Source organism: Neofelis nebulosa, chromosome 14 (assembly GCF_028018385.1).
Source record: "Neofelis nebulosa isolate mNeoNeb1 chromosome 14, mNeoNeb1.pri, whole genome shotgun sequence".
In the NCBI taxonomy this organism is placed as follows: domain Eukaryota; kingdom Metazoa; phylum Chordata; class Mammalia; order Carnivora; family Felidae; genus Neofelis; species Neofelis nebulosa.
The window spans coordinates 48,782,580-48,899,603 of record NC_080795.1 but is presented as its reverse complement, the minus strand read 5'-3'; the positions used below and the strand labels follow the sequence as shown (position 1 = coordinate 48,899,603).

Below are 117,024 nucleotides of genomic sequence, written 5' to 3'. Positions count from 1 at the left end.
GTTCGGGTTTTTAGGGCAAAGCTCATGGACAAGAACAGAATGTTCTCCTCACCCCTGACTGTGGGCTGGAGGAGGGCGGCAAACTGTTTCTTGGGGCTCTTGACTGTTCTCAGCAATGTTCACGTAGCTCAGAGTAGCCCAGATAATTGAGATTCTTTCTCTGAAAGAAAAGAAGGCACGTACAGACAATTTTTTGTTTGCTGTTTGCTTAACGGCAACAGTTAATCTGGACCTCCAATCATTAAAGAAACGTGGGGTATCTTACTCAATTCCCTTTACCAAAGGGGCATTGCCTACTTAGTCAGAGTCAATAATTTTTTTTAAATGTTTTTTTTTAATGTTTATTTATTTTTGAAGGAAAGAGAGACAGGGTGTGAGTGGAGGAGGGGAAGAGAGAGAGGGAGACACAGAATCCGAAGCACGCTCCAGGCTCCGAGCTGTCAGCACAGAGCCTGACGCGGGGCTCAAACTCATAGACCGCGAGATCATGACCCGAGCCGAAGTCGGATGCTCAACCGACTGAGCCACCCAGGCGCCCCAGTCAGAGTCAATAAAAATGAGTCCCAGGCAAGTGAAAAAATACAAATTAATTTTCATGTTTATTCTATTGTTCCTTAGGGTGGGGCAGGCTGTTAACTGTACTTATGTATAAAGTTAGACCCCAGCACAGCAAAGCTCTGGGAAACAGATGGTGACTTTCATTCATCCTTTCCCAGAGGAGAGCGAAAAGGACCACAGTCAGTTACACTGTCGATGCCACTTTGGTTGTCGCTGTTGTTGACTGATGCCTTCATCAGATGAGGTGTAGATATAAGAGAGGGGTGAGACGCAGGGAAGTCAGGCCATCTCCCAATCCTGTCCCCGTAAAATTAACGTGAAAAGGAGGTTTGGTTACCCTCTGCTTAGTCTTCAGTCAGCAGAAAAGTAATTGCCTTATCCTAACTGAAAAACGTGACTTCCTGATTATAGTAAACAGAGGAAAGGGAAAAAAAGAGCAGGGCAGACACAGGCCTTTCATTTGTAAGAATCAGGCGAAAATGTTGCCTCCTGAGAGAGCCGGCAGCTCAGAAGCTGGTGGAAAAGGAGCTGAGGCCGCCCGTGGGGCATTTTGAAGACAGAAGTTGTCCGTATGCATGAAGCTCCCAATACACCACCCATTCGAGGGGGGTGATCTGACTCTGCCAGAATTCGAGGGTCATGAAATCAAGGATTTAGAATGTTCGGTGCATTCCCCGCCCCCTCCAAAAAAACCTGTGTTCAAATTCAGACTCCGATGCTTACTCATTGTGAGGCCAGAGGCACTGTTGGAAGTAAACACAGTACCTGCTTTACAGAGTTGTCAAGAAGAGGGGACAGTGCATGGAAGGTTCTGAACACAAGTCTTAACAATAGAGGCTAGTGTTCAACAGAGGCTAGCTATTGTTTCAAGCTTTAAAAATGTTTATTCTTGGGGCACCTGGGTGGCTCAGTGGATTGAGCATCCAACTGCGGCTCAGGTCATGATCTCAGGGTTCATGAGTTCGAGTCCCGGCCTCTGTCAACACAGAGCCCACTTCAGATCCTCTGTCCCCCACCACACCCCCTGAAACCGATCCTCTCCCACTCACGCTCTCTCAAAAATAAAAATAAACATTTACAAAATAAAAAAATAGAAATGATTTATTCTTGTTATTGTTATTCCTTGACTGACTGGGACAGCTGGGACTTCTTTCTATCCTGCTTTTTTTTTTTTTTAATTTTTTTTAACGTTTATTTATTTTTGAGAGACAGAGGGAGAGAGCACAAGCAAGGGAGAAGCAGAGAAAGAAAGAGACACAGAATCAGAAGCAGGCTCCAGGCTCCAAGCTGTCCGCACAGAGCCCAACACGGGGCTCGAACTCACAAACTGTGAGATCATGACCTGAGCCGAAGTTGGACACTCATCTGACTGAGCCACCTAGGCGCCCCATCTTTCTATCCTGCTTTTGACATTGCTGGGCTGACTTTACATGTTCTCCTATCATATCCTTAAAGCCCTGGAATCCTCAGAGCAAGGCAGAGTGAGAACAAGCTATGTTAACCCTAATGGGGCTCCAAAAGTGTGGAGGCCCCTCTCCCTTTGGGTCTCCACCTCTGGCCAGAGAGACTGAGCTCACAGGCAGGACGAGCTTTCTGCAAAGGTGCAGCTGAGTTTTGTACCCAGAGGCGACCATGGAAACCACTGGGGACTCTGGAGGGTGGCCATCCCTGCAAGACGCCCTTTCTGATAAACAGGGGATCAGATGGACCTTCGGTGCACACAGACAGGCCTCCCAGACTGGAACAGGTCCACTTGGGGGCCGGGGGGGGGGGGGGGGGCGGTGCGGGGGAGGCAGCGGTCCTCCACCCAGCTCCTATGACTAATTGTAGCTAACTTTATGGAGCTCTTTTATGCCCCAGCCTCTGTATAATAAGCACTTTGCATATGGATTAGCTCATTTAGTCCTCAGCAGCGTGAGGAGGTAGGTGCTATTAAAAGCCCCATTTTCATAATGAGACACTAAGACTTACAGAGGTTAAGCGACTCGTCCGACGTCGACCGTGACACCAAAGCCAAGATTTCAATGCAGGTTCACGTGACACCAAAGTGCACGCATTGGTCACGTTGCCTGTCTTCCGTTTGAGAGCTGTTCACATGGGGCCGGGCAAGCATCTAGGGAGGGGTCTTCTCCCAGGGCAACCCCATTGTGGAAAAGCTACACTGTGTTCCTACTATTCACAAGGGGAAGAGGGAAGATTAAGGGCCTGGAGAAATGTTCCAGGTCCACGCCGTGTGTATGCTGTCAGTAATCCTATTCGGAATTGAGAAAAATAGAACAGTTACTGGAAATAGGGTGAAAAATTACTCCATCCACACTTTAGAACTCCCTCATAAACAGTCATGTGACCAAATCCAGGAACAAGCCATGAATATAAGAACAATGATTTGATTTTTATGTTTATTATCTACATTGCATAGGGTGTTACCCCGGCAGCGCTGGGAGGAAACGAGCTAGTAAAAATTATGTGTGGGCCGGTGGAATGTTTTGATTTATCCGCATTGTTGATTTTACCTCCTGACAGATTCTTTCATTAGGTTGAATTAACCGATGCGCCTTTCAAGTTCTCAGCTAACAGCAAGCAACGCACTGAGGAATCTCAGGGAATTGCTGCCACCACAGGCCAGAGAGCAGGCAGTTTCATTCTTACCAAAGCATCTCAAATAAGAATAGCATTAGGACTGTGGGGGGAAGAAAAGAGGACAAACCCCACCTTACTGGATAAGCCCCATACAGAAAGAACAGTGAATCTCTTTTGGGTCCTCAAAAATGTATGGGGACATTTTAGGGAGACAAGGTGTGGGGGGTGATTAGAGAACGAAAGAAAAGTCAGTGGTCATGGTGAGGAACGAGTTAAAGCTAAATATCTAAACCTCTCTGGTCAAAGCTCCGGGGAGCTCTACTTGCCTCGGAGACTGAGAAACCTCCTGGGAAGATTTGGGGAAATCAAGCTTGCTCAAAAAGCAAGGTCTGAGTGGTCAGAAAGAGAGAAGGTTCTCAGTGCAGCCTCATGGCGGTTATTCAGTTCACCGCCTGCCCTGCTGATGCCCCTGGTCCTCCAAACCCTCCCCCTCTATGAACCTGTTGGACCCAAAGCCTGTAGAAAGGAGGAGGCTGTAAGCAAAACTAGAAAATACTCCCACTCAGAGCTGTTTGTGGTGCTTGCCAGAGGCTGGGGTGGAGAGTAGGCGAAATGAGTGAAGATGGTCAAAAGGTATAACTTGCAGTTAGAATATAAATAAGTCCTGGGGGTGTCAGGGACAGCATGGTGACTACAGGTAACGACACTGTATTGCATATTTGGACATTGCGAAGAGAGTAGATGGATGTGAAGCGGACTTATTGTGGTGAGCATTTCACGATGAGTACAATTACAGAATCACTGTGCTGTCCGTCTGAAGCTAATGTGATATTACGTGTCAGTTATACCTCCATAAATAAGATTAAAAAATCTTTAAAGCTGTCGGATATTAGGGCATAGATGTCACCCCTTTGGCACTCCCCTCAGCAATGAAACACATAGAAAAACAGGAGAGATATGTGCTCTGGCATGTCTATCAGGAGACTGCAGCACCCAGAAGAGATGTGGAGACCCCCAGGGAGATAACAAGGGCGCCCAGTAGAAAAGCCAGACATCTGCTGGAGACATGGCAACAAGTGGGACTTTGTTATAAGAGCAACACAAAGTATTTTTCTCAGAAGAGACACTAATCTGCTTTTTGGTGTTTTTTTTTTTTTTTTTTTTTTTAAAGATCACTTGTGTAGAGAACTGATTTTAGGGAACCAAGAGAAAAAGTAGGGAGATCAGTTTGGAGCCTGTTGCAATAATCAAGGCAAGAGATAGATGACAGCAGTGTACAGACAAAGGAAGGTGGCAGGGAGGATGAGGAAAACGGATAGACTGGACGCACATTACGGAGGCAGAGTCAGGAAGGCTGGCTGATGTTTTGGATGTCAAGGGTAAGGAAGAGGGAGAAAACAAGAATGACTCTGATTTCTGCTTGCTTCGCAGGGTGGGTAAGGAAGACTTGCTGAGAAATTAATTTAGAGGAAAAAAATCAGGAGTTCTGTTTTAGACACTTTGAAGTTAATTAAGCATGTCTGGGAGTTAAGAGAAGACAGAACATCAAAGGAAGGTCAGTGCTGCAGCCGCGAACAAAAGTGTGGGATTCCGCAAGGAGAGAGAAGTGAGTGCAGAGGGAGAGGGGAAGGGGTGGCCTGGGATCCACCCTGAAGAAACCACTCTTCAGAGGACAGGTAAAGGAAAATGAACTTGAGAAGAGGACGGAGAAGGGGAAATCAGAGAAGTGAGAGGTGGCATCCCAGAAGCCAAGAGAAGAGGACCAGCCAAGAGAGCAGCCAGTTTTGACAAAAGCTGCTGAGAAGTGGCACAGGTCAAGGATGAAGAACATTGCGTTGGGTTTCGGAACATGGAGTCACTGGTGACCTTGGTGAGAGAGATGTCAGTGGAGGCGGAGCCAGAGTGGGTGGGTTCATGAGCAAGTGAACATGCGCATTCAACTTTACTGCCTCTTGAAATGCCACAAAAACAACAATAATGTGATCGTCTTTACCATAAACCCAAAAGGATGGTGAGAAGGGACGAACACACAACAACCACAATGTTTTGCAAGCTAAAAATCACCGATGAGCTATAACTGATTAAGCAGACTGAAGGAAGCCAGATCCTGAGTCAGTAGTGAGGAAGCCTCAAACTAACACAATTTACATTTTCAAAGTCTCAGGGAATGGTGGCACCAGGAAACTTTAAAAGTAGAGGTAAGGTTAGAGGACTGGGAATTGGCATTTGAGTAATGGAAACTGGTTGAAAGCAGTCTGAAAAGTAATCATATTTGCAACCCCCCCCCCCAACCATGTCCTGAATAGTTTTTTTACTGCTCTCCCCAGGCCTGGCAGAAGACAGGTTCATTCTCTGGAAAGATATGACCATGAGTCTCCAGACTGGGGTACCAAGCAGGAAGATTAAGAGACTGTATGCTTTTGTGTGCTGAGACTCCTTAAGACTCCTCCCCTCCTCACCTTCCAGAACTCAGGGAAGATTCTCTTGGGAAACTGCCCAGTCCAGAGGCAAGATACCTGCATCAGGGTTACCCAAGGAAATAGCCAGGGCAGACTGCCCTCCTCTGAAGCTCACAGTTGACAAGCTCCATTCATGTTAACAAAGCTTCAAATCAGCTTTTTTGCCCCCACTACCAAGCATAAGCAGGCAGCTATTAAAAGATATCTGAAGAAAGCCACTTGGAGAAAATAAAGACTATACAAGAGGAAGAAAACTTCCAGAAAATGATATATTTAGTATCCTCACAGCTTTTAGAAGACATAGTGCAACCAGGAAAGAAGAACAGATTGCAAGTAAAAATAGGACCCTCAGAGAACAAACAACAACCTAAAGACCTTGGAAATTAAATTTATGATGGCAGAAATGAAAGCCTCAGTAGAAGGGCTACAAAAATAAAACTTAGGCAAAAAAAAAAAAAAAAAACACAAAAAACCCAAAAACAAAAACAAAAAAAACAATAAAATGGAGTATAGGAAAAAAAAATATGGAAATTAGGGGATCTGTCTAGGAGTTCCAGTACCCAAATAATAGGAGTGCCAGAAAGAGATATGAAAACACAGAGGGGAGGAAATCGTCAATGAAATAATTTAAGAAAATTTTCTAGAGTTGAACTGTCAAAATGGATTAAGGTAAACCTATCCCCAAGCACATCATTGTAAAATTTCAGAACACTAGGGACAAAGAGGGGAGACTGCAGGCTTCCCTAGAGAAAATAGATGACATTCAGAGGATTAAGAATCAGAATGTGTTGGGGCACCTGGGTGGCTCAGTCAGTTGAGCGCCTGGCTCTTGATTTTGAATCAGGTCATGGTCTCACAGCTCATGGGATCAAGCCCTGCATCAGGCTCTACGCTAACAGTATGGAGCCTGCTTGGGATTCTCCCTCTCTCTCTGCCTCTCCCTCACTTGTGCTTGCTCTCTCTCTCAAAATAAATACATAGACATAAAAAAAAAAAAAAAAAAAAAGAATGTCTTTGGACTTTTCAATCATAACACTGGAGGCTAGATCACAAGGCAATGTTGCTTTCAAAATTCTGAAGGAGTTATTTTCAACCTAGATTCTTTTTATACCTAGCCCAACCATCTATTAAGTAAAAGCTTAGAATACAGACAGTTTCACTTGCAAGGTCCCCCCCAATTTACCACCCATCCACTTTTCTCAAGAAGTGACTGAAAGATGTGTCCCACAAAAATAGGAAAGGAGAAGAGTTTGGACTTGGGATTGAAGAAAAAGATGAAAAGAATCCCAGGCTGATAGTGAAGGAACCTCCTAAGAGACAGTGCCACCTACAACAGCTCAGGAAGACAGACTGGAGACGATCTACATGAGGAAGGTGGTCAGAAGGCTGTGGAAGAGATTTCCTCAAGAGGATAAACAAATTTGATAGCTGAATCTAAACATCTTGAGAGGAGTTAAATAGTGACAGCCTTTAGTGGAACTGGTGGTGAGTACATGGAAAACTAAGTAAATGAAAAAAGGCATTCCCAGGAAAATTAAAGGGTGTATAAAAAAGAAAAAGTCATCTACATTTGAGACATGCCTCAGCTCTCAATATCATAATAAAATAAACACTGATTTTTTAACAAAGCAAAACTATAACGTCACCATGCCCTCACCCTGATGTAAGTGTATATGTGAGTGCTGCAGGGAAGAGGAAGGAATGATGGAAAAAATGAGAGTCAAATCTTCACTCTCTCTAAGGGAAAGTCAGTAGGTAAAAGTGCCTAAAATTGAGGGATGAAGAAGAAGCATGATACTAGCATTTTATTTAAAAAACAGAGAGTTCAATGCCAAAAAGAAAATCAGCAGGGCCCCTGGGTGGCTCCGCTGCTTAAGTGTCTGACTCCGATTTCAGCTCACGTCATGATCTCACGGTTCATGGGACTGAGCCCTGCATCGGGCTCCACAACAACAGCATGGCGTCTGCTTGGGGTTCTCTCCGTCTCTGCCCCACCCTCAATTGTGCTTGCTCTCTCTCCATCTCTCTCTCTCAGAATAAATAAATAAACTTAAAGGAAGGAAGGAAGGAAGGGAGGGAGGGAGGGAGGGAGGGAGGGAGGAAGGAAGGAAGGAAGGAAGGAAGGAAGGAAGGAAGGAAGAAAGAAAGAAAGAAAGAAAGAAAGAAAGAAAGAAAGAAAGAAAGAAAGAAAGGAAGGAAGAAAGGAAGAAAGAAAAAGAAAATCAGCAAAAGGAGTTATAAGTAGCTGTCTTTGATGCGGGAAGCAGACCAGGGGACTATTTTTCATCACAAGCCTTATGGAACTACTTGATTCTTTAAAAAAACGTGTGTGGATCATCCCACCAAAAACAGAAACCAAAGAGAAATGAAGGTAAACAGAAAGTGCAGAAGTGATGATGGCATGTGTAGACAAGTGTTTTGAGATATTTGGTTCTAAAGGGGAACAGAAAAGTGAGGTAGCTTGGGTCAAGGGTGGGTTTTTTAAAGATGGGACAGGGAGCACATCTGGCATGAGACTTGTCTACCAAGAGAGAGACTGGTGGTGCAGCAGAGGGAGGATTCCAGAAGGAGTGAAGTCCCTGGGAAGATCAGAGGGATGGGATCCAAAGCCCACAGGGTGGGGACAAGTGTTGATATGGCAGGAACACCTCCTTCCCTGGAATAAGAGGGAACAAAAAGATAGACGCAGACACAAATAACATTGCAGAATTTGTTGCGACCCTGCCTCTTGCCTTGTCAGGCCTCAACAAGATACCCAGAGTGGAACCCAATGCAAGACACTGGCAGTTATCCGAGGAGTAACACACACAGCATCTCCAGGCGTGTTCCTGGTTCTTTCAACCCTCCCACGGTGTGGGATGCCAAACTGCCTCTGCTCGATGAGTAACTCTCCCACAATGGATGTATTAACCTTTCATCTCACAGGAATAAGCATGTCTACCTTTGAAGATAAAGATGTCCACTGGTAAGGTGCTGGATTCAATTTTCCGGGTCGGGGGGTGGGGGGGCTGGGGAAACCCTCCTGCTGCAAAACGACTACATCCCAGGTAAAAGCATACTTACTGATGCAACACTGGGCTTGTAGGAAATCAGGGAAATTGCCAAGGGACCCCCTCCCGGCAAAAAAAAGGAGCAAACCATAAGTGAAAATTAGAGCTGCAAGCAGGGATCAGGCAGGGAAGAACAGAACTGTCCTCGGAGCAAATGGTGGCAGCCGAGGCACGATGCTGATACCCTTGAGCCAGCAGCCTGGAGGGGGAGCCGAACCTTGGACTCTTCCATTAGGCCACAACTGTGGAAGAGGTCTGAGTGGTTCCAAGTTAGCAGCGCTTGGCAGAAACAGAAGCAAATCCTTCCAGAAGAGAGCACCCCCGCCCCCGCCCTGTTTAAACGTGGAAGATTCCCACAGATGAAGATCTAACCCATGTGAGCACATGCGCGCGTGCGCGCGCACACACACACACACACACACACGCGCAGAGATTGGCAGGCCAAGGAGGGGCAACAATGAGCATGAGTGACAGCAGGCACATCTTCATGAAAAGACAGGAAAAGGAGATTAAAACAAAGAACAACAACAACAAAAACAACAAAACCTGTCTTGCTTACCTGAATTTGGCCTTCGGAACACATACCACAATTGTCTGAGTTCTTACTACAATGCACATTCCTGGGCCCCATTCCAGGCTCACTGAGCCGGGCCTCTGGCACTTGAGTCTGGGAATCTGCATTAACCCTCACTCCCCACAGAAAGAAAACCAGACACGCAGACCTGGCTTTCCTTTCCACAATCACATTCCTACAGCTTTTATTGTTCACTCATTCATCAAGAAATGATCACAGCAGGCCCATCCATTCAAAAACCTAAAGGGAAACTTAAGAAAATAGCTAAACAAAAGAGCACCCCCTAGTGCCAGCACAGGGACCAAGCTGGCCTGGATGCTGTTTCTCTCCTGTTAGAAGCAGCAGGGACCTCGTCTATCCAGCCCCTGAGCCCTTGGAGCCGTCACTGTGCTGGAATCCTGGTCACATGTCCGTGACTGTAGTGCATACAATACTGTGATTGAAGACGATGGGAATTGGGGACCATAATAACCACCAATGTCATAGCTTAACGTAGACTGTGTTCACCAGGCATTTAGAAGTGCTTAGAAAATCCACGGTGGGCTGTCAGGAGACTACAGGAGGGACTGGGAGAACTCACTCCAAAGGAAGATAGGCTGGGTCCAAATAATGAGCGCATTTCAAACAGAGGACTGATTTTGAGTACAACAGAAGCTGATTCTAATTTACTTGGCCCAACCCCCAAGGCCCTTATCCTGGGGAGAGTACTGGACAAAAACGAACCAATAAAAAGGACAAAAAATGCAAACAAAACATAACACTGCCTTGAAATTGTGTATCTTAAGGAGCAGGGGACAAGCTAAGGGGAAATGTTAAATGCCTTGTGAGGAAATTGGCAATGACAACAATAGCCAATCAAAGTTGAATGGCTACTATGGGCCAAGAAGGGTAGAGTATTATGACAGTCCTATCAGGTAGGCATTACTATTATTATTTTACAGATAAGAAAGCTGACTTCAGAGAGGTTGAGCCACTCGTTTGCTAATGCACAGCAATATATCGTGGAGACAAAGTTTGAACTCAGGACTGCTCAACCTCACAAGCCACAGTTCTAAGCTTTTTTTTCTGATTTGACTGTTTAAGCAGGTGATTAAATTTCAGTGTTCTCGATTTAGAAAAGCCATTGCAGGATGTTCAGTGAAAATTCCTTCCCTCACCACCGCCACCTGGCTCCGTTCCTCATGGACAGCTAGTGCCGTTAGATTATGTGTGATATTCCAGAGATATTTTAGTCTTTGATCTGCTGCACAAGTGACAGCAGATTACACACACTGTTCTGAACCTCACGCTTTTTTGCAGAGGAAAATGTCCTGTGGAGCAAGCACCCCGTATCAGTACCTAACGGGCCTCCTTGTGCTATTTTCCAGCTGTAGGATCTCACTGCGGTGTGGATGCCAAGGTCCTGTTTCCCAGTCCCTGGTCAGTAGACTTAACGGGTGTTTCCATTTTCCAAATAGAGTAGCTGGTGCACTTTGCTCTGAGCAAACTCCACTCCCTCTGGAGGGACCTTGAGATCCTCCCATGGCAATCAGGCTCCTCTAAGCTGAGAGACACAGCAATACTTCGGGTTGCCCTAACCAGTGGGAGTTTACAGGGAAGGCCGGAAAGAAGGGGAACTGAACACAGCTGGAGAACAGCAGGAGGCAGAACAGCTTCTCCCAGGCACCGGGCACCTCTGCCCCCCGCAGGGGTGAGGTGTGCCATCAGCTACCCTCACTCTGCTCCCAAGCCTCCCTCTCCCATCTTGTGCCCCGGAGTCCAAACTTCGGCACAGGAGAGGGTCAGGGTCTCCGGCACGTGGATGCCTGGGGAGGCTTGGGGAGCTGTTGGCCCGTCAGATACCCTGGGAGCAGAGTCCACCCCTAGTCCCACCAGGTGTAGAAAAGGTAGTGGGGTCAAGTGGGTGAAAATGGGAGAGCCTGTGCATAAAGGGCCATGTCCCCAGAAAAGGCTTGGAGTTCCTCGCTCAGAGCAAAACAGACTCTCTGCCGGTACCTCTGGCCCAGCGATTTCAGAACCGCCGGGGAGGAATTTAAGTGAGCTGAACTCCAGCCAAGCAAGTGAGGCCGGAGTCAGAGGCTCTCTTAATGTTACCTGGTTTTTAGAACCAGGCTGTTTCAGTCTGGGGGGAAAAATGATCCCAGGGAACCACTGGTGAGGCTTTCTAGCTTAAAAAACAAGCTCACGTACCTTAGTTCACCACAGTCTCCTGAAGCGCCTATTATCAGTAGCGTTCCCATTTTATGGATGAGGAAAACCGACGCTCGAGAGGTTGTATGAGTTACCTGGGATCACACAGCCGGTCAGCAATGGAGCTGAGACTCAAATCCAGGCCCTGTGACTCCACTTGGTGCTTCCTTGTGATTCCTCACGTCGCTACAGTAGCCCCCTCGCTTATGAGTGGGGCCCGCGCTGCAAGACCCCCAATGCCACCTGAAACCACGGATAGTGCCGACCCCTACATACACCGCGTTGTTTCCTAGACGGACATACCTATGTGACCTGTAAATGAAGCACAGTAAGAGATAAACAACAATAGTAAAATAGAGCAATTATAACAATACGCTGTAATAGGGGCGCCTGGGTGGCTCAGTCGGTTAAGCGGCCGACTTTGGCTCAGGTCATGATCTCGCGGTCCGTGAGTTCAAGCCCCACGTCGGGCTCTGTGCTGACAGCTCAGAGCCTGGAGCCTGTTTCAGATTCTGTGTCTCCCTCTCTCTGACCCTCCCCTGTTCATGCTCTGTCTCTCTCTGTCTCAAAAATAAATAAACGTTAAAAAAAAAAAATTAAAAAAAAAACAAAACAATACGCTGTAATGAAAGTCACGGTCTCCCTCTCAGAATATCTTACCGTACGTACGCTTCTTGTGGTGACGTGAGGTGATAAAACGCGCGCGTGACGAGATGAAGGCACGGGAATGACATAGCCGTTGTGACGCCGTCTTAGGCTACCATTGACCTTGTGTTGATGCGTGAGGAGGGTGGTCTGTAGCTGGACACGGTGGGCTGCGGGAACTGAAACCACGGATAAGGGGGGGCTCCTGTACTTGAGTTTTTGCCATTCCCCAATGGCAGTGCTCCCAGCTCTCTCTGGGAGGCCCCGCTCCCCTCCCTCCCTGTGCTCTGGCGGGTTGTTCTCATTCACTGCCTTGCCTTAGTCTCATTCCGAAAGGTCGATGGCCCCCCGTTTCTCTGCCCAGCCCAGCCTTCCTCCCGAGTTCCATGTTCGTCGATCTACTATCCTACTGGACGCCCCCATGTAGCCGCCCAAGTCACCTCAAGGTCTTTCTCCCTAAACCGCGTCCCCTCTTCCTCTGTGCTTTCTCAGTAGCAGTAGCTTCCCTTGCTCAAGCACACCATGTGCCACTGTATGTTGGCAAGACAGGGGTACCGTCATCCCATTTTACAGATGAAGAAGCCAAGGCACAGAGATGCTAACTTACTTGCACAGGGCCATAGCTCTAAGTCGTTGACAGCCGGGATTCAAACTGAGCTCTGTGGCGCATTGCTCCCACATTAGGCTGTCCTGGAACCGCAGGCCACGGTTGTCCACCCTGTTGAACGAACGAGCCAGAAGTCGTGGGGCGCCCTCTTACTCGTGCTTCCCTCTCCCCCGCCCCGTCCCCGCCCCACAGCTGCGCCAGAGCCAAGTCAGTCCATTCTGCCTCCTGAGGGTCTCTCAGGTCGTGCCTTCTCTCCATTCCCATCTCCACTCACTCAGTTCAGCCCCTAAATGACGGCTTCCCCCGATACTGAAAAAGCCTCCTAACTAGTTTCTCTGTCTCCGGCATCAGCCCCCACTTCAGATCCTCTCTCTCTGGGAATGAGCCTTCTAAAATATACCCCAGTGGGGAGGGGGGCTGGGGGGCTCAGTCAGGTAAGCGTCCGACTCTTGGTTCCAGCTCAGGTCATGATCTCACGGTTCGTGAGTCCGAGCCTCATGTAGGGCTATACACAGAGTGTGGAGCCTGCTTGGGGTTCTCTCTCTCCCTCTCTCTGCCCGTCCCTCGTGCTCTCTCGCTCTCTCTCTCCCCCTCTCACTCTAAATAAATAAATAAATGAAATAAAAGTAAAAATGAAATATACCTGATCATCACATGCCACTGGTTAAGAGTCTCCGAAGGCTTCCTACTACCTTGAGGATGAAATCTCAAGTCCCCGAGACTGCCACTGCCTGTCCCTCCGTGCCACCTCTTGCTGGGTCTCTGCAACAGCCCGTAGCGTAATGGATAAAAAATAGGCTCAGCTCTTGGAGGTTTCCACGAATGGAGCCAATATGTATGCTCTGTCCATGACACATGCTGCTAAGCCAGGTCGTCTATACTGCAGTCCAGTGACACGGAATAAAGCCTGGGTGAGAGGCGTTCAGATGCGACACAGAGAAAGACTGAATTGTGCACGAACTACTGACAAGTGTCCAGTAATCTAACATGCTGTCGTTTACCCACTCGGTCACATTCATATTGTCTTTGGCACACTGTAATTTGGTTTTACCACAGGGTCACCAATTACACCCAGGATGGCAGGATGTGTTACGGAATGATTTATCGCTCCACACCTCATAGAAAAGTGCACTTTATACATTTTCCAAAACTATTCAACGCAGAGAGCATAATTTGTGCTCAGCAGAAGAAGGATCTGGCTGTTTGATGCTCATTAGCATATTAAAGCCCCAGAGAAATCCAGCAATGCAGAAAGTGGAGCGATGTTGTTCACAGTTTTCTCTCTGCACATCTATCTAGTAACATCTTCTAGAAATGTTTCCTGTCCACAGATGTTTGGGGAAGCACTGTAATCCAGGGCAGAGTCTCTAAAGCCTTCTGGAATTTCACCTACTCTGAAGGCGGGATGTAACTGCAGATTGCCATTCTGCCTTGAACAGCTTGGGTGGATTCCCACCAGTGTTTCAAGATTCAGTTCAGGTACCACTTTTTCCCAGGAGCCATCGCTCTCTCTCGTTTTCACACACATACACACACACGTTTGTGACATGTAAATTGTATATAATCCCATAACACCCCTCTCTCACATTTTCTATTGTTTTAAATTATTTTGAGAGAGAAAGAGACAGCACGAGTGGGAGAGGGGCAGAGAAAGAGAGAGACAGAATCCCAAGCAGGCTCCACACTGTCAGCACGGAGCCCGATGCAGGGCTCAAACTCATGAAACCGAGAGTCAGACGTTTAACCGACTGAGCCACCCAGGTGCCCCTTCTATTGGTTTTTCTGGAAAATCCAGCTCGGACTGACTACAGCTGAAACAGAATTACGTATGGGCTCCAGCACTGGAAGCTTGCTGCTAGAGCAGCTCCTGCCTTACTCCCTCCCAGGTTCAAGTTCAGCTGGAGGGCAGGCACCTGCCTCTTCAGCAGGCCCATCCCATTGGTCACATGTCTGATCACTGTAGACAAGGAAATGAGTGCAGGAATGTGGCCTAGACCATGGGGGCCACCTCGGAAGTTGGGAGGAGAAAAGCTCTCAGGTACCCCCCCCCCCCCCCCCGCCCTGCCCCGATCACATAAGGCCTGCTGCTGGGGCCTTACCTCCCTCTACCCAGCCCTCCCAGGGCCAGTGTGTGGCTGATTCTCTGGACCCAGCGCGACGTGGGCCAACTTTTCCTTCCTCATCTCACTGTTGCTGCTGGTTTTCTAAGTGTTTGAATGCTGTGAAAGCGAATTAAGTCCTGCCCTGAGACGCATGCTGGTGGTAGTAAAAACACCGTCTGTTCCAGGAGAACACCCAGCCAGGAGGGCTGATCCCACGTATGAAGACTTGCAGGCACTGTGGGGACATTTTCCTCGCCCTGCTAGGTCATTTTCCCCACTGATTTTGCCACTAGAATTTGAACAAGTTTGGTTTTAAGGGGACGTCTTCAACTTGTAGGATTTGAACAACAAATCCTGCCGGGCAGAACTTGTCAGAAGTGAGGAGGGAGAGCTGGCCAAGAGTGATTTCGTGGAGCCCCCTGAACACACTTCACTGGCTCCACACCTTCCAAGGACCAAATTCGAACTCTGTAAGTGACCTTCAAGCCAGGCTCATCCCTCAGCACAACCTGACTTGTGCTTGACCTTCCAGCACCTCTGAACCGCACATGGCCCCCACATCCACCATTCCATGCCCTTGCTCATGCGCTTCCCTCTACCTGATGCCTTCCACCTCCTGTTGGCCCGGTTAACCACTGTCTTTTAAGCCTCGGCTGTCACCTCCTCCAGGAAGACTTCCCTGATCTTTCTGCCTATCGAGAAGTAAGCATTGTACGCATTGTAATCATTGTAAGCTTCCAGTAATACGTTGTAAGCATTTCTATTCCTCTGAGATGAGGGTAGGAGGTACCGATGCCTCGCATTCAATGTACAGCCTGGTATGTTGTGGATATTCAACACAATTTTTTAATGACAATGAATATATTCATACAGGAATGAATCTTGGTCCCTGGCATTCCAGCCCCTAAACCCCTGATACCCCTTCTGGGTATCTGTCCCACATTTTCACTGTTTTATTTCTTTCCTTCCTTTCTTCCCTTCCTTCTTCTCTCCCCTCTCCCTTCCTCCCTTCTTTCGCTTTCCCTCCCTTACCCCCAGCTGCCATTAAAATCTTCCAACAAGAAAGCTTCCAATAAACTCAGCCTAAACATAAATGACTAAGAGGACATGTTACATCTCCACCCACCACTGCCACCACCAGTGGGGATTTTTTAAAACCCCACGCACGGTCTTAAAGCTAAAGGAATAAAACTGTGACACTGGGGTTTAGGCATTGGCTGGAAGTTATCATCTCGGGTCTCTGAGGCCCCACTGGCCCCTCCTCTGCTCACACTCATCTTCTCATCTTCTCTGCTACTGGGTGACAGAGCAACGTGTGTGCGAGGTCAGAGGAGATGGGGCTACCCAGCAGAAAAGTCGTGAGTAAAGGGAATGTGCAGTTCTTAGTGGTTGGGCATTTGGACCCTAGAACAGACTGTCATCCACTGTTGTGTGACCTTGGTCACTCAACTTCTCTGAGGGTGAGTAAAAAATGCTCATCTCATAGGGACAGTCAAGATTAAATGAGTTAATCCCTGCAAAGCACCTAGCACAGTACTTGACTCAGTCAGTACTTGCCAAATGTTAAATATCCTGTCATTGTGACATGACAAAGTGCCCCAAAAGTTAGGGGCTTAAAACAACAATAACTTATTATTTCCTCGCAGATCTGGGGATTCTCCCTTAGGGTCCCTCATGTACTAACAGTCAGACGGTGAGGGGGCTAGAACCGCCCCGAAGGTTCTCCCATATGTCTGGCACCTGGGGCCGAGAAGACCCAAATAACTGATGGTTGAATGGCTCCCCAACCGTCATACTCTGTCTCTATAGCATCAGATATATACATGTTTGTTCTATGGACTCTCCAGCATGGTGGCTTCAAGTAGCCAGACTTCTCACATGGAGGCTCAGGGCTCCAGGGAAAGTGGACAGAGACACAGACGCAGACACAGAGACCTGACCTTTCCTGACCTAGCATCAGAAGTCTCAAGGCATCACTTCCTCCATACTTTTTTGGTCAAGGTAGTCACACAAGCCCATCCAGGTTCAAGGGGAGGGAGCACAGTCCTCACCTTTTGATAGGGGGGTGGCAAGGTTCTAAAAGAATATGTGGTGTGGGAAAGATTGTTATGACCATTTTTGGAAAAAACAGTCTGACACAGTATTATCACAGTAACCGTATATTGAGCACCTGCTGTGTGTTTTGTGACTTCCATATACTATCTAGAAAGATTTAAAAAAATTTTTTTTCTTAACGTTTATTTATTTTTAAGAAAGAGAGACAGAGCGTGAGCAGTGGAGGGGCAGAGAGAGAGGGAGACACAGATTCCAAAGCAGGCTCCAGGCTTGGAGCTGTCAGCACAGAGCCCAGCATGCGGCTTGAACTCCTGAATCATGAGATCATGACCCAAGCAGAAATCAGACGCTCAACTGACTGAACCACCAGGCACCCTCTTGAAAGATTTTTTTTTAAGTTTATTTATTTATTTTGAGAGAGAGAGAGAGTGTGTGAGCAGGTGAGGGACAGAGAGTGAGGGAGAGAGAAAGAATCCGAAGCAGGCTCCACACTGCTAACGTAGAGCCCAATGTGGGGCTCAAACTCATGAACTGTGAGATCATGACATGAGCCTAAGAAATCAAAAGCCGGATGCTTAACTGACTGAGCCAGCCAGGCGCCCCTCTAGAAATATTTTAAAGCACTGGATTGGTTGAATAAATTGTAGATTTAGGAGCTGAGCCTGAAAATAGACATGATATGGGGGATCTGCAAGAATCACAGAACATAAAATCCTTTTCCGCAGAAAGGGGACATGGGGATAGTTGCTCATTATCAAATGTACAACAGTTACACACAACTCACAGCTCAAATTGCATTCAATTACTCAAAACAAAGCTTACCAAATTTTGTTTAAACTGACTGCTGGAGAAAATTAAACTAATTTATCTGCACCAGCTAAAAATGATTTGTTCTATTTCTAACACATAATGTCTTTGAGGCTCTGGCAGCCTTGCTTTGTCATAGTAACCAATGCTAGAATGCATTAGCCTGCTTGTGCTCTTGCCTTCCCACGGGCCTAAATGGGAAGGTGTCGAAGGAGGAAGGGACGCACGAGCACCTTCATGTTGCCTCACGCATGGGCAGAGGAGATGTCTGTGCCTGTGTGCATGGAAATGACTGGTAAGCCCCTGGGACTGTGATTTCCTCCACTTCTGACATCCCCTAAAGGGCTTCTTTTTTTAATTTTTTTAAGTTTGTTTATTTTGAGAGAGAGAGAGAGAGAGAGAGAGCGAGCATGAGAGTGGGGGAGGGGAGGAGAAAGCGAGAGACCGAATCCCAAGCGGGCTCCACGCTGTCAGCTCCCACGAGCCATGAGTCTGACATTTAACCTCCTGAGCCACCCAGGCACCCCCACCAAAGACCTTAAGAAGCATATTTATATAAACCAAGGAAGCAGGTTACCTGGGAGGGAAACACTTCAACTAGCTAGTATACTAGGGGATTGGGTCATTTTCCCAACACCCGTGATCAGGTCCTGCTACCTATCGGAATGCAACCCCAAGGGTGTGGGTGATCGAGAGGAAAGAATGGAAGGCTGGCAGGGTGGTGTGCAGCCTGGGGTATTGCATAGTCGCAGGGAGCATCTGGGAGTCAGAGCCCCAAAAGGAGGTGTCCCGGATCCAAGAACAAACCTCATCATTCACAGCCAGCCCTACACATGGAAATCAGTCCCAAAGGGACGTGTATCAACCAACTGGGCGTCAATGAGGAAAACAGAAACTACATGAGTTGCTCTAACAGAAAACTCAAAATGAGTACAAATAATGTATAAATAAATGATAGATGGATTTAAAAAATAAAGTCTGATACTTGAAGGAGAAAGTCTGATACGTATTCCAAATAGGTCCTCTCCCCAGGCCAGTACTTCCAGGACTTGGGCTCAGATGGGTCGGCTGACTCCGAGTGGAGTCAGAGAACAGGCGCACAGGGTGAAGGGATGTCACTTCAACTCCAGACCTAGAAAATGCCAACTGAATAGTCTGTGAATAAGGAAGAAAATGGAGCTTGCCGTATGCCAAGACAGCATGCTATTCCATCCCCTTCCGCTGGTACTTTCTTGACCTTTCTGGGAGGTCCTAACGGACTGTCCACCTCTTTCTATACAGCAGCCTCTCTCTATAGAGATGGCCACATGACCCATGCCGGCCAATCAGAGCTTCCCGTCTCTTAGCCAAAGAGGTCGATTCACGGGAGGATGTGACCTGGGTTGTCTCTGGGGCTTATGGCTATGCGGACATGGCTGACACGAGTGCACTTTCTACTGTGGTTGCTGAGCATGAGAGATGGAGGGGGCCGGGAGACATTGTGCCCGTCGTGCGGGGGAGAGTTTGTTGAATGAAGTGAAGCGTCACTAGCAGAGCTGGGAGAGAGAAGCAGCCCTACACCAGCTATGTGTGATGCCAGATCCACCCCTGGACTGCCCAGCTATATGAACCAAGGCATTCTCCTTCAGCTAAGCTCGTCGGAGTTGGGTTTCTGTCACTCCCCACCAAAGAAGTCTTGACTAACACCAGCAGTAAAACATCATCAGATTCCAGCATAGAATTTGCGGTACTTAAGATACGGCAGATTCTTTGTCAACTATACGGCTGTTGTAACGCTATTTTGTGGTTTAATGCATTCCTACCCATTTCAAGATTCCTAAAAACCTATCTCACTTAATTGCAATCTTATCCAGTCATCTCACAAACATCCTGCAAAGTACAGTTGAAGGAACAGTCATCTCTTCTTCTTTCAATGCAAAAAGAAATCCTTAACAGAAATCTATGTTTTTATTGCTAACTTGAGATTCAACCTAAATAAAGTTAATGACATGCCCTTTATGTAGATAGCCCCTTAGCTACAATAAGGAGAGTGGCCTCTGTTTTATTTCCAGGAGAGGAGGTTCCAAGGTTAACATTTATCTAACTACAACTTCTGTTAAAAGAGTAAGAGGGAATATGGTACAAACAGAAAAAGATCTCGATTCTTCCTGACCACTGCTTCTTTAAGCAACTGCTGACCAGTTGTTCCTTCCTGTCCCTGGATGAATTCTAAGCAAAGTCCCACAGCTTTTCCAGTCATCCTGTTGATTAGTGAATAGGCTCCTTCTTCAGATATTGGAAAGTCCAGTTCAGTCTACTATCAAAGCTATAATCCCACAACCAATTTAAAGTTCAGGACTGACTCAGGCTAAGCGACTCAAAACAGGGGCGCGTGCATGGCTTAGTCGGTTGAGCGTCTGACTTCGGCTCAGATCATGATCTCACGGTTCGTGGGTTCGAGCCCCGCGTCGGGCTCTGTGCTGACAGCTCAGAGTCTGGAGCCTGTTTCAGATTCTGTGTCTCCCTCTCTCTCTGCCCCTCCCCGAATCGCGTTCTGTCTCCCTCTGTCTCAAAAAATAAATAAACATTAAAAACAAAAATTAAAAAACAAAAACAAAAACTCAAAACAGAAGAGGAAGAGCATGGTGGGCTTCTCCCCTACTCCTCACCTCCCTCAAATACTGTCCTGCCCCTCCCCCAGACCCGGAGCAGGGAGGGGAGAGCTGTAAGGGCGGCAAGCCCCAGGACGGTACTTGACCAGCACAGGCCGTGTCAGGAACCAGGACTCAGGGGTGCAACCTGCCCCAAGGCTGACTCTCTCCCACCCGGAGCTTCTGCAGATTCCTCAGAGGTCTCTCTCTGAGGGAATACTAGACACAGGGCCTGCTCCTCGACCTGACCACTCATAACTACCCTCCCAGCCCCTGACTTCTGCCTCATCCTGAGTCACTCTGCTGGGGTCACTTTGCCTTGCAGATGATCCTTCAGGGCAGAGTCCCTTTAAAGGTAACTCAGGGAGCTCCTGGGGGGATCTTTCGGTTAAGCGTCAGCCTTCAGCTCAGGTCGTGATCTCGCGGTTTGTGAGTTCGAGCCCCGCATCAGGCTCTGTGCTGGAGCCCGGAGCCCGCTTTGGATTCTGTGTCTCCCTCTCTCTCTCTGCCCCTCTCCCTGCTAGAGCTCTGCCTCTCTCTCGTTCTTTTGAAAATAAATAGACATTAAAAAAAATAATAAAGGTACCTTAGTGCCAGCTCCCTTCCATGGGGTCCTCATGCAGCTGTGAGAAGCCCCCCCTCTGAGCTCTCTCCTCCTCCTGCCACCATGGGCCACTCCATCCAGGCTCTGCATTCATGGTTTGAAATGTGGCTCAGGGTCAGTCCCTTTGTCCCTCCAACTCCAGCGGGCACCTGTGGGCGCTCTCAAGCCTCACAGTCTCACCAGGCTCACTGTGGGCAAGGGGCTGGGGACCGTCACAGGCAAAGGGGCAGAAGCGGCACCTCACAGTGCAACGGCTCCCACCCTAGAGAGCTGCTCTCCGCCATCTCACGCTGCACCCCGAGCCTCTTCTTCTGGGGTCTCCGGGGCTGTGACAAGCTGATTTCATAATGGCTTAGAGAGTCCTGCACCCATAAGCATTATTTCTCTTTCCCTTTGGGGGGGGGGTCTCTGCCGAAACTCTGAGACAACAGAAGGTGCGTCTAACACCCTGGTGCATGTGATTCACAAGATGTTTTGGGTTTGTTTTGGTTTTTTTTTTTTGTTTTTTTTTTAAGTTTTATTCATTTAAGTAATCTCTACACCCAATGTAGGGCTCGAACTCACAAGCCTGAGATCAGCAGTCAAGTGCTCTTCTGACTGAGCCAGCCAGGTACCCCCACAAGATGGCTTTTTTTTTAAATTGTTTATTTTTGAAAGAGAAAGAGCACGAGCGGGGGAGGGCAGTGAGAGAGAGCGAGACAGAGAATCTGAAGTGCGCTCTGCGCGGACAGCAGCCCGTCCGACATGGGGCTCCAACTCCCAAACCGTGAGATCATGACCACAGCTGAAGTTGGACGCTCACCCACTGGACCACCCGGGTGCCCCAAGATACAGTTTCCAAACACAGTTTCCTCTGTTCCCTGCCGGCACCCCGAGAGACGCACAGGCCAGGCATGGTCACGCTCGTCCTCCATGTTACCAGGAAAGTGGAAATGGGAGCTCCGGAGCTCCAGGCAGACAGAGGAGAGGGACCTGGTGCTCTCACTTCATCTCTCGGTTGACTCTTGAATGCTCTTTCTGTGGCGAAAGGCCAGCACGGGGCTGGGAGGCTCCCCCATGGAAGTTCCCCCCCCCCCCCAACAGCCTGCTGGTCACAGCCGCCCACAGCCCAGCTGGAGGGACCGTGGAGGCCCTCTCCTCACACATCACCTCCAGCTACGTGGGACTCACCACCCTTCTTCACACACACGGGCTCTTTCTCCCACCAGCTTGCTGGGGCTTCCAGAACAAGGTAGCACCCACTGGGGGCTCCAGCCACTGGGACGTGTTCTCCCACAGTTCCGGAGGCCAGGAGTCTGGGTGTCCCGTGGCTTGCACACACATCACTCCCATCCCTGCTTCACCTCTTTCTTCTCCCAAGCTTTCCTAAGATGGATGGACGTCTCTGATGGATTTGCAAAAGCCTTTTTAACAATCTCCCTAGGATCCCATTCTGGCATCTGCTGGCTCATGATGTCTACGTTAAAACACCAAGTTACAACTGAGGCCCATCTTCCCCCCCACCTCCCGACCCTTGAGGGTGGGAAGACCAGTCAGAGAAGGACAATGTTGCCGCCCTCACCTGGCATGGCTCACGTCACAAAGAGAGAGCGGGTTCCCCCCCCATCCCACCTTTGGTGAACGGGGACCAGATCTGGGTGATTTCCCTGTACCCTACACTGTCCTGTTCCGAGGAAGGATTTGACTTCACCGATACAAAACCTGCCACGTATTTCTTCTCCCAAATGAGTCAGTGGGGAGGAGCTGAAATGGCAGTTGTTTAAGAAAAGAAGTGTAATATTTAAAGAGAGTTTTCCGCTTCCCCCTCGCTTGGGGAAAGGAGCCCTTAATATTCCCATCAACGGTGACATGTGTGAATCACACCCCTTTCGTTCTTACAGAAGCGGCATGATTCATCGCGAACCCTGCCTGCCAGCTGTGGGTTGCGTGTTATTCTTCTGACAGGGCAGACTTTCCCCGAGGAAGAGCTCTGGGGACCCGCCACTCCCAGCTGCGTGTTACTGTCAGCCGGCCTCTGTTCGCGTCCTTTCAGAGACCGGAGATGGGCCAGGGTAACCTCGACACCAGCTCTGAGCTTGTGACACGTTCCCAGAGTCTGCGGACGGGCTGTGCTCCCAGCGCCGTGCAAACCAGAACCAGGCCGCCGTGGCCGAGAAAGTGAGCCGCAGTTTGTGCGTCTTCTGTTAATTTCAGATTTTGTGCATAAAGAAACATTTATTATGTTTTAGATTTTTTTAATTAAAAACATTTTTCATTATTTATTTATTTATTGAGAGAGAGAGAGAGAGAGAGAGAGAGAGAGAGAGAGAGAATATCCCAAGCAGGCTCCTCCCTGTCAGTGCAGAGCTCAACTCGGGGCTTGAACCCACGAACCATCAGATCCTGACCTGAGCAGAAATCAAGAGTCGGACGCTTAACCAACTGAGACACCAAGCGCCCCTACTTTTTCAATAAACCTTCCTGAAAATTTACATACAGCTGACTGTGCCCATTTCATATACATATATATATATAGAGAGAGAGAGAGAGAGAGAGAGAGAGTTTTGACAAATGGATAGATCTGTGCAACCTCCACCCCAATCAAGATAAAGAACATTTCCGCCGTCCCAAAAAGATCCCCGCACCCATTTAACATCAACCTCCCCCTCTCCCACCTTAGGCAAGCACTGAGCTGCTTTCTGTCACAAGGGATTGGTTTTGCTTATTATAGAACATTATGTAAGTGGAATCACACAGTATGTGTGATTTCTCTTGTTCCGTCTGGTTTCTTTAGCCCAGTGTCATGTTTCTGAAATTCGCTGATGTGACTGCATGTATCCATAGTCTATTTCAGTGGCTGAGTGGTATTCCGCAGTATGGATACATCACAGCTAGTTTACCCATTCCCCTGTTGAGACGCGTTCGGTTGTTTCCAGGTTTTGGCTACCATGAACAAAACTGCTATGAACATTACTGTACAAGTCTTTCTCTTGCACATATGTCTAGAAGGAGAGCAAGCTGCATTTTTAAGAATTCATCAAAGGTGATGGTGCAGATCGTGGCCAGGAATTGGGGAGAAATGTGAATACTGCAGGTGATTAGATAAAAAAATTATCAATAGAATTTAAGAACGTCAAAGGAAAATAAAGAGCCCTCCTCTAAAAAAAAAAAAAAAATTGTAAGATTATAATACGGTGAAAATCAAATGGTGTGGGTTCCTGTGGGATGGGTAAGACGGCAGCAGATATGGAATGTCCTGGAGTTGAGGGATTTAACGGTTCCCTCGTAAAACAGTTCCCTGACCTTTCTCCAGTCTCAGACTAGCCCCACACCTTCCGGAACCACCACAAAATGAAAGTAGATATATCTGATCCTTACTTCACAGAGCTCTAAGGTCATCTCTTGGCAAATGTTTGGGTCCTTTAGGAGAACGTTATCTATAAAAGGCCAAGGTGATGTATGCTGTACTTATAAATATGGACTGAGTGCGGGAGGTCAGGCACAGAACAGGCATAGGGTATTTAACCCAGACATTCTCTCCAAAAGGTAGTACAGAATAAGATCAGTTTTATTACTGAATAAGCATTAAGCCAGAATGTGATGTGCGGCACAATGTGCTGCGAATTGCAGAGAAAGAACAAAGTCTCACTCTTTAAAGAGCCAGGCAGACACGACCCGTTCCATACGTGTTCTCAAGACAAACCATCACTAGTCCTCAAGTACGGGCAAGTGATGGCACCATTGGTCACACGTAGTTCATTCTAACTCTACCTGGTAGTTGACGACCTTGTGTGCTAGCTAACTGGCTTTATCCAGAGGAGAAACGACCTTCCGACTTCATGATAGGAGGTTATCTTGAGGCTTAGAGGGAGGTGCTCACCGAAGTTAGGCTCCTACCCTCCCGCCTAAGACAGAGCACTGTCTCCCTTGATGTTCACATTTCAAAGACATGGGGCCTAGGTCCCCGACAGAGACACTCCTGGGCCACAGCGTTGGCAAAATGCCAATCTAGTCTTCAAAACGATTTGTGTATCTTTCGGGGCACCTGGGTGGCTCAGTCGGTGAAGCATCTGACTCTTGGTTTCGGCTCAGGTCATGATCTCGTGGCTCACAAGTTCGAGCCTCGTATTGGGCTCTGTGCTGACAGCTCAGAGCCTGGAGCCTGCTTTGGATTCTGTGTCTCCCTCTCTCTCTGGCCCTCCCCCACTTGTGCTCTGTCTCTATCAAAAATAAATAAATGTTAAAAAAAATTTTTTTTAAATGATATGTGCATCTTTCAAAGATGGGAGAAGGCACTTATAATGGCAAGTTTCCTAAAATCAATGCTTGGAAAAAACGAGAGAGAGAGAGAAAAGGGAAATCTCTTCCTTTATTTTCAGCAGAGAGAATTGAATCTGCTTTTAGTTTGTTTTTGTTCTGACAGTACACACTGGGTATTCCTTAAAATGATGCACACAAAATAAATCCATTTTGGCTCAGCGCCCAATCCGGGGCCTCCGGCTTTGGAGTGAGTAAAGTTGAGGGATATGGAGCCAGGGGCTTTGATGCAGGACGCTATTCTGGAGTCTTCCCTCCGACCCTTCCCATCTCATGGCTGCTAAGAAACCATCCTCCTCTCCTCCCACTGCCAGCTTGAGGACCTTGACTCTTATTTGGTCCTTGCAATCCTCCAGAGGTCCCAGTAAAGTCCCCGATTGACCCCTCACCTCTGGAGGCACCTAGGGTCAAGGACACCTCGAGGCAGGGGCCGTGGCTGGGCACTGTTTGGGCTCAGTGAATCAACGTCTACGCGGAACACAGAGAAGCTTGTTAGATCCAAACCCAGCATGACCTGCGCCCCCTTTCCTGAGCCAACGTCCCTTTCGTTCTGTCTACAGAGACGTGTGACGCTGCCGATCCAATTACCGCAGTCTCTTTCTAAGACGTTACCAGTTTCTAAATGTTTTGAACTGAGACTGGGTGGCTTCCCTTCCTAATGAACTCAAGCGGCCTCTTCCCTGATGGTGGCAGCTAGAATTATGGCTCGCTTCACTCTGAGAGGGGGGTGTACAGAGTGACCCTTTTGTCACTCTTGTTTATCTGGGCTTGTTTCTGGGGAGGAGGAGGACATTGTCCAACAGATGCGTTACTTTACCCCAGCCACTCTGCTCTCGCGGAGAGCAGCTGACACAGCGGGTGCGGGGCTGAGAGTTTGTGTTTGGTGCTGTGTGACACTGCGGGAGGGGGAAGATGGTCGATACTGTCATTATTTAAAGTCAGTTCCACCTACTGGGCTGAGTCACTGGAAGGAACGTCGCTGCCTGGGATTTTGCATCAGTCTCAAAAATATGCCTCTTACAAGGCCTCCTTAAAAGGAAGGCTGAGTGGGTCTGCAGTCCTGCACACAGCTACCTCTCTGCTCAGGGCCTGGGGTCCCCCGCGCACCCCGACAGCAGTGATGTGGCACTTTTGTCTCTGATCGGAGCTCGGAGGGAGGCAGGGCTCGTTCCCCCACTTGGCCCACAGGCTGAGAGTGGATGAGGCGGGGGCGCTGCCCCAAGGCAGCCGGAGAGCAGCCTGGCCCAGAATCGGCATTCCCTTCCTCCTGGCCTAGTCCCGAACCAGTAAGGGAGGAGAAAGGGGCTTTGCGTCTGAAAACATGGACCCCAAAAGTGCACCTGTGGCCAGCCAAGTCAACGGAGACAAAAATCCACTTTGGCTGAAATGACCCGACCACCTGACATTAGATTTCAGAAGAAATGAGACCATTTCCTTTTTTTTTGTTTTTTTCTTATTCTTCAGACCATGGTAAATATTCTCTCCCTGCCCCTCAAAGTCCCAAACAAGAGGCTTCCTATAAAAGCCTTGACTGGTTTCCAGAACACTTGTGACTATTCACAGGGAAACCAATTATTTCCCAAGCGGTGAGTTCTAACGGTTCTAAGAACACAGCTTTGGAGCCGAGGCAAACTTTGGTGACTTTGGGCAAGCGACCGTGACCCTGCATCTAGTTACTCATGATTTTTTCAGCACAGGGTCACTATGAAGGTTAGAAGAGATAACGGATGCAAAACACTAAGCACAGAGTCTGACGCTTATTAAGCCCCCTATAAATGCTGAAGATAAAATTATAAAATGTGCGATAATTATCTCATGCTACCTATCTGGACACTCTGAGTAATCGCTCTAGTTTTACTTTTTAAGCACTTTCTATAAGGACAGTCCCTTAAGATTTCCTCAGTAAAAGCGGTTTAAGCATGTGTCTTAAGCTCTACGTTTTCCACATGCTACCAAAACAAAGCTCCTCTAATGAAAACATTTACTTTTCATTTGTCATGTGGGTGACTGGAGCCCCCTACTGTCAGGGGAGCCCTCAAGTACTTGGTTTAGAGGATTTTCCATCCAATTTCCAAACTCTTGGGAGCCTTTCGAGAAGTCCTGGTTAAGGCTCAGGAGGATTGGTTAACCCATGAGAACAGGTCCCACACCACTAAGAAGGTGAGAAAAGAAAGCTTCCCTCTGCATAGTAACAGGGCACGCTCTCCAAGAGTGAGGCGAGCTGGGACTTCTCAATGCTGCTGCTTCTTTTTTTTTAATGTTTATTTATTTTTGAGAGAGAGAGAGAGAGAGAGCACAAGCAGGGCAAGGGTAGAGGGAGGGGGATAGAGGATCCAAAGAGGGCTGCGCGCTGACAGCAGCGAGCCCGACGTGGGGCTCGAACTCGCCAACTGCGAGATCACAACCTGAGCCAAAGTCAGACACTTAACCAACCGAGCCACCCAGGCGCCCCTCGATGCTTCTCGAGTACTCCAGAGCCCCTCTCCACCCTCCTCACCTCCTCGCAGAGTCAAGCCTCCTTTCACTGCACCTCTGGACCTTGAGGTGACTTTGGGGTTCTTTGCTACATGGATGCCAACCAGAACTACTCATGGCAGACACCTCATTGCCCCCACTTGGCCCTGCTCTGAGGAAGGGATGGGGTCTGGGAGCTTCCCCCAGCCTCCTAAAACAGGCAGCAGAGGGATTTAGCCACATGACATCAGTAAGGGCTGAGGGGCGGGGTGTAGAGATGGGCCCTCTGCCCACAAGTTGTCTGCACAGAATTCAGACCACCGCTAGTGAGTGGCTTTTCCAATGGAAGGTCCAGGTCCATCTGTCTGATCATTTGGGAACGAAAATAGCAGCGTAACAACAAAAGACAGACACTTAAATAGCCCTCGCTCTGTGCCAGGCATCGTTCTCAGCATGCTACTTATATTAACTCTTCAGTTCTGTCCTTAGGCCCCAGAATGGAAAGAGTCTGAACTCCCTCCAGGTCCTGGGGTGAGGAAGAATGCCAGGTGAGAGATGTAGGAAAAAAGAGAGCTTTCTCTTTTCTGGAAAGTCTGCCAACTTGGAACCCCTCCCTCCCCATCTCCTCTGAGACGTTCCTGTTTCACAGAAATTCAGCCTTTCTTCTGTTTTAGAATTCGGGCATCCCCCAACGCTCCCCACCCCTGCAATGGCTGGTCTCCTTCCCCAACACCATCAGCAGACCACCCACCAGGTGGCTCTGGGGCTGCACTTACCTTCTCTGGAGCCCACTCAGGTTTTTAGATCATCACCAGTATCTCTAGCCTAGGCAGCTGCCTGCACATCCTCTGGCCCCAGCAGGACATAAAGATCCTCGGTCCACAAGGAAAGGTCCAAGAGGGACCCCTGAGCTGGAGAGCAAATGATATTTTGAATCCTTCCACTACTGCTAAAGAAACAAACCCATGAACTTCTCCAGGGCTGGAATTTTTTCTTTCGCTTTGTATCTCCTGCAGCTCCTGTGACTACACACGGCAGGCACTCAATAAATGTCCACTTAGGAAAAGAATGAATGATATACTTGCCCGGCACACTCAGACCTCCCTTCAGGAATATCCAGATTCAGCATGTAGTTGGTGAGCAACCGGTGGGCACTTCTAACCAGAGCGCCATACCAGTAACCAAGCTGAGAGAGTGTGGCGGAATCATAAAACCCTTTGTCCATCTGCCAAGACAGTTTGAAGGCAGAAGTGTTTCGTGATAAGGGCAGAAACGAGCTGTGCTTCAGAGGCCCTGTCAGTTCGAGGATTTTACACCAGGTCAAAACTTCAGAGACTCCACGATGGGTCAATAACAGCTAATGGGTAAAGAAATGCTCGAGCTGCTCTGGGTGCTGTAAAACCGATGTGATTCCCCAGAATAAGCGCCCGTCTCCTCAGTCGGAGCCCGCAGCTGCTGCTTACATGCCCAAGAGAAAGGCCCAAGGAGACAAATGCCAAGGGAGAAAAGCACCAGGGCTCCGGTTAAATCTGCTCCTCTGAGAGGGAGGGGGGAGAGTCACCCAAAGGGAAACTCCTGTGGGTAACAGAGCAGCCATATCACTGCCCAGAGAGTGGAAGGTGCTGGAAAGGCCAAGCGATGTGGTGTACTTTTAAAATAACTGATGATCGATGGGTAGTTTTTTTAAGTTTTTACTTTTAAAGTTATTTATTTTGAGAGAGAGAGCGAGCACGTGCATGGGGAAGGGGGCAGAAAGACAGAGGGAGAGAGAGAATCCCAAGCAGGTCCTACCACTCTGTTGCGCAGAGCCCAACAAGGGGCCTGATCTCACACACCATGAGATCATGACCCAAGCTGAAATCAAGAGTCAGATGTTCACCGACTAAGCCACCCAGGCACCCCTAATAATAAATGTATGGTTTTGATGAAATATTATTTTTTCCCAGGTTTTTAAAATGCAAATTTGTCATTAAGAACCCAGGCTCTCTCTTCTGCTATCTCAGAGGACTGGGTTTTTTCTAGGCTTCCAATCTCATTGATGCAAGATGGCGGCCACAGCTCCAAGCATCACATCCTCATGCAACTGCATCCAAACACATAATGAAAGGAGACAGGGAAGAAGGGCTCTTGTGCATATTTCTTTTTAGTAGGGAGGAAAATCTTTCCTACATGCTCTTCAGCAGATTTCCCTTTACATCTCATTGGTTAGACTGGGTCATATACCATCCCCTAGCTACAGTGGAGGCCAGAAATATCTGACATATTTAGTCTCTACTGTGGGTGGTGAGCCCTTCTAACAGGGTATGGACTACGCTGAGAGACAACCAACAGTGTATGCCACAACCCTGTCTCTCTAATACCAGGATGCCCATCATCCATTGACCATCTTCCACCCACCATTAGACAGGGGGCACCTGTCTGTGCCTGGGAGTCAGTCTGTTTCCGACTTATGTTTTAATGTTCCAAACACACATAAAGCCTCTTCAAGGAGAGGAGGTCCCTAGACACCTCGAGGTGATGGCATTGGGGGAAGGAAATATTTGACATTGTACATAGGCAGGGCTAACTGGAGAGTTTGTTTGGGACTCAACTCTTTGCCACCCCTTCAAGCCAAGACACAAGGGCACTCCCTAGCCACCCCCCCGCCATTATATTAGAACACGAAGGCTTTTAGCCACGCCAGGCCCTGCTCTCAGAATGGTCACTATCAAAATACCATGAGAAGTGTGAATTCAAACCCACAGTTTTTCCAATCACCAGTCTAAGTGGAATATTCCAAGGAATAACATGGATTGGAAACAGAACTTGGGTCTGAGAATGCTGGCAGGTGGGATTTCTTTCAGTAGTAAATAAGGCAAGACTGGCTGCTGTTTTTCTATTTAGGACTCACCGCTTCTTAAAGCCAAACAGCAGAAGCACTGCTTCGTTGAGTAAAAATAGAAACAAATAACATGATCATCTATATCTAGCTCTATTTCCTTTTCTATTAAAGGGAAATACCCCAAACACTTGCAGCAAAATCAATAGTAGGTAATTAGGCACACTAAGTAAGAATGCAATAGGTAAGTGAAAACAGAATACCAAACAGGACATTAAAAATTATTGTATTACACCACATGCGGGTGCACGCGCGTGCACACACATGCACACACACACACACACACACACAGAGTAATGTGTTATAAAAATAACACAGTTATGTGGGATCATGAATTATTTAAGATCTTCTCTTTTTAGAAAACAGATATGAAAAATAACTGAATTAATTTGGCTTTCGACATATTGGAGCAAGATCTTGTTCCCTCCCTCACACTGATGCTCTCCCACACCCCAGTTATAAGTCACACAGTGCAGTGGATGCATCAAAGGCTAACTCGGGGTGCCCGGGTGGCTCAGTCGGTTAAGTGTGACTTTGGCTCAGGTCATGATCTCACAGTTCATGGGTTCGAGCCCCGTACAGGGCTCTGCACTGATGGTGCAGAACCTGCTTGGGATTCTCTCTCCCTCCCTGCCCCTCACCCACATGCGCTCCCTCTCTCAAAAAAACAAATAAATAAATAAAACTTAAAAAAAAAAGAGCTACCTTAGCTCCAAAAGAGGATGAGTAAAATGAGCTGGTTGGGATCAGGCAGAGAAGCAAGAGGAGACAGTTAAGTCTCCATGTATAAATGTAGGTCATATGTGTTGAGTTCAGAAATTTCTCTTATTAAACATATTCTGTGTGTGTGCTTAATACCATGTGTTAGGTTTATAAGAACAAATATAACTATACTGTTGCACAGCAAAGACAAATTGTGTATCTATCCTAGACCCGTGACTTCAGAAAATTCACCTTCCAAATTCTTCCATGTGTGTGATAGGACTTTTTGATCCTTTATTCACAAATCTGAAATACTCATGATTCTAAATGTCTCTTTTTGATGTTTGGTAACAGGAAATCCAGGCTGACAGAGCAGTTATTTAGCTGCTGGTTAGTTTCCTCGTTAAGTTACAAAGGAATGCTGCGATTCAGAACCCAGAAGCCTCTTGAACCTCATTTGGAGAGGCTCCTTGCCAGTGCTAATGAGCGCTTAGAAGGAGCAGACTACGTTTCTCTTTCACTTACAACTGCTCTTGGTTCTGCTCTTCCAAAAACAGAACTTAGTGAGAAAATGGCAAGAATGAATCTGCCGTGCCTGCTTCTCTTTTTCTTTAGTGTTTAATAATTCAAGACAACATACTCTGCAAATACACCAAAGGGAAAACAAAATATTCAGGTTTGTTTAGCAGCCTCCCAGGAAGAAAATGGGTTAGATTAGTGATTTTTCAAACTTTTGAGGCCACAGGCCACAGTGAGAAATACATTTCACGTGACAAAGCTTCACAAAACAGTATTTAACCTTAAAGCTTGTGAAGCACACAGTTTTATTTTATTCGATTCTGCTCTGCTGTCTATTTTTTTTCTTTCCTTTTTTTTTTTTTTTTTTTTAAGAAAGTGCTGATGGAAACCCTCTACCTGGGGTTCACCACCCTTGGATGAATCCTGGCCCACATCTTAAAAACACTGGATTCAATGGTGATTATAAATTAACAAGGATTAATACAAAGGATATTTTAAAAGTCACGTTTAATACCGGGGCTGAGGGAATAAAACAAATCCCCATGTTACAGACCAGACTATAACAGCAGGCTTTTGTGGGATTTTATTACTTCTCCCTCTACTTAAGCCCCCTCCCCCCAAAAAAGAAAAAAAATCTGTGTTAATTAAAATAATACTGGGCTTGAATACAGTCTCACTGTAAAATTTGCACAACATATAGCTAAAGTAAAAATCTTTGTGGGGCCCCTGGGTGGCTCAATCGGTTTGAGCATCCAACTTTGGCTCAGGTCATGATCTCGTGGTTTGTGGGTTCGAGCCCCGCGTCAGGCCCTCTGCTGACAGCTTGGAGCCTGGAGCCTGTTTCAGATTCTGTGTCTCCTTCTTTCTCCGCCCCTTCCTGGCTCGCACGCTCTCTCTCTCTCTCTCAAAAATATTTTTTAAAAATAATAAAAAATAAAGTAAAAATCTTTGCAGGCCATTCCTCACTCCCCACCCTGAGCCTCCCCAGCAGTAACTCTTTCCAGGCCTTTCCTAAGCATTTACTATATAGGTCTATATAAAAAGGTGGAGTTTTGCTTTCTGTTTTAATAATATAGTCACGTATTATAATACTCTTCTTCAACTTGCTTTTTTTCTCATTAGAATAGCTAATATCTATTGCATGTGTGTGCAAACTACCATGCTAGACACATTAACATGCTTTTGGAGGATTTATTTTTATTTTTATTTTTTTTAATATATGAAATTTATTGTCAAATTGGTTTCCATACAACACCCAGTGCTCATCCCAAAAGATGCCCTCTTCAATGCCCATCACCTACCCTTCCCTCCCTCCCCCCCCCCCCCCATCAACCCTCAGTTTGTTCTCAGTTTTTAAGAGTCTCTTATGCTTTGGCTCTCTCCCACTCTAACCTCATTTTTTTTTTCCTTCCCCTTGGAGGATTTATTAAAATGCTAAATTAGATTGAGGTAAATCATTTCTTAGAAACCAACCAACACCTTTTAGTGTTTAACCATACCCAAGATACCTAGCTTTTTGTCTATAAACATGAATCTTCGTATTATTTTTTCAAAAAGCCTTACTCTACTTGTCAGATTCATGTTTTCTTCCATGTTATTTTTTTCATTTGCTGGGTTTAGTGCCTCCCCGTTCAGCATGTTGGGTTTTCCTCAAATACTGGGGGATTCCTGGACATACGCGTGTGTTAGTGCTTGAGTGGCCTTCTAGGTCTGGCTGTGAGCGCTGCGTCTGTTGAGCAGACTGCCTCAGGGACAGGCCAGAGGGGAGCAGAGCAGACAGGGTTCCTTCCTTCCCTGGCTGGGTGTTATAGCCCCTCAAAGCCTGGCTGGCCTCATGGGTACAAGTATTCACGGTCTTGCCAACATCTCCCTAGAAGCGGACATGCCTTCCTACTGCAGCTATGTAGGCACAGAACTACTTACAATTTTTTAAACGAATAAGCAGCCACTGACACTAGATGTGTAACTAAAGAGAGCTTCTTCCACGAATTTGTGGGAGCAGCTGACCTTCACATAAATTCCAGAGAAACAATAACAGGTCCCACAAGTAGTATAAGGTCTTTCAACAGAATCTCCATGAAGACCCAGAAGACAGAGCTACATTATTGGAACACATAAACCCTGTGATTCCACCTTCACTCACTGCCCGAGTCACGACACACGGTCATCACAAACCCAACCTGACCCCGCTAAGGCAAGGAAGGGAATTTATTGCTACATTATAACTTAAAAGTTCAGGTACACATCAGGCTTCAGAAATTCTAAATCCAGGGGCTCAAACTAGGTCAGCACAAATCTATTGGTCTCCATTTTTTAGGTCTGCTTTGATTTTTCAGGTTGGCCTCATTCTCTGGCAGGCTCTTTCCTAGCCTGGTGAGGTCAAGAAAGCCACCTCTATCTCCGGGCTGCCATTCTATCCAGCAGTCTGTCCCACTGGAAGGAGAAAGGCCTCTTGTCCAACAGTTCCAGGAAAAGTCCCCGGTCAATGTCTCAGTAGCCCGATGTCTGTCGGGTCCCCATTCCTGGCCCAATCACTCTTAAGCTGTGTGGTCACGGCCCACCACTGAGCTGGCCGACCGATTCAGCACCACCCCACTTACCCGGAGAACAGGGGCTGGAGGATCGGGGTACCATCACTCAGGGGAGGAGGACCAGTTCCGGGCTGCCAAAAACAACCAATAACCACGTCGCTCACCATGCCCAAGAAGAGGTGCCTGCTATTGCAGAGACAAAGGATTCTTTGGAAGAAAATGACCAGAGGATCATCAAGAAAGGGAAAAACATTTGTGATATTTCAGAGTTCAGAGAGAGGATAGGTGTAGTAGACAGAATAAGGGCCCCTCAAGATGTTTACACTGTGGTCCCTGGAACCTGTGAATGTATTACCTCACATGGCAAAAGGGACTTTATGGATGTGATTAAGGTTATGGACCTTGAGATGGGGAAATTATCCTGGATTATCCAGGTGAGCCCATTACAATCACACGGCAGGAGCAGAAACGGGTGTTGAGAAGTGGCCGAGTGAGAAGATTTGGTGCCCTGTGGCTGGCTCTAAGCTCTAGGGAGCTCCATGCAAGGACCAGCGACAGACGGCTACTCGCTAAGCATGGCCTCCAGCCAATAGCCAGCAAGAAAACGGGAACCTCAGTCTTACAACCTTATGAAGTGAATTCTGCCAACAACCCAAACTGAGTGACGAGACGGATCTTCCCCTGGAGGCTCTAGGAAGGAACCTGTCAACACGTTGATTTTACCAAGTGAGATCGGGGGCAAACTGCTGACCTACCAGACCGTAGGATGGGAAACACGTGTCATCCAAGCTACTGAGTTTGTGGTAACTGGTTCAGGCAGCAACAGAACACTGGAACAATCGGAATGGTGCTGGCGAGTGATGCTCAGAGGGGAAGGGGAAGGGGAAGGGGAAGGGGAAGGGGAAGGGGAAGGGAAGTGGAGAGCCCCCAGTGGCATTCTGCCCAACTATTCCCCACTGAGAACTCTATCAGGTGCCTTAATGATATGATCTCATCCGAGTCCGTGAGGCACATAGGGGAACCCAAACACTACTCATCCACAGTGGGGCGTGTGCCAACGTGCTCCCCCTCAGGGGTGGCTGAGTCACCATGCAGCCCGAGGGAAAAGGTGTCATGGGAAAAAGCCTGTGCCCTTTCCACCACATCACGCTCAGCAAGTGAAGGAGAAACTGGAAATCAGGTACACAAAACACACACCAGAAGAGAGACACGCATCTCACAGTGGGAACAAGGACGGAAGGAGGTGCAGGGGAAAGACTCCAGAGAGAAAGAGAAAGAGAAAGAGAAGGAGGAGGAGGAGGAGGAGGAGGAGGAGGAGGAGGAGGAGGAGGAGGAGGAGGAGGAGAAGGAGAAGGAGAAGGAGAAGGAGAAGGAGAAGGAGAAGGAGAAGGAGAAGGAGAAGGAGAAGGAGAAGGAGAAGGAGAAGGAGAAGGAGAAGGAGAAGGAGAAGGAGAAGGAGAAGGAGAAGGAGAAGGAGAAGGAGAAGGAGAAGGAGAAGGAGAAGGAGAAGGAGAAGGAGAAGGAGAAGGAGAAGGAGAAGGAGAAGGAGAAGGAGAAGGAGAAGGAGAAGGAGAAGGAGAAGGAGAAGGAGAAGGAGAAGGAGAAGGAGAAGGAGAAGGAGAAGGAGAAGGAGAAGGAGAAGGAGAAGGAGAAGGAGAAGGAGAAGGAGAAGGAGAAGGAGAAGGAGAAGGAGAAGGAGAAGGAGAAGGAGAAGGAGAAGGAGAAGGAGAAGGAGAAGGAGAAGGAGAAGGAGAAGGAGAAGGAGAAGGAGAAGGAGAAGGAGAAGGAGAAGGAGAAGGAGAAGGAGAAGGAGAAGGAGAAGGAGAAGGAGAAGGAGAAGGAGAAGGAGAAAGAGAAAGAGAAAGAGAAAGAGAAAGAGAAAGAGAAAGAGAAAGAGAAAGAGAAAGAGAAAGAGAAAAAGAGAAAGGCATTTGAGCTGGCCCGGAAGGAGCAGGCACTTTCTAGGCAAAGGAGAAACATGGAGATGTGAGGGGGTGGGGACAGTGAATCTTTGAGAGAGAGAGAGAGAGAGAGAGAGAGAGAGAGAGAGAGAGAGAGAGAGAGAGGCAAGCTGGGGGTTGGTGGTGAGCAGAGGAAGCAGGTTGACAGGAAGACAAGAGTTAAGGCTGGAAAACTGGGTTGCAATCAAAAGAGCCTTATAGGCCACACTAAGGAATTTAACTGTATGTGCGACAGGGATCCATGAAGATCCTAAGCAGAGAGTGGCCGGGCCAGGCTGCGTTTTAAAAAGCAAGGGGCAAGGATTGGGGCACAGAGATTGGGGAGGCTGGCAGGGGGCAGCTGCAGTGGTCTAAGGCAGAAACCATCAGGCCCCTAGGGACAGCCGTTATTTGCTGAGCGCCCGTCTGTGTCAGGGAAAAGTGCTTGGACCTCACTGCTAATCCTCGCAATAACCCTGTAAAGGAATTCTTATCTTCTCTTTATGAAGACGCTGAGACTCAGAGAGGTTAGTTAGCTTGCCTAACATCACACAGCTACTAAATGGCCAAATGAGGATTTTAATTGAACTCCTGCCAAGGAGCCGGATGTTAAAACCTGCGCTTTTAACTACGGAAGTAGTTAAAATCAAGGATTAAGAGCTGTTTTAGAACTAAATGGATGGAATTGGTGACTAATTAAAAGGGAGGGAGATTGAGGGAGAAGGGAGAGGTCTCTGCTTGATTGATGGGGTGTGTGCTAGGATACAGGAGGTGCAGGATGGGGGAGTCCAGTGCTTCTCAGCTGGGACGGCACCACACCCCCGGGGGCATTTGGAAATGTGCGGGAGCGGGGGGATGGGAAAGTGGGGGGTGTCTTGGTTGTTCCAGTGCCTGGGTGGGACCAAATATCCTGCAAGACACAGGACTGCCCCACTCAGCACAGAACTGTCACAACCCAAATGCCAAAAGCGCTACTTCCAAGAAACACTGAAGATAATCCCCAAGCACATCTCCCTGCCAGACCAGAGAGATGTGGAAATGAGAGACTGAGTTTCAGAAAATAAATGACACCAGAATCCACGAGATAGACAGGATGACACTAAGGAGAACTCACAATGAGAGAACATTCTGGAAAAACTGCAATGTCAGCATCGAGAGTGTGGTCTCTGGAGCGGCAGCGGCATCAACGGAGTCCAGTTAGAGGCAAAACCCTTGGGCCCACCCTGGACCTGCTGAATCGGCAGTCCTGGGGTGGGGCCGGCAAGCCCTCGGGGCGATGTTCACGCACAGTCGCACAGTCGAGTGTGAGGACCACAGTGGAACAGCTGCACAGAAGACGGAGAGTGCCGTGCAAGAACCAGGAGGAACGAGAGTTCCTGGGGGAAGGAATGGTCAGCAGTGACAGATGCGATGGAGTCAAGCAGGGCGGCCACTACATGTGACTGAACAGGATGCTCTCCATGGCTTTGCCAAGAATAGTTTCAGTGGATGGGCAGATAGCAGCAGCTTGGGTCTCAGCAGGCTAAGGAGTTAGTTATTTGGAGTTAAAAATAAAGACTGGGGAATAAAAGGAAAAGAAGGGATCAGGAGCAGCTCAAGAGGGACACAGGGTCAAGGGAGAGCTTTTAGGATGAAAGAACAGAATTAGGTTTACATACCACAAATATAAAGGGGGAAAATAAGCAGGAAAGAAAATTATAGGAGCCAAGTGCCAGAGGCCTGTGCACCAAGGGCAGGTACTGGATGCTAAGATCAGTGCAGTGTTGCACGTGGAGTGTCAGGGAAATACTCGTTGCAGCCCTTCCAGAAATGGGAAGGACATAGGCATCAAGGTTAGAGACATCGGGAAAACGAGAGCATTTAGCGCTTGGCTTGGTGCCTGGCTCCCAAGAGGCTCCCAGGACTGACAAGCCCAATCACTCCAAATTAAATCCCAGTTTGACCATCCAATAGCCGTGTGACCTCAGGCCAGGTAACAGACCTGTCCAAGTCTCAGTTTCTCCCGTCTGCGAAAGAAGAGGCCAGATCTCAAGCAGAAAGCAAAGGGTCAGGAGTTAGGGAAAGATCTTAAAAAATTAGGACATCTGGAGCAATTCCTATGGTGAATGAGAAGTCATTGACCAATGACCAAGAAAAAGAGCACATACAAAACGTGGTAAGAGGATCCATGACCAGGAGAGCAGAGCAGAGGGGCGTAAAACCTGCAAAATAAAGTCATAGCTCCGAACTGAGGTTTCAGTCCCTTTTCTCTGGGTTCAGCTCCTGTTCAAATCAAACAGCACACAACTCCAACTCCAGGCTACTGAGAAAGCAACAGCTGCCTGTGATGGTTAATTTTAGTGTCAATTTGATGGGGCCACCAGGTGCCCAGGTAGGCGGTCAAACATTATTCTGGGTGTTTCTGTGAGGGTGTTTCTGGATGAGATTAGCATTTAAATTGGTGGACTTGGGGGCGCCTGGGTGGCTCAGTTGGTTAAGCGTCCAACTTCAGCTCAGGTCATGACCTCGCAGTTCATGGGTTTGAGCCCTGCGATAGGTTCCGTGCCGAGAGCTCAGAGCCTGGAGCCTGCTTCGGATTCTGTGTTTCCCTTTCTCTCTGTCCCTCCACCACTCGCACTCTGTCTCCCTCTGTCTCAAAAAAAAACATTAAAAAAATTTTTTAATTGGTGGACTTGAGTAAAGCAGATAGCTCTCCCTAATGTGGATGGGTCTCACCTAATCAGTTGAAGGCCTGAATGGAACAAAAGGCTGACCTCCCCCATGTGAGCCAATTCTCCTGCCTCATGGCCTTCAAGCTAGGACATCAGCTCTTACTGGTTCTACAGCAGTTTTGGCCTCTGGACTCAAACTGGGGCACTGACTCTGGAGATTTTGTACTTTCCAGCCTCCATAATCCTATGAGCCAATTCATTATAAGAAGTCCTTTTTGTGTTCGCTCGCGCGCGCACACACACACACACACACACACACACAGCTGACCCTTGAACAACACAGATTTGAACTGTATGGGTCTACTTACACACAGATATTTTTAAAGTACAGTATTATAAATGCATTTTCTCTTCCTTACAATTTTCTTAGTACCACTTTCTCTAACTTGCTTCACTGTAAAGAATACAGTATATAATACATATAACATACAACATAAGTGTTAATCAACTGTTGATATTATCAGCAAGGCTTCTGGTCAACAGTAGACCAGAAGTTAAGTTATGGGATTTAATTTAGTTATGTGCTTGGAGAATCAAAAGTTATACCCGGATTTTCGACGGCATGGGATGGGGTGAAGGGGGGGGCCTCTAACTCCCACGTTGTTCAAGGATCACATGTGTATCATACTGGTTGTGTTTCTCTAGAGACCCTGATGAATATACTAAGTATTTTATGATTTTATCATTCATTCACTCAACTTAAGAAAGGTCATGCAATGGCTAGTGACATGAATTTCCAGGCAACTAGGTTTTCTTTTCAACTGCAATCCCTAGAGGAGAAAAGCACGCTCACTGGAAAGGGGTTCTTAAATGAAGAAAGAAAAAAGTAAGAGGGGAGCTTTGGTGGCTCAGTCGGTTAAGCGTCCAACTTCGGCTCAGGTCATGATCTTGCAGTTTGTGAGTTCAAGCACCACAACGGTCTCTGTGCTAAAAGCTCAGAAGAACCTGGTGCCTGTTCCAAATTCTGTGTCTCCCTTTCTGTCTCTGTCCCTCCCCTGCTCATGCTTGTTCTCAAAAATAAATAATAACATTAAAAATTTTTAAAAAAAGAAAAAAGGAAGAAAGAATAAGCAGAATTACTACCAAGGTGAAACAGTCAAAATGGAACCCGAATGTTAAAAGAAAGCCTTTGACCAAACAAAATTAAGAAGAAAGAATAGGAGGTAAGACTAGGAAACAAAAAAAGGCAAAAAAAAAAATAAACAATGGCATCGAAGTGGGGAACAAAAAGGAATCTAATACACGCTGCTGTTTCCTTACAAAGTTAGTGTGGGATTTAATGAGTTTCTGGAAGCTGATTAAACCAGGACAACACCATGTACCGGGTTTCAGCTGCAGAGCTAACTTTCCCAGGCAGGAGGAACTGAAGCGCTACGTCTGCGTGTAAAGATAAGAGCGTTCCAAATCATTTATTTTAGAAAAGAAATTCTGACTCAGAGGCAAGCAGCCAACTAGATTCTGGAAAGCTCGGACTATGGAAAATTTGACACTTCCTTTCAGCATAAGTACCTATGACACAGGCCCCATTCCAGAACCGACACTAACACTTCTCAAGCAGTCAATTCATACACCGCAGGGTTCGTGTCTCTCCAAAGCTCTAGTATTTCTCCTGGAAGAACGTTAGGGGTCCGTTACAGCAGAGCCAAATGAATGCCTCCAATGACTTAAGAGGCAGAGGCAAGACAGAAGTTAGAGCGGCAGCAATTTGCGTGATACTTTTCACTTCCTGTATTAAGTTAGTGAGTGGGGATCATGGCCTCTTGTCTCCCAGCAGAAGGCTGGCAGTCTGAAGCAAAAAGACAACTTTCCCCTCTAAGGAGTGTGGAAGCGAGAAATTCAGACATATCAGAAAAATGAGGAAGAAACCAGAGTGTCCCTTCCATCCCCCAAAAGTCCCGTTGTCGTATGTTGGCTCTTATCAAAGGACTACTCTGTGACTAAATCAGATAAAGCGTTAGCCAGTTATGTATCGAATGTGACTGAAAACACGTGATAACCATGATCTTGAAGAAATCAGGGCAGTTGCAAAAACAAAAACAAAAACAAAAAAACATCAATAAGTTTATGAATGGTTAAATTCTGCCTGGATCTTCATGGACATTTGCAGGACAGCATGAAGTATGTTTGCAAAACACTTTTCAAAAGAGTGACAAGGTGCAGAGCTCTTGGCTGCAGAGTCGGACACACTTCCTGGCATAGAGTACACTCCATTTGCCCATCCCCTGGATGAACCAGGAAGTGTGCTCGACTCACTACATTTCATGTACAGGAATCAGACAATATGTGACCTTCGGGGTCTGGCTTCTTTCACTCAGCGCAATGTCCTCAAGGTTCAGCCAATGTGTTTGTGGCATTGACCGGGACTTTGTTCCTTTCTATGGCTGAGTATAATATTCCCTAGTGTGGACATATCATATTTTGTTTATCCATTCATTCATCATGGCCACCTGGGTTGTTTCCACTTTTTGGCTACAATAAATAATGCTGCTCTAAACTTTTGTGTACAAGCCTCTGTGTGGATCCAGGTTTTCAATTCTCCTGGGTATATAAACCTTGGAATTGCCAGTCACATGATCCTGGTGGGTTTTTAATGAAGGAATTTGCCTTCTAAATAGATGTACCTAAAGGGAAACGAATTTCAATTCGCGTAAGCTGGAGGAGGACCAAAAAAGAAACGAAAACCAACTAGTATAAAAAAGAATACTAACAACCAAATGGCTGTTAGCACGTTGAACCCCCTCCTCTATCCATGTACTTTGCCAAAACTCTGAACATACCATGAGGTTTAAATGCTCACAATAATCCTACAGTGTTATCATAATTATCCCTCTTCTACAGATGAAGAAATGGAGTCAGCCCCAGGGTGGCAGGCTGCCCAGGACCACACCCGGACCCAGCCCCGGCAGATGTGGCCAGGAGAGAATATGCCACCAGAGTATTCGTAACAAACACCCGTGGTCTACATTCCCTCGTCAAAGAAACTCCAGACTAAATTCAAGACAAACCTAAAGCAATACCCCGCTTTCAAAACACACACAGAAAGGCTAAATTAAAAAGAAGGAAAAGAATCCAATATGCAAAGGGGGGCTTTGTGAGTCCCGTTGTGATCAGGATTTGTGAGCAGTGACTGGACAGTCCTCTGGCAGCAGTGCTAGGGTGATCTGAAGGTGAGTGGAGAGGGGACAAAAAAGCCAGTTAGGAGGCTGTCAAAACAGACTGGGGGAAGGAAGGGCTGGAGACTAGGGGGCATGGGGAGAGAACCTCCAGAATGCCTGAGTGCCTGGCCGCAGAGGTGGGAGCACGGGGCTGGAGGGAAGGGCTTGCTTTCCGACTGCACTCTGTCCTCCCTCGGCCAGCTGTCCTGCAAATGGTGCCACTGGGCTCAGGAACGAGGCAAGACCCAGGGCACCATACCGCTGATGAAAACAACCCGCAGACAGGTACTGTCCTCTCGGATATAACTCACCTCTTTCCCTGTACACTGTCCCTCTTCTTGCTAGAGACCTGGACCGCTTCACTGTTTTACGAACTTCTTAAATTCCTGAAGACAATCAACAGAGACAAGTAAGGGACAGGTTTCAGGAACCTGTGCTGAGCATCTCCTTGATGTCTCCCTACAGAGCCTGGCATAGTGCATGCCCTGCACACAATGAGTGCTAAGTGAGCACTGACTGACAGAAGAAAGTAGTAGGTCCCCATCAGAACCACACAGCTGTGTTTCCAATTCTGCTGATTCAATATTTCCCATCAGAAACAGCTTTTGGTCTTTTAATATTGCAACCAGTTTACCCTCATGCACACACAGGCACAAAGTACACGTAGTTGTCTTTTGTGATCAAAGTGAAAGCTGTGTGTGTAGCCATCTGAGGCACATCAACAATGACTCAGAAAGCATCCCTTCCTTGTTTCTCAAGCTGGCAGGGAAATTAAGTCTGGAAATAAGAGTGAATTAGAAGCTAGGCTGGCTCTGCCAGTTATTGGAACAACAACAAAAAAAAGCCAAAGGACACGGGGCACACTGGAAACTAAAAGGCAAAATGGCTCACTACCTGAGCCTGACCAACTCGGCCTGTGCTGGCTGATGCAGGAACCACTAGCCACAGGTAGCTATTTACATTAACCAAGTAAGATTAAAAATACACTTCCTCACTCACACCAGCCACATTTCAAGTGGACTACAGCTCATATGAGGGAGGCTACCAGCCTGGGTGGTACAGACACAGAATGTCCCATCATCATAGAAATTTTTCGTGGACAGTGCTGAACCAGATTAACTGTGTGGTCATATTTGGAGGCAAAAAAAAAAAGGGAAAAAGTCTATTCTTCACTCACTGATATTATATAGGTTGATAGGTTGACTTTTATGGACAGATCTCCTCAAGTATGTTTTCAGACTTTTGATTTCACAGATCAGTAATTACAATACTTTTTCTAATCGGGGGTTGTTAGGCTCAGTGCCTTTTTCCTGCCCAGCATCACATCCCTGGTACCTAAAACAATACCTGATTGACGGTATGTGCTAGAAAGCTGTCTGCTGAATAAATGAACATATGTGCACACAGGTGGACAGACAGGTTGTATATATATATCCTTACTTTTTGCATTTTATCTTTGGTGAAAACTGTCACTGGCTGGCACTAGTCACCTAAAGGTATTTGGGTTCTAAACACTGGTTCTATACACAAAACGCCTCATACACACACACACAGGTTGGATTAAGTCACAAAATGAATACAAGTTGTCTAGAATTTTCTGAGACCTTTATATGAATAAATGCTTGTAACAAAATATTCCTAATCAGAACATTACCTAGTTTTTGCGGGCTTCTCTAAATTGACTATATGTTTCATAAATAAACCATGTGGGGGAGTTGGGGGGTAAACTACCTGTTTGCTTCTAGATGGCACCAGAGCGCCCTCTTGTGGTGAAATATAGTACCTGTGTAGTCACAATTTCTTTAAAAAAAAAAAAAACAAAAAAAAGTGACTTTCTGCTTCTCACATTAAAAACTGGACTGACCTGTACCTACTCTGAGAATCAACCCAACTATGTACCAAGATAGTTAAGATCTGGCAAGTTGTGGTGGTGATAAAAGGTAATTTAAGAATGATTTGTCACAGAACCATCCAAAGAGGTCATCCACATACCTAGGAAACAGCAAAATACATCAAAGCTGCTCTCTGGATTTGATACTCTGGATAGTTTCTGTTCATCCTCTGGTTAAAAAAAAATATTTTGAAGTTCAAATATATACGGTTTTTCCTTTTTCAGTCTGACATCAACAATTATCTTTGCTGCACCCAACTGTTTTCACTTTTTTCTTAATATCCTTTTGTTTCCTCATACAAACCATTCTCTGAAAATCTGTTTTGGTTGTTCTTTTACACTCTTATAAGCAGTGATAAATCATTCCCAAAGTGGGTTTTCATATAAAGGATAGAAATGTGATTCTGGTCACTTTAGGTTATTTTTACAAATTTCAATTTGATATTCTATGGCCTTGCCAGAGTAGAAGACACCTGCATTCATCAGTTTCTGTGGAGGCAGAACTTTCTGGTTCTGCTGATTAATAATAATGTAGAATGCTTCTTTAGGTGGCAGAGTAGCAAAGCTGATTTATCCTTAATGATCCTATTGAGTGTTGTCTGTGAGAAAGAGAGAAGAATCACTATTTGAACGAGACCCCAACATGCTCCCAAATCCTAAATCAACAACCCTATCTGGGGGTTCAGAGGAAAGGTCTTCCAAGGGTAGTCTCACTTAGCTGGCTGATCACCAGCATCCAAGTCTCTTGGGTGTTTGTTAAAAATGTAGATTATTCGGGGCGCCTGGGTGGCTCAGTCGGTTAAGTGGCCGACTTCGGCTCAGGTCATGATCTCGCGGTCCGTGAGCTTGAGCCCCGTGTCAGGCTCTGTGCTGCCAGCTCAGAGCCTGGAGCCAGTTTCAGATTCTGTGTCTCCCTCTCTCTGACCCTCCCCCGTTCATGCTCTGTCTCTCTCTGTCTCAAAAATAAATAAACGTTAAAAAAAATAAATAAAAATAAAAAAAATTTTTTTAAAAAATGTAGATTATTCTTCGGACCTACGCAAGACTTACCACATCTCTGTGGAGTATGGCAATGAATCTGCATTCTTATTAAATTCCCCAAGTAACAACCATTACGGATCTAATCAATTTCACTATTAGGTAAACTGTCAGGAAATCTGTTTGTGTTTGCTCACTACTGCTTCATTTTAAACTTTCTTCTTCTTGCATTATCTTGACCATTCTTGGTGCGAAGTACGTTGTCGTTTCTCATCAGTTTCACTTTCTTCTCTAGCTAACCATCCCACGAGCTATCCCCTACTGCCGATCAGTTCCATGGCGTTACCTTGTTCCCTTTTTCTCCAAGTCACGGGGCCCGGATGAAAATCTGTCCTAAGGGTGAATCTGCTGGTAAATAAAATAGTTCTGGTGGGTTATATTTTCTAAAAAGGCCAGAATTACATTCATATTAATCTAAAGCTATCTAGGCTAGAAAAATAAAGACCCTAAACAAGTTTACTTTACTGAAACGGTTAAACTTCAATTTACAGAAAACTAAGTTACCATAGTTTTCAATGTACTTCCTCTAGAACATAATATTGTTACAGATCTTCTAGTAGAAACCATCTTTTACTGATGCTAATAGATAAAAACAACCATTTTTTTTTCCTACAGAGCACGGCTTTCATTATAGGCTATTCTATAATATGTGTATGTATGGTTTTTAACCTAGTGCATTTGCTATTTCTTTAAAAAAGGGGGGCGGGGAGGGTGCCTAAAGAGAATAAAGGAGAATAACCTCATATCTAGATCAATTTCTTGTTATCTTATTTCCAACATTTGGGACTATTTAATTTTGAAGTGAGAACAAAGGAAAGTTTACATTTGCTGAGTATTTGTGATGCACAAAGTATTACTTGAAAGGTATTACTTGGTATGTCCTTATTTAAAAAGCTGCATGGGAGTCTGATCCATCCAGACCACATGGTGTCTGCCTAAGAACAACTTCAGCAGGTAGGAAAACCTTCCAGGTTGAATTACCTGAGCTGCTGAAATTAGCATACAACAGCTAGACACATCATGACCTGTCACCAACGAAAATGTCTGGGCTCCCAAGTTCCTGCCAAACACCAGCGCAGTTTACTATCTCATGAACTACACTTAATTGCCTTTTCTATATTGTGACCTTTTGGGGTGAAGGTGAAGGTGAAGGAATATGTCTGGCTCACTCCTACAGGACCCAGCAGAGGGCAGGAGGCATGATATGGACAAAAGAGCCCAGCAGTCAGAAGTCTTCAAGACTTCTTCAAGAGCTCAAGTTCTGACTCCAACTCAAAATCTGTGAGATCTAAGAAACCACTACAATGCTTTGCCCCTAAGCCTCCAAAGGTAGAATGGGGACCACCAGTCCTTCCAGCACAAACAACACAGGGAAGGGGTGAGGCAACAAGTGTTGAGAGCACCGGCGGAATGGTCTCTGACAGACACCCAACAAATGTCTAATGAATGTCAAAGTTATCTGAGCTCTGTCTCAGAGAACCAGCAGCCTCTGAAGCAAACAGGGCAAAACAGTAGGAAGAGTCCCTTCCCAGAAACAATGGCTGCCATCACAGGTGTAAAAACTTCAATGCAGACTGAAGCTCAGAGACCCACACTGCTTTAACATTATGCTACGTACACAAACTCTACTCACCCCACCACACACACGCGCGCGCGCGCGCACACACACTTCCTTCCTTCTATCTTCGGGACTCCACAATGTCACAAATCTCGAAATTCTCAGATTAAACACGGGTGAAAAGAAGCTACAGGCACTCATCTAGGATGGTGAGTACGTGCATCTAATAAGCTCTCTCCCCAGCCACCAAAGCACTCCGTGTGCAGGGGGGGATCTATTTCAGTCAGCATAGCGGCCCTATGAGGTGGGCACTCAGGTTGTCCCCAGTCTATGAAGGAGGGACCGGGGTGTGGAGATACAGGGCTCATCAGTAGCAGAGGTGGGCCTGGGCTCCTCAGCTACACTCTCAGCCACTCTGCATCCCTGACAGAAATTATAGTGAAAGTTCCCAAGTTCCAAATGTACGCTGGGATTTTAAACTTGAAATAATCCCTACCTACATGGGTCAAAACATGTTACAGTCCAAGTAAAACCTTAAAGTCATCACGTAGGCCTACCAATCTTTTACTGTAATTGTCAAAACACATCCCCGACCCCAGATTATGCCCATTGTACAGATACTAAGACTCGAAACGACGCTTGCAACAGAAGGCAGAGAACCAGAATTTTCTGATATCAAAACCAAAAATTTTCAGCTGCCTCTTATCCAAAGGAAAATTGAAAATAAAATCTGCATTCTGAACGTGTGTTAAATTTAGAATTCTGACAGATAACTTGGCAGTTCGTGTCGAAACTTTAAATATACATACCTATGACCTGTGAACCCCAGTCCCAAGGTCTTGCATATGGAAATACTAATACAAGTAAACAAAGGTATTAGAAGGATGTTTACTGCAGCAGTGTTTGTTAAGAGCAAAAGCAAAAAATAACCTGTATAGTCATCCAGTCAGCTATATTATGGCACAAATACATGATGGAAAACCATGCAGCCAGTTAAGAGAAACTGAGGTAGCTCTAGACAGATGGACCTGTGGCTCTTCTGGATGTTACCAGTAAGCAAAAAAGCAAGTGACAGAATATATGCGGTCTGATCCTACTTTTATTTAAAAATAAAGTGTTGGCATGTGTGTGATATACACGTTGTGGAAATCTAGTAAAAGGCCTGGAAGAATACACAAAAACTTCCTTAAGAAGAAATGTGAGAGGCAGGAAGGGTCATCTCTCATTGTTTACTTTACAAAAGTCTGAATTTGAAGTTAATTTCTCTTGAAATAACAGTATAAATTTTTGAAGTAGAAAGTATTTGGAAGGTTAATTTCTAGAAGGAATAGAATAGGTTAGAAATGCCCTTACAACAGAAACTTCTCTCTCCCATGTGCAAGCCTGGGAGTGCACAGGAAGGCTCGCACTGCCACAAAACCCGCTTCTAAAAGTTCCTTCAGGATGTGAAACTAAGTCACACCATTTCAGAGATTTTTAAAACTAACACTGCCTCTTTTCAGACCATGTCATCAATGACATATATGTCAAAATGAAGCCTTTTATCACAAATCTTAAAAAGGAAACCTGTGGGGGCTCCTGGGTGGCTCAGTTGGTTGAGCGGCTGACTTCGGCTCAGGTCATGATCTCGCGGTCCGTGAGTTCGAGCCCCGCGTCGAGCTCTGTGCTGACAGCTCAGAGCCTGGAGCCTGTTTCGGATTCTGTGTCTCCTTCTCTCTCTCTGACCCTCCCCCGTTCATGCTCTGTCTCTCTCTGTCTCCAAAATAAATAAACGTTAAAAAAAAAAAAAAAAAAAAAAAAAAAGGAAACCTGTAAAACAAGGACTTACACAACACAAATGACCGAAACTGCACAGTTTTGCTATACTTTATTCAAAGTTGGCCCTTCTCTTAATTTGAGCGAACTCAAAGTCTAGTGTCCAAATGTAAATATCCGTCATACGTTGAAAAATAATCTTTACATTTGTGCTGGGACCCAGATTTGGCACACTTAAATCATACCCGAGTCAGACACAAATGGTCGACACTCCATACATAACAAAACCCTGCAAGTGGGACAGCAAGTTAGCTACAATATCATTTATCAAACTCGCAAACTCAACTGTCACCTTCCAAAGTTACACACACCACAATGCACCTTTGCACAGGTCATTTTATTCTCTCCTGTGGGTGTCAACAGTGCTCACAGATTGTAATTTGAAACATTCAGAAAGCACATACCTGAATATTGTCACATTTCTTTACATCATGATTCAGTCACTATTAAACAGTTATGTCTACTAAATACAGTGAACAAAATGGTATAAACATTTACCACTCCCTTGTAAACAAGGTTTTTGTGCACAACAGTAACAAATGGAATTAATGCATACCACAATGAGGAAAGACCTTGTCTTTAAATAAACTATTCTGTTTATAAATAAACTCTGATTTTTTTTTTTTAGTACACATTTACAGACCTGATCAATAAAAAGAAATAAGACATCTATTTTCCTTGAACAAGAAAATACTGAGAAATGGACCACTACAGAAGAACTCACCTAGGAGAGGGGGTCAGAAGCAAGCAAAGGACAATAGAGAGTTAAAAGTACTGTCATACTGTAACCTATTTCTGTTAGAATACACCAACACAGGGACAGGATTGTCTGGGAAGGAGCTCTTTTTTACTTGAATTCCAGCAAGTTGCAATCAATCTTGTAGTACACATAGGGGTAGTATTCCTGCTGACTCAGGTTTAAGCCTGGAATATCCATAGGAGCCTATGGAAAAAATCAGAATTATTCAATGAAATACTTACAGAAATCAAAAAAAGAACAAACTAAGTATTACCATTCACCTTCCTATTGACCACCTACTGTGGGCTAAGTTTGTATGTTTACCCTAATTTAATCTGAGTTAGGCATTGTTACTCCTATTTTGCCAATGAGGAAACACAGTAAGTAGTAAAGCCAGATTTAAGCACTGACTCCAAAGCCTGTAGGTGTTTAACCATAATCCTACCAATGCATAAAATTTAAAAAAATTTTTAAATCTCAGGTTTGGGATATTGGGTTTATGGGACATATGGCTTATAAAATGTTGAACAGAAGTAAACCAAGCATAATTTTAATGATATCACTTACTATTTTAAATGTTTTAAAAATGTTTTTATTTATTTTTGAAGGAGAGAGAGACAGAACATGAGCGGGGGAAGACCAGAGAGAGAGAGAGAGAGAGAGAGAGAGAAGAGAGAGAGGAGAGAGAGGAGAGAGAGAGAGAGAGAGAGAATATGCAAAGCAGGCTCCAGGCTCTGAGCTGTCAGCACAGAGCCCTCCTTATGCGGGGCTCAAACTCACGAACTGTGAGATCATGACCTGAGCCAAAGTCAGTCGCTTAACTGACTGAGCCACCCAGGCGCCCCTGATATCACTTACTATTTATGCATGTTTTAAGAATACACTGGTAGGAAATTATGTATCAAATAGTTGGACATCATTTTTTATTGATAATGTAGGAAGTAATTTCCTTCATTTTCTTCTATCAAGAAAAACTGACTTTCCATGGGTTCTAACTAATGCAAATGTGAGTGACATACTACCATCCTTAAAACGAAAAGAAAATCAAGGTATTTGAAATAAAAAAATATGAAATAAAAGCCCACTACAATTTTTAAACAAACGGCAATACCAAAAACACACGTATGTTGTTTATATCCTCTGTTTAAAAGAAGATATAAAGACACCCGTTTAGAAAACTGACAGTTCCCTTTAAAATGCTCCTCTACTGACTTTGCTACTTCTACCAAATACAGTTAAAATAACTACTTATTTTCTTCTTCTCTGCCATTTATTAACTTTTGTAAACAAGTGTATCACTGGTTGCTTCTTTATTTCCACAGCTATGAACATCTGATCTATAGCAAGATAATGACTGGCTTAGAAGCAAAGCACTGCTCTAACTAGTATAAAACAGTAAACAATGTAAATTACTTGCTATGTTTAGCTAACAAATTAATGGAGAATCTCAAAGCAATTAAAAAAGATAGATTAAATAATAGGATATTTACTATCCCTTTTCTATCTCCTTCCAATAATTTTTTCTGAAATTAATTCCAGTTCCTACTCTAATAAAATACCGAATAAGTACTTACATCAATAATAGCTGCCGCACTGCTGTCTAGATGTTTATACAATTCATATAATACTTCTCTTAGTTTCTTCATTGTTTTCTTATTGGGCTGAAGGAGCATTGCTTGGAAGTTCACGGGCAAGCCATACCTTATCAGGAAGCAAACGTGTAGTGTGTAACACAAGTAAACATATAAACAGACTTTTGTTTCAAAGCAAATATTCTCATACTCTTCTTTAATCACAGTTAATAGAGACAGGGTACCTCATTTTAATGATCACCTTTGCAAGTTCAGCTAATTATACAAAGAAACTCAAATCTTCTCTGGTCCTCACTGTCCACTAGAAATCTTTCCTTAAAATGAGAGCCAATTGTCTACTAGGAATTATTTTTAATTACTCTTCAGTTTCTAAGGTAATCTATGAATCTATGAATCCCAGCAAATAGCAATAATATGTACACTTAGTAGACACCTTCATAATAATAAACATAATTACTCACATCTTGAAAAACCAATGAAATTTACAAAGAGTGAGCATGGTTACAGGCAAGCATTTTGAACTATTTCTAATATAAGCAAAATGTACAGAGGATCACAAGATGATTGAGATTTTTAAGTGTCTCAAAATAAAACATTTTAGGTTAATATGAAACAATGATTTCAAATAAGTCACCAATACACTGTGTACTAAACTACCTATAAAACATACAAAACATCTTCTTTTAAGCAAACATTGGCTAAATAGTGTATAATTTACTTTTAGCTTAACTACACAAGAAAAGAATCAGGGAGTACAGCAGCATGGATCACTTTTTCTAATCCTGGTATTAAGGACAAGACTAACATGCACGTGTGATACTGCCGATCTCTCCCTCATAGCTGTCCCTTCGGTTTCTCGGCTGCAATTTCCCATCACTGGACTGTGTGTTATAACAAAGAGGCCAATGTAAAGGGACCTATGACCCCTTCAATTTCAAGTTTCTTAATTAACTTTCTTTACCTTAAGACAGACTCAACAAAAACTCTCAACGCTTTCACATGAATCCACGCAATAAACGCCTCACTGAAATTTACTTTCAGCCACCGTACAAGTGGTCCCTATAAAAAGGAAAAAAAATTACCACAAATTTAGTATAGAAATGGCAATTAAAAATAGACAAATCAAATATTTTTATTTTATTTTTTTAAACATTTTTTTAATGTTTATTCTTTGAGAGAGAGAGAGCACACGAGGAGAGGGGCGGAAGACAGAGACATAGAATCTGAAGAAGACTCCAGGCTCTGAGCTGTCAGCACAGAGCCCGACATGGGGCTCAACCTCACGAACTAGGAGATCATGACCTGAGCTGAAGTCAGACGCTTAACCAACTGAGCCACCCAGGCGCCCAACAAATCAAATATTTTTAAAGGAGTGACTATCTAGTAAGAATCTACAAGAAAATCAAATCACATTATAATTCGTTTTTAAAAATGTTTCATTATTCTCATTATCTTGGATGCTTCATCTTCAATAAAATTAAAGGGTTAGTCACTACTCTATTACCTCAGTAGACACTAAAATTCACAGAACCTACTCACTACACAGGAAAAGACATACATTTTAATGAAAGTAATTTAAACTGATACAGAATACAGATGTGCCCTATGCTTGAAAACCAAAATACAAAAACCTGGATGTATTATGCAATACATTTCAGACATTTAAAATAGAATTCAATTTACAAACAACTTCTCAGGAACAAGGATAAAAAGTTATGCAATAAGTCTTTTTTTTTTTTTTAAATGTTTGTTTATTTTTGAGAGGGTGTGCAGAGAGGGAGACAGATGATCTGAAGTGGGCTCTGTGCTGACAACAGAGAGCCCAAGCCGGGGATGAATTCATGAACCGTGAGACCATGACCTGAGCTAAAGTCAGATGCTTAACCGAGTGAGCCACCAGGCGCCCTGCAATAAATCATTTAATACCTATCCCTAGGTCTTAATTTTTTCTTTTGTAAAATCAGGGATATTCATCTAGATCTCTTAAACCTCTGCACATTCCAAACTTTTAAAGATTCGATTACATTAAGTTCTTTTTGAACTTAAAGTATTCAGTATGATTTCCAGTATTAAATAAAAATACTTCTTCAAAGAAACAGCTTTCAAATAACTCAATACTGCCTCTCAATACTTAAAAGACATACATGATAAGTTCAGCTAAGTTATTTAGACAACATATTAGGCTCATTCAATGTACCAACCAATTAATTTAAGGAAAAAGGATCATAAGACAAAGTGAAAAATCTTTGGTTAAAATATCTGTTCTTTAAAAGGGTTTTGGTCCTTCCTAACAAGTTGGTTTTACTGGGCATTACTTGGTTAGGGTTAGTTTTATCCCAAATGAGATGATATGGTTTATAAAGTACCTAGGAATAATTTCCAATGGGATTTGCTTTTATTTCTTTTTCCATTTCAAGAGAAATCCATTTTCAGTCATTCTTCCCCTCCCAGACAAGCTTTTTGTCTTCACAATAATCCAGCACTTCAAAGATGGCAAGGAAGTTGACACCATCTTCCGTTTTCACAATTTTATCCCCCTTCCCCATTTTGCCCAGAACATACTAGAACTCTCCAGTGGTTTAAATACCAATTGCTTCAGTATAAGATTGCAGCATTAAAAAAATTTGCCTCAAGTGAAAATTCTTACTGAAAAAGAAAGAATACTATTTAATTAAAATAATCGCTCGTAGGGATTTAGATGGAATAATTAAAGGTATGATTTCAAGATAACTATTCACAGATCGAAGTCTGTTTAGAGATAATAACCAGAGGCGCCTGGGTGGCTCAGTGGTTAAGCATATGACTCTTGATTTTAACTCAGGTCATGCTCTCACAGTTCATGAGTTTGAGCCCTGTGTCGGGCAATGCACTGACAGCGTGGAGTCTGCTTGGGAGTCAGTCTCTCTTTCTCTGTCTCTCTATAAATAAATAAACTTAAAAAAAAAAAAAAAACTATTAAAATAGAAAAAATAACTAAAACCAAGTGTCTGAAAAGTAAAATCAGAGTTTTCTTTTAAATAAAAAGAAGAAAGCAGTGCTGCCCTCTTCTTTTGCTTAACACTGATAATATTGAATATTAACAACACATACAAACTGCTTTTTCTTGTCAGTAGAAAGCCTGTTCATTTCTTCTTTATCTGCTTTCATCTCCTCTTCATTATACTGGAAGTCACGAACGATGAATCTAAATTTTGGGGAGCGGGGAGAAAACCAAAATTGTCCACTCTGTGTATATAGGTAATCAACAAATTAAAAATCAAAAAATAATAATCTTACTTGTTTTCCCTGGCTTTGTGTCTGAAGTCATCAACTGCCTTCCTAAACAAGGTGACATTGCAAAGGTAACTGTCTTGGTCCTCTGAGAGTACACTATGGGGGAAAAAAGTCCATTTAAAGTTTGATATTTATTCCTCTCTTTCACACTGAGGGCAGACTTCACAAACAGGAGGAGGAGGAACAGTAAAGGGCAGCAGCCCTTCTTCCCAAACCACCTCAATGCTAACCATCTGTGTTTACGATTTTTTATTTACAATGCCTTCACAGCCCTATGTTACATTTACCTCTCTCTAACCCAACAAAATCCAACATTAACTCAAGTGAAGTGTCCAAACTCTAAGGACCATGCTTTTCAATCTGTAACAGTGCCAGGCTGGCTGAGGCAAAACCAGGAGCCAGTTTATTTCCAGAGTTTCCCTGCTTTCTTGCTAATAAGTACCTTCTTCTCTTCTGGAAAACAAATCCTCTCTCTCTCCAGCCCAACCCAGCCCACTGAGGCCTGGCCCACCCTCTCTGCATTGCCAGTACCTGCTACCACAGATCTTTCCTTTGTCTCCCTCCACATCTTAACTCAAAAACTGACAAATGCAATGGTCTAAACAACTTCTGACGCATCTCAGATTTTTTTTTATGCATCTCAGGGCTTCCTTCTAGGCTCCAGAAGATCCCAGCAGCAAGATCAGAACTTCCTCCAGTCACAGTTCCCATGGACATCACTGGAATGACTTTTCTAGACACGATGGGGAAATTTTAACTACCATATACATCTGAAATGCCTGGGGGAAAGACCCACTGATAGAAAGGCAAACTCCACAGTTCATGTATACTATGATCCTGATTTGGCTTTCAAAACTTACCTACAGCTACTTATGTACAGAATCCCATGTATGAGGTCTATGAAGCTATACACTGAATTGTTCCAACAGTGATGATGGTGGGGCAAGAGAATCACTTGGTGGTGGGTGGCGGGTCGGGGGGGGGGGGTCTCTTCTCCTTTCTATCTTTCCTGTATCGGGTTTTTTTTTAATTTGTTTAGTTTTTATTTATAACATGGTACTTCTAAAATCAGAAAAAAATGTTTTATAAACCTGAGGGAGTGCTTGTGGAATTCAAAGATATTTTACTAAATATGGGTGGGGGGGGGGAAAGTTTAGTTTTTCCAGGAAGTCTAAGAACTGCCTGATTGGCAGTTAATTCAGGAGGCAACTACAATGCTTTAATGCAGAATGGCTAGAAGAACTGAAGCCACTGATTCTCAGTCTTCCTCTCCAGCAATAGGCCCAGCAGATGCCTCTGGGAGGAATGGCCACTGTCATCACTGACACAGAAACGCAGCTACTGCGGACTTAGAACATTTAAACTTCCTTTTAAAAGGTGCCCTCTCTGGCTGGCTCAGTCGGCAGAGCGTGTGACTCTTGATCTTGGGGTTGTGAGATTCGGCCCCACATTGGATGCAGAGATTACTTTAAAATAAAATTAAAAAAAAAAAAATTTTTTTTTTTTTTAAATGAAAGGTGCCCTCTCAAAACGATTACCCTTAGTTCCTGCTCCCAGTGACTATCAAATCCAAAGCAAGGCAGCTACCAAGTGGACAGAACTTAATAAAAAACCTTTAATGATCTTCTGGTCTACCAGGCTTGACTCTAATATGCACACTGTGATCAAAAGAAATCCAAATCCAACCTGACAGGCTACTACAGACCCCTAACAATATCCCACCACTGTCACAGTAATCTTTTAAATTCATACGGTACTCTGCTGTTTTAAAGACCGTTTCAAAAGCGCCTGATGTCTGACATGCTCTGAGACCATGAGCAGGGTGTCTATTACGCAGGCTCCTCTGTCACGTAGAGACCTAGGTCACGGCGAAGTTGTTTGGTGTATTTAAAATCCTTATGATGAAGGGAGCCACGATAAAAATTCAGTCTTATTTTAGGACTAAATCCTGCTGTGCTACCTTATTAAGAAAAAAATAAATAGAAACCATTTATTTGCTTTTCCTTCCTATCCCCAGGAAAGAGATTTCTTAAAATCTTATAAAAAAAACCAACCACGTGTCCTTGGTACAATGGACTTTCAATCATTTAACATGTACTCAGCCTCAAAAACAAAACAAAAACCACACACACCACCACCACCACAAAAGCACGTACTGCGTCTCTCTATAAACGTGCACAGCTCTTGCTACATATTAGGAATAAAACTAGGGGGTGCCTGTGTGGCTCAGTCAGTTAAGTGTCCAACTCTTGATTTCGGCGCAGGTCAGGATCTCATGGTTTCAAGCCCCGTATCAGCCTGTGCACTGACAGTGTGGAGCCTGCTTGGGATTCTCTCTCTTTCCCTCTCTCTCTGTCACCTCCCTCACTTGTGCTTTCTCTCTCAAAACTAAACTTAAAAAAAAAAAAAAGGAACAAAACTAAGACAAAGTGGTTCTCTGACCTCAAGACACGGGTCTAATAAAGGAAACAGAAAGAAACAAATAACACGATACAGAGTTGTCAGTGCATCAGAAGATATATGTGACATACAGGGGCAAAAAGGGAATTAATAACTTTATCTCAGGGGCACCTGGGTGGCTCGGTCAGTCAAGCGTCCCACTTCAGCTCAGCTGGGGATTGCACAGTTCATGAGTTCAAGCTCCACGTCGGGCTCTGTGCCGACAGCGTGGAGCCCGGAGCCTGTTTCGGATTCTGTCTCCCCCTCTCTCTGTCCCTCTCCCACTCATTCTCTCCCTCTCCCTCTCCCACTCTCTCAGATAAATAAACATTAAAAAAATAATTTCAAAAACCAACTTTACCTCAGAGAACATTAAAGAGTTTCACAAAAGCAGTGATGCCAAGTGGAAGTCTGAAAGACAGGCAAAGAAGAGAACACGCCAGTAGAAGCCCATATGCAAACGCATATAGGTGTGGAATAGCATGGTGCATTTGGGGAACTGCCAGAAAGAAGTGTAGCTGGAACACAGGGTACGAAGGGTGTGTGTGTGTGTGTGTGTGTGTGTGTGTACACACACGTGCCAGTAACAGACTGGTACACCACAAAAATGAAAATGGCAGCAATGCAGGAGACTGATGAGAAGAAGAAAATATTGGAGATAAGGAGCCCAGATAATGGCAATTACAATAGGCCAGGCAAGAGATGGGAGTCTAAACTAAAGCAGTATTAGTAGCTGAGGGAGTGAGGGGCGGGGGAGGAGGGGAAGAGGGGGAGGAACAGCTTTAAGTGGGTGGACCTGTATGAATTGTTGGTATCTGACCACTTTTGACCTACAAAATAGCAATTTCATATGGTTCAACCAAATGCTACGGATGGTAGAAATAACACAGCTGGTTAAATTGGGGTGGGCCGGGGGTGGGGGAGGGAGAGGGAAGAGTTCAAAATGAAGGACTCCCATGTTCTGGTTTGGTAACTAGGCAGATCTTGCTCCCACACACACAAGGGAGATGGGCGACTGAGGCTGAGGTTGGGGGGACAATGTCCTATTGTAGTTACCGACGTACAGACATGTGCAGTGCCCGAGAAATCCAGGCGTGTAAGTCTGAAACTATGGGGATCACCAGGCCACAGATGGAGATTTCAGGGTCCCAAAGCCGCAGGCAGAGGCCAGAGCCCTGGGGGGGGTTGAAAAGGCGCTGACAGGGGCGCCTGGGTGGCGCAGTCGGTTAAGTGTCCGACTTCAGCCAGGTCACGATCTCGCGGTCCGTGAGTTCGAGCCCCGCGTCAGGCTCTGGGCTGATGGCTCGGAGCCTGGAGCCTGTTTCCGATTCTGTGTCTCCCTCTCTCTCTGCCCCTCCCCCGTTCATGCTCTGTCTCTCTCTGTCCCAAAAATAAAAATAAATAAATAAATAAAAAAATAAAAAAAAGAAAAGGCGCTGACAGAAGAACAGGTTGTCCCACTAAGACAGAAGAGTCCAAGTCCACTAGCCAATACTCAGGGCTACCACATTCTGTCTCACTCATGCAATTCAGGCATAGAAGCCAGGAGGCTGCATTACAGGCTAATGAGGGGAGGAAGTCACAGGAAGTCACAGGGTCCAGAGACAATGGTGCACGCAGGACAACAGTTAAAGTGATGACTTCAGAGTCCAGGTTCAGCAGGAGAAGCAGCATGACTGGAGGAAATCAACAATGTCAAGGTAAAGGGGTGGACTGGAGATGTGGACAAGGTCAAAGAGCAGGTTCTGTCACAGTGAAAAAAAAAAAAAAAAAAAAACAGAAAGAAGGCTCTGGGTCAAGAGCTGGATTACAGGTTTAAGCCTTTCTAAAAGTAAAGCCTTTCTAGAAGTCAGGGATGTGGCAAGGGAAGAGCATGCAAAACTCAAGTGGACTTGGAGATCTGTGAGTGGCAGGGAACAGGGAGCTGACAAGCCAGAAGCTGGAGGGATTTCAAACCAAGCCAAAACAAGCAGTGACCTTAAGTGATATATGAGACCAAGGTATAGAAACAAAATGAAAACCAGAGGGAGAGGAAAGAGGTAAGAAAGTACCATCTTTTCATGATTAAACATGGATGTAAACACTTCCCAGATGTGATGCTGGCTAGGAACTGGCCAGGAACAGCCTAAAAAGGAGCTCAGTTTGGCTTAACTCAGCTTGCCTAAGTTCTACTAGATTCAAATAAATGACCCAAACACACTCCCTTCTTTTAGTTCTATTACATAGAAGTAGCAGCACTATCTTCACACAGATGTAACCAGGCCTGAAGGAAACGTCAACATTTTCCAGGTGTTTCACGGCACTTTCAGTAACCCATGTGAGTGGCCGTGCTTCTGGAGCTCACTGAACTCTGCCTGCCACTTCTGATTTCTTAGTTCACTCCTAAGACTCAGACCTGCCATCTTCTCTGTCCCCTAAACAATCTTCCCACGTCACTGCAGGGGCATCTCTCCTGCTTTTCTTCATAAAAGTTATCTTCGCAAGCCCAGCTATACAACCCAAAGGAAACTTCTCTGCACAAGTTTTTTCTAGGCTTTCCTAGCTACGTTCCTCTAGCCCCTTGAACACCAATCTCAGTGAAGAACCAATGCATTTGTGGTACTGCTTCCAAAAACACAGAAAAGGCAAAGCTAACTAGCAATTGGACCTGGTCAGACTATCTTCACAAGCAGAAGTACGTGAAAAAGAAAAGTGGTAACCCTAAGTACCACTTAGGTGGTGAAAAACACCTCTCTTTGAGCAGGCTTTCCAACAAGAAGCAGAACTGCAGTCAGCCTCCACTTCTTTGGCCGTAACTTTGCATGGCATTTACACGCATCCCTACACTTATCTACACAACAGTGGCATGGCTCAAAGTCTGCAATAATTTTAAGAGTTAAGTAGAAAATTTTGCAGACAGCAAGATTCTAAGGGTTTTTTAAGTGACATTGTTTCCTTCAGGTTTGAAGACAGTATTTTTCAATCCATTCTCCTACCTCACAATTCCACTCTCCTCTTCACTGCTCCCAAGTAAGGACTTACGTACCAAGAAGCGACAAGTGAATGCATTACTACTCACAAATGACTTAAAAATAAAGCACTTAGAAAAATTACTAGCACACAGCAGCTACTCAAAAATGTTAGTTACTATGATCAGCAAAAAAAAAAACCAGCATCAAGTCCTAGAGTTCTTTCCTGAACAATGGACAAAATTCCAGACTAACCCACTACAGCCTGTCTGTCCCCCATGAGTGAATCGTGCTATTCACGGTGCCGGCTGAGATGCTGCTGTTCTTGCGGACTAAATTTAAAAAGCTAAGCCTCACGGCAATGGTTCCAAATGTCTTTTGAACTGAGAAAAAGGTAGAACAGATGTTTCCACCGACTGGTGGTCAGGGAGTACTCATCTGTCATTCAGAAGACAGGTGTTGTCTACACTAAACCATTCCCACCTGGCATTTTTTCCTCTAAACTACTAAATTAATCTTCAAAAGATACAACTCTCTGAAGTAATATTTTTAGAGTCCTTCTTTCAGAGTAAATTGGAAACGTGTCTCCACACCACTCCTCTGGACCTTAGGCCTGGCATATATACAACTTGCATTCCATATGCACTGGGTCCGTAGTCCCCTCCTTCCCCTGCCTCTTGGACACCAAGTCAACCTCTTTGGCTTTAATGGCCTACAGAGTACAAAGGTATATGCAGTTGTTATTTGTCCTTCAGTGGAAAACTAATATGAAGACACCACCTTGGTCTTCAGTTTGCCATGCGAAGGGCTGGTGTGTGAACAGAAGGTATTCCCCGAAATGGGGAAAAAAAAACATTTGTGATGAGCAGGGGTTTGTGGTTTAGTTCTCAAAAAATCAACATTCATGAAACTTCGATAATCATATGACCTCATGTTTTGTATACCTTATCAAGCCTTAAAACAACCTCATAACGTGTACTGGGAAGGTGCTATGCTCTTTTTACAAAGAAAATGAGGCCCGGAGAAATTAAGACTCACCCCAGGTCACACAGCAAGTTGGTAGCAGAACCAGCAATAGAACTCAAATCCCTGGGTCCAGTACTCTTTCTATTATACTAAGGTACCTCCCATATAAAAACTGGAAAAGCAAATACTTCATGGGCCCAATCTCACTAATACCACTTCTTTACTATCTGCTATACCTTCCTCTCACCACATGTTGCCACCTCTTGAGGGGTATCCACACAAAAGAATCCTTGGGCGATGCATATATACTGTATTTAATACTTCCTCGGAGAACATCTCACGTGGAATGATAGAACACAGGAAAAAAATGACAAGGTAGCATCAACAGTACGAGCCCTAATGTTAAAAAACCTGACTTTTAGTCCTAACTTTGTCACCGGACACTAATACAGCCAAATGCAGCCATATGCCTTAGATAACTATTTAACTCTTCTTGCATTTTTACTTCTTTATCCACAAGAGCGATAACTGCTCCAACCAGTTCACAGAATTGTTGTAAATATCAAATTAGATAATGTATATTAATCTATAAATTTAAAATGCAAAATTTTTAATGGAAAATACAGATTACACAGTCTCTATGCTCAGTGGAAAGTGATGGTGAGTATTTACAGAACAACATGGTACTCTAGCAGCCATTTTGGTACATTTCCTTTGCAAGAGAAATGAATGGCAGACACATAGTAGGTATACAATAAATACCGGACAAAACATTTTCAGAAGGTGGCACAGCACAGCAGAAAAAGTACCACACCAGTGACCCAGGTTCTAATTCTAGCCCTACCATTAATGACATGTGCGACTCTGGGCAAATCACTTCACCTCTGTGGCCTCAAACTTCTACACCTATAAACATGAGTGAGTCGATCATATTGTACAAAATCCCCTCAGGTCTATGATCGTGATAACTAGAGTTGGCGTAACTTATTTATGAGGTGAAAAAGATGGTTCTGAAACCATAAACTTAACACAAAGAAAAGGTAAAAAGATATTTCCTAACCCAACATCCCAACTATAAAAGGAATTCTAGAAAAGCAACAGGTTTTACAAAGACTACTACTTACTTGCTAGACCTTGGAACTACCATTTCAGCTAGTGTTTCATACTGCTTAATCCAGTCGTTGTGGTTTAACCTGCAAAAAAGGTACAGTAAGGAGCGGAAAAGAAAAACAAGTCTTACCTCCTGCCATGCTGAGACAGAAAAAAATATGGGACAAACAGGAAATTCAACTAAAGTATACTTCAAATCTATGTCACACACAAAATTCAAGTTTCCTACTGAGAATGAATTTCAAATACAGTGAGCAGTGAAGCAAGAAATACAGTTCACCACTCTCTTACATCCAGTAACTATTGCAAAAGAGGCACATCCTAGAACTAAGTTTGGAAAGGTAGTAAAGCAAAGTATACATTCTAAATTACCTTCAAACTTCAGAGTCAATAATGCATTACCTCATTAAAAATAAATAAATTCAAAGGCCATACTGAAATCACTATCATTTCTGTTCACTGGCCATTATGAAGGGCTGGATCAAACTATTTACCAAAAGCACAAAGTACCAGGAAGTATTGAGTAAATTAAGTGACAGTAAACCATGCTCCACAGAACATTGTGCAACAACTTTCTCTACAGACCAACGGATTTTGGGGGTGTGGGGAGAGAAGGTTATGTTTGCAATATAAAGAACTACAGGATTTATAGGTCAGGATAGTGACTAATTCATCATGGAAGGTGCCCCAGGTCCTAGGTTTCAATAATAGCGAAGCGAAAACTATAAAAACGTCTGATTTTAAACACAAATTTTCAATAAAAACAGAGACAAATCTTTTATCTGCACAAAGGTTATTTTCCTACATGCATAAAAACATAGACACACAGAAATTTATTATAAAAAATCAGTGCTCTATAGTATTCTGAAGTTAGGGGAGAAAAGCAGAAGTCAGATGATAGTGTAGCCACAGTAAATTCAACGGAGGTGCTTTCCCATCCTTTCCAGGAGGCATCATTTTCTAATACTCCCCATTTCGTAACCAGATAAAAAAAATGGAGAGCACAGCAAAGGAAGAATTCGTACACCGATACTGTGAAGAATCCCCAACTTTTCCACCTCAGTTTGGATCCTCCAAAGATTCCCTGATAGCAAGACTTCAGTTCAAGTCAGAAGTGAAATCATTAAGTGTTTCTCTCTCATAGACACACATGCACACAGAGTTCTAATTCTTCCTATGAGTATCGAAAGGCCTCATTTTATTAACAATGATCAAATGTTAATTAACACAGAAGACCTAATCTAAAGATTTCAAAGGGTTATCTAACCCAGCAAACTATGCCGAGAGCCTGAAACTGTTTTTGTAAACAAAGTTTTACTGAAACAGAGCCACATCCATTCTGTAGGTACAGTGTATGGCTGCTTTCAGCTACAACCACGAAGTCGACATGGCAAAGGTGAGTAGCTGTAACACAGACCCTATGGCTGGCAAAGTGTAAAATATGAACTATATGACCCTTCACAGAAAAAATTTGCCAACCCCAGATCTAATCTATCCTTTGCTTCTTAAAGGGCTTAATTCATCCTAACCAATCATAAAGATTTTTCACAAGGGCCACCTGGCTGGCTCAGTTGGTTAGGCGTCCAACTCTTGATTTCAGCTGAGGTCACGATCTCACAGATTTGTAAGTCTGAGCCCCACATTGGGCTCTTCAAGCTCTGTACTTTCTCTCCCCGTCTTTGCCTCTCCTCCTCTCTCTCTCTCTCTCAAAATAAATAAATAAACTTAAAAAAAAAAAAAGATTTTTCAGAAAAACAAAAGCTTCCTACTATAGAAAAATCTAATATCTATATTTTTTTAAAAATCTAATAATTTAGCATTATTTAATTTTTAAATAAGCCAACTCTACTAAGCTGCTAAATTTGATTTGGAATCTCAATTTATAATTGATGTCTCCATTGTCAGATTATGAACTAAATTCTACTTACGTGCCACCTGAGTACATGTTAGTTGATGGAATGAATGACAACGTAATAATATTCCCTTTACAATTGAGTTCTATGGAAAACTTCAAATTACAGTATCAGACACTAACATTTTTTTAATATTTTAACAAGCAAAAGTAATTAAAAGACCTACTTGGGAACCACGACCAGTAATGTGACGAGATACTCTGAATCAAGAACAAAGTCATCCTTCTTCACAATTTCTGCTAAACTTCTAGTTAGCAAACTTCCTCTGAGGAGTAAGAAGAAAATAATCAGGCTGATCATGCCTCCATAACATAAGAAGTATCAGGCTAATTACATTCACATCTACTATATGTACACCTGAAGAGACTGATTAGTCTTAGGTAACGTTTCTACTTTGTAAGAAGACTAAATTTAGCTGAGTATTTCCCACCCTCACTATCAAAGAAATGCTACCATTTATCAATATTTGCCTCTAGTATCTCCCCTTGTGTTTGCTTTAATTATTATAATTCAACTCTTCTCCTGATTACATATCTAGTACCTTGACTGGGCAAGTGTTATTCATTGTATGCCAATTAAAACCTATTTCATCATAATTACAAAATTACATCATCTAAGGACAATCTCTGATCTTCCTCCCTCTCCCCAGGTATCATCTGATCCTAGGCAATTTTGGTTAGTTAACCCAATAATCAAATCAGTCTTCATTTGGTCTCCCAGTACATTTCATAATGAAAGTGACTTGCCCTGTTTGTACCACTGATAGTATCCAACCAACTTTCCCTCTGGAATATGAATGTGTAACTTGAATAGTTAAACATTTAAAGCTACACTTGCAGTGGTCATACTACAATGAGATCAAGAAAACAAACGTGTCCTACTTTTGGAAAATCTAACATGTAAAAAAGCTAAACTTGGAAAACAGATAAACAGACAAATTACATTCTTTGATAGACTTATTCTTTGATAAAATTCAAATAGAATTCTTTGATAGAATTCTTTTAAGCAGCAGGTGATTGCTATGCAATTAAACTATGATTCAATTTGAAACAATTTTAGGCAATCTTTCAGTGAAAACACGAATGGATCAAGGGACAAATTAGGACCCAACTCACAAGTTTTATAAAACAAGAATAAATCAGCTTCATCTGTTTTGACTAGTCTGAATTAATAAATTTTTCTCCGTGAAGTGAAAAAACACCATTTTAATTATAGAAATAGAATAAACTGGAATTCACTAAACCCCAACAATAGCTCATTCAGCACTTGCCCAACTCTTAATATTCACATATGCTTACGCATTCTTCCGTTCCAAATTCTGAAGATTCCCTTTCAAGTTATTATATGCGGATGCTCTAGATTTCAGGTCATTGTCAATCTGAGTCACTCCCTTTAAAAATGAAAAAGAAAAATAAGCAAAATTTTTCTAACAGAAATAAAGTAGCTGTACCTGAACACTTTAAAAAACAAATACCACTAGTTGCTGATGTAACAACTATTATTTTAAAAGGACAACTTTTTTTTTTTTAACGTTTATTTAAATTTTCGTATATAGTGCAATATTGGTTTCAGGAATAGAATTGAGTGATTCATCACTTACGTACAACACCCAGTGCTGATCACAACAAGGGCCCTCCTTAACACCCATTAGCCATCTAGCCCATCTCCCACCCACCTCCCTCCATCAACCCTCAGTTTGTTCTCTATTGTCAAGAGTCTCTTGTGGTTTGTCTCCCTCTCCTTTTTTCCCCCTTCCCGTATGTTCATCTGTTTTGTTTCTTAAATTCCACATGATTGAAATTATATGGTTTGGTCTTTGATTAACCTATTTTGCTTAGCATAATACATCCTAGCTCCATCCACATTGTTGCAAATGGCAAGATTTCATTCTTTTTGATGTAAAAGCACAATTTAAAAGATGATTAAAAAAATAACTTCCTTCATTTTTAATAACCCTGGTAATTTCCATATGAATCTTTTCTACTAAAGATAATGTTTTAGTCCACATATATTTTAATTACTGTTATGATACTACATCTTAAACCATAAATGGAATCTAAGCCACTGGGTACAGAGATTATTAATTAAAAAGCTTTAAATTCACAAGGCTGAAGGATTAATTTCCAAAAGTAATGAAGCTACACAGAGTTTTATTGTTCATAATGCCACTGTTCTTACATAGAATATTTTTTCAATTAAATTAAAATTGTGGTTAGATGTATTTATAAATGTTACAGAAGCTGATTTTTCAAAAAGAGTCCTGAAACTACTAACAATGTAGGGAGAACATACAAATCAGCAGATTTAACATTTGAAGAATGAGTTTCAATTCAGCTCTACCATTATCAGTTGTGTGGCAATACGGTAAGTCAATTCACCTCTCTGAGCCTATTTCCTCATCTATAATAGTATCAGAAAATGATGATTAAATCCTTGATAACTGGACCAAAATAAGGAGACTTCAATCATAGTAAGAGCACCACTTTATATTATCAAACTACTCATTTTCATTATATTATAATGATTACCTCAGCTTTAAAATCCTTGATAATCTACTCATTTATATTTAACTATACAGCACTTACTCAAAGTCACTGAAAGCTAGGAAAAGGAAAGTCTGTCCAAGTAATTTAAACTCCACTTTTCATCTCAGTCAGGTCAGAATGTTGACAAACAGTTAATAGATCCTTGTCTATCTGCCTCGTTTGGAGTTTCAGGTAAGACTTTTATATTTTCTCTCAAGTTCAATGACTGTAATATAAAAGGAACTCTTAACTCGGTGAGTTCATGGATGAGCTTCAGGATCTGCGTACTCATTGAAACCGTACATAAAATCATGTGTACATGAATATAGGCATTTTTCTGTGTCGAGGGTCAATACTGAACGTCTGAAGGTGTCAGAAAACCCATAAAGTTTAACGTCTGAAGCAGTACTGTATGTAAACATGCCAAAGTAATCATTATCACTAGCTGAATGACTCCTAAATCTTTAATAGATTCCAATTTCCTGTTCTACATAATCTCAGTTAACCCTTAAAATTTGTATCAGTAATAATTACAGGATTTTAAAGTTTTTTTTCCTTACTTAAACACTGTTGATGTAATATTTAAGTTAACCACTTAAGTAAGTAAACTACACAACTTGGATAATGTACACTGGAAAGTATAACACTTTTTAACATCTTTCTTTTTCGGTAAAGTTGTAGTAATGGTACCTCCTATTTCTATCAGTCACATATAATTTAGTTGCTTTCTCAAAACCTAAACAGTATTTCACAGCTAAATACTTATAAAATCAATAAAGCCACTACGAATCAGTGTGTCCTACCTGTGTCATTTTTTATCTTACCTTGGCAATTATTTCAGAAATATTTTTCAGGGACTGCTTGATTGGGTATTTAGCCATGTCCCACTGAAACCTTGTTATATAAGTAACCAAGTCAACTGAAATAGGGAAATAAATTAATTACTGAGAAGCAATAGAACGTTCATAGTTTGCTACACAGTAATAAATTTTAATGCTGAAATTTGCATCGAGAAAATCAGTAAAAACGTCATCACTGCTGGAGAGTCCGGATTTTTAAAATGTGGAACTATATTCAGTAATGGATTAATCAACATTTTTACTTTGTCATCTGACTGGATCTCTTCTTACTCAGAATTTTATATTTATAAATGCTCCTTCTAACGTGATGACTTAATAAATGGAATATGCACATACCCATGATATACCTCATATGTAGGAGAAACAGACACAAAGATTAAGAAACTACTCCTCAATAAGTAGAATTTGATGCAGGTATGTTCTTTCTTTGCCAGCCTACCCAAATAAACTGAAAATAAACCTGTTAAAACCAGGTAACAACCGTTGCTAGGAGTCTATACAACAATCTTCAAAACACAGGCCCTTTCACATTCAAATGAAAAGAATAAAAAATGTAAAGCCAAAGAGACACTCAACAACTACTCCCTGGAAAGTTCAGTAATCAAGATGACTTTACTTCTCAAGTCTAATGGGATCAAGGTCAAGGAGACCAAATGGCTAACTGGCAAAAATAATTTACATCAAAATATCCTTCTCTCCTCAGTTTCTTCCTACATTAATGTTAGGGGGTCAATATGGATGCTATTTCTAAAAGCAACTGCAGACGCAGTGCCACCCAGGTGGACTGTCAATCCCCATTCCACCTACTAGACTGCATGTCCTAGTTCATCAAATACCTACAAGATCAGTAAATGCATCCTAACTTAACATATCTACCTTCTATCCTTCTGCCCCGAACACAAATTAACAGAAATAGTAAACAACTAGGTCAGGATCACTATTGTAACAAAGAGCAAGAATAAATCACTAAATTTTTGTTTTACTAAGTATTTATTCAGCATCTATTATTTGCAAGGAGAAGAAATGAGGTTAGAGAAACACTAAATTAAAAATACAGTTAACTCTTGGCCGAGAAGAAACACTGCTGGAGATAACCGACTGTTAAGAGACCCGCGCAGTGTGGGATCAGGCCCTTGAGTGTGGCAGGAACCTTGAGAAAGCCACATCCCAGGCTTGTGGGGCGACTTTTCCACGACCGCCACATGTTCCAATTGCCAAAGAGATGGATGAAACTGTTGCCACGTTTATCATGAGGACCATCTTGAAAATCCCAATGACTGAAATGATGAAAATCCTCAAAGCCTGGGATTTTTTGTCTGCAAATCAACTGCAGACCGTAAACTTCCGGCAGAGAAAGCAATCTCTCGTTCAGGACTTGGTTCTGCTCTGTGAGATAAGTGTGCAAGTCTCCACGACACAGCCCTTTTAGACATCATTTATACTCAATTTCATCGGCACCAGAAAGTTTGGGATGTTTTTCAAATGAGTAAAGAACCAGGTGAAGACGCTGACCTTTTTTGATACGGAACAATTCAAAAGTTCATTTGAGAAAATTCTTCGGAGAGCATTAAAAAATGTGAGGGTCAGCTTCAGAGACGCTGAGGAGAATGCAGTACGGATCTGAATTGACTGGGGAACGCAGCATAGAAAGTCAAACCAGTACAAACCTGTTTGTGTGCTGTATTACTCCCAGACTCCCTACGCCTTCACTTCCTTCTGCCACCTGAAGAGCAATATACCCCTTCTGGGTCAGGCACTGACAGTGGCTAGCAATCACCATAAGATTGTGAAAATGGACCTCAGAAGCCAGTATCTGGACTCTCTGAAGGCTATTGTTTTCAAACAGTATAGTCAGACCTTTGAAACTCACAACTCCACCAAGCCTCTACAAGAAACCCTTGAGCTGGACATGCACACGGATTCAAGGACCATTCATGAAAACAGAATCGAAAAAGAGAGAGTCCGGAGAGTGACTCAAGAAACTTTTGGAGACTATCCTCAACCAAGACTAGAATTTGCACAATATAAGCTTGAAACGAAATTCAAAAGTGACTTCCATGGGGGCATCTTGGCCGAGAGAAAAGAGCCCCTCCGGTGCCTAATGAAGTTCTCTAGCCTGCATCTTCTGGAAGCACTGAAATCCTTAGCACCAGCTGGTATTGCAGTCACACCACTTTCTCCATTGCTCACCCAATAAGGGAATGAATTATTTTAAAATCAGAGATAAATAAGATGTCTGTGGTTTTGTAAGCACGGTACTTCCTTGACTATATTGCATATGCATTTCAGTTAACAGCTAGCTGGAAAGCTTCTGTTTATGAACTTGTGTTTTAGAAATTCATTCTTAATATTGACAGTCCAGAAATGTTCAATATGCTTGTTGGGACTGATTCTTTCCTCCTCCAGTATGCACCCCGCTCCCCCATATCCTGCAAAGCATAGCAATTGAGGGCCTTTAAAAAGCGATAAGGTGTCCTTTTCCTCACTCCTATCTCTCCTTGATCCTGGAGAGACTGGGTTCTAATTGCTTGTTTCCAAGGATTTTGTCTGAAGCCTTGGATCATGGAAAGAAACAGCAAGAAACTATCCTCAACTCAAAACTTTCTAGGAAAATCATAAAATTGGTCCATTCAAAGGGTAGAGTTGGGTCCATTAAGTTATTGCAGGAAGTAGAATATCAGATGATTCAGTAATATAATAGTTTCAATGTAAGTATGATACTTTTCATAATCTGTTTTATCCTACATATGGCATTCAAACTCACCATACTATACTGATTTGTGAATAAAGATTTCAAAACTGGTACATCAGTTACGTCTGATGGCAATTCTTCGGTGATCATCACAATACAGCATGTCCTTTCTTAATAACATTTCGAAATCTGCTTCCTATTGTGTTCCACAAAGGATTTGGGGTATAAAAATGTATATTACAATTATGATAAAATTAAAAGGTGAGGCAGTCTTGGACAAATGGGAAAGCAAACGAAAAGCAAGGACCGAATAAAGGTAGAGATAAAACTGCCATGTAACAAGATACGAGTGCCTCCATCTGCTAGAAGATTGAAAAACTGGAGTGGAGTTAGCCAGTGGTCAAAGCAGAGAAGAAAACACCATTCGTGAATGAAGATATTTAAAAACTGGTACATCAGGGGCACCTGGGTGGCTCAGTGGGTTAGGCATCCAAACCTTGGTTTCAGCTCAGGTCATAATCTCACGGTTCGTGAGACGGAGCCTTGTGTCAGGCTCTGCGCTGACAATAAAGGGCCTGCTTGGGATTCTCTCTCCCCCTCTCTCTCTGCCTCTCCCCTGCTTGTTTTCTTTCCCTCTCTCAAAATAAATAAACATTTAAAACAAATTTTTTTTTTAATTTTTTTTTTTTTTTTAACGTTTATTTATTTTTGGGACAGAGAGAGACAGAGCATGAACGGGGGAGGGGCAGAGAGAGAGGGAGACACAGAATCGGAAGCAGGCTCCAGGCTCTGAGCCATCAGCCCAGAGCCTGACGCGGGGCTCGAACTCACAGACTGTGAGATCGTGACCTGAGCTGAAGTCGGATGTTTAACCGACTGAGCCACCGGGCGCCCCACAAATTTTTTTAAATACAGTTAACTCTTAGTCAAACTACTCCATACTGCTGCCTCGGCATCCATTTTGTGTGGCCAAGTGGCCCACAGGGAACTAGAAATGACAGAAGCCTTTTCCTTGGGAGCAGTTCTAGGTAAGAGCCTGCAGAGTGGCAAGAAATGTGAGTTCCTGATAGACTCCCACTGACAAAACACTCTCCCCCACTGCCCAGGGCCTTCTCCCTAAGATAAGACCCCCTCAAAGTTTGCCAAAGCCCTACTCTTTTTGGTTTGAACTGACCAACCCCAACTTAGCCTGGGAACCCCAAAGCACTCCACCCGCAGACCCTAATAAAGGCATGTGCCCCAGGTCCTGCCACTCTCTGCCTGGACCTTGATCTCCCCGTATGGTGCCCCCTCCCACAGGACCCGTGAGTAATAAACTTCTCTATTTCACTTTCCCTTGAGGTCTTTTGCTGAATCATGGCTCAACATCCCATGATACTCCAGGACTCTCAACTCAACAAATGTTAATATAACAAAATCACAACAGTGACATTCATCACAGTAGGCAATACAGGACAGAATGAAAGAAAAGGGTTACTTCTTATTATAATGACATATCACTAAAGATGAGCCTAAATTAAAATGAAGTGTCATTTCATAAAGAACACCAAATACAAGTACAAATGACAACAGTGAGGTCAAACTATCTTTACAAAGTCATTATTATACCAAGCAAACTATTAGCTTCCAGCTACAGAGAGGTCAGTAGCAGACTACTCCATGGCACTAAGGTAAAGAAATGCCATATTCAAATTTGAGGGGAAAGGCATTTCCCCTGCACTAAAATTAAAAATTTTTATTCCAAGGCTTTAGAAGCTGGATGCTATTAAATACAAAAGCTAGAGAAGACAAGTATTCAGCTGGAAAAATGCTGAGACACATAACCTAGAAACACTGTGAATGTGAGTTAACAACTGGCTCCAGGAAAGAACTCAGGTAAATCTTTATAATATTGCTTTTCGAAGGACGTGACATCCATGTCATAAGCTGTATTATCTACTATGTATGTAAGACTGTCTTACACAAAATGTTAAGGGAGACAAGACGTAACTAGAATATCACCAAATTCAGTAATAATAATTCTACCTTTAGTGGCTTTCTATTATATTTAATATCCTTATCTATAGATTTTTTTTACATTCTTTTTTTGTTTTTATAGCTAAGTCATTCACCTTATACAAGTCAGTATCAAATCTTGAAACATTAGCTTACCTCCATTGGCCAACAGATTCTCCTGAACTTTATCTTTACTATCTTCCAATACATCAGCCATATATTGAGCCACTTTCTTAACCACCCTTGGGAGGGGAAAAAAAAAATCAATAATCGTTTCCAGGAAAAAGACCTAAATTCCATGCTTCACAATGAACACACTACATACACACATGAATTGGACTATATATCCCTTTACATGTATCTATTTCATACAGAACAAATGGGTTAGAACTTCTTAAGTAATGTTTTAAGGATAGAAGGGACCAAGATTTTGTAACATGCAAAGCTGAACTCAGTAACCGTAGACTTTTAACTATTTCTTAACCATTATTTAACTATTTAACTACTATTAACTATTAGGAACAATGCTAAAGAGAAACCATGGTGTCGTTAACTACTAAGGCACCTACACATCACCTTATCAATCCCCTCATTTTATATAAGTAAAGACACCAAAGTATAAAGAGAATAAATGACTTAGTCACAAAAGTCACAAAATCACAAAAGCAGCTAATGGCAGAGCTGAGACTAGAAACACAGTGTCTGGGCTTTGGTGTTCTTTCTCTGGTTCCATGTCTGCCTCTAGGCCCTAGGGGGTGGGATACAAAAGTATACAAGACAAAATATCGAGTTGAAAAGATACCAAAAAATACAAACGACTAAATACAAAGCAATGTGTGGTTAAGTGCCAACTGAGATTACCAGGTTACAGAGAAGAGAAGCATAAAGGAAAAAGGGATCACTTTCAGCTACTGTAATCAAAAAGTCATAATGACTCTGGGGCATCAGGGTAGCTCGGTCAGTTAGGTGTCCGACTCTTGATTTCGGCTCAGGTCATGATCTCACGGCTCATGGGTTTGAGCCCTGCATCGAGCTCTGTGCTGATAACGTGGAGCCTGCTTGGGGTTCTCTCTCTCTGCCCCTCCCCAGCTTGCGTGCTCTCTCTCAAAATAAACTTTAGAAAGAAAAAAAAAAAAAAAAGCACAATGACTCATGAGCAGGGCAATAAAGGATAGGAATGGTCTTGAAAGGATGATTAGATGGGGAGAAAGTATACTCTTGCTACAGGGCACCCTCCGAGTTAGGATCAAGAGAGGCAGAAAAGCCAATGGGCCTTCACAGTATTATGAGGAATCCAGGCTGCCCAGCGTGCTGAGAGGGGGAGGGGGGGCGAGGAAGGTGGCCCAGAGCCAGACTGCAGATAGACAGCCTCTGAGGTCAGACTTTACAGAGAAGTACAGTATAACACGGTCCAAACAGGGTTTTTGACAATTCATCTGAGGACCATATGCTCAATGGCAGGGAGAGCAAACTGGTAGACAAATTAAGAAACTCCATGCAATATGAACCAGTAAGGCCCAGAAAAAATCCTATGCTGAATGACCTCAAACCTAATCAAGCAGAACTGCAGAAAAAATGATAAAGCTGTTAAGTCTTCAACTCAAATTTGTACACACATTTGGCTATGTCTCCAAAATTCACTTATCCCTTCAAAGGAGACAAACCATTATTCCCATATAATTTCCCAAGCATCTTGTAAACAGAACCATTTACTATGAACATGCAAAAATGGTCATATGTTTGCCACAGAAATAGTTCAAGAGTGTAGAACAGACTGGTGTCAAGTTTATACACTTAATGTGTAATTGAGAACTTCACAATCTCCCTGTGCATCTCCACAAAAGTTATCTATGTCCGAGTACACATGGTAACCTCAAAAGCTGCTCTTATCATTAGATTACTTGGTAAGTAAAAACTGTAATTTACTCCACATTATCACAATGTTCAGACTTAAAAAGCTAACATCTGTCAATTCTACCAAGGTCTAACAACCACAGATTTTTAAATTCTTCAAAGGTTTCAGGAAAACTGACAAAGACAAGTTGCATAACAGTGCAGAAGAGGAGACAAAATGCACAGGCAACTTTTAATTCCACGACCAAACAGACTGCATTTACCCTAAATACTTTCCAGATTCCTTCCCAAAAAAATGTGAACAAACCTTAAACTATACGCAGGACATCCCAATGACAATTTAAAGAAAGACCTATAGAGCCACCCAGGTGATTAACAAGAATCCAAGTAAGTGTTGATAATTACATTCTCAGGGACTTCCCTTCTTCAGATTTCTTTGGTTGTCACCACCTGAAACTGTAATGTGGGGATGGGACTGTAGGGAAGACCATCATCTCAGGAATGGCAACTACAAAGAGTTTTCCTCAACTAAAAATGTGTAATCCAGAAACCAAGAGATGATTCATACTATCAATCAGTCCGCTGAGAATATCATCAATAATTACTTTCACATTTGCCCTACCATGAATACATGAAATTGGTAACCATAAAGTGCTGTTACTTTTTCTTTCATCCTTTTACTAATTCTTATGCCAAGTGTCTTGCCTCAGTTGAAGCTTGTAATATCTCTTGCCTAATCTACTGTAAACCTGTCTCCTAATTGGCCTCTTTGCCTCCAGTGTTAAAGACCATCAGTATATCTTCTGGTCTATTTACTTACTATATGCTGGTATGTTAAATCAATGTAGAGAGGCAATATTTGCCTCTATTACCAGAAAGATTGCATTACGGTGGTTCTATCGATTCAGAAAAGCCTAATAGCATACATGGGAAATCCTTCTACACAGACTTCAAGTTCCCTTAAAGCTTCAATCAAATACACATTTCTAAGATTCTCCAAAATTGTGTATTTTACAAAATTGTACCTATTCATCTAAACCCTACCTATTTAAAAGCTCTGTATTCCAAGAGTCAAGGAGATTATAGACTGATTCTGCCAATTAATCAAAATGCAAAAAGTTATCAAGGACCCACACCCATCTTCAGCTAAAACACAAAGTAAATTTCAGAAGTAACTGAAACTGGAGTTTAGAAAAAACTATGCTCATGGATGAAAGACTTAATATTGGTAGGATGGCAATAATCCCCAAATTGACCTACAGATTCAACACAATCCCCCTCAAAATTCCAGCTGACTTCTTTGCAGAAATTTGACATGATCCTAAAATTCATATAAAAATGCAAAGAATCAGAATAGCCAAGACAACCTTGAAAATTTAGAAAAACACAGAGAATTCACACTTTCTGATTTCAAAACTCACTACAAAGCTACAACAATCAAGACAATATGGTACCGGCATAAAGACAGAAATAAGGAATAGAAAGAAATATAAAATAAAACTGAGAGTCCAGAAATAAACCCTCACATTTACACTGAATTGATTTTCAGCAAGGGTGCCAGGACAATTCAATGGAAAAAAAATAGTCTTTTCAACAAATGGTGTTAGGACAACTGGATATCTACATGCAAAAAAAAAAACCCTGAAGTGGGGACTCCTACCTCACATCATATACAAAACTTAACTCAAAATGGATGTAAGACCTAAATGTAAAAGCTAAAACTATAAAACTCTTATAAGAAAATATAGCTATAAAATTGTGTCACCTTGAATTAGGCAATGGTTTCTTAGACAAACAAAACACAAGCAACGAAAAATAGATACATTGGACGTTAAAATGAAAAAATTTGTGCTTCACTCTCTCAGGTTTCCAAGATGACCAAGAAAGAAGGAATAATGGTCATGCCAAAAAGGGCCGCGGCCCCATGCAGCCTATTCTCCGCACCAACTGTGCCCATTCCGTGCCCAAGGACAAGGCCATTAAGAAGTTCGTTATTCTGGGGCACCTGGGTGGCTCAGTCAGTTGGGTGCCTGACTTCAGCTCAGGTCACGATCTCACAGTTTGTGAGTTCCAGCCCCGTGTTGGGTAGGCTCTGTGCCGACAGCTCAGAGCCTGGATCCTGCTTTGGATTCTGTGTCTCCCTCTCTCTCTGCCTCTCCTAGCTTCTGCTCTGTGTCTCTCTCTCTCAAACATAAACAAACATTTAAAAAAAAAAAAAAAAAGAAGTTCGTTATTCAGAATATAAAAGAGGCTGCCGCAGTCAAGGACATTTCCGAAGCGAGTGTCTTCGACGCCTATGTGCTTCCCAAGCTGTATGTGAAACTACATTACTGTGTGAGTTGTGCCATTCACAACAAGGTAGTCAGGAATCGCTCTCACGAAGCACAGAAGGACCGAACACCACCACCCCGATTTCGACCTGCTGGTGCTGCCCCACAACCTCCACCAAAGCCCATGTAAAGAGCTAAGTCCTTAAGGACTGAAGAAAAACTGTTCTCTGTTAAAATAAGACAGAGATTATACTTAAGAAAATTTTGTGTGTGTGTGTGTGTGTTTCAGAGGTGCCTGGCTGACTCAGTTGGTAAGGCACGTGACTCTTAATCTCAGGGTTGTGAGTTTGAGCCCCGCACTGGGTATAGAGATTATTTAAAAATAAAATCTTCAAAAAAAATTTTTTGCATGTGCTTCAAAGGACACTATCAAGAAAGTGAAGACAATCCACAGAATGAAAGAAAATATGTGCAAGTCACATTATGATAAGGAACTTGTATCTAGTATAAAGAACTCTTAGAATTCGATAATAAAAAGGCTAATAAGCCAATTTAAAAATGGGCAAAGAATCCAAATAGACATTTCTCAAAAGAAACAGAAATGGCCAGTAAATGCATGAAAAAATGCTCAACACATCATTAATCATTAGGTAAATGCAAATTGAAAATGCAGAGAAAGGGGTCTCTGGGTGGCTCAGTTGGTTAAGCGTCCAACTTCAGGTCAGGTCATGATCTTGTGAGTTTCATGGTTCATGAGTTTCAGCCCCGCATCGGGCTCTGTGCTGAGCCTGGAGCCTGTTTCAGATTCTCTGTCTCCCTCTCTGTTTGTCCCTCCCTCAACTCATGCTCTGTCTCTCAAAAATAAAATAAACGTTAAAAAATTTTTTACAAAAAGGAAAATGCAATGAAACACTATTTCATACCCACTAGAAAGACTATAATGAAACAGATGAATAGTAACAAGTTTGTCAAAAATGTGAAGCAATGAGAACCTCCATACTCTGCTGATGGGTCTGTAAAACGGTGTAACCACTTTGGAAAACAGTCTGGCAGTTCCTCAAAATGTTAAAAATAGAGCTACCATATGACCTAGTAACCCCACTCCTAGGTACACATCCAAGAGAAATGAAAACATATGAGTATACAAAAACTTGTACACAAATATCCATACCAGTATTCTCAAAAAGTAGAAATAGCCTAAATGTCCACCATCTGATAAATGGATTAATAAAATATGGTACATCTATACAATGGAGTATTATTTGGTAAAAAGAAATGAAATACCAATATGCGCTACAACATGGATGAATCGTGAAACATTATGCCAAGGAAGAGAAGCCAGTCACAAGAGATCACGTATTAAAGGATTTCATTTATTTTTTAAAAATTTTTTTTTTTTTCAACGTTTTTTTTTTTATTTATTTTTGGGACAGAGAGAGACAGAGCATGAACGGGGGAGGGGCAGAGAGAGAGGGAGACACAGAATCGGAAACAGGCTCCAGGCTCCGAGCCGTCAGCCCAGAGCCTGACGCGGGGCTCGAACTCACGGACCGCGAGATCGTGACCTGGCTGAAGTCGGACGCTTAACCGACTGCGCCACCCAGGCGCCCCTAAAGGATTTCATTTACACGAAATGTCTAGAATAAGCAAATCTGTAGCGCCAGAAAGTGGGCAGGGGGTAAGGGGAGGCAAGGAATAGGATGTCTGTGATGGTGGTAGTGGGAGAGTGATGAAGATGTACTGTGACTGACTGGCGATGGCTGCACAACTCTACGACTATTCTAGAAATCACTGTACACTTAAAAGGTACACGTTGTACGCTTTAAACAGGTGAATCGCATGGTATGTAAGTTATATCTCAATAAAAATATTAAAGATAGTCACCATTTTCATACTTCAAACAGGTATATTTTATTGTATATAAAATGTACTTTCATAAAGGTGATTTATAAAGAAAAGAGTCATCATTTTCTTTTATTATTTTATTTATTTAAATAAATTACTTATTAGCATTAAATTAAATTATTATTATTTATTTATTTTTATTTATTTTGAGAGAAAGAGAGGGGAGGGGAGGGTCAGAGAGAGAGGGAGAGAGAATCCCAAGCAGGCTCCATGCTGTCAGCGCAGAGCTCCACATGGGGTTCAACCTCACCAACCGTGAGATGATGACCTGAGCTGAAATCAAGAGTCAGACGCTTAACTGACTGAGCCACCCAGGCGCCCAAGAGTCAGCATCTTCTAAAACCATTCCAATAAGTAGACTATACATGTGATAATAAACCCAAAGTCCAGGTAGCCTGAGAACAGTGACTCATTTTGCTCTAGTCAATGCATATAAATACATTACCCTTCTACAAATGCATCCAGTTTAGCCAGTTCATCCGACAAACCAACCAAGACATCCAGTGTGCCAACCTAGAAGGGAAATACAGCATTTTACTACTTAGGTTTCATCCCCTGCCATTTTTTTTTTTAACAAGGTGATACAACATCTTGATTTGAAGGGCCCATAAATCCTAAGTTTTCCGTATTTTATTTCATGATGTGCAAGTGTGGTTAAAAAAGTTTGCCAGACATTTCAAAGGTATTTATATGCACGGGATAATCCTCTAATTCATGGGTACAGCCAGCATTTAAGAGGTGAAGATTCTGCAATGGCAGGCCTATGCGTCTGCTTCTACTGCCCAGTGATGGGTGGACCATTTGAAGTCATGGTTTACAGCAGCAGCTCTTAAATAGGGAGGGGTCCATGACTATCAGTGTCTCAAAGGAATTCGTAACTCCCAAAATACGAAGAACCAGTAATTTCAAGTTATTTCTTAAATGAATGCTCTATATAACTACCTGCTAAGTTACCCAGCAAAATAAAAATACTGTGATTTTTCCATTCTGTAAAATTACTGATAACCTGCTTCCCTTTGAGGCTGCTAGGTTACAGACCTTCAATAATTATTAAATAAATTAACCACAATAAATAACTAAGGTAGACCTGCAAAGTATGATTAAAGAGGTCTAATGGTAAAACGTTTACAACATTACTGAAACTTGCATGAATTTAATAACAAAAAACTGGGTTTGCTGTGATATTGAAGTATATTACTAAGATTTTTCACTTCTGAAGATATATGTGAATATAATATATCAAATATTTTCATAACATTTCTCATTACAATTCAAATTACAATTTAGAAAAGCACAAAAGTTTAGAAAAATGTTATTCACTTTGGTAGTTTACTTCTAAAATCTCAAGTTCCTCATTATTTAAAATGTGAAGATTAGAGGGGCTCCCGGGTGGCTCAGCCGGTTAAGCGTCCAACTTCGGCTCAGGTCATGATCTCGCGGTCTGTGAGTTCGAGCCCCGCGTCGGGCTCTGTGCTGACTGCTCAGAGCCTGGAACCTGCTTCAGATTCTGTGTCTCCCTCACTCTCTGCCCCTCCCCCGTTCACTCCTCTGTCTCTTCTCAGAGGAGTTTATATAATAAACATAATAAATAAACATAAATAAAAAATAAACATAATAAATAAACATAAATAAATGTTTATTTATTTAAAGTAAATAAACATTAAAAAAATTTTAAAGACCGAGAGAAAATCAAAAAAACAAAATCTGAAGATTAGAAAGAACAAGATAAGTTTTCAATTATGCCAATGGCTAGAAATGAGCTTTTTTTTCTTTTGAAGGAACCCAGATCTCTAATTTCTACCAAAATGTAAGCAAAGACAACTGTTCTCTTCACAATGAACTCATGCACTACTTTGCACCATGCCGTTTTACCTTTAAGTCAGGAATGTTAAATTTTGAAGTAATAGCAAGATTATTGTTCTTCGTAGTTGCTGCATGCAATTTCTCCCATGTTTGCTGACATGTTTTCTCCCCAGGAGCAGATATAAGCCAGAACTCAGTCATATTTGTTACCAAGTGTTTCTTTCCAAATCAAAAGGGACTCTGAAAGGTAAAACAAAACAACAAAAAATACCTTCAATGCCATTTGTTTCTAAAGTATTTCAGAGTCACAGGATCAGTGATAAATATTAACCTTTTTCAAAACGAATCCAGCATTGGCAGCTGATCCCAAGCAGAGTCAAATGTACCTACCTGAAGTAAATCCACATAAATGGGAAAAGGGGATTTATTTATGACACTAGGGGGAAAAAAGATGATAAAAACCTAACACATTTAGTATCTAATTTTTTTTTTTTAATTACAAAGTAACATTCTAAAATGGGAATTATTCGAAGAGGTGCAACTACGGAAAATACCAGCCACCAAAGGTCTCATTCCACAAAAGCAGTAGGAAGAATCACAAATTTACAGGCTAATCTTAAACTTTTAAAACAAAAAACCAAAATAGGACATTTTAAAACATGCATAACTTTTACCTTTGAGAAGGAACTGAATCAATGCACTTGAACAGAAGCCACCAAATAAATTTGTCACATCTGGCTTAGCAAATCCTACGAAGTTAGCCAAATTAGTTATTAATTTTAACCCATATTCAACCTAAGGGAATCTCCTCACATCCCTGGCATACAGTTAGCTGCCATCAAACTTTACGAATTTGCAAAACAATCTTCCCAATTGGCCTTACACTTAAAAATATAACAGGGCGGGGGCTGGGGGTGGTACACTATTGGATCTAAGTGAGAGGCTGTGGACCTCCCTCTCCAGGCAGTTCCATTAAGACACAACCAACCCTCTTATACAATCTCTCTCCTTCCCTCCCACGTGGAAAAATAAAAGTCCAGAGCCAAATCTATTCAGAATCTAAGTAGGTAAAGCACACAAGCTCCTAAAAATGAAAATATTACCGCACCATTATTTCTACTTGAATATGTCTTCATTAGGACCACCATAAACTTTCTACTACCAGTCACTGTTGACACTCTCCCGAATAGGAAAGAACTACCTTACAAAGGTGTCCTGATAACAAAATCATGTATCAAATGTGAAAGGACTTTGTAAATTTAAATTTACTTTAAAATATAAAGTAGAATAATCATAATGGACTTTTATTAACTTCATAACTTCACTCATTTATTAACTTCATAACTTCACTCATCCTATTTTTAGAATTGTAATTAAGGTACTCCTAGGCAGTCATTACACAATTGAAAGTGAACACAGATGCCATTCTATATACTTTATCTTTTTCCAATTTCTGTTTATACAGATCTTCTACATACCAGGTACTGTTTTAAATGTTTTAGGGGCACCTGCATGGCCCGGTCAGTTAAGCATCCGACTGCAGCTCAGGTCATGATCTCATGGTTCGCGAGTTTGAGTCCCACATTGGACTCTGCTGTCAGCTCAGAGCCTGGAGCTGGCTTAGGATTCTGTGTCTCCCTCTCTCTCTGTCCCTTGCCCACTCACATTCTGTCTCTCTCTCAAAAAAGAAGTATTAAAAAAACAAAAAAATAAAATAAAAATAAAAATGGGGTGGAGCACCTGGATGGCTCAGTCGGTTGGGTGACCGACTTGATTTCAGCTCAGGTCATGATCACAGGGTCGTGGGATCGAGGTCCATGTCCGGCTCCACGCATGGAGCCTCCTTGGGATTCTCTCTCTCTCTGCCCCTCCCCTGCTGGTGCTCTCTCTCAAAACAAATAAATATTTTAAAAAATAAAATAAAAATATCTAGGGAAAATATGGTACAATGTTAATAACTGTTAAATCTGGGTAGTAGGTACACGGATGTCTGTTAATCTAAAGTATTTGAACTTTTCTGCATACTTGAAATATTTCAAAATTAAGTATTTTTAACTGTTACAAGAATGTAATTACTTCACAATAAAATAAAACAATGTTTAGCAAATTTATAAATTTTAATGGACTCTCAAACAGAATATCCAGAGAATAGTCTTGTTACCATGTTGATCCCCCAAGCACAACTTTTCTGTTTTAAAACTAGTCAAGATGCTTTCTAGTCTGTTCATATTGTGTTATGACCAAGTATAGTAATATATTGAACAAAAACCTTCCTGATGTCTTGGAATTTTTTGTCAAGAAATACTTCAGGGTCAACATATTCAGGAACTCTAACTGCATAATATTGTAAAGGTAAGAGCTTGGGCTACACTTGTATTAACTCCAGAGTCCATCTCAGTAAGTTGCTCTTTAAATTCCTGATGAAATGTTGTGGTTCTATCTCCTGCTTTCCTGTCTTCCCCTAACCCGAGTCACCTCACCTAAGCTGCTCCAAACCTTGCTATCCTTTCATTTGCCTTTGGCAACTTTGGCTCTGGCTTTTCCCCTTCTCTGGTCTCCTCCATCTAATATTCTTGCACTTATCAAATCTAGTTTTTTTTAGCCCAAACACCAGTCATAGCACTACCTTAAACTTTAAAATTCTAAGTTGATCAGAGAATTCCATAACATCTTTAAACCTCTTTTACTAATCCAGATCTTCTACATGATGGTAGTTTTGGGAAATCTGAGGTTTTATTATAATTATTTATACAAGCAGTTTTGTTAAAGTGTATCTGATGACATTTTATACCTCCTCTCCCTTCCAAAATAGCAGGGATTAAATCAATAAGTTCTTTCTGATATTTTAAAATTATCCAAAGTGCAGCTTCTTCAAAGACTGTAATAATATGAGCTATTACAGTAGATGTCACTATCATACCATTTAGAGTTCTAGAAAATCTTTTTTATCCAACAGGTTTCCAAAGTATTTCAAAAAATAAGAAAAAGAACCCCATTTTTCATCTATAAATAACTGCCCTATCCTATTTCACTGAGCTATTATCAGGACCACATAAAATAATGTCACGATGATTCTAAACAAAAGTAGAGTCTAGAAATGTCTAGGAAAGAGGTACCTGCTGGCTCAGTCAATGGAGCATGTAACTCTTGATCTCCAAGTCATAAGTTTGAGCCCCACACTTAGCCACCAGAAATCATAAGTTTGAGATTGGTTAAAAAAAAAAAAAAAAAGAAAAAGGAAATGTCTAGGAAACTTATACAAAGTACTCTAATTCCATTTTTAACTGGAGCCCTCTCTAGGGCCTAACTGTTTGGATATGAGGAGGAAAAGGTGTTCTCTATGTTTGGTATTATGCTATACACATCTCATATGCTATCTCATTTAATTCTCATGACAGCCCTATGAGGTAGGTAGTAATACTTGGGAGAGGTTCTCATTTACCAAGACCACATGAGTGGAAAGTGGGGTTCAAATACCATGGAGTTTGACTGTAAAAGGCTATGTACTCTCTATTGTGTCATACTAGAAGAAAATGTTCCGCACTCAGACCCACATGAGCTCCGCTATTTGAAGAAATCCACGTGTAACCTTAAACCCTTTTGTCCTGCTTCCTTCTGGGCTCCAAGCAACCGGTAGGCCCAAGGAATTCTAAATAAATCGAGCTTCCCTTCCCTTTTCTTTTCATCTAGGATCATCAGAATGATGATGTTGATGTCTGAAACAGCAACGCCCAGCACCCCAACTATCCTAGCTCCTAAAGGAACAATGATACCTCCAAACAGAAAAGCAAAAAAAAAAAATAGTTTCAAGAGATATGGAGATCGAATTTAAATTTAATTAAATTTAAAAAGAGAAAAACAGCACAAACTTTAGAGTCCCATTAAGAGTTAAACTCCTGACTCTATTCCCTCAGTTTCCTCATCTGTGGAATGCTATAAATCTCTTCACACAACTGTTGGAAGGAATCAACAAAATGATGAACCTAAGAATTGCCTTTGAGAACAGCATCAGTAAGTCTTATGCAAAATTCCTTTTGTTCTGTTTTTGAACAATGTCCACCGTTACCCTGTGGACACAAGTCACATAAAATAATTTCTCCTTGAGGGACGCCTGGCTGGCTCAGTTGGGAGAGCATGTGACTCTTGATCTTGGGGTCGTTGAGTTCAAGCCCCACACTGGGAACAGAGCCTACTTAATTAAAAAAAATTTTTTTTTCCTTCAAATTTAAAAAACTTTAAGCTCAGCTCCGTATAAAATTTATCTTTGCAGATGAATATACATATATCTTAAATGAAATTGTATTGTTAAACACATTTCCCCTTTTCTCTCAGCTGCACTGAAACAGTCAAAACTGGGTGTCCACTGGTTATCTTCTCATCAAGAACCTAGACATTTCCATCTCCTCTGAACACTTCAAATGACTTCTGTTTTTATTCCTAATCATTTCCCTTTTTTCATCTTGCATATTGGAAGTCAGGCATAAATACACATGAATCATATGTTTAACAAAAGGGAAAATTAAAAGGTACCCTAATCAAATGTTGGAATTCCTCAAGACTCAGACCTAGGTCTGACTCCCTCTGTTACATGTGGGTATAAACATGTGCATACAATTTTTCTCTTGAGGATGTTATCTATAACAAGACAATTCCAGGCTAGATGAACTCTCTCAAATTTTTACCTCCAGCTCAGACTCCTCTGCTGCATCCAGAGCCATACCCAACAAGCCTCCTCAACTAACTACAAGACCTCTCCACCTGGAGGCCTCAAAAACATCTAAAACCCAGTGTTTTTAGTCAAATTCATGTCTTCCCCTAAACCTCTTCCTACTCCAGTGTTCCCTGGGTTATTACAGGTATACATTAGACAATTAGAACTGTCAAATGTCATCAAGGTAACAGCCAATACTTACTGGGCACTTCCTATCTCCTAGCACCAATAAAAACACTTCATATATATTAACTCATTTAGTATGTTTAAAACAACCTTATCAGATGGGTAGTAGTTGCAAAGTAACCAAGGCACAGAAAGTACCTCATATGAGATACACCACAGAATGGATATCATACATTGTGACAGTATATATTATATGCTACAGATAAATATGTTATATGCTCTCATAGCACCTTCTTTTTAGTGTTTCCCTGAGGGACACTTTTTATTCAAGTCTTTCTTCCAAATAAACTGCCCATTAGAGTTGGTGGAAACCATGATAATTTTTGCTCACAACTCAGTACCTGGCACAGAGGCCAGTATGTAGAACCTCAAAAAGTACCTACTGAATATTTGTGAATGAATAAATAACTGTGAGGATTAAATGAGATGATCTAGTTAAAATATCTGGTTTATTACTGATTAGCTCCCTTCACTTCCCTTATATTTTTAAAAATCAACTTTATGAAAATATAAAGTTTCATGAGTTGTTGACAAACGTATACACCTGTGTAACCACTACCACAACCAAGATTTAAAACATCTCTTTTGTCCCAAAGCCTTCCCCCACACCCAGTCCCAGTCAACTCCTACTGCACTGCCAGCCCTGGGCAGATGCTGATCTGCGGTCATACGACAGCTCTGCCTAATCCAGAAGTTTGCTGTAAATGAAAATACATCATGTACTCTCCGGTATCGGACTCCTTTTGCTCAGCAAGTCTTTCGTATTTGTCCATGTTGTATCAACAGCAGTACATTCTGCTTTACTGCTTATTAATTCATTGCATGAATGTACTGTGGTTTGCTGATCTATTCACATGTTGAGGGATATTTAGACTTTCTGCTTTGGAGCCATTGACAACAAAGGTGCTATAAACATTCCACGACAAATCTTTTTTTGAAAATATATTTTCATTTCTCTTAAACATCAAGAAGTGGAATTCCAGAGCTGAAGGATTAGCGTATGTTTAACTTCGTAAGAAGGCGCCAAACGGTTTTCCCAAGCAGACAGGCCATCAGAAAGGTATGCAAACTCCAGGTGTTATATGCGCTCACTCAGTGCTTTCAACTTATCAATTCTGATGTCTAATTTACCAACTTTTTCCCCATAATATATGCTTTCTGTGGCATAAGAAAATTTTGCCTATTCCATGGTCACAAGGGTTTATCCAGCTTAGACTTCACTGAGCTTCCTGAATCTGTGTTTACTTTTCATCAAATGTGAAAAAATCCCATCCATCTTCTTCTTCAAATTTTTTTTCTGCTTCCCTTTCTCTTCTCTTGATACAAAAGTCACACATTAAACCACCTAATACTGTCCCACAGGTCAAAAAGCTTTGATTCATTTTTTTTTCAGTTGTTTTCTATGCTTCAGTTTGGGTATACTCTTGCTCTATCTTCTAGTTTGCTGAACTTTTCTTTAGAGTATCTGCTATTCATCTCACAAAGTGAATTTTTCTCTTTAGATGTATTTTTCAGCTAAGTCCCATTTTCAAAAGCCTTTCATTTTTATCATTATGTTCCGTTTTCTGTTAGATCACTAATTCACAATGTTACATTGCCAATCACTGGATTTTGTCGTCTAATAAGAATGTTGTACTCTCTTCTGACAGGTACTTGAGAATTAGCATAATACACTGGAGGCTTATTTTTAAACTTTGTTAGAATGTGTCTAAAGCTAATTAAGCTCTACTACTAAGGTCTTTCTGGGGATTCTAGCGAATGCCCTAGGTATTCAAACACTTCCCAGCCCCATGTGCCCTGGATATTGTTCCACTTAAAGCTCTCTAGTCATTCTTTGCTGAGCCTCCTACAGAGACCTCTATACAAATTTTTGGTGTTTTTTCTGTCTGGCTCCCTCCTTTCTGACAATATGATCTGCAACTTCCAGCCAGGTAAGTGTTCCCCAACTCCAGTCTCCTCAATTCAGCAAGACCAACATGCTTTACTTGGTTTTTTCCTTCTGAGACCATGATCTAAAGAGTGACTCCAGACAGAAAGCAATTCCAAGTAGAAAGCAGAGGAACTATGGATCTCGCTTCATTTGTTTCCAGTCTCTCAGTTCAAATACTACCTGTTGTCCAATATTTGGAAGAATTTTTTCATACATTTTGTCCAGTTTCCTAGTTGTTCATGGTAAGAAAGTAAGTATGGTACCAGAAGATCCATCATGGCCAAAAACTGAAGTCTCATCTAGTTTTGTTGTATAGACTGTTCATCAGTTTTTGTTATAAGTTATCTGTTTGTTTCTATGTAGGGATCCAGCCACAACCTTCCAGCCTCTCTCAGCAGTGTTTTAACACTCAATAGAAAGCAGGAGTAACAACAATGAACTTGAGAAATGTTAACAAGTTTAAGCTGACTGTAGTAATACTGTGAACACAACAATGAAAATGTATTGCTTTAGTAATATGGGGAGAAATTGTTCATTTTTGTTAAAAAAAAAAAAAGAACACATGGGGCTTGAATTAATGTCCCACACATTCATACATGTTATTACTTCCGAAATGTATGGCATGCCGACATGATTGATGAAACAAATTCATTTAAAACCATTAAAAAGACATAATAACTTGCTATTAGTACTTTCTCCTCAATCTAAAATAACTATATAATACCTGAAAGACCAAAAAGTTTTGTGCTTAAAAAGAGACAATTTCTAGAAGGCAGTTTCAATATTTATCAAAAGCCATAAAAATGTACACATGTCCCAGCTATCCCAACTTAAAGAAAGGAAAGGATGTATGTACATGTGAACATTAAATTATAAAGAAACTGTTAAAGATTATCTCTTGGGAGTGAATAATAAATGTTCTCATTCTTCCTATACATTCCTGTTTCCTAAGTTTTCAATAATGAAGTACTATATGTGAACACACACACGCGTGTACACCCAATACAATTTATTTAAAAAGGCAGTATCCTCACACTTGAAATCATGTAAAAGTTTAGAGACCACTAAATGGCATGGTAACAATGAACCCTGGAGATAATACAAAAGGGCAATGCTGGTTAGTAATAGTTACGTCTGAAGCATGAGATCAAGGTTGGTAAGCAATCCTTTTATCTCACTGGAAATTACAGCCAGAGAAAACCCAAATGCCAACTTCAGGAAGCACAATGTAATGGCCAGAGCACTGCACTGAAAATATGAACACCTGAAATCTAATTCCAGTTCTGCTTATCACTGTCTGTGTAAGTTTCTTCATTTGTAAAATGAGAGGACTGGATACGATATCCAAGATCCCTTTCTCCTCCTCTATTCCGTTAATCTATACAGGGTGAGATCCAAGAATTTTTTTTTTTTTTTTAATATTCTTGTTACATCCCTCAGGTAATTCAGGTGATCACTCCGGTTTCAGAACCACTGTCCTAAAATAGGCATTTCCGTGATTAAGTAGTGGATTGCATACTGATTATATGGTGAATGTTATTAAAAAAATGGTAGATATTCTTTAATAAGATGGCTAAATGTCATACCATCAAGAATCATACAGTATTGCTAGTTCTATAACACAGAAATGGATTTTTGTTCTGTGGAGTTTAGAAACCCACTTTTTGCATGCTTTCCATGGCAGGTTATAAGCTTAAAATGTGAAAAGCAATATGATATCAAGTACAGAACAAAACAAAATCTGAGTAAACTCTTACTTTGCTCAAGAAATGCAAACTTTTACTTAATTTATGAAGGACAGCATACAGAGGATTTTAAACGCCCTACATAAAAGTCCTTTCTTTGACCACAGTGTAGAATCCAGATTCATTCCCAAAACTTCTCCTTAAAAAATTTTTCCAACTCTAAAAAAATTACTGTAGACGACAGAAGGCTGATTAACTCGCAAAAATGTCTGCCCCTACTTTGCTTCTTTCCTGGAAATAAAACTCAAATCTGCCAGTCTTCACTGTCATCACTACTGATGTCCTTGTCTGAGTTTTTCTACTTTATCTTCACAATCTTCCTGAACTCTATCAATCTTGTCCTCAGGCCTGCCTACCTTTAGTCCTCTTTCTACTTGCCTCCGCTCAGTCCATTTTGCACAAAACAACTCCTTTCCTGTTTAAATCAATTCAAACTTCCCTTCATGAAAGATTTCCCCAACTACACCCAACCATGCACTAAAACCATTATTATAATACCAAACCAGTATGTCCCCCTCAGTATGTTCTCCCTCAACCCATTTAGAACCATGTAATTAACTAACTGCATTAAAGCAGACATCTATTTTGTGTTTTGTCACATGTCTCTTGCTTGACTGTAATTGTTTTCAATTTAGGATCATATCATTTATCTCACCAAACGTTGTGGGTGCTTAAGTTTCCAGAACCGTAGTAGGATCTAAGAAGCAAAACAAATAAAATGAACTCCCTATCGTGAAGGAGCTTACAATTTTGAGCACGCAGGTCTGTATGAGTAGGTAGGTCTGTGTGTGTAGCTAGGGGTGGGAGGGAAATTTAATCCAGATGACAAGATAAAAAAGAAAAATCAAGGCAGCATCCAGTGGAAACACAAGAGAAACACTGATCAAATTTTTAAAATACTTCTATATTGTCTGACTGCAGTAAGTATGCTGCTTTTAAAAACAAAGAAACAAAAAACAAACAGTGGGGCGCCTGGCGGCTCAGTCAGTTGACTGACTGACTTCGGCTCAGGTCGTCATCTAACGGTTCATGGGTTCAAGCACCACATCAGGCTCTCTGTTGTCAGCAAAAAGCCAGCTTTGGAGCCTGTCTCCTTCTCTCTCTGCCCCTCCCCTGCTTGCACTCTCCCTCTCTCAAAAATAAACATTAAAAAAAAAAAGCAGTAGCAATTATTTTTCAAAATGGAAGAAAGGAGAGAAGAAAGGAAAACCTGGGTGCAAAGCTCTGAGACTATTTACTGTTATCAACCCATTGCTGGGAATCTGAAGGCCGTGGATTATTTTCCTACCACAATTCACTTGAATATAAAACAAAAACAGTAAAGCAATAACTATCACAACATAAATGGTGGGGATAATAAGCTCAAACAGAGAGCTGCTAGCATTTCTTTTTGAAGGTGTGAGCCTGACCCAACTTAGGGGCAATCACAGAAAATATAGCACCCCTGTAAGTGCTCCAACACTGAACTGACTTTAACTCTTTCAGAAAACAATATGTTAATCTTTGAAATGCAACCACCTTTCACAGTAAATAAATTTTTGCAATGAGACTGCAAGTGGTCTACATGCAAAACCACCTCCTTTTCAGTCCTTGAGAATACAGGTTTACTAAATAAAGTGCCGATTTCAATAAGCACGAGAAGAAACACCTTGGATGTCAGAGAAATATCACATAGCCTTCCAACTGTGGTTTTAAAAACTAATAAATTATATAATAAAATTAAAAAAAATTTTTTTTAAATGGGGGGCACCTGGATAGCTCAGTCGGTTAAGCATCTGACTTCAGCTCGGTCATGATCTCACAGTTTGTGGGTTTGAGCCCTGCATGGGGCTCTGTGCGGACAGCTCAGAGTCTGGAGCCTGCTTCAGATTCTATGTCTCCCTCTCTCTCTGTCCCTCCCCTGCTCACACACACTCTCTCTCTCAAAAATAAACATTAAAAAAAATTAAAAAGAAAAAATAACAACTTTTTCCTCTTTGAATGTTAAAATTCTACTCTTCAAAACAGAACCATCTTGAGATTGTGGGAAGGGCTTGGCTTACTGGTAATAAAACTTGTTTAAAAGTTTCTAGTAACTAAAAGGGGAATTTTACCTTTCAAGGAGTAGTCTCATGACTCATACAGAATGAAACTTAAAAACTGTCAGAACATATTTCTTTAAATAAGCCTTAATTTTTGCTTTTTTCTGTTTTCAACTAAAGTATTTAAAATTGTTCTATAATCCCATTAGACTACCTGAATTTCATGCCATAAATACATTTAAAGATGGAAGACAATTTCATCTTTAATAGACATAGTTTATAAATGATCATCTTTTTTATTTCAGTTGGCTAGAAACAATTCGTAAAAGCCAAGCCTGGGGCGCCTGGGTGTCTCAGACAGTTGAGCACCCCACTCTTGATTTTGGCTCAGCTCATGATCTGAGGGTCATGGGATCAACCATGGGTCGTGGGTCACCTCACCCGTGTCAGGCTGAGCGTGGAGCCTCCTTGAGATTCTCTCTCCCCCTCTCCCCCTCAGCCCCTCTCTCCCACATGTGCTGTCTCTCCCTCAGCCCCTCTCTCCCACATGTGCTGTCTCTCTAAAAAATAAATTAATAATAAATTGGCAGCGCCTGGGTGGCTCAGTCGGTTAAGGGTCCGACTTAAGGCTCAGGCCACGATCTTGTGGTTCATGAATTCAAGCCCCACATCAGGCTCCATCCTGACAGTGCAGAGCCTGCTTGGAATTCTCTCTCTCCCTCTCTCTCAAAATAAATATATAAATTTAAGAAGAGGAGCCAAGCCTTCCTTTTGCATAGATATCTGTCTTAAACACTGAAGGGTTAGGGAGGGGGTGGTGTTAGGTTGTGTTAGGGAAAATTTCTTGTAATTTCTGGTCAGCTAGACATGGCAAGGAGGGCACTGTACACCTATTACTGAAAGTAATCATCAGGACCTTCTGAGCTCCTAGAGACTTCCTCTCTGCCATATGCAACTCAGCAATGACCCAAGGAACAAACAATTCCTTCCAATCCAGGGGAATCCCTGAATCTACACTCATGGCTTCCAAACGTTATTTCCCTTTTCTTTGGGGTGGGTTTTTTTTTTTTTTTAATTTTTATTTTAAGTAGGCTCCACACCCAATGCGGGGCTCAAACTCACACCCTGAGATCAAGAGTCACATGCTCCATGGACTGAACCAGCCAAGCAACCCTGGGCTGGTATTTTGTAACCGTGAATGGACCACAATACCATGTTCAGCCAGAAGATGCTTATATCTACAACACAACGTATCCTAGCCTGAAATTCATCAAGTTACAGACTTACAACATGTTAGTTTTCTCCCATTCTTCACTCTAGAAGCTTGAGATTCTGTTTACTGGTAGTGACAACCACTTACTGAATATGCACTATGTGATAACCACTTCAGTATGCTAAGTAATTTTGTGCTTAACTCAAAGAAGATATTACTACCACCCCCACTAGAAAACGACAGAACAGTTAATGAAATTATGTGCCCAAGATCACACAGCTAGCGGCTATACACATTTTACATGCTAGCTTATTAAAATACTACTCTTAACTTCTAGATCCCCAATAACTAACAGAGTGCCTATCACTTAACAAGCACGCAAGTATCTGTCCAACAAATAAATGGTAGCACCACATGTGTTTTGCAGGCAAATGGTACCTCTCTCCTCCAGGAGTCTGGAAATATACGGGAGCATTTTAGGTTCTCCCCGTACGGAGGCCAGACAACAGAGTCCTGTCCAAAATGCCAGTAGCACTCATACAGGAACACTAAAGTATAGGCTGCTTCATAAAGAAAAGCTTTCATGGTAAAGTTACTCCACCTATTATCAGTTTTAATTTACAACTTTCTATTCACTGATAGCTTGCTTAAAATATCTTTAAAAACACATCGGTTTCAGGGGGTGCCTGGGCGGCTCAGTCAGTTAAACATCTGACTTTGGCTGAGATCATGATCTCACAGTTTATGGGTTCGAGCCCCAATTGGGGCTCTCTGCTGGCAGCTCAGAGCCTGGAGCCTGCTTCAGATTCCGTGTCTCCCTCTCTCTCTGCCCCTTCCCTGCTTGCTCTCTGTCTCCCTCTCTCTCTCTCTCTCTCAAAAATAGTAAACATTAGAAAAAGAAATTTAAGAAAACAACAACAAAAGAATATAGTTTGCTGGGAACGCAAGCTGGTGCAGCCACTCTGGAAAACAGTATGGAGGTTCCTCAAAAAACTAAAAACAGAACTACCCTAGGACCCAGCCATTGCACTACCAGGCATTTATCCACGGGATACAGGTGTGCTGTTTCGAAGGGACACAGGCACCCCCATGTTTATAGCAGCACTATCAACAATAGCCAAAGGATGGAAAGAGCCCAAATGTCCATCAATGGATGAATGGATAAAGAAGGTGTGGTATATATATACAATGGAGTATTACTCGGCAATCAAAAAGAATGAAATCTTGCCATTTGCAACTACGTGGATGGAACTGGAGGGTATTATGCTAAGTGAAATTAGTCAGTCAGAGAAAGACAAAAATCCTAAGACTTCACTCATATGAGGACTTTAAGAGAAAAAACAGATGAACATAAGGGAAGGGAAACAAAAATAATATAAAAACAGGGAGGGGGACAAAACACAAGAGACTCATAAATATGGAGAACAAACAGAGGGTTACTGGAAGGGGTGTGGAAGGGAGGATGGGCTAAATGGGTAAGGGGCATCAAGGAATCTACTCCTGAAATCATTGTTGCACTATATGCTTATCTGGATGTAAATTTAAAAAAATAAAATTAAAAAAAAAAAAGAATATAGTTTGAAATTTCTAATTCCAAAAGTCAGTCATCTCAGTAAGATTTTAGAATGGTCTGGATCATTGCCTGAGCTATCTTTCCAAGGGCACTATGCTAATGGTTTCTACTAGGTCTTAAAAACATTTATGAAATGGGAATCTAACATGAATTAGTTTATACATAAAATGGTATTAAATGTCACATCCAAAGGATGAAAAAGATTTACTCCTGCAGACAGATCAGAATATGTACAAGAAAAAAATTTACCTAGGAGGTACTTAGTCAAAACTGCAGCTACCCCTAAACAAACTCAAGTTCAATAGGAAGACTGCTCTGGAACTAGTGGACTACAAAGGAGATCCTGCCGTAAAGGTTTATTTCGGCATTCCAGTTTTGCTCTTTGGCCAATGGAATTATTTCACAAGTTGTGGAAATAATCATAGTATCCAACTTTTGAAGCCCAGAAGTTTCTTTTTAGGTTGTAAAAGCAAATGTAAATGAAGCTCCTAAGACTAACATGCCAAAAATTAAAAACGAGTATCTTCTATCCAGTTTAAATGCAAAATTACACTATCTAGCTCTCAGCATTTACTTTAGTCAGATGCCAGGTACTGTTTCTTTAGATTTTATCTAGTCCCTGCAAGATATACCAAGAGAAAAAGATCCGGGAGCTCTGAGACACAACCCTGAGGCTCCGCTGCGTCTTCAGCACACCTTAAAACCTGCTTGTTGCCAAAGAACCGTGATTGACAACCTGAGCACTTTGAGCTCTACTTTGTTGCTCATTATCTCCTCCAGCCGCTGTGTACTGACTAGGTTTACCCAAGCTTACAGAAAAGCAGTTTTAAAAGCGCTGACCACCACTGCCAATCCTTTGAAGGTGTCCTACTAGAAAAAGTTCACCAAAACTGCTGAATCAAAGATTACAATGTACTTTAGGAAACTCAGCCTTCTCTCTAGATATGATTGTGGTTAAGTATTATGTAGGTGTATCAGCAGGAACAATACCAGGAGTCAGTACACTCTGGAAGTTATGCCACACTGAGACAAAACTGTTTCTAGCTCCAAGGGTCTTAACAGGTTCCTACCTTTACAATGAACAGCATTTTCATCTACCTTCTCTCAAAGACCTGTGAGAACAAGATAAACATGAAAGGTAACTGAGTCCGCCCGGTTACTATTGTTCAATAAAAGGTATTCTGGAGAAGATAACATTACCAGAGGATAAGTGTGAGAGACCAAAGACAGATTTTTGCAAAAGAATCTCTAGTCAACTCCCAAACGATTCCCTGTGGACTTCAGGACTGCTTAGGGGGTAGTTAGAACTGCCCTCAGTGAAGGGTCAATATAGAATCTAATCACTCTTTCCCTTCCCTGACTCCTTAAGTCTCAAAAGTGAATACAGTTAAACCTTCTCAATTCCTTAGTGGAGAGAGAAGGTATCCTGACTTCAAACCCTTCAGTGGCTCTCCATTTCTTACAGGAGGATCTATTAATTGCTTTGCCATCTCTTGGCAGGAATTACAACAACGTCCTCCCAAGGTGGTTTCCCCTCATTTACTTTTGCACCCTCCACTCTCTCAACAAAATTTTATTTTTAAAAAATTTTTTTTCAACGTTTTTAATTTATTTTTGGGACAGAGACAGAGCATGAACGGGGGAGGGGCAGAGAGAGAGGGAGACACAGAATCGGAAACAGGCTCCAGGCTCCGAGCCATCAGCCCAGAGCCTGACGCGGGGCTCGAACTCACAGACCGCGAGATCGTGACCTGGCTGAAGTCGGACGCTTAACCGACTGCGCCACCCAGGCGCCCCAAAATTTTATTTTTTTAAAAAAATGTTTTAATGTTTATTTTTGAGAGAGAGCATGAGTGAGGGAGGGGCAGAGAGAGAGGGAGACACAGAATCTGAAGCAGGCTCCAGGCTCCGAGCTGTCAGCACAGAGCCTGACATGGGTCTCAAACTCATGAGCTGTGAGATCATGACCTGAGCCGAAGTCAGACACTTAAGTGACTGAGCCACCCAGGCACCCCAACAAAATTTTATTTTTAAAAACCACGTCTAGGGGACCTGGGTGGCTCAGTCGGTTAAATGTCTGACTTCGGCTCAGGTCACAAACTCAGGGCTGGTGAGTTCAGGCCCCATGTCGGGCTCTCTGCTGTCAGCATGGAGCCCACTTTGGATCCTCTGTCCCCACCCTTCCGCCCTTCCCCCACTTGCGTGCTCTCACTCTCTCTCTCTCAAAATAAATATTAAAAAACAACAACAACACGTCTAACTCACTTTACTGACTATAATCTTCACTGGCTTCCCTTTACTTTTAGGATAAAAGCCCTGCTGGGCCTGATCCCAGCCTTCCTCTGCATGCCTCTCTCACATAGCTCCCTCCAGGTTTGGCCATGCTAGCCCTCCTACAACTTCTCAAAAGCTTTATTCCTCTTCACATCTCAGGGCATGGACATACATACGCTGTTCTTTCCACCTGGAACATTTTCAGTCACACCTTCTCCTCCTTTCTAGCCTCTTTTCAGCTATCAGTTTGAAAGTCACATGCTCCAAAAAGCCTCCTTTGTACTTTCTAAAAAGGCATCTCCTTTACAAACTCTTTCACACCACTGTTATTCCTCCCAAGCACATTTCACACTTGCACGATTATTTATTAAAACCCATCTCCTCCACTTGACTGTAAGCTTTACGAGAGAGATCCTGTTTTCTAAACCTTAATAGCAGCATAGTACTTGGTGTATATATATATAGCTCAGTTGAATGAGTATCAGTTGAATGAATGAGTAAATATCATTCAGTAGTCTTCAGTATCAGACCCCAACTTTATTTCTCACTTCTCTGTAATTCAAATCCACCACAAACCTGGATTTTTTACTCCCCTAGAAGCACTTTCTTCTCATCTTCAGGCCTTCAAATCCTGTGGATTTCTTCACCTAGAAAGTTCTCCTCATTTCTCTCCACTAGTTCAAATCCCACTGGCTTGCAAAGGCCCAGCCCCAGTTATCTTTCCTCCAGGACATTTCATGATAGTGTCGGGTCATATCTCCATCCCTACTTCACAATTCCAAAGCACTTAGCATTCTTTTTGATAATTTCTTGTAACTTCACAGTACTTCAATGTTTCATGTGTGTGCGACTTCTCTCCCCAACACTGGTGGGAACTCCTAAGGCTGGACTGTTTACACCCCACTCCCGCATTCTTAGAGCAGTGCTAAGTTCTGAGCTCTCGCTGAAATATTTTATTTTTCCCTAACATACCAGACTTTTCCTCTGAAAAGAGTATCAGCTTCTATTTACTCATTTTCAGGTGATTCAATTTGCCTTACGTGACTCTCTCAAGTTCCTTTGCAGGGTTTCTTGCCTATCCTTCCCCCATTCTAATAAAAAATGGTTTGAGTTCTCTGGATTCTCACTCTTTCCCCTGCCTACAAAGATCCTGCATCCTGTGCGAGAGACCCCTGCCAGTAGTGAAGGGCTCGCAGACCCTTTAAACTGCCATCCCCCTACTCACAAGCGCGTACACCCAGTGAAGGCTCTCGAGCTCGCGGTGACTTCACACAACACCACCCCAGATCCTCATCTGGGCCACTCTGTCACATTTCAACCCTCTCAATCAGGGGGCGTAGATTTGCTCCCCACCCTCAATGCAAGGAGAAATGTCCCAGACCCTCAGTGTTTTGCCTTCCTGTCTCTGCTATTCCGTACCCCCTAGGGCCATTTCTTTTTCCCTGCTTCCTCTTCCTTAGAAACAGAACCTACGCCCAAGGTTTCAACGAACTGGCGCCGAGAAACCAGCCACAGCCACCCAGCCAGCTCCAACGCCACAGCTTCGGCCCCTGCGCCCGCCCCCATCCCTCCCAGACGGCGACCGCAGCGGAAGGTTCGGCCTGGCCAGGACTCCCCATCCGGGGTAACCATCGCTCACTGACCCAGGAAGATGTCAAACGACGAAGTGGCTGCACTAACAGGTACGGAGGCGGACAGCCCGGCAGACGTTAACGGCTCAGCGCTCCATCCCTCCCGGACCTAAGCTCCGGCCCCACGGCTTTCACGACCCCAGCGTCTACGGAGCAAGTCACGTGCCAGCCGGAGCAATCAGCTGACCGCGGCGCGCGCCGCTTCGCCTACGCGCGCGCCACTGCGCAGCCGCAGCTGCCGTCGCAGCAGCGACCTCCGAGGAGGGGCGGGGCTGGGATGCTGTCCCGGGAACCTGGAAGACCCGGGAGGGCAGGCGGCCGCCGTTCCGGGGTGGGTGGAGTTTGCCGCCTCTCCCAGAGTCCTGGCGCCGTCCGCTCCGCCCCTTGCGAACGTCACCACCGCCATCCCTAACGTTATTCCACTTCTTCAGGTGTCTGCGGCTCAGAATTTGTCTCCAGCCGCCCCTCCCATACGGGCTATTCCATTCGGGGTTTTCTTCAGACAGCCCCGTTTTCTAAGTAATATCCTTAATAGTTCTCTTCAAGTGGTTCACGTTTTCCTGCCAGTCCACTTCCAGTTAATTCCATAAATGTTCGTGGAGCATTTACTGTGCACTAGGCGTTCTGCTAAGTTTTTAAGAATTTACCGGAGCGAATCCCTCCTTGCCACGAGAGCACGTTCTCTAGTTCAGGAGTATGTGTGGCGTGAGATAAACATCACAACAGTCGAAACCACATTAGATAATGGGAAACCGAGAAAGGTTTCAGGAAAAAGTATGGATGGGAGAAAGCATATCCTTAGGTAGCAAGGCGCTCTTCCAAACCCTGCATAGTTCATTGGCTTGGGAAAATGGGGGGCGGGGGGTATTATTCTAATTTAGAACATAGTTTTAGAAATGGTAGAGAACTTTGGGATTTTCTAATTTAGTCCTTTTAGACTTGCAGATGAGGAAAGTGAAGAACCAGAGGTTTTACAGGGGTGCTTAACACATGAGCATAAAGGTATCTTGTGGGGCGCCTGGGTGGCGCAGTCGGTTAGGCGTCCGACTTCAGCCAGGTCACGATCTCGCGGTCCGTGAGTTCGAGCCCCGCGTCAGGCTCTGGGCCGATGGCTCGGAGCCTGGAGCCTGTTTCCGATTCTGTGTCTCCCTCTCTCTCTGCCCCTCCCCCGCTCATGCTCTGTCTCTCTCTGTCCCAAAAATAAATAAAAAATGTTGAAAAAAAAAATTAAAAAATAAAAAAATAAAAAATAAAAAATAAAGGTATCTTGTTTTAGATCCTGGCTCTGCTACTATCTGTGTGACCTTAGGCCTCTAAAGTTCAGCTTCCTTACCTGTGAAATGGTGGCAACGATACATATCTTTTGGAGGTTTTGTGAGGATTGAAGGAAGTATGCATTCAGCACAGTGACTGGCACATAGGAAACACCCAGTGAATGGTCACCAGTTTTACTGGATATTACAGGACGGAAGTTTTCTGAGCTATCCTGGGCTTTTTCTGCTCTTGTGTCCCTGTAGAAGAAATTCACCACAGAATTTCTTAGAGCCTTAGTATTACATTGGACAGAAAGTAACAACCAACCAATCTATCCCCAACCTGATGCTTTTCACCAATTCTGGAGGAAGTTCAGGCAACTCCAACAACCAGTTCTGTTACACAGCTTTGGAAACTTGTCAGGAATTTCAAAAGCTTTATCTGGTATCACAAAAATGGCCCTGAAGGCAATATTCTGTTAGCTCTGCACTGTCCAATAAAACTTTCTTCGATGATGGAAATGTTACTCTGTGCTGTTAATATGATACCTACTAGCCTTATGTGGCTGTTGAACACTTGAAATGTGGCTAGTGTGGCCAAAACTGAATTTTAAAATTTATTTCACTTTAGTTAAAATTTAAATACGCACGGGAGGTTAGTAGCAATTGGTTTGGACAGTGCAATTTTAGGGTCTGCATTTAAAACCTTTCCGGGGTTTTTGTTTGTGTGTGGCCCTGAAGCAGAATTCTCATCCCAGTTTCTTAAATTTTAAACTCAAGTGCATCCAATTCTGGCCTCCCGACACATTCCAGTGTTGTAAACACCATGTTATACTTGAGAGATCGTGTAATGTAGTGCTCGGTAAATGTTAGCTCTAATTATTACTAGGTCTGGCATATGTCAATTAAAAACCTAGCAAGTGTTTATATAAGCAGGGAATGATTGCTTTTAAGAGTAGGAGAATGTGTTTTACAAAAAGAGAGCAAGCTCACTTTTCTATACTACATGTAGGAGCATGCTTACTAAGTATGTCAGTGTGTATAACAGGCATGCCACACTTTTCCCTCCATTTCCAAATATATACTCCCCACCAGGAAGTGCCTTCTAAGCTTAAAGGCACTGAAAAACTGCATAGAGAACACTTATTTTCTTTCTTACAATTTTTTTCAAGGAGAAAAAGATAAATATTTTAATTAAACAAAGTGAGAAAAGTAGTTCAAACTAATAGCACAATAGGAATCAAAATCATGTCACCTGGGGCACCTGGGGGGGCTCTGTTGATTGAGCGTCCAACTCTTGATTTCAGGTCTAGTCATGGTCCCAGGGTCGTGGGATATCCCAGTCTTAGGTGCTATACTGACAGCTCAGAACCTGGAGCTTGCTTTGGATTCTGTGTCTCCCTTTCTGGTTGCCTTTCCCCCACTCATTCTCTGTCTCTCTCTCAAAAATAAATTTCAAAACATTTTTTAAAAAAGGGTTTTTTTTCAAGATTCTCCTTTCTGCATTTCTCCCCAACTCATGCTCTCTCTCTCTCTCTCTCTCTCTAAAATAAAAATTAAAAAAATGTTTGTTCATTTGATAACATTAGGGTGGAAGTAATTCAAAAGACAGGAAAATATTTACACAAAATATGTCCATTATGTCATAATGTCTGTTTTCATCAACAGCAACATCAATTAAAGATTTAATTGAAGGACTAAGCCCCCTATAAAGGTGAAGTGTTGAAAATGATTTGAGGTTTATATCTTGAATGTTGAGTTTAATATGAATAATTAATTCATACATAATTAATGATTAATGATATATATAATTAATAATTAATGAATAGAATACACTAGACCAGTGGTTCTCAATCAGAGGACATTTGGCAATGTCTGAAGATGTTTTTGCTTGTCACAACCTGTGAGGAAAGGGATATTACAGGTGTCTAGGGGTAGAACCTAGGGCTGCTGCTGAATGTCCTACAATGCATAGGACAGCCCCCGTGACAAAGAATTTTCTGATCCAAAATGTCACTAGTGCTGAGGCTGAGAACCCTAGACTAGATGCATGATATTCTCAGATTCCAAAGTTTTTATAACTTTTTTTTTTTTTAAGTAATCTCTATGCCCAGTGTGGGGCTTAAACTCCCAACCCAGAGATTAAGAGTCACATGCTCTACCAACAGAGCCAGCCAGGCATCCCATTAGATTCCCAAATTCTTGATTACCAATATGATATATAATACTCTGAGTTTTCATCTATAAAATTGAGACGATAATATCTACCTCTATTGTTCCTGTAAGATTTAAATGGAATCAGGTAATATTATGGACACATTGCCATTTTGGGTTGTCAGCCAGACTCACTTACTAGCGAAGAGATTCGTTTCCATATGCCACCCTCCTAGTGAATTCTGGACTCATCGTAGTCACAAATTTCTGCATATTATAGTCCTTGCTTGAGAAGAATAGAAACACAATTTTTTATCAATAAATGCCAACTGTTTAATGAATAATGGCGTTTTAAAACAGGGTTTCATTTATTCCTAATATAACAAATAATAGATATTAATTATTAGTAATTAGAAAGTATAGGCAAGCAAAAATAAGAAAGTAAACATCACCTGTCATTCCATGACTCAGGGAAAATCAATTGGGTACATCCTTCATGAATATTTCAGTTCAGATGTATGCACATATGCAACCTTTGCCCTAGGCTCAGAGCAGCAGGTGTGGAATGTCTTTGTCTAGCCTTCCCCAGAGCAAGACCCAAGGACATCCATGTTTCTAGGGCCTCAGCTGGGCTGTCAGAAAAGGGATGTCTGACATTATCTCCATTCCATTCCCTGCTGTTAACCAGGATCACCTATAGTGACTTCTCATTCATAAAGGTTTTTTTTTTGTTTTTTTTTTTTTCTGAGCTCCACAATCATACATATAACAACAGCAATTACAGCTGGACTTCTAAAGCACTTAGCTTTGTGCCCAGCACTGTTCCATGTGCTTTGAATATATTAACTCATTTAATCCTCAAAACAACCCTTTGAGACAAGTATTATTACCCCTATTTTACATATGAGGAAACTGAAGAACGATGGGATAATGTCATTTGACTAATTAGTAAGCGGCAGATCTGAGTTCTGAACCCAGGCTCTTTCCTGAGTCCATGCTCTTAGCCTCTGCTACATAAAGCTCTCTTTGCACTCTGAGACATACTCCTTTTCTACTCTGAATTCTCACGGCATTCTTAGGGCATTTAATTTCACTTGCATTACGATTTATCAGCCTAACCAAGACCACCTTTTACTCAGTCTTGAATGGGTATTGTACATGGTAAGCATCCAATAGATGATTAAATAGATTTTATAATTAAAAGGCAGGATTTTCAAACATTGAGTGACAGAGGGGAAGGGACGAGGTTACTGAGTCATTAAACCTGTCAGTTCCTTTCTTCTGTTCCCTGCATTGTTGGTCCCTGAACTAATAGAAATTATCACCTTTGTCATTGTCTCCTTGGAAATGTTATGAAACGTTCTTGGGAGCAGCAAATATTCATAGAAGTAGGAAGATAAAATATATTTAAAAAATTTTTTTATGTTTTATTTATTTTTAAGAGAGAGAGAGAGAGAGAAAGCAAGGGAGGGACAGAGAGAGAGGGGGAGACACAGAATCCAAAGACAGGCTCCAGGCTCTGAGCTAGCTGTCCACAGGGCTCGAACCCATGAACTGCAAAATCATGACCTAAGCTGAAGTCGGACGCTTAACCGACTGAGCCACCCGGGCACCCCTAAAATATATTTTTTAAAAAGCAGTTCTGTCCTTGGGCACCGACTCTTGATTTTGGCTCAGGTAATGATCTCGTGGTTTGTGAGATCGAGGCCTGCATCAGTTCTGCACTGACAGCATGAAGCCTGCTTGGGATTCTCTCTCTCATTCTCTCTCTCTCTCTCTCTCTCTCTCTCTCTCTCTCTCTCTCTCTCTGCCCCCCGCAAAAATAAATAAATAAACTTAAAAAAAAAGCAATTCGGTCCTTTCATCTGTATTTCAAGATTTTGTTCCCTTTATCATTACTTTCTAATTTGCTCATTCCAGCTTTAAATAACACAGTGGGTAAGATTTTGAACAAGTACTGTTCTGTACTGGGAAGTGGCTGGCTTCAGACCAAATCAATTTAATTTTCCTCTTATTTACACTAATAGCCTAGAAGTAATAGCACAGGAAGCTAGCATCCAGTAGTTATAATGAACCAATCAGGTTTTTTTTTTAAAGGAAAAAAATGCCCAAAAAACCCCTGATAATAATCATAAACATGTTCTCTTTAGTCCCTCATTTATTGTTACATCTAATTCCTCAATTTACAAACATAACATCTTTCCAAACAGTTAATAATACAATGGGTTTACTGAAGGGAAAGTGTGTTAAAACAAATTAACAGACATAATGAACAGTGATTTCAAGTGCCTTTTCAATACTTTTATCTCAGCCCTCACTATTTTATTAAATGTATTTATGTGACCCCTGTAGGGAAAGAATTCTTCATGGGTCTCTCACATCTCTGCACGTCTTGGTAGTGGAAGCACCAACTTCCCCAGACTATCTTTCCCAGGATGTTTGTATAGCACACAGCGTCTCCTTCTGAAGTGCTGGACAGCCACACACACTGTACCGTATGAAAGATCTGGGTTCCCTAAGCTCAGGGTTACACGCCTGTAATGAAATCAACTATGTGTCCCCGCATCCATCTATGTCCCCGCCGTGGGCATCGGGGTGGAGGAACGGATAGAAATACACTGAGGCCCCCACCACGTACTGTACTGTGAGTCAAAGACCTCTGTTTCTGACCCAGGGGTCTTATGTCTGCGACTAGCATCCATGAAGCTCTGACAGGCCAGGCTAACTTGTAGTGTTCAATCTCAGACCTTTCCCAGCTCTCGATAGTGTTTGTGACAGGGACTACGGACTACATCGCAGACACAGCTTTCTGGAAGAGGAGGGATGAGGATCTCATGGGCTGATTGATGGATTTTGCAAGAAGTCCCTGAAAACAGGTAATAAGCCAAGCTGTATGGTCCCTGGGAATCAGTTGTAGGCTACATCGAATGTCTACTGAGCAATAAATGGTTCTCTGCTTTATAGCCTGTTGCCAAGGAGGAACTGGGGAGGCGGTTGCAAGTCGTGCGGTCTCAAAGACTAGCTGGGGCCAGGGTTGCTGGGCTGCTAACTCTCCTCCAGGCGGAGGCACTTCCTCACCATTCTGGCAATCATCCTCAGCTCTTCCCTTTATAATGACTGGTACTGATACGTGTCCTGGGTGAGCAGAAGCCCCTGCCCCCACCCCAGTCAAAGAACAGTTACAGAGATCATAAGGATAACGAACACTTGGCTGAACACACTATTCATCAAGTCTCCCTAGAGTGGCCTGTTGGGGGCCAGAGTGGGGACATAATAAATCACGGTAAGTTTATAAAAATTCCTTATCCTTCTTGCAAGTTTCTTCCAGATGAAAGGTCCAAGTGAGCACAGAGAATGACTGGCAAAAGGTGAAGGGGAAGCCGCTGGAATGGGACACTTGGATTTTGTGTTGGAGGAGGGAGAATAACCCAGCCCCTGGGCAAGTAACACCCTAGACCTTAGCAGGTATGGAGGAGGAAGGACCTTGAGGATCTTTGTCATTTAGATCATCCCCAGAGCCTTCCTCAGAAAGGAGAACATCTTATCGTGATTCTCCTAAACTTCCCTAGCACTTCCCATTTCATTCACTGCTTTTCCCAGCCTGTTGGCTCTGAGAACAATTGGAGGTTTGATCCTCTTCCCCTTAACCTTACCGCCATGTTTATCTGAAAGAGCAAGGAATGGTCCCAGCTCCTGCATGTCCTACACAAAGCACCTGTCAACACTCCTGGCTGTCTTCCCGAGCCCCACTCGTATAGTCATTGCACAGTCATTCCAAGGGGTGGATGAATGCCACCTGCCTGGTGACACGGACAAACGGACAATTCTAGTCTGACTGCCCCCAGGCAGCTCCTCAAACAAGACTAGGCTCAAGTATTCCAAGTGACATGAGAACTCTAGGACTTAACAGCTGGTGGGTGACCACATTAGTGGAACTGTCAACCTGTGCCCATTGAATGATGTAGGTTTAACTTGGGGGGCTCCGACAATTGTAAACAACACTTTCTTTCCAGGGCTCCTAGGTACACCCCCAGGAGTGTATTGCTTGCCTAGAATCTAGGCAATATCTTGACTTATGATTAATATCATCACATCACTTTACTTGTGGAGGACGGAAAGTGTATTTAACACAAATTAACATCTCACAAAATACTCTTGGCATAACTGATTCTCTGGGGACCACGAGAGTTTTGTGAACATCAGGAGTGAGCTGGGTAAAGGGAAGGGGCATTGTAAAGCATGATCTTAGACAGACTGGGTATTGGGCAGGGACTCAATGCACCCGTTAAGGGTGGCCCTGGTTCTGTCACTTGCTACCGTACCTGAATGTCAGTTTTCTCATCCATAACCCTTGCAATAGGCTTATTAGGAGGATTAAATGAGATCATGCACTTATGCAAGCACCTGGTGCCCATTGAGTCCCCACAAAATGCTAGCTATAATGATCATTATCATTTATGAATAAAACTGGAACACAAGAAAGGGAATTGAGTCTCAAAAAGGCAGTTAGCCAAGTTCCCAGAATAGTAGCTGGTGTGTTAGGCACAGGGTGATGATCATGAATCTCAGCATGTTGAGCTAGAGGGCCTCATATCTTGGCTCAGAAACTGGAACAGAGTCCTGAGCCTCCAGGAAAAAATTAAATAAATTAAATAAATTTAAAAACTGCTGCAGAAACTGAACACAAGCAGTATCTAAAGAACCTTGTGAATGATCATAACCTATTTTCTGTTAACACACGTGAACACACACAGACACGTACACTCGTAAAGCTTTTTAGCCTTCACTTTTGTTTTTTTTTTTAATACTTATTTATTTTTGAGAGAGAGGACAGAATGTGAGCAGGGGAGGGAAGACAGAGAGAGAGAGACATAGAACCCGAAGCAGGCTCCGGGTTCTGAGGTGTCACCACAGAGCCCGATGCGGGGCTCTAACCCACGAACCGTGAGATCATGACCTGAGCCAAAGTCGGATGCTTAACCGACTGAACCATCCAGGCACCCCATAGCCTTCACTTTTTTTTTTAATTTTTTTTAACATTTATTCATTATTGAGACAGAGAGAGAGAGAGCACGAATGGGGGGGAAGGTCAGAGAGAGAGGGAGACACAGAATCTGAAACAGGCTCTAGGCTCTGAGCTGTCAGCACAGAGCCTGACGCGGGGCTTGAACTCACAGACCACGAGATGAGGACCTGAGCTGAAGTCGGACGCCCAACCGACTGAGCCACCCAGGCGCCCCATAGCCTTCACTTTTTAAAAAATGTTTTTTAATTATTTATTTTTGAGAGAGAGAGAGAGAGAGAGCACAGGTGGGGAAGGGGCAGAGAGAGAGGGGGACAGAGGTTCTGAAGTAGTCTCTGCACTGACAGCAGTGAGCCCATGTGGGGCTCCCCTGAGCCAAAGTCAGACACTCAACTGACTGAGCCACCCAGGGGCCCCTAGCCTTCACTTTTAGAGGTTAAATTCACATTAACCATCCAGATTGCACTAAAACAATCCTTGACATTAATAACACCCTAACCATATCAATTTACTTACAGAGCATCCAGATGTAGCTACTATTGTATGAATGAAAGCAGATGAGATGATCTATCTTTTAGGTTTTAAAAAATAATCCTATAAAATTAAATCCAGTTTATATGACACTACCAAATCCACCATGGCTTATAATTTTCCCCCCCCTGGCTGCCCTATTTACTAACTGTATGATCCTGGAAAAATATCAAATTCCTAACCTGCTAAGTGATATGCATATTAGCACCTCATAAGTTTTGAAGTTTGAGATAATGGAAATCACAGTGCTTTGAAATCATGCTTGCTATATAATTATAGTTATGATTATTACATACATTCTCCAACCAGGCTTTACAAATATCCAATCCAAATGGTATATCAATACCAGTGCATTCACTGAGAAAATAAAATACACACACACACACACACACACACACACACACACCCCAGCAAAGGGAGTGAGTACAATGCAGAAATAAAAGGGTGAATTAGGAAAGGGAAGTAAAAACTAACCAGATATAAATGAAAATGACATTGGCAACATGAAATCAAGCACGCGTGTACCTGCTGGTTGGAATTTAGACCCTATTTCTTCAGACGGTTAAATAAGAGCTGTGGCAAATTAAGGTTTTCTTCCCGTATAAAGGTAAATTTTGCAATTCAGAGGGAAAGAATAGTCTCACCCTACACCTACAAGTTTCTGAGTACAATAAATTATAAAGAAATTGGGGCAGGGGGTACTGGTGCTGGGGAAGAATAAGAATGAGCAAATGTTTTCAATCCATTATAAAACAGCAGCCTGATCATTGTATGTGATTGTATTCTCAAATAAAACAAATACCTTCAAATTTGGAATTTGGAAACACTGTTTGATTCACCTTTTCCTCAGCAGTCGATCAGCTTAATTAAGCCCAGAAGGGAAAAGTTGCACAGTAAGTTCCCTTTGTACTCACGGTTCTTTGATAAGAACTCTAAAACACTATTTTGTGGATCCTAGCAACCATTTTACAAATATCAGAAGGTAAATCACCAGTTCTTTAATTTGATGATTCATTAGATGGCTTTAAACAAAATTTTACCTACCTACTCCAACCACACCCTTACAGCCACCCTCCCTAACTCTCATGGAGCTTGTACTAGAACCCCCTAGGCTTCTTGTTTAAAAATGCAGGTAACTGGGGCCGTGAAAAAACCTGAATTTGAATTCTAGGGGTTGTGACTTGGGTATCTGTATTCTAATAGAACTTCACTATACTTGATAAATCTTTGCACTAGAACTGATTCAATACATCTGAATCTCTGTGCATGGTTGTGTTATTCATTTAGCATTTAGGGTGTACTGGTACGTATTCATTCATCCAGCAAATTCATACGCGCCTACTGTGTATCCAAACTGTGCTAAAAACTCTGCTGTCATTTTTTGGAGTGTCTACCACCAACCAGATTACAAGGCCCTTTCAGATAGGGATCCTAAGCAAACATTTCTTCATAATCCTAAAGACTGATAATATAGCCTCCATTTAAGAGTTGCCCCCTCAGGGTCCATTCCCCCTCCTTCCTTTCTAACAGAATTTCAATTTTGTCCAGGGACTCATCTGCATAGCCAAGTATTTCAGAGGAAATTGTCAGGAATGAGTCTGATTCCTCTAAAGGTAATGCCATTACCCTTACGAGAACTGTGTCAGGCATTTGCATGTGACCTAATTCTGGCCAATGAGGCATGAGGGGAAGTCGGCTGGGAGGCTTTGGCAAAGTTTCCTGCCTCCTCCAAGAAAGCTACAGGAAGAGGTGGTCTCTCTTTTTCCTCCAAATAGCGATACTTCTGCTGTGTTATCTGGAACTGCGGCAGCCATCTTGTTACTTCTCTGAGGAAGAAACTTCCACTGGGGACAGCAGAGAGGAGAAATGGGAAATACTTCGTTCCTTAATTAATTAATTAATTAAAAAAAATTTTTTTGAGCCTCTAATCAACCAATGGTGACATCTACTCTACCTTAGGGCTTCCGATTCACTGAGAGAAAGAGAGAGACACAGAGGGCAAGCAGGGGAGGGGCAGAGAGAGAGAGAGAGAGAGGGAGACACAGAATCTGAAGCAGGCTCCAGTCTCTGAACTGTCAGACTGTCAGCACAGAGCCCGACGCGGGGCTCGAACTCACAAACCATGAGATCATGACCTGAGCCGAAGTCGGACATTTAACAGGCTGAGCCACCCAGGCGCCCCGAGTCTGCATTTCTGTATTTGCAGCCAAAGCACACTGATGGTTCTAGATGATGTTGACAATGACTGCAAAAATAAAATGATAGGCTTTCCATATTCACAGATGGCACTACTGACCACAAGTGAGGTTTATTTGTGGGGCTGTAAATAAAAACATCAATGCAAGACCTAGAATCTGTACAGAGCTACCCTCTTTCTCCTAAGCCCCTATAACCTTTTCATGTGCCTTTCAGACAAAGGAAGGTCAAGAGAAGGTGAGTGGCTCCCAAAAATGTTTAGTGGCCACCATTGCCCTCTTGCTTTTTGGCCACCTCCCCCACCCCCTGGCTTGAATCCTCCTCCTCCCTTGGCTTATCTGACACTTGCTCACTATGTCGCTTTTCTTCCTTACATGTCAACACTGTTCTCCCTCTCCTTCAATGGCTCCCTTCCTCCTCTACCCACAAAAGATGAGTCTTTCCAAAGAATGGACTCCTCCCTTCTCCATTTCTCCCACTCTACTAGAGTTTCTGACTGCTTAGCAGACAGTTTTACCTAGATATTATCCTCTAATCAAAATCAGTGTGTTCAAAGTCAGACCTACCCGTTTCTATCTGAACACCATCTCCTCTATCTGGAAACGATACCATAATTTTTTCAAGATTAAGACCTTGATTGTGATCTTTGATTTCTCCACCTTCCCCATCATTTTCTCCTGGCTCCAAGTCCTAACAAGCCCTCTTGCATAATTTCTCCCTCACACATCCTTTCCTTCCGTTCTTACGGCCACTATCCTGGTTCAGGCTCCGACTTTATCACCTTAGACCTGGAATACCACAGTAACTCTCTAATGCATTCCTCTCTTTTCTTGCCTCCTGCCCTGTGCCCAGCCCTTCTTGCATAGTCCAGAACATCTGCCCCGTCAGAAACCTTCAGTGAGTTTCCACTGCCTTTAAATTTATGTCCAAACTCTCTGGCCAAGCAAGGCTCCAAAATGAGACCCGCAGTTATCTTTCCAGGCACGGCTCCAAACATGCCTCTCTACAAACTCAACACAAACAAGCAAATTTACTCATTTTTCATGTATTCCTTACAGTTTCCTTCCTTCAGCCTTGGGTTTATACTGGACTACCCTCTGCCTCCTCCCTGTCTCCAGCCACCAAAACTGAACCTGTTTTCCAAGGCTCAAGTAAGAGTCTGAAAGTGTCCTGATTGCCTCATATGGAAGTTATTCATAAAAGTAATAATGACGATTTAAAACAATAAGTACTATTCAATGAGTGCTTACTCTATGCCAGCCACTTGTAAAATGTGGATGATAAAACCCACCTAATGGAGTTATTATGAAGAGTCAATGAGCCGGTGTACAAACAAGGCTGAGACCAGATCCTGGTATATGTGGAAGGTGCCCAACTCACATTGACTGAATTGTCACTAATTATGCCATTGAAATGTCACAATGAGGTTTTGCTGCAGTCCAAATGCCATGTGTTGGCTACTCAAAGAGAATGAACGTGGAGGAAGTGGTTAAGATTACCAGGGGGGTTGGGAAAGGAGAGACCCAGTTCCAGTCCCTCACGGCACCCCCAGCACAACTTTCCGAGTCGCAGGCAAATAATTATGTCTTTGTTTCAAATCACATATATTGTCTGGTGATATGCTTGTTCTTCACATTTCGTGTGTGTGTGTGTGTGTGTGTGTGTGTGTGTGTGTGTGTATGTGTGTTTCATAGCCCTTCACTTCCTTGTTCTGGGAAGCGAAATGCAGAACTCCGAGAGCATTGGGAAACAAGTTCTTTCCAATGTGATTAGAGGTATAAAATCATGTGGGAGACTAAAGAGAAAGCTCTTTTCTGGTGAGCAAAAGCTCCTCATAAATTTTTATCCCCTTAAAAATAAACAACAAAGTTTCCCCCTCGTGCTATATTTATTCTTGCTGTTTCTCAAACCAAAACACGACTTCAGAGACCGTTACTACACAGGAATGTTAAATACGTGGTTTGCATGCTAAGTCTGTGACAATCCTTACTCACATTCCGATGCTAGGAAATTAGCAATTTAAATCTCTCTTTGAAACATACTGTGGATTTACTCCTCAGAATTTCTCCCCACCCCCCCACCCCCCCCCGCAAATCCCAAACTGCATTCAGTTACACTAAGGTTAGAACGTTATGATTTGCATAATTATTTGTTAATAAGTAAATATCCCAGTCCTCTAAAACTGAGATGGGAATTGTAGTTAGAGTTCGGACCTACTTAAAAAGATTCATTTAGACCAAGGAAAGCCCCGATCTGGTGCTTTGAAAAATATGGGGCCATACGTTCATGAATGACACAGGATTTAAAATTCCTGGAGGGAGAAGGTCCACCTGCTCCAGTAGGGGGCTGGATTATGACACACAGGGATGCAATCTCCATTTCTCGGGAATTCAGGTACAAATTAGCATGTCAAGGATAGCCGAGTTACTCCCTGGAAAGCTACAGCATATTCTTCCATCCCAACATTCTTATATAGTCAAGACTCCCTGCTTGGGTTTTAGCGCCACACCGCCTGGGGTGCTTCTTAAAAATACAGATCTTCGGGGCGCCTGGGTGGCGCAGTCGGTTAAGCGTCCGACTTCAGCCAGGTCACAATCTCGCGGTCCGTGAGTTCGAGCCCCGCGTCAGGCTCTGGGCTGATGGCTCGGAGCCTGGAGCCTGTTTCTGATTCTGTGTCTCCCTCTCTCTCTGCCCCTCCCCCGTTCATGCTCTGTCTCTCTCTGTCCCAAAAATAAATTAAAAACGTTGAAAAAAAAAATTAAAAAAAAAATACAGATTCTCACGCTCAACCCAAGGCCTGAAAATCTGTATTTTTAACAAACACCCATGTCTCAGCTGACTCATCCTTCAATCCACATCACCTTGCAGAGAAGGTTGTTTTATCTTCGTTTGTTTGTTGTGTGGCAACAGATCCTCTGGCTTTCTCTTTTTTGAAGCATGTCCTTCCGGGGTGCTGAAGATTCCCCAGGTATGGTGCCAACACCCAGCTCTGTCCTCTGAAGCAGATCTTCCTTTTCTTTTTGCCTCCTCAGTATTCACCTTTTCTGCAGCACCCTTTCTTTCCTGGGGGGGACGAAGCTCTTCTGATGTGTGTTAAAGGACACCAGTGACAATTACTCACATGAGCTTTTATATGTGACTTTCAATGCCTTCATTATGATTATTCTGTTCTTCCATGGGCCTCTTGTCAGAAAGTGGTTTGAAATGCATAAAATGAAATACAAAGGAAACCAACTGTATTGAAATACTGCTCTCAAAATATGTTTTGAAATGTGAAATAGTAACGTGTTCTTCTTTATTGATATATCAGAAAACAAGACCTAGAGGCATATCTAATAGTTTTCTTAATTTGAAAATATCGTGAGCGTCAATGGTATCTCGAAATATTCATAGCAACGGTAACGTCATACAAAAATACCTATGATTTCTATTGGTGACGAAGTCTTAGGTGGTGCTAAGGTGTGTTGACTACATTCATAATTAAAATTTCAGTTAGGTTAGAATGCAGATATAATTTAATATAATTTTTTTCTTCATCCAAGTTCACGGACCCCCTGAATTCAATGTCCTTGGGCCTTGGATCCTGATTAAGAAATCTTGCCTTCATCAAATGGTTTGATTAATTGTGGAAATTTAGTCACTGTGGCTGGCCAGTGCAGGCTTTTCCTACACAAATAGAGCGTGTTTGAGTTTTTTAGCCACGAGTCTCTGAAAGTCACCCACCATATTGCCTGGCAGTTAGTGAGGGACTACAAATGTTTTGCAAGGCTTCTCTTCCTTGGGTGTTTATTTGTTTTATGTCCCCTGTAGACTTCACCTGTTCTGGTAATGCCCCCAGGCCTTCCTCTCCCCCTCCCATCCCTCTGTGGAATCTTCATTGGCTCCCAGGCCCTTACTGGGCCAGGCCCCCTTTCCCCTCCCCCATCCGGCTTGCTGCTCCAGCCTGGGTCCGTTCCTTTCCCTCCCCTTGGGCTTCTACTTTCCACTGTGTCCCCTAAAAAGCTCCTGTCCCCTCTGGGAGTTACCCGGTTGTGTTTTCCAGTTTGCCAACAAATGCTTACAAAATCCTTCAGAGGTCTCGTCCCATGAGAGATACTGAAAAATACCATTTCTCTTGCCCCACTGATCAGTCAGCTTTGGACAACACTTTTTTCACCCTGTAGTCACAGGCATTAGTGATAGACACGTCAGCAAGTTATTTGGCTGAAGCCTCGGTGCTCACCAAAGCACTGACCTGGCCTGCTTCTCTCTGATTGAGTGCCAAGCCCCCAACCCACACCCACATTAAAATAAGCAGTTGATATCCGAGAAAGAGAGAGAGAGAGAGAGAATTTTCCATGTTTACACAGAAGGAAATTTAGACAAAAGTTTCAGAGTCAGTGGTTTTTCACTTCTATTCCCTGGACACAGATTTTGAGACAAGGAATATTCATAGGAAAATGATGTATTAGGGAGTGTTCCCAGGAAAAATCATTAGGGGAATAAGGAAGTGGGGCAGGGAAGAAAAGAGGACCAAGTAAGGCTGTGATACCAAGCCGAGGTGACCTGGGGAGGGGTAGCTCACACCTCAAGAGTTGTCCCACCCAAGGACAGGGATGGGAACATTCATATCCCCATTTCTGCCTGTGGTCCATTACGGACTACAGGTTGTGGAGGGGGATAATCGCCAGGGAGACCCGGCTTTCTGCAGCACAGGTAAAGCAGGCTACAGCAGAGATGGGGTGGCTGGTGGCAGAAAGCACACCCAGTGTCAGGGCACACTGACAGCATCTACTGAGGGGACCTCAAGAAAGGAGCAGCCTTATAAAAGGACCGGGGTGGCTCCGTCAGTTAAGCGTCTGATTTCCCTTCACAGCATGATCTCAGGGTTCGCGAGATCAAGCCCCATGTCGGGTTCTGTGTTGACAGCACAGAGCCTGCTTGGGATTCTCTCTGCCCACCCCACCCCGCTCTGCCTTTCCCCTGCTCTCTCTCTCTCTCTCAAAATAAATAAACTTAAAAAAAGGGGGGGGGGGGAAACAACAACATATAGCTCTGACTTTGTTGTGTTCTATCTGTATGGATAACATTCCCTGCTGGAGAACAAGCACCAGGAAAAGAGCAGCAGCAAGCACTGTTCTTCGAGTCAGGAGGCCTGGGTTTCAGTCGTGGTTTGGGCCACAGCGTGACCCTGGGGGAGTTGGTCAGTCCCGCTGGCCCTCAGCTTCCCCTCCGGACCCCGTGCAACGTCAGAGGCAACAATGGAGATGCCAAGTAAACACTTGTGGGTCGACAAAAATGGTAGTATTTCAGCACCGTAGGAATTTAGGTCGTGGCTAACCTCCAAGCTCCCTCCCTGCTGGGTCTTTAGCACGAGGCCGCCTCCCGGTTTCCATGTTTCTGTTATTCTTTCTAGGGGGAGTTTGCTTTCGTATATGTGATTCAGCTCTTCAGAGGGAACCCGTGACAGTCATGTGAGATGTGTTTAATTTTGTACGGTTTAATTGTACATTAGCCACAGGGTCTGCTAGATGACTCTGCTTTTCCGAGGAAAACTTTTTCAAGATTTTTTTTTTTTTCTAGGAGACCGAAAAGAGGGAAACATCAATGACTATTTCCTTTGTAAATATCCATGTCGGAATAGAGAAATCACATAGAGTGGCTTTTTATCCAAAACAGGTGAATAAATGACTCTTTTTTTTTTTCATTCTCAGGATGAGATTTACACTGTCAGACTTGTACTCCAGTTTTGTGGTATTCTACAGTCAGGTCACAACTAGAATGAACGTTGTCAACGCCGTTATATGAGGCAGAATCGGAGTGAGGAAGGCAACTCCCGTGATCTGGTAGACACAGAGGGGTGCCGCCCAGATCCCCCTTCAAGGAGGTATGTGCTGCCTGGCTGGGGGGTGGGGGGGGAGTGCAGTCAGCAAACAGCCCGGCTGTCAGCTCCTTCTTGGTGGATCTCAGCTGCCTAAACGGCTTCATGCAAGGTCATGCCCTTCCCAGGAAAGCCTGAGTCCAGTGGCTGAGGAAAGTGGGGGGGGGGGGGGGTATTAAAGCCTAACTGTTTTGACCTAACTGGGTCAAAGCATGACAATAAATGCTTGCTCCAGATTGTCCTGTTGGGTTGCTGAAGCCTTTGTTGGGTGGATGTAACAGTTAACTTCTTCCCCAAAGCAGTCCTGCTTCCTCTCACATCCTTTTACGGGTGTTCATCTCTGACAACCATCTTGCACCCCAGACTTCCAGAGACTCTAACCTGCGGCCATCGGTGCTGGGCGTGGTCCCAGAAAGCAGGCAACAAAGTGAGGGTTTGAAAGTGGGTCACACACCACCAGGCTGGCCGTGAGGCCCCCATCGCTGGTGGTAAGTAGAGTCCAGATGCTGCTAGCACCGGCGGCCATTCAATTGTTACATCTCCCAGGGCGGGGGGGTGGGGGGTGATTTGGGCACGAGTACCAGGAGAAGCCAATGCACTAGTGGGTGCGATGTATCAGGTATTTGAAACTTGGAAGGAAAAGGTAGATATAAGGATAATTGGATCGGGTGGCTCTGGCTAAGTCCCACTGATGGCTACAGAAACTTAAGGAGCAGCTGAGGGTGAAAACCATGTATGAAATCCAGGCGTAAACGCCAGAAGTCTCTCACTGGATATTCACAGATGCACCTTCAGACCTGCAATGGTGGGATAAGAAAAAATTTTGGACTCTTCCAAAATCCAATTTTGGATTCTTCCAGCTAAGAGACTGGACTTCATAAAAAATTAAAGCAGGCCCATGTCAAGAGAGGGGACTAGGTTAGAAAAACCTTTAGTCCTAACAGATGGAATGGAGACATCTTGGTGGATGTCCCCAAAGATTTTGACATCTCACCGTCTGAACTTCCTAGGTCGTTGGCCACCCGAGAACTGGCATGATGGGCACATGAATGGAGAGGCCACCATGACAGAGATGGAGGCTGAGAATATCTCCAAGGGCACATAAAGGCAGTTCTTGCCTTGCACAGTAGTGCGGGATGGTAAAAATGACCATGCACCCTGAAACCGTGCAGTGTTAATAATCAATGGGGAAGGGGCGCCCCGGGGGGCTCAGGCGGTTAAGCCCCTGACTTCAGCTCAGGTCATGATCTCATGGTTTGTGAGTTTGAGCCCTGCATGGGGCTCTCTGCTATCAGCACAGAGCCCACTTCAGATCCCGTGTCTCCCTCTCTCTGCCCCTCCTCAACCATGCGTGTGTGTGCACACGTGCACATGCGCTCTCTCTCTCTTCTGTCAAAAATAAACATTTAAAAAAAAATCAGCGGGGGAAAAATGATGATCATGCTGCGACTTTAAAAACGTTTTGTCAAAATATTAAAAACTGTTTTACTGTTGGTTATACATGTATAGGGAAACAAAAAAAAATAGTGCGACTAATATTTTGTTAGTCAACTATGACTGAAAACATGAGAACGTCTGGAAATTAGTGGTTTATTCCTGTATAAGTAAACTTAGTAACAAGAGTTCGGACAATGTTTACCATCTTGTATACTTTTCTATATGGAGAGAGCATCTCTTTTATGCCTCTGTGGAGAACTGTTGTATTCCTTTCTAAGTCTGGATCAGTTTCTGACATTTTATGCTTTGCGCTTTCCACGAAATTGAACGGGAATGTCATGAGAATTTTCAAAGAGCTGCTTGCGCGTAAAGTTTCTGCCAGGTCCGCTTCCTCTGGGACACCTCCACTCTCTTGCTGCCACCTCGTTCTCAGTTCCGTCGCTACCTTTGGCCTTCACTAAGTTCCTCTGCTGTGCATCTAGAGGCTCCCAAAAGGCAGCTGGGGGTGTGTTCCCAGAGTCAGCTGTTTCTTCTATAATTCATTTGACTCGAATTTCACTTCCAGCCTTATCACTGTGGGGATTCATTGCCGCGTTTTCATCTCTTTGGCCAATTCCCTTTTTCGAGTATCCATCGTAGTCAACCGTCACATGGGTAGCTTCGCTGGGAACCAGGTAACACAACTAGATGCTTGGCTGCCCGCCTGTGTGTGAACTGAACAAAGGTGGGCAGTGACCGGTCACCACCTGACTTTGAAAGAAGTGATGTGATCAGCACCCATCATGACATGCATCTTCTATTTACATAGTGATCGTTGGCCTACAGAGCTAACATTGGGGTTTGCGCTCTGCACAGTTTGCACAGTTAATACAGTGTGGTAACAGATATTTGAACCGTGTTGTTGGGGGACCGGTGTTATTTAACTAAATCATGGTAACTGAAGTTTTGTGCGTATTGGAACCATGCAAAGCAAGGACTAACTGTACTTCCAAGACTGATGTAGCTACTGCCACTGTCCAACGTCCAATTTGTCTGCAACAGAGACCAATATTGAGCCCCTTACTCCTCAATGAGGCCAACTGGCCAAGTGGGGGCAAGTTGGCCACGTTGGGCCCCTTCCATTTTTGGAAAGGTCAACAGTTTGTTCCCACAGGACATATTTCGGTCTGAGCTTTCCTTTCCTCATCCAGCACCACTATCTGAGGGCTTACAGAGTGTTTGACCCACCAGTACCAGATCCCACGTTGTGTCAGACAGGGGAACTAACTTCACCAGAAAGGAGGTGTGGAAATGGGCCGTGACCGTGGGATCCGCTGACCATATCACCCAGACGCTGCCAGCCTGATGGGGCTGGAGCAGCCTGCTGAAGACAGACCTGAAGTGCCAGCTAGAGACATTACTCTGTGAGGATGCATCTTCCAGAGCACATCATGTGCCTTGAGCCAAAGTCTTTAGGTAGCTTTGTATTCCCAATAGGAAGTGTAAATAAGTCCAGATGGCCTCACTTACCATCATTCTCAATGACCCACTTCTGAGGGACTTTGTGTTTCCTGTCCCCACATTGCTGGGCTTTGCAGGCTTAGAGGACCTCAGCCCCAAAGAGGACTCACTTTTTCCAGGGGACCCAGCAAGAACGCATTGAATCATAAGCTACAGCTATTGCCCAGACACCTTGGGCTTCTTGTGTCCAGGGGCCAGCAGGCAAGAAGAGAAGTCACCATTGTGGCAGGGGTAATTGACCCTGATCATCAGGAACAGGTAAGGCTATTATTACGCAATGGGGCAGGGAGACATTCGTGCCCAATCATGACTGTAAATTGACAAGTACAGGAGCCTGGCCAGAGAAGGAAATGGTGACCAGGGCTCAGGCCCCTCATTGATGGCAGTCCAGATCAAGCCCCCAGGTAAGACTCCAAGGCCAGAAGAGCTGGTAGCCGAGGTGAGGGGGATCTACAATGGACAGTGTAGGAGGAAAATGATGTAGGTCAATTGTTGCCCCAGACCAATTGTAGAGACGGAGGCAGAATTTGTTACTCAAAAAGTGTACCTCAAA

At 43.0% G+C, this 117,024-nt stretch overlaps 1 protein-coding gene, 6 long non-coding RNA genes and 1 pseudogene across 13 annotated transcripts; 3 read left to right on the top strand and 5 right to left on the bottom strand.

Annotated features, from left to right (window-relative positions):
- Window positions 1-9,388: 9,388 nt before the first annotated feature.
- On the bottom strand, window positions 9,389-43,034 carry LOC131494402 (uncharacterized). The gene is made up of 5 exons (XR_009253385.1): window positions 37,296-43,034; window positions 34,311-34,448; window positions 12,664-12,774; window positions 12,072-12,235; window positions 9,389-11,723 (listed from the first exon to the last, which is right to left on the bottom strand). It is a non-coding gene; the product is annotated as an uncharacterized LOC131494402 (long non-coding RNA).
- An 820-nt stretch (window positions 43,035-43,854) lies between these two features.
- Window positions 43,855-48,248, bottom strand: LOC131494401 (uncharacterized). Of its 4 annotated transcripts, none has more exons than XR_009253383.1 (3): window positions 48,101-48,248; window positions 45,263-45,324; window positions 43,855-44,537 (listed from the first exon to the last, which is right to left on the bottom strand). It is a non-coding gene; the product is annotated as an uncharacterized LOC131494401 (long non-coding RNA). The 4 variants fall into 4 exon arrangements; XR_009253384.1 differs by having other exon boundaries at window positions 45,263-45,321; XR_009253381.1 differs by having other exon boundaries at window positions 43,855-45,324.
- Window positions 48,249-48,384: 136 nt separating this feature from the next.
- On the bottom strand, window positions 48,385-96,708 carry ATP6V1C1 (ATPase H+ transporting V1 subunit C1). 2 transcript variants are annotated; one of them, XM_058698739.1, is made up of 13 exons: window positions 96,530-96,708; window positions 79,303-79,473; window positions 77,876-77,943; window positions 71,558-71,643; window positions 66,679-66,773; window positions 64,628-64,719; window positions 63,496-63,594; window positions 61,431-61,499; window positions 53,957-54,049; window positions 53,771-53,864; window positions 51,642-51,739; window positions 50,663-50,789; window positions 48,385-49,292 (listed from the first exon to the last, which is right to left on the bottom strand). In XM_058698739.1, the coding sequence occupies exons 2-13, from the start codon at window positions 79,432-79,434 to the stop codon at window positions 49,197-49,199; spliced, it is 1,149 nt and encodes a 382-aa protein (XP_058554722.1). In that variant the 5' UTR covers window positions 79,435-79,473; window positions 96,530-96,708; the 3' UTR covers window positions 48,385-49,196. The 2 variants fall into 2 exon arrangements, with proteins under 2 accessions (XP_058554722.1, XP_058554724.1); XM_058698741.1 differs by lacking the exons at window positions 77,876-77,943; window positions 79,303-79,473 and having other exon boundaries at window positions 96,530-96,707.
- LOC131494403 (uncharacterized) lies at window positions 54,974-61,424 on the bottom strand. Its single transcript, XR_009253386.1, has 2 exons — window positions 57,842-61,424; window positions 54,974-57,601 (listed from the first exon to the last, which is right to left on the bottom strand). It is a non-coding gene; the product is annotated as an uncharacterized LOC131494403 (long non-coding RNA).
- Window positions 67,880-68,945, top strand: LOC131494400 (centromere protein N-like; annotated as a pseudogene).
- Window positions 96,709-97,417: 709 nt separating the features above from the next.
- LOC131494953 (uncharacterized) lies at window positions 97,418-98,292 on the top strand. The gene is made up of 2 exons (XR_009253676.1): window positions 97,418-97,519; window positions 97,780-98,292. It is a non-coding gene; the product is annotated as an uncharacterized LOC131494953 (long non-coding RNA).
- LOC131494952 (uncharacterized) lies at window positions 97,837-109,022 on the bottom strand. The gene is made up of 3 exons (XR_009253675.1): window positions 108,966-109,022; window positions 100,124-100,210; window positions 97,837-98,028 (listed from the first exon to the last, which is right to left on the bottom strand). It is a non-coding gene; the product is annotated as an uncharacterized LOC131494952 (long non-coding RNA).
- A 4,131-nt stretch (window positions 109,023-113,153) lies between these two features.
- LOC131494398 (uncharacterized) lies at window positions 113,154-114,652 on the top strand. 3 transcript variants are annotated; one of them, XR_009253380.1, is made up of 4 exons: window positions 113,154-113,332; window positions 113,401-113,540; window positions 113,898-114,022; window positions 114,545-114,652. It is a non-coding gene; the product is annotated as an uncharacterized LOC131494398 (long non-coding RNA). The 3 variants fall into 3 exon arrangements; XR_009253379.1 differs by having other exon boundaries at window positions 113,155-113,332; window positions 113,419-113,540; XR_009253378.1 differs by lacking the exon at window positions 113,154-113,332 and having other exon boundaries at window positions 113,339-113,540.
- Window positions 114,653-117,024: the final 2,372 nt, after the last annotated feature.

Excerpts from the sequence above, each read along its gene's own strand:
- ATP6V1C1 (XM_058698739.1), bottom strand. The coding sequence starts at position 79,434 with ATGACTGAGTTCTGGCTTATATCTGCTCCTGGGGAGAAAACATGTCAG. Across the intron at positions 61,500-63,495 it reads TTACTGGTCGTGGTTCCCAA|GTTAAACCACAACGACTGGA; the intron begins GTAGGTCTTTTA and ends CCTTTTTTGCAG. Across the intron at positions 51,740-53,770 it reads CTGACAAGAAAAAGCAGTTT|GGACCACTTGTACGGTGGCT; the intron begins GTATGTGTTGTT and ends TCCTTTTTATAG.